The 143,368-nt window shown below is 44.9% G+C and overlaps 4 protein-coding genes across 6 annotated transcripts in view; all 4 read right to left on the reverse strand.

Annotated features, from left to right (window-relative positions):
• ATG16L2 (autophagy related 16 like 2) overlaps positions 1 to 11,551 on the reverse strand; it is a 28,393-nt gene extending 16,842 nt beyond the window's left edge. For both annotated transcript variants that reach the window (XM_088140409.1, XM_088140410.1), the window contains exons 1-4: positions 11,408 to 11,551; positions 4,661 to 4,754; positions 3,572 to 3,799; positions 2,781 to 2,879 (exon numbers count right to left, since the gene is read on the reverse strand). In XM_088140409.1, the coding sequence (XP_087996535.1) occupies positions 2,781 to 2,879; positions 3,572 to 3,799; positions 4,661 to 4,754; positions 11,408 to 11,519 (533 nt within the window). In that variant the 5' untranslated portion in view covers positions 11,520 to 11,551. The remainder of the gene's footprint in view (positions 1 to 2,780; positions 2,880 to 3,571; positions 3,800 to 4,660; positions 4,755 to 11,407) is intronic.
• A 2,989-nt stretch (positions 11,552 to 14,540) lies between these two features.
• On the reverse strand, positions 14,541 to 50,644 carry LOC103064722 (disintegrin and metalloproteinase domain-containing protein 26A-like). Of its 2 annotated transcripts, XM_088140412.1 has the most exons (23): positions 50,521 to 50,644; positions 49,427 to 49,509; positions 48,359 to 48,420; positions 47,305 to 47,383; positions 44,921 to 44,997; positions 44,012 to 44,207; positions 42,643 to 42,711; positions 41,543 to 41,614; positions 39,827 to 39,999; positions 39,195 to 39,273; positions 37,862 to 38,022; positions 36,181 to 36,343; positions 34,864 to 34,929; positions 32,893 to 32,955; positions 31,733 to 31,822; positions 29,832 to 30,024; positions 27,396 to 27,501; positions 26,391 to 26,574; positions 25,166 to 25,243; positions 22,962 to 23,073; positions 21,113 to 21,212; positions 18,426 to 18,471; positions 14,541 to 15,160 (listed from the first exon to the last, which is right to left on the reverse strand). In XM_088140412.1, exons 1-23 carry the CDS (start codon positions 50,621 to 50,623, stop codon positions 15,050 to 15,052), a joined length of 2,466 nt encoding a protein of 821 aa, XP_087996538.1. In that variant the 5' UTR covers positions 50,624 to 50,644; the 3' UTR covers positions 14,541 to 15,049. The 2 variants fall into 2 exon arrangements, with proteins under 2 accessions (XP_087996538.1, XP_087996539.1); XM_088140413.1 differs by lacking the exons at positions 44,012 to 44,207; positions 50,521 to 50,644 and having other exon boundaries at positions 49,427 to 49,990.
• A 1,490-nt stretch (positions 50,645 to 52,134) lies between these two features.
• On the reverse strand, positions 52,135 to 89,007 carry LOC112542000 (disintegrin and metalloproteinase domain-containing protein 21-like). The gene is made up of 15 exons (XM_088140883.1): positions 88,911 to 89,007; positions 88,603 to 88,688; positions 83,814 to 83,890; positions 80,214 to 80,409; positions 78,703 to 78,768; positions 74,973 to 75,145; positions 71,749 to 71,889; positions 70,248 to 70,416; positions 65,187 to 65,276; positions 59,234 to 59,426; positions 59,029 to 59,134; positions 57,138 to 57,321; positions 55,324 to 55,401; positions 54,497 to 54,608; positions 52,135 to 52,214 (listed from the first exon to the last, which is right to left on the reverse strand). The coding sequence occupies exons 1-15, from the start codon at positions 89,005 to 89,007 to the stop codon at positions 52,135 to 52,137; spliced, it is 1,848 nt and encodes a 615-aa protein (XP_087997009.1).
• A 10,888-nt stretch (positions 89,008 to 99,895) lies between these two features.
• On the reverse strand, positions 99,896 to 100,888 carry OR2AT4 (olfactory receptor family 2 subfamily AT member 4). Its single transcript, XM_007438976.2, has one exon. It carries the CDS (start codon positions 100,886 to 100,888, stop codon positions 99,896 to 99,898), a length of 993 nt encoding a protein of 330 aa, XP_007439038.2.
• Between the last annotated feature and the right edge of the window lie 42,480 nt (positions 100,889 to 143,368).

Raw genomic sequence — 143,368 nt, forward strand, 5'->3', positions numbered from 1 at the left:
GTAGGAACCAGTTCTCCTACACCCCCAAGCCAGCAATCCGAAACCAGGTTAAACGGCTGCCCGTTCAAAAGTCAAGTCAACACTGTTCCTCCTGCCCCAAAGAGCCTGGATGCTTCCCTGCTATATTGTGCTGGTAGGAGGAAAGATGTAAGAACTGGAACGCTCTTTTTGCTGTGTGTTTATTTATTTTTGAATATATCAGATTTGTCATCGCCCCTCTCGTTAAAAAGTGACTCTCGGTGGTTTACAGCAAAGATAAAATTCATTAAAGTACAGTATAAAACAATCCTAATAATAAATAAATAGCTTCCAAGAAAGATGGACGGTTGACGAATAACTCGGGGAGCGTCGTCAGGGCGCTAACCACCCCCAGGAACAATTAGAGCTCTTATCACCCCAGGCAAGCCGGCAGAGCCAGGTCTAATCCTTTCCGGAAAGCCGGGAGGGTAGGGGCCTGCCCCACCTCTGGGGGGAGAATATTCCAAAGGGCGGGGCAACGGCAGAGAAGGCCCTCCTCCGGGGCCCCGCCAGCCGACATTCCCTTGCTGACGGGGTCCGCAATGTGCCCCCTCTGCCTGACCGGGCAGGACGGGTTTATGTGACAGGGTGAGACGGTACAGGGCTTGCATTTAATACGTAGCGGTTGCTGAAATTCTTTCATAATGGTTTCATTATTTTCCTGCGATAAATCTACTTACCAGAGCTTCTGTCCTAGAAAGTCTATTTGTGTCCGTTTCTTGTCTAACTAGTCAAGAGAAGCTCAACAGGGTCCCTTCCTTCTGATGTTGTCTCAAGCAGGACTTTGGAAGTGCGCCTTCTTTGTGGCGGCCCGTGCCCTGTGAAGCACCCTCTGCCCAGAGATCTGGCAGGCCCGCACCCTCCTTGCCTTCCGGAAGGCCTCCAGGAGTGGCTGTTTCCACAAGCGTTGGAGAAGGTGAGGACACACTGAGGAGTGGGAGGGGGTTGCCCTGGGGCACCAGGAATTTTTATGCTGGTTTGGGTTTTTTACTGTTTTTATTGTTTTGTGAGCTGCCCAGGGTTGTGGTTCATAATATGGGTGCCTATATAAGTCTCTCAAATAAAGAAATAGAGAAGCAAAATGCAGAAGATGTCGACCTCTACTGCTGGAATACCTTCTGTCCACTTTCTAGGTATTCTGTTGGGAGATTAATCTGTTTTCTAATCCTTTTTCATCTAAGGCTCATGATTTTCCTTGCTGCTGTCCTTCTTTCACTCTAAGTTTCTGTCACTTATTTTCTTTTCTTCCATGTCCATTTCCCCCGTGATCCACTTCTGACATGACTAAAAAATTATCTGTTCACAAACAGAACTTCTCATCCCCCTCGGATCCTTCACCAACTCTCTCAATCTTTTACCATAAACAACCCAATCAATCAAGCTTTCAGATTTATATTAATTCCTTGGACATCTGAACATATGAGTAGGGATATGTTTACACCACGTACTCAAAACAAACAGCTCTTTATCTAAACACATCCCTGCCAAACGGCCCCCGTCCTCATTCATTCCAGGGTGTGATGGAATGGAATGATGAAGGCCAGGCTCAGGGAGATAAGCATTTTCTTAGCTCACTGCAGGAGCGTGGGAACTACAAGAGGATGGGGCTGGCACCTCCCTGAGGAATACACACTGTTGTGGCTGGAGGACTTTGGGACTTGGGGTTTCAGTCTGGGAAGATTCTTGCTAGAGGTTGTAGCTAATAAACATAGCTGAACTGATTTTGCATTGTCTCTTGGAGTTCCTTGGGCTAGGCCTGACACAGGGTCTGCAAATGGGCCAGTCGCTTTTCCTGGATTCTCTTGTCTTGTTTGCGCCCGTCCATCCACATCACCAAACAGAATCATCTCCTCTCCCTGGGTTGTATTCATGCAGAAGGGTGCACCATTTCCCCCCAAACTCATCTCTGGCTCTTCCACTATAACCATTCGATGGAGTGTAACATGCAACCACGTCACCAACCTATGGATTCCTCTTTCACACCTCCACACGACAACCTAGATAGCCCCAATTCATACTTTCTAACATACTTCTTAATCCTTTCATTCATCATTAAACTTGCTCCTGGACTTCCCTACGTGGATTCATCCGGTTCACTCTGCAAGATCAGACTGCTTCATTCACATCTATTACACCTCTTCCTCTTAGTTTCCCAGATTCACAACATCTATTTTCTTTCTTTCCTTTTTTAATTCATGCTCTTTATTGTTTACTCCTCTCATATCCCCAGATCAGGAAATCAGCCTTAATTATATCCACAGCATATGTAACATTCCCTGTAAGAACAGTGGCACATATGAGAGGGGTAAATGATAGAGCATAGCTAAATCATAGAATATGCTACCATGGGGAGTAATCATTCTTTAAAAATGAGATGGATTCATGTAGGAAAAGGCTATGATCAGCTACCAGTCATGGTGGTTTATATTACCTATACTAACAGGGGAACGTACCTCTTAGTAACTATTGCTGAGAAACCTGAGCATGATAAGTTATATAAGGTAGAAGAAAAGGAATTTTTACAAGCAATACAAAATACAATACAAATACAAATACAATCATAGCAAGCATGGGATTTTGAGCCCCTCTCATGATATAGTTTATTATAAAGTTAACTACCATATTTTTTTAAAGTTAAATTATTGAGGACAAGGAACTTGTTGGAACTCGAAGTCTACATGCTCAAAAAGCAGAAAATACAATAGGCAATGAAGGCTCCCATCTGGTTCAGGAGACTTCTCCTTCTGAAGGCAAGCTCTTACCTACAGGGCCTTTTAAACAGCTTTTCACCTCCTTCCTTCTCTTCCGGATCATTTCTGCTGGCAGATTTCTGCTCTCCTACTTCTACTTTTTCCAATTCTCTAACATAGGAAAACATCCAGAGGTCAGAAAGCAGCAACGCGGGACATTTTAAAAACCGTCCCACTCAAAATACTTCTACTTAAATCATTAACTGATAGCAGGATCCTAACAATGATGGAACCTGCAACGAATGGGGCTATACACGAGTAGGACATTTGGACATGCCAAAAAGGTAAAGATAAAACTGAGGGTGGACTCGGTTGCCTCCTGCAGATCCCTGCTCTGCTGGGTTTGCTTCGCCCCGCAAGGAGAGGAAGAGGTTCGCCCCTGCTCGACTTGCTTTGCTTCACTGACCCCTTTAGGGGCCAGCTGTGGGACAGCCCAGCCCCTCGGTCTGCGGATGGTCCCAGGTTCAGTCCTGAGCATCCCCAGGAAATGGTCCCACCAGAAGCCCAAAGCGAGACCGTCTCACGGTCTATGGGAAACCAGCGACCTTGCCAGGCTGCCAGGAAGGGGCACAAAGACTCTTTGCTCTGCCCAAAGGGTGGTGCCCATGGCGGATTCCCTGTGCCACTGAAGTGGGCACCAGGCACCAAAAGCCAGGGCTGCCAAGGAGGTCCCTTATTCCTCCATCCCAGAAGAAATACCTGTATTGAATTAAGTAAATGTCAGGCCCAGCCCAAGAACAGTCCAGTTGAGTTCAGCTCCTTTATTAGTCCAGCTCAGCACACACACCCCCAGGCGCTCCTACCTCTCAGTCCTGTCACTCTTGCACTGGGTGCAGACCCCTCTCCTCCGCAGGGCGCCCTGGGACTCCAGGGCCGGGCGAAATTCCCCATCTTGCTCCTGGACACACCTCTGCAGCAAGTCGTCCTTAGCCTTCCGGGCACTGTTCCTACAGCCCAGTTCCTCCGCCTGGCTCTGCAGCTGGCAGCGCTGACCCTCCTCGTCCAGCTGTTCTACAGCTAGGCTGGCCAGCCTGAAGCAGAGGAAGCTGGGAATTTTTGCCCGCTCCTATCCCCTTGGGCAGAGGGCTGGACTAGAAGACCTCCAAGGTCCCTTCCAACCCAAGGGGTCTGTGATTCTATCCCTGCTACCAACTCACCCCCATTCGGCCGTGAAACACCCACCCCAAACGACGCGCCTCTGGTTTCCCAATAAAGAAACAAGGACAATGGAAAGCAGGGTTAACTCGGTGAATAAAACTGAACCACAACCTGCAGGCTTAAAAACGGGGAGAGCTCAGGTTCCTCCAGTTGCTGGAGGGGCACTCAGCTCTTACTCTTCTGATACTGGGCGAGCCAGTAACCTTGCCAGGCTGCCAGGAAGGGGCACAAAGACTCTTTGCTCTGGCCAAAGGGCGGCGCCCATGGCGGATTCTCAGTGCCACTGAAATGGGCACCAGGCACCAAAAGCCGGGGCTGCCAAGGAGGGCCCTTATTCCTCCTTCCCAGCATACTGGCTGGGGAATTCTGGGGAGGTGAAGTCCGCCCATCTTAAAGTTGCTGAGGTTGAGAAGCACCGGGCTAAACTGATGTTGGATTTAAACTAGGATGATTACAATGGTTATTGCTAAGGTATTTGTAACCTGTCTCACATGGAACCTACATCCCAAATTTAAATCTGGCACCTGTCCAGCCCCTCCATCCATCTGATGAAGTGAACTGCTGCCGTTCCCAACGTTTCTACCCCTTATTAAGATGCGTGAGTCTGAAGTGGCAGCACCCACGTTGCCCTGATGTTTTGCCTCCATAGATTACGGCTCTTCTTCTATGAAGAGCGTGATCTGGGGCTCCCTTCCTAAGGGCAAAAGAAAGACACGACCTGAACTTTTGGTCACCTGCGAGCAGGACCCCCCGTCTGGGGCTCTTCGGAAGGGGCTTCGGACTGCACAGCGAGGTCACTTGAGCTGGATTTTTCCAGCAGCTTGTTATCTGCACGAAAGGAAAGAGGACAGCAGCCATGAAACAAAGAGGAAAATAACAGCGTCCCCTAGAAAATATTACTCCAGGGATGGGTGTATATGGATTTTGCACAATTACATGTTCCGTAGAAAATTATCCGTTTTAATCTATGTACTGTTCTGCAAGTTCACTCCAGAAGTGAACGGAATTCAAGTCAAACGGCACATCTGGAATCTGAAGTTGAGTTTGAGTGTCTCATGCTTTCCACTGTCTTCCTTCCCAGGTCGCCTCCATGGCCATTTTTCCACCATTCAGTGTCTGTATCAGAAGAAATCAATATTCCCACCAGGAGTTTGAGCCGCTCCACTGGCTTCTGAGAAATCAACAGGGAAGGGGCAAGTATTTTTCAAGTTTACTTGAACACATGTAAAAAAAGGGGGTGGGCCTTTCATCATGTAGTCATGGTCGTCATCTTGACTTTTTGGACCTCCCCTGTGGACTCCCTGACCCCATGACTGTGTGATGTGGCTGTCATCACACAACACATGATAAAGAAAACTTAGCAGATGCATCCATGCAGCACGACAAGCTTGGTTAGGCCCGTGAATTGTGCAAACCAGGCCTATGGCTTCATTTATGGGTCATTATAATGCGCAAACCTAGGACATCTTCAGTAACCAGGTTAATTGTGTTGTGTGACACTGCTGACATGTATCTACTTTCCAGCAGCTAACTGACCTTTGACCTATTCTGTAATCATTTCCATTAGGGCATCAGGCTAGAAACCAGGAGACGGTGAGTTCTAGTCCTGCTTGGGCACAAAGCCAGCTGGGTGACCTTGGGCCAGTCACTCTCTCTCAGCCCTGGGAAGGAGGCAATGGCAAACCACTCCCAAAAAATGTTGCCACAAAAACTGCAGGGTCTTGTCCAGGCGGTTGCCAGGAGTCAACAATGACTTGAAGGCACAAGACAGAAAAAAGGACTTTCGTTACTGTTGATGAATTTTAGAAAGCTCTCCAAGGCACATTTGACATATCCAGGAAGAAAATCAGCCCACACACATTGCTCAATTAACAAATCAGGGGCAAGTATAATTGAATTAACAACATTCATGAACGCTGTAAGATTTCAGCTGGCTAATGGACCGAGTATAATTACTACTAGAATACACCTATTAGAGTCATTACACTCAAGGAGAATCAGCCTATTATCTTCCACACCCCGGTGTTTTTCTAAGCACAGCAAGTCAAGTCATCTTTGAGTCAAGCTCAACTCCTGGTAGATACATCCATGTGGTTTTCTTGACATGATGTGAACTGGATTAACAATGCTTTTCTTCCCAATTTTTATTTTATTTTACTTTCTGACCCTGGGATTTCCGAGTTGTCTTACAACCGGGTATGAAGAACAGCCAACTCTGTATTAGCCACAGTGATGCCACTACAAGACCATAACCGCCCAGAGTCGCTGGGAGTCGGGTGGCATAAATCAATTTGATTTGCTTTGATTTGCTTTGATTCAATTCAATTCAATTCAATTCAATTGTTTAGCTCTTTCAAAACATCCCCAAACTTCAAAGGAAGTCCAAACGGTTATTATTAAACGCCACGACTGTGATCTCTAAAGTTTATCACTATTGTACATTTTAAATACGGAGCATGTAAGAGATTTGCACACACACGCTCCCAAGTCCTGTTGCATTGCCCGTTTGAGGCTGAGATTGTTCCTGGGAAGGGTGAGTAAAGAACACCGGAGTGTATACCAATAGTAAATATAATCCCAAATAGTAAATATAACCCCAGCATCACCCAAAGTGTGAAAGTCATCCCTTGAACTGACATGGAGCGAAATTTGTTGGCTTATGCTGGGCAAGAAGGGCGCAGACAAGATTTTTGCTCTGCCACAGCTCAGTGAGAAATGCGTGAATGTGAAAAAGAAAGTCCACCGTATATTTGCTTATTTTGAGAAAGTGAATAACAAAGTGAATACGTTTGGGACTTTTGTAAGAACACAGAGCTCCAGTTGGTTGTGGAAAGTGGTAAGAAGCAGTTATGATGGAGGTAAAGAAGGAAGGGGCATGTTGCAGACCCCAGCACTCAAGGACCTTCAGCTGGTGGGGTCTAGGAAGAGGGCCTTTTCTGCCTTTTTATATAGTTTGATTTTTTAAATAAATTAATGTGGATATTTATATGTTTAACCGTTTTTGAGGTTTGATTTTGATTGTGAGCCGCCCAGAGCCACCCTCTGGGGGAGATGGGTGGCATATAAATTTAATAAATAAACAAACAAACAAATAAATAAAGCACAGCTGAGAATAAATGCAATTTCTAGCAAATGGTTCCACAATACGCAGAGAATAAAGCAAGAATATGTAATGTCCCTCTGGTTGTTTTAGTGTGTTTAAGGATAAATGTATACAGAATGCTTGTGGTGATATTTGGGATGTGTGGTTGTGGTCATGGATGTGTGTGTACACTTCTGTAGGCAGATCAAGCGTTGGTGGTAGAGAACTTGAATAATTTTAGTGAATATTAGACAGATTATATGATGCAACCAGCAGCATGGATCTGAAAATTATATGCATCCAAGATCAGAGTGGTTTTGTTTGACAGGGAAAATGCAGTGAATGATTGCAAGTCATTCTTAAATGGGGAAAAATTAGAGCAAGAAAATGAATTTGTCTACCTTGCCAGAATCTTTACTGAAGACTGGGAAAATGACTGGATAAATTTTAAGATATGCAAATGCTGAAGGAAAAGTAGTGAGTAATATGCGGCCTGTTTGGAGGAATGAATATTTGTGGTCTAAGAGTGCACTGCTGCCCACGTTGTTTTATGGAAGCGAGCGCTGGGTTTTTCAGGAACAAAACTTAAGATAAATTGAATGTAGTGGGAATGGGGCATTTAAGAAAGAGGGCGGTGAAATAAGAAGAGATTCGGCTGAGAACTCACGGATGCTGAATGGAAGCGTATTGATGACCAAAGCGTGGGACCTGCTGGATAGAAGAACATACAGGTGGAGAATGAATGAGGGTCAAATAGCAGAACAAGCATTCGAAAGAAGAGTGATGGGTCCAGAGGCAGGGGAAGACGGGGAAAGTTGTGGTTGGATGACGTTGATGAGATCCTGAAGAGAGACAGAAGAAGTCTAATGGACAAAGAGCAAAGCATGAAGCAGTGCATGGAGACGTGGTGGAAGCAAGGAGGGTTTACAAAGGTGGAAAGGTATGAACAGCCACAGTGAACAGCTTTGGCTTAACTTTCCTTTCTTGCTTCTCAACCCTGCCCACTTGAAGATATGCAGACATTTCCTCTGCTGATATGGATATCCAGGGAGGGTAGCGTGTTGCTGTTTTCTTTGTCCCTTTCCCGAGCTGGGTAATGAAATGTCTGCAAGCAAACGACCAAGCTCCGAGAGCCCAAAGGACTCCACAAGACCATAAACTGCCCCTCTCCTGGGCAAGGGCTCTGCACGGCCCCCTCCCCTTCTCCCTTGCAATGGAGAATGGGCCTAATACGTTCTCGGTGCAAAGCAAGTGCTGTGGCACTAAAGCTACAGCCCTTCCCTGCAGGGAAAAACAAACGTTTTTCATTTTCCAGCTAACAGGAGGAACAGCTAGAGATATAGGTAAACATAACATTGTCTTCAAGTTGAGCTTAACGCGTGACTTCATGGCATTGCTTTCTCAGCAGTAAAACTGAAGTAGTTTGCCACTGTTTTCTTCCAGGGTATCCCCCCCCCTCCATTTCCTGGCCTACCCCACAGACCTAAGATTTCCTAGTGGTCTCCTGTCCTAGGACTAACCAGGCTCAACCCTCTTCAGCTTTTCAAGATCAGCCGGGATAAACTAGTTGAAACTCACAATTTCAGTAATGGTTTTCCGACATTCTCCATCAAATTATGGGGTAAAACATGGGGCAAACTGTTTCCCCAAACTTTGCTGGAGAAGGAGCCCATGAGAGCCGTCCCTCACAAAAACCATTCAGATTTAGGGGAAGTCTGGAAGGAAGGGCCAAAGAAGCTACAGACACCCCTTCTTTGGCACCTGGAACGGAGTCAGCGCCAGCACACCCCAACTTTCTCCAACTTTTCTCCAAAATTTCTTGGAAAGAATGCAAATTCTCTATCGGGGAAGGAAAACAGGCAGGAGATTTTGACATTGGTCCCTCGCAGAAGCCCCACTGAAAGACACAGGATTGGGGGCAACAGCCCGGCATCTTCTGCCCACTTCAGTGGGGGTGCAGAGGGCAAAGGGTCTCTGCCCCAGTTCAGGCCATGCCACTTGGAATATGCACATCTAGGACCCACTGCAGAGCCCCAAATGGTGGGGCCAAATTATGACCGTCTCGCCCCGGTTGTTTCAGCCCGCCCCACTCGGTCCAGCAGAAGGGGCAGGTTGCAGACCCCACCGGTCAAGGAGTTCTGATTGGTGGGGTCCAGGCAGAGGGCCTCTTCTGCTGTGGCTCCCGCCCTATGGAACATCCTGCCTCCCGAGGTCCGGGGTGCCTTCAGAAAAGGGGTTAAATCCTGGCTCTGCCAGAAGGCCTGGGGGCCGGATGGGGGCTCACATCTGTGGAGATGGCTGGTGGGGTGATGGGGTTGATTCCCCCCCAGCATCTTGAAGGTTTTAGTGCTAAAATATACGGGGGGGGGGGGGGTTAGGACATTTTTAATGTATGTTTGCATTTTAATTATTTATGGATTTTAGTCACTGTTGGAGGGATTGGTGTTTTTTCCTTTTTTGTTATTGTGAGCCGCCCAGAGTCACCCGTTGGGGGAGATGGCGCAGCGGCTTAATGACGCTGAAAGTTGCCGGCCAGAAATGGTCGATGCTTCAGCGGTTCCAGTCCAGCCTTCGCGTTAAACAGGGTGAGCTCCTGTTTCCTCCCCAGTTCCTGTCAACCCAACAGGTCGAAAACTTAACACGTGAGTAGATAAATGGGGACTCTCACTCCGGTGGGAAGAAAAATGCTGGCGGCGCCTTGCAAAAAAGGAGTCGGGAGCAGTTGCCAGTAAGTGCGAAAAACCGCACGTGCCCGAAAAGGGCACGAAGCAACAGAAACCCCACCTCCTGCGCTCGCCAGCTGGGCTCTGCTCTAGGAAGGAGGCTCTGGCAAACCACTTCCGAAACACTTGCCTTGAAAACTGCAAAAAGACTCGTCCAAGCAGTCACTGCAGAGTCGGTAACGACTGAGCACAGATTAAAAAAAAAAAAAAAGATTCTTGCCAGGCTAGTGCCTGAGCCTCTAGGGAAACACTGCTTTACCAGAGGGTGTGGTCAAAAAAGTCAAGATGGCACTCACAACAGACCCCGCCCCCTGCCACTGGGCATCATGAGGGCCGAGGCGGCCTCTGAATTATACTTTGATTGCTAAGGCATGTTCTCAGCCACGATTCTAAAAAGCTGTTGGTGAAAAAGAGGGAGTGGAGAATGTTGCTGGGTTGATCTTTTCAAGGTCCATTGCAGGCTCTTTAAAGGTGGAAGGTGGGCTTCACCTGGACATTCTGGATTGCTCCATTTGGACTTGTACCTGCAATGACGGACACGTGAGGGCGTAAAATGAGGGGACCCTCAGGTGTGTCAGCTTGGATTTCTGTGAATTTTGCAATTCAGCTCCCCAACTATTAGGAGATACTATACCCAATCAGGGAACAATCAGTGGAAGAAATGCATGTATGTTATGGAAAGAAGTTGAAAAAAACTTGAAGGCATAGACAATAAAAAGTCATGTAGAAATGTCTATTAGGCATAGAAGTAGATGTACTTCTATACATACATTAAAATGCATATTTGCTAAATTCTGCGTAAGAGGAACCAAATGAACTAAAGGTATGAGAAACTGAACTGAAAAGAAATTCTGGGAGTTGGAGTCCACCCATCTTCACTGGCCAAGGTTGAGAAACTCTGTAGGGCATGTAAATTACCAGACACCTGGGACACCCTGATGTACATTTCTGTGCAGAATTTGTGCCAGCATTTCTGATCACCTCTGTCCCCCTGGACACACAAGATCAAGCAACAGGGGATCCAAGCCTTTGGGCTGGCAGTGCCTGATGGGCAGACTGGGGTCCCGGCTCCTCTGGAGAGCCCGATGCCAGGGCAGGCCAGGGCTGCAAGGAGGGGGGCGCAGAGGAGGAAGTAGCCCGGGGGCTGTCAAAACAAGCCACCGCCCCCCCCCCCGAGAGATGCCCATGCTTGCCAGGGCAAGTCAGCTCCGATCCCGGTTACGGCCAGGGGGCAGCTGAGACCCACAGCAAAGTCTGCGGTGGAGGGTGGGGCAGGTTGCCCGCTGGGGCTGTGAAGGATGCCAGGCGGCACGGCTGGGGGGGGCTCGGGTGCCCAAAGGAGGCCCCCAGGATAAGGGAAGAGGAGAAGCGGAGCGAATAACGGTCGCGCCTGGGCAGCCTGGCACCGGGCACGTGTTGGGAAGAGCGCTGGCGGCGCTTGCCCGTGCCGCGCTGCGCTCCTTACACACCCGGAGGACGGGCGGGGTGGGGGGGCGCGGGGGACCAGCGGACCCTCGGTTCTGCCTGCGCTGCCCAAGCGGACAGGAAAGAACCTCCCCGGCCCCGCACCGGCTCTTTCCCGGACAGGGCGCGCCCCCCCCCCGCCCCCGCCTGGCGGCGCGAGCCTCTGGGCGCATGCAGAGAGCCGCGCACTCCCTCCCGCGCCCCGCACTCACAGGCCTCCACGAGGTCCGCGAAGAGCGCCTTCTGCGCCCGGTCCCGCTGCCGCAGCTGCCGCGCGATGTGGCGCTTCCAGCGGTGCCGGCCCGAGCCTCCGCTCTCGGCCATGGCGCGGGCGACGCTGCCCGGAGGTCCGGCAGGGCCCGCGGCGGGGAGGAGAGAAGCCCCCGTGGCGTCATCGGGCGGGGCGGGGCCAGCATGGGGAATCCCCGGCGCCTCCGCCTCTCCAACCCGGCGCCCGCCTGCCCGCCCGCCTGCCCGCCCTCCTCCTCGGCCGCCGCAGCCCACCACCCTTTCTGGCTGCAGCGACCATGGGAGTTGTAGTCCGCACGTTGCTCCGGGGGGCTGCGCTCAGCCCAGGCGCTCAACCGCGCGGCTGCATTTGCGCAACCCACGAAGGGGGGGCGGCTTTCGGGGAGGGGGCGTGTTGGGCGCCCCCTACCCCGGCCAGCCTCTTGCGCAAGCCACGCCACTTGGACCCCTTCGCCTCGGCGCCCGCCTTTTCTCCGGGCAGCGCGTTCCGCGGGGATGCCCGCTTCCCTCGGAAGACCTCCGGACACTGGTCCGGTTTTCCGCGCCAACAGTCCGGGGGCGGGGGGCAGTTGAGCCTAAGTCCCCCGAGTAGGGAGGCATCCTGCTGCTTTGGATACCTGGGGCTTGGGCGCGCATCGTCCCCGCAGCGGCGGTGCCAGCAGCAAGAGGGCGGTTTCGAGGCCGCTCAGGCGGGGGGCACCGCAGCGCCCGCCCCGCCCTCTTCAGAAGACCGCGCGGGACGCCGTGCAGAGCGATCCCCCTTCTCAGCCCGGTGAAACGCCCCCTCCACAATTGGGCAACCCTCCCCCCTGGAAAGCGGCTCATGCGGAGGCCAGGAGCGCACAGCCGGGGGCGGGGTTGAGGCCGGGGGTGCCGGGAGGGAGGGGTGTCCTCGAAGCCTTCCCCGCTGCTTTCGAGGGCTGTCTTCGCACAACGCACTTAACTCGGTTTTCGAAGTAGCCCAGGCGTTAGTTTCACACAATACACGGAGCAGCCGAGGAACCCAACGGCCCGCTCCAAGCAGCAAGCTGAGCCGCAGGAGGAAAGAAACGCGCCCTGAGCCGAGTCAGGCGCGGCCGGTGGTGCGAGCGCTGCTGCTGCTGCTGCTGCTGCGGCGGCGGCGGCGGCGGCGTGTTAACCGAACCGGCCGCGGATGCGCTGGGCACGCAGCCTGCCGATCCTCCGAAGGCCTCTGTCACACACCCAGGGCGGCTCCTTCTCCTCTCCCGGCTGCACCCACCCCGCACCCACCCGGGAAAGACCGACTGCCACGATCATTTGCCAGTTTCCCCGGCAGCTCCTGTAACTCCGATTTGCAGATTATCGGCAGGGCGGGCATCCTCCGCGCAGGAGAAACGGGCTGCGATTTACTGCCTCTGGGGCAAAAACGCCGGCAGGGGCAGCCTCTGCCTCTCGCCCTCGCCCGGCACCAGAGCCTGGGTTTGCTTTGCCCGAGTCGGGCTGGCGCAGAACCAGGGGTAAACCAGGCCGACCCACCTTGGGCTATAGAAGTGAGAAAAACAAACGAGAGCAATGTTTTCCCCCAGCCCTGCTCTGTGTGGCCAGAAAACGCGATGGCCATTTTCACTTGGGAAATAGCAAGAACAGGAAAAGAGGACCAGCCCAGCTGGGCTTGGAGGAAAGAGCTGAGCGCAAGCGGCGCAGATCAGTGGGGGGATCCCCGGGCAAGAGGTGCCTTTGGGAGTTTTTCCAGATACTTGTGGAATTTCCCCTCCCCTCCCAGTCAAAAGTCTCCATCTCCTGCCACGAAAACACAAAGCTTCCTGGCGCCCCTTCCCAGCACCTGACGAGATGTGGCCACGGTGTACCAAACAGGGCAAATTCACCACAAATTCATGACTTAGCGGCCCCCTTCCCTCCCCTCCCCTTTTTCACTGCCCTCTTTTCTTCTGACTGGTCCGATCATATCCGTCCAAAAATTCTGGTTAGTTTTTATCTTCTGTTTAAAATCCTGAATTAAAAAACAGGATTAAAAAAGGGTAATGGAATAAAGAGAGTTTGTTTTTGTATCCACTGAGTAAGAGGTCATTTTCTATTTTTACTTATAATTGCTGTAAAGAAAATCGGAAGCCGCTTCTATTTTTTCTTTCTGAACTTTGGGCATTTTCTTTGCTCCTTTGTCCTTTCACTTTCTATTCGTTCTTGTTAGTGTTTTATCTTCTGTTTAAAACCGTTAATTAAAAAAATTATTTTAAAAAATTGTACCAGTCCAAAAATGTCGCCTGGACTGACAGGAAGGCAGCCAAATCTCTTCTCCTCCAAGGACATTGCAAAGAGGAAGGCTGCACCTGCTGAATTTCTGTCTGTCACTGCCTGGGACACCTACTGGATCCAGGGGGAGACCAAGGGCAGCCTCCCCCCAGCCCTGTCTTGCACATCTTCCTCTGCTTCTGAGCCCAGGAGGGCAGTGTTTTGACGTTCTATACAGCACTAGCAGTGTTTCTCAACCTTGGCGGCTTGAAGATGGGTGGACTTCAAGCCCCAGAATTCCCCAGCCAGCTTTGCTGGCTGGGGAATTCTGGGACTTGAAGTCCACCCATCTTCAAGCCGCCAAGGTTGAGAAACACTGACCTAGCACAATCCTGCCAGCGGGGCCCATTTTTAAAAAGGTGAAAATGACAACCCTTTCACACACACTCAGTGAGCTCCCCCTCCAGAAGGAAACAGATTGGCTGGTCCTGCCTCCGGTGGCTACTTCCAGGGGTCTCCTACCCCCTCCCCATCCAAGAGCTGGGTGCTCCGAGCGTGAGGACAGCCTGGGTGGTGCCTGTGTCACCCATCCAAGCCTGCCCAGCTGGCCTCCCCCATTTGCAGCCCTCTCTTGGTGATCTGCCTGTTGGGTTTCCGGAGCTCAACCCTCTCTGCCGTTGCAGCTCGGAGAAAGCCGGCTGGCTGAGGGCAGAGGGGGCACCTTCCTTGGACCCTCCCTTCTCTGAACGGGCCCTGGTCAACTGGCCATGTCGGGGACGCACAACCGTGGTTTGTTAGTTCTCGGGTACAGCTCCCGAACCCCTGCAACACGATAAAAAGGCCGTTTTGAACATGATGAAAGGACAAGCCATTAAATGTGGGGAGAATATTTAATGAATTAGAATGTGTCATTTCCGTCTTTCCAGCTGCATCTTTAAATCTGCACGCTGCCTGCAAAGCGCGGAGAGTCGAGGCGAGAGGAGGCCGATCCATTTGCCCGTGCTGCAGATCCTCGCCAGTTCAAGACGGCGTGGGATCCTTTTTTTTTCCTGGAGCCACGGGGACAGTCCTGGGCCAACTTTCGGGACTATAGAACAGAGATGGCGCACGTCTGGCATGCTTCCCCAGGGAGGAACTGTGCTTCATTTGACGTCGGGAGAAACCAAGGCAAGAAATGGAAAAAATTCGGCAACAGGGAAGAAGACCCAAGGGGCGGGACACAGGCCTTTGTCCCGGAATCGCTTTGGGCGATGGTTCAGGTATCAAAATATCCTTCTGTGTCTCCAGGAGGACCGCCTGCTTTGGATGGTAGGCCTTTTGTGGTCCGGCTCTCCTTCCGTTGCCACCGCACTTGGGGGGCTCTTCTGGGGGGCCCTGCTTGGAGAGCGGCACCTTCATAGCCCTGGGCCGCTTAGGGACGGCTCCTTCTTCACCATGAGGTGGTCCTTCAAGGGTGCAGGCTGCCCAGCTGGGACCCTTTCCAAGGGCTCTTTCCGGACGGACCCCTGGGAGACAAGAAAGGCAGGTGGTCTTCTCCAGCACCCCAACAGGGCCTGTGACTATGCAAAGCCGTGCTCCTGAAACACTCTTCTCCAGCCCACACCACCAACCAAGGAGTCCAAGCGTTCCCGCCAGCTCTTTTCTCATGCATCTGTGATAGCACCAAAATGCTCAACTTTCCCGCTAAAAAAACAAGGTTTGTCTGGCTGAGAAGCACACGGCGATCCTGGAAACCAGGTGGGGAATTGTTGCCTTCTCTCCCCGCAAAGAGTGAACGAGATCATGCACAAGATTGCTGGGGGCGGGGTCGGTGAAGTTTAATCGTGCTCCCCTGCCTGCAAACCTGATTAAGATGGCTGTTTCGGCCCTGCTGGGTGCCTGATTGCTGGGACAAAGTGTGAGGTACGGACCTCAGCTGGGAAAAGCTGCGTGTGCCTGGGCGTGTGTGCGTGCGCGCGAGAGAACAGGGCACTGTGCCTGTGGCTGGCCCAATCACTGGTCACACCCACTCGGAGGTGCTCCCTCACCTTTCCTCCAAAAGAGCTGCACTCCCAAGTTCAGAGGCCCCTTGAGGGAGCTGATCGAGCACCCCCAAGAAGCCTAAGAGCCAACAACCCCCCCCCCCCCGGCTCTCGCTCAGCAGGAAATGCCCCATTGCCCTGGACATTCCTGGCAGGGGTCCTTATAAGGGATTTCGTTTGCTTTTCAACTGCCAGGCCCTTCTCCGAGGAAGGCAGGGGGAATGTCTCCGCTCAGCAGCCGCTTGTGAGGCTTCCTGAGTAGGCAATCCTTGTGTCTATCACACCTGGCGAGCTTCTCGTCAAGATCAGGCAGGACAGGTTAGTCCTGAAGTTAGTGAAGGCAAGAAACCCTAACAGTGAGCAGACCGAAAACCATTCATGGAGGGCTGAATGAAGGTCACCAGAAATTCTCCCTCGAGACCCAGTCCTCCGGGGGTTCACCTCGTGGGGTGCCCTGTTCTTTTCCCTCCACATGATTTACTGTTGTTGCCTCCTGCAGATCCATGCAAACCTGCAGCACCCTTTATCGGGTGCTCTTCGCTGTCCCTGACAGGGGGTCTCCCAGGTACCTGGCCCTGAGACATGAAGCACCCTGAGAAATGCCCATCCAGAACCTTGCCCAGTGGATCTGGATCTTTTGGAACAGGTTCCTCAACCTTGGTGACTTGAAGAGTCAGGGTAATGGGGATGGGCGCGGAGAGTCAGGGAGTGGAAAGGAGAGGCGACGCTGGTGAAGGAAGGCAAGAGCTGCTAGCAGATAAGAGAGACAGTAAACCACATCTCAGCCCTGGGAAAGGGGGGAGTGCAAGAAAGAGACCCAAAATAACCTCACTTGATTTTGCTTGGTCTAAGAGGGGGCACAGGGAAACTCTGGCAGGCTTTCAGACTTCTGGCATTACACCCTCCAACCATAAAGCAGAGTTCCAGGAGTGCTTGTAGCATCTACAGTATTTCTTCATTTGACCTACCTCAAAGGGCTGACCAGAAGTTTGGACTAGTCAAAACCTGGTCTGCTTTATTCTTCATATTAATTAAGACTGTTTTTGGAGCAAATTATATCTCTATGTGAATTTTTTTCAACTGTTTACCTTTGCAACTTCCCAATATTCAAAACCTTTGTTCATTATGTTCCTGTAATTTCCATAATGGTTAATGTAAATTTCCTTACAGTTTTTTTAATGTGCACATTTCTCTGATAGCATTCCTTGTTCCCTTTACTTCCCCATTTTAGGCTTTTTCAGATAAACTTCTCCAATTTTTAAACATAAGGATCACTATTTTTTTTCCCAAACTTTCAGAAGCTTACTATTTTTAGAGGCAACTGGTGTAGATTTTGCACTCAAGAGAGATAGTGGACTCTCTTTAAAACCTATGGTCCTGCTGCTGCAAAGTCCAGTAGGAAAAGGTTATGCAAATTCTGTGCAGATTTTTTTTTTTTAATTCCTCATTACAGCAAGGATAAAGACTGCTACCCTCTAGGTTAAAATGACCTCCCCATCTAGTTGCTCTGCCATTACAGAAACATTGTCTGGGCAGAAATGTGGAGGAAGCCTAGCAAAGCTATGCTGGGTCTGGACACCCTCAGATTCAGAGTTTCGAGTCTGGCAAGGCTGGGGGAAAATACTAATGTACAATATGTTGGGGAAAGCATTTGAAGTTTGGAAGGACCCTTGGCATCTATCTCACCATCTTCTATCCCTTCTCTGCCAGGCCTTACCCTCCTTAGTGAATTATATGGCTCATCCTCCCATCCTCTCTCCGTGGGGCGAACATGCCCGGCTAGCTGTTTTTATACGACATGTCGTGATGACCTCGCCTTCATCTCAACCGCAGCCCTCAGCAGGGCGAGTTTAAGATTAAAGTCACATTTAGCTGGTCTAGTTTTAAAGTACTGTTCTCCCTTTTTCTCTGAACCCAATTTTTGCCATGCTGGGTCAACGGGCGGCTGTTGATGTGGTCCGGGTTTGGAATTGGCCCAGCTGCTGCCTGCCATCGGAGGCCACTGCAGGCACCCCCTCCCCTCCCATCAGCGGGCAACCCCTTCTGTGGCTGCTTCGGCTCCGGCTGCAGGAGGGACCGGCTCCTGGCCCCACCGAAGAATCGGACTGGCTTCATTACAACGACAGAAGACAACAGGATCGTCAGGGCAGCGGCTTCCCTGCCAGCTCAGGGATCAATGTACACCGCTTCAACACAGCTGTCTGGTTGTGCCCCACGGGTCTCCTAGCATCTCCAAGCCGTGGATGGATTGACTGACTAAATGTATCAAGTGCCTCATTCCAAAGCCTGTGTGTACAAATTAAGTCAAAGCCTAAGACTAAATAGCTGTGCTGTAAAAACAATAAAACCATTAAGAATAACATGAACGAAGAATGGGTGCATTTTCCACTGGAAAATGGAAGGCCGTGAGGGTCCGGGTGGGCAAGGTGTTCCAAAGGAGGGAAGCGGTCACCCAAAACACCTCCCTCTGCGCCTCTCCTGTTGTGCCTCCTGAGAGGAGGGGACCTTTATCAGGTGCTCTTTGCTGTCCCCGACAGGGGGTCTCCCAGGTACCTGGCCCTGAGACATGAAGCACTCTGAGAAATGCCCATCGAGAACCTTGCCCAGTGGATCTGGATCTTTTGGAACAGAGTTCCTCAACCTTGGTGACTTGAAGATGTGTGGACTACAACTCCCAGAATTCCCCAGCCATCTTCAAGTCGCCATGGTTGAGGAACCCTGTTTTAGAAAACAGGCTTCAAACACTTACCGTATCTGCAGTTCCTCGTCGGATTTTGTTCTGGAACTTGGTGAACCTGGGAAGAAAGAAGTGATTTAGGGAAGCTTCAGGATGGATCAAGCCAGGGGTAACTGCAGGGTACAGTCAAAGAAGTCAAGATGATGCCTTGAATTATGCAATACACATAACAACTAGGCTGTCAGCCTTCTCAGACAAGAAACACAACCAGATGTTTAAATTTAAATTTTTAATTTAATTTAATTTATTTATTTATTTGTTTATTTATTTATCGTATTTATAAACCGCCCATCTCATACAAAGCGACTCTGGGCGGCATACAACAATTTAATTTAATTTTAAATTTAATTTTAAAGATGTTTAAAGATCCTACTTTATCGTAAGGCTACATTAACAGAATCTTGCAAGTCTGATAGTACAAATCTCCTGCCGTCTCTTTTATCACCTGAGAAGTTAGGGAGGTTCCCTTCTGAGTCTTTCTCTGCCTGTTATGTAGCTGTGGACTATGCCCCCTCTTATCTGAGCATTCCCTAGGCAGCATCTCTTCCCCCTCTCCCAAGGTCATTCCCGCCTACCATTACATAGGCAGAGCTTCGACTGCACTATTGCGGTTACTGTCTTGACTTTTTTGACCACGTCCTGCAGACACCCCTAGATCAAGCAGTCAGCCAAAAGGAAAATGGACTCTAAGACACATTCTCAGCCTGCTGCCTCCAGCTGTGTTTACCTACTTCCCAGAATACCCAGTTGTCTTATGCAGCTGCCTGAGAATTCTGGGAATTGTACAGCAGTAAGAGTTGGTTGATACCAGTTAGAAGAGAGCAGTGCCAGACAAATGTCTCCCTTTGCATTCCTGGAAGAAAAGTAAGCTGACATATATAAATTGTGCACCCTTCTGACCGATTGATTGACTGACTGATTGATACATTTTTTATCCCTCTGCAATCCAACAGACTCTCAGCAACCTACAGGTACAAGAAACAAAAATACAAAAATGCAAAAAGGACTAAAAATCACACAACATACCCTACCAAACAAAGAGGTGTCATGACCCCAATGCCCGCTGGAAGAACTCAGTCTTCGACATCTTCCAGAAAGTGACCAAGGTAGGAGCAGCTCTAGCCTCCAACAGGAGGGCTTTCCAAGGGCCAGTGATGCTTCCTGAGAAGCCCCACTTCAAGGCCAGCTCCCCTGACCTGCAGACATGAGAGGCAACCAGCTGTTCCTCCCAGGAGGATCATAACACTTGGACCAACTTTTGTAGGGAGTTGTGGTCCTGTTGGTAACTTGGTGCCAACCTATAAAGGGATCTGAAGGTTTTTAAATGGCATCTGGAACCTGAAAGGCAACCTATGTTTCTGGCTGATTGATCTGGGTGATTTACGTTCCTTGGGAATGAGGCCGGTGCTGCTGCTGCACAATTTAAGGTGGGGTGGGTTGAAGGCAGCAGTGGGTGGATTCCCTGGCATCTTTCTTTCCTCTCCCACCTGGTGTTTGCTACTAGCAGGGTGAGCAACTACCAATATCTCTCCCTCATGTGTGGTACGGGGCCGCTGGGGCATTCTGGGGCCTCCCTCCAGCTTCCTCCTGGAACCCAACAGCCAGCCCAACCAACAATTTTTTTTTTCTGCCCTAGGACTATAGGCAAAACTGAATGCAGAAAATCCAGACCTGTTGGTTGGGATGGAACTTGCATTAAGACTGACAGAACTCATTTCTGCTTCATCTCAGTCCTCTCATGTGCCCCACTGAGCCCTTCAGGGGTGGTCCAGACGGGAAGCACAACAGTGAATACCAGCTCTGCCATTATGGTAAGGTTACATTAACAGAATCTTGCAAGACTGAAAGTGTTCCTCCCCTCCTCTCCTTTTACTCTCCAGAAAACTAGGGAGGGTCCTTTCTGAAAAGCTTCCCACCCTTCTGTGGACTGAGATACCTTTTGCATGACGGTTGTCCAGTCTCCAGCTCTTCCCCTGCCTCCCAAAGTCATTCCCACAGACCATTACACCCACTGACCATCTGCCCCAATCTTTTTTGCCGTAGGACTTCAGGACTATCATGCCAAATGTATTTCCTTCCTCCCTTCTTTCCTTCCCAGCCTGTGGGTCTCAGGTGTCCAGTCTCAAGGAAATCAGAGAGCAATGCCCAACAATGGAGGGGAGAGGACCTGCTCACAGGAGACCTAAGAGGCCAGTAGGAGCCGAGCAGACTCCTGCCCCTGACTGTGGGGAAGGGATGAGAGAGCCATTAAGGAGGGACTTGAGAAGAGAACATGCACAGTCTTGAAACAGGAGGAAGTAGGAGAAAGACACTCAAAAGAACCCCACCTTAATTTTGCTTAGCCTAAGATTGGACAGAGAGTAACTTTCAAGATTCTGTTTTTCTACCTTACAACAACAGAGAGCATTTCTGGAATCTCTGCTGTGCTGGTTTCTAGACCTGGCCCATCTTGAAGGTCTGATAGTGACCTTCATCACCAAGAGCAAGACTTGTTGTGGGAGAAGAGGGAAAGCTGGGGATGAGAGAAAGGTGATGCCGTGAAATCATGGCCCTTAACAACAGTCAGCAAGGGGTCTTTGTACCATGATAAGTAGGATGTGAGGATGGCCTTTGGGGTAGAATCTGGGGTCTTTTCCAGCCTTGCTTCATGGACACCATCGTATCTCAGGGTGGCCTGCATGAAGACAACGTCAACTTACCAAACTGCCAGCTGTTTTCTCTTAGAGATGGCGAAAATGAACATTACAAGGAGGATCAGAATAAGCAGGAAGGATCTTGCAAGGAGGAGAACTAAAGCCCCTGGGGAATTAAAAAAGAAACTTCATCATATATGTGGCAATGAGCACTTAAAATCTTGCACATGCTCTCTACTAAGATGGGCAGCAGGCGGGCTGTTCCTGCCCGAGCTTTACATCAAAATATCTTCAGAACAATTTTCAAATGCCGGCAGGCACTGGCAAGCATCCGGTCAGGATGGGGAAAAGGTTTCAGGCAGTTCAGATGAGGATAGGATAAAAATAAACCCTGAGGACAATTGTCTGTTAACAAAGCGAAAAGGCCACAGGAGGAAAGCATCTGGACAGAGATGGAAGTTTTACTCAAACAAAGAAAAAGAAAATTAACGGATGCTTGCACAAAAGAACTGGAAGAAGATATTACGGATACAAAAATGGATTCTAGGCTCCCACTGCTAATCACGCTGAAGACAGGTCTTTAAATTACAGCAGGCATAGAAAAGTGGCTAGGAAAGCAGACAACAGGAAATGAAAAAAAAAAGGACAAAAGAAGCCCAAGGAGATTGCTGAGTTGCTGAATTAAATCTATAGCCTTTTCCTTGTCAGAAAAGGAGACTGACAAGCCGGGCAAGTATGGGCGAAATCTCTGTAATAAATAAAAATAAGTTAGTTACTGGAATCAGATGGAGCCTGTTCAAGAATTTTAAAATCTCAAATGTGAAATTGCTGATTTTAACATCAGACCTTCCACCAAAGGATTGGAAAATATCTAAAACACTGCCTCTTTGTAAAACGTGTAAATGTTTTAATTTCCTGTGTTTCTGAGCCTTCTTTGAATGGCAGATTTTCCGAGGGACAAATAAAGATTGTCAAGTTAGGGAGATAAAGGGAACAGCATAGAATATCACCACTGGCTGCGCTGGTCCCTGGGAGGCTTCTGGGCTCAACTCAAAGGCTAGTGATTACTGGTAGTCCTCATTTAGTGACTGCCTCATTTAGTGACCATTCACAGTTACAACGGTGATGAAAAAGGAACTTTGCAATCAGTCCTTTACAGTCCCCAGATCTGGAAAGGAAAGGAAAGCTTAAGATCATAAGCACAGTCACGGTTTCACTTAGTGGCCACTTTGATTAACGGCTGAGTTGCCAGTCCCAATTGTGGCCGTTAAACAAGGACTACCTGTATTTTTAAAGCCCTATATGACACAGCACCTGGATCTATCTGGCATATCTGCCCATCCTGTCTGGATATCTAGACAGGGTATGTTGAGGGCCCCCCCTCCTTATATGGTTCCTGGGGTAAGAGGCAGGCAATAGGTCTTCTCAGTGATGTCCCCAATTTTCCAGAGATATGGATGGCCTCACCTCTGCTTGCTTTTTGAAAATGAGTGAGAAACCTTCTGTTTGAATGACTTGGAGCCTTTAGCTGTTTTCAGGCCCCTTGTTTATGTGTTTCTTTTTTATTCATTTGGGTTGTGTTATGCATTTTACCCAATTACCACCCAGAGTCTGATAGGATTGAGGCAAAATATAAATACTGGAAAATAAGTAAATAAATGTAAGGAGACATAAAGATGGGTTCAGGAACCTGGTGAAAAGGTATTGTGTGAATGCACGCAAGGCAACTTCATTTTGATATGAGCCAAAGTGGGAAGATCAACAGGTGAAGCCAGCACAGCCAGCATCTCCTTGGGAAAAATGCTCTAAGATGCCATTTATACAAATTCCAGGGTGACTGGATGGGCAGGAAAGGGGTAGTGCCAAGAGTTGTTCAGCAGGATAATTCAAATATAATAAATAAATTAAGACCTACATCTAAAATGCGATGGGGGCCCACTATCAACGCTTCCTCCAGATCCAATGCTCCTACAGAAGGGAGGGGCCCATCCAGAGCTGCAGTGGCAGTTTCTGTTGCTGTTGCACACCTGAAAAGCATCAAGGACGGGGGGGGGAGTGGAATTAGAAAATTGCACCTGATCATTCAGCCCCTGCAAGTCCGATCTTCAATGGTGAAGAAAGGCAATAATGTATGGAAGGGGGGAACGTGGTCTTCCAAAACTTTAATTCCATTCATTCTGCTGGAGACTCCTCGTTTAGCCCTTTTCACCCAAAACTATTTTCAAAGTCACTCTGCAGTCTCCCTGCCTCTTTTAATCTTAACCATTCCTTGCTCTTTTTCACTACATAATGTGTTGTGTCTTTTTCTCTCTGTGCACTTTATATGTATATTTTTCTTTCATCCTCATTTCTGCAGCAATCTTTTTTTTTTTCCTCACCCACATCCTCTTTCCTTTCATCGTTCCACCAAGCATCCTTTTTCATACTTCCTATTAGATGGAGAAGGCAGAGGGAATGGCCTTGGAGGACAGGAGGAAAAGCCACTAAGAAGGCTACAATCAGCCAAATGGGGCTTGAGCCTGTTCCAAGAAATGAATTTGAAAAAAATCTCAGACAAGCCCCTCCTTAGTTCACCCGAAGATAAAGGGAGGGAGGGCTGAGCGCATTCAGACTTGCAAGATTCTGTTCCTACAGCTGTTGCAGTAAAAGTAGTCCTGACCCCTGCGGCCTTTGGTTTCTGAGCCTGGTCTACCTTATAGGGCTGACATCAGTGTATCTCCACGAGTGCATTTTATGGGAAGAAAAAAGCCCTGCCGTGAATTGCATTGTTTCAACAGGATCAGGACAAGCACAGGTCTTACTGAGCTCCCTGAACCAAAGATGACCTTTCTTGTGAGAACATACACACAGACACACCATCGGCTGGTTTGAGAATGGAGGGAGAAAACAGGTTTGCCGGATTTATGTTAATGAAAGCTGGCATGACCTTCTGGAAAACAGTGATTTAAATAGAAGACAGTTCAGGTGGTCATCTTCTGGAAACAATAAGTGACTATAGTTTTCTCTTGGGGTTTCATACTCTCTGGTGTCAACCACAGGCAAGGGAGGAAGAGGAGCAGTATTTTAAATGCATAATGCACCTCTGAAGGACAAGAAGGCACCCTGCACACCTCTATCGACATTTGTACCTGGGCCTTCTTAAAAAATCCAGAGGGTTCTGCTGTTGCTGCAAGCATTCAGATTTAATGCTGATGGAGTGACTCTACCCATGCTCAGTCCTGCCAGTCCTGCATTAGTTTCTCAAAGCAGATCAACTCTGATCTCCCATTACTGGTGAGTAGTTGTAGATGAGCCCTCTCTTGAGCAAAGTGGCTACTGGGGGTCTGTGTCATTAAGGCAACCTGAACGCTGACAGATTTCTGGGACCTTCTTGTCTTCTCTTAAAAAGGTTTATCAGCTTCTCAAGCCCAGCCATCCTCTGCTATCAATTTGTTGGGTAATGAGATTAAGAGAAGACAAGGTATATAAATTATCAACCTTTATATCTATTTAAAATATACAAAAGGTAAACTTAAGCAAAAATATATCTTCAACAATACAAAAGTGACAACAAAGAATATAAATAATATACTACAAATATACCAGACAGCAGGGAATAAGCAGTGAGCATAAAAAGGTAAAATCAGGAAAGCAGCAGAACGAGTAAGAGGAAGGATACTTCTCTTATACAGAGTTTGCAACCTGATTCTAATAGTTCACAGCCAAAAACAATCTCTATAGTTAATACTGTTAAAGGTGTGGATCTTGCAAATGTCCAACACTTCTAATGGGCGGGAGGGTTGGGACATCTGACTGACCAAGTGCAGAACTTTTGCCCCCCACCTCACCCACCCCTTCCACCTGCTCTTAGGTTTCCCACAACGAGGTATAGGGGACAAAAGAGTGAGTGTTAGTGTAAAAGATTTGTGAGTTTGGTTCTTCCAGGAGGAGTCTGAAGGTAGGGGACAGGAAGGCATGGAAAGGGCTAGAAAGCGAAATGTCAAGAACAAGGGTCAGGATCCAAAGAATCTGCTTATCATCGCACAGCAGGCACAGCTTCTCCAGAAGAATCGAAACCTTGAGTCTAACCTCAAAGACTATCATTAAGGTGACAATGTTGGTGATGAACTTGTTCCTTACCCCTCGGTTGTTACATCTGGCTAAATCACAATCAGAATTCAAAACCACTCGGTCAACACATGATCTGTTTAAGCAGACCTGGAAAAAGAGGTTCAAAATTTCATTTTGCTTTTTCTTTGCAACTGTAAAACTGTATTTGCAAATATTTCTAGGAGTACAGGTATCCTTCAAAGAGGGGCAGAGGGGAGTTTTTCTAGAGTAGGAAGAATTCTGCCTCCCCCGCCCCCTCAGCTGGTCTGGGGGTTTTGCCAAAAGAACTCATGGCTCCTCCCATGGTTCTTCCCTAGTAGCTGCTGGATCTGGACCCATCGTGCCTAGGAGTCACCGACAGATTTCTTTCCAAGAACCGATTTAATCTCTTTCCTATAAGACATGCCCATTCAGCACAGTGCAGATTGGTAAAACTGGCATGAATCATGTGGCCCTCGGCATCCAGTTCAAGTCACACTGGGATATACAGTGGTACCTCGGGATACAAACTTAATCCGTTCCGTGACTCTGGGCGTATCCCGAGTTGGTCGTAACCCGAAGGAAATTTCCCCACAGAATTCAATGTAAATCCAGTTAATCCGTTCCGCCCTCTGAATTTGGTTGCACCCCGAAGCAAATTTTCCCATAAGGTTCAATGTAATTACCGTTAATCCGTTCTGGCGTCCGCGGACCACGCATCAGGAGTGCGAAAATGGCCGGGCGCTGCACGGCACGGCGGAAAAATGGCCGCGGACCACACGTCAGGGGCGGAAAAATGGCCGTACCCTGAGGCGGAGTTCGCACATCGAGGTAAATTTTTGCAGCCGGAGCTGGTCGTAACCCGAAAAGTTCGTTAGTAGAGGCGTTCGTATCCCGAGGTACCACTGTATTGCCCTCGCCTGTGCTCCATCATCATGATGTTCAGTCTCAGTCAGGTGAGATAGGTTTACCCACAGTTTGGTCAAGCCAGAGTTGCTTGATTAGACTCTGGTTCCCAAATGACCTTATTTCCTAATTTCAACCGCTTCTGGTTTGCAGTTCTGCAGTCCCCTGCTTCAGGCATCTCACAAGGGAAGAGAAGGCAAGATCTATTTTTTGAAAAACAAATAAAATGATGTACCTCCCCCTGTCCAACATACGTTTCTGAACGATTCAGTTCTTATAACTGAGAAAAGCCCTGATCGTGGAAATAGGTCAGCTGCTTGATGCGGTCAAATTCCATCCTCTTTCCAAACCGGATTTTTGGAGACTGTACCTTGTCAGCCCCACAAGATGTTCCATCTCTCACTGCTCCAAGATCATAGGCGTCCTCTCCAAAGTGAAACTCTGTCCCCCAGCACGTGGTATCTTCTACTGGCGTCTGAATGATACCTTGTCCGGCTCCAGTTATGGGGATTTTCTTCACGTGCACGCACTGGAGCCTTCCACAAAGGATGTCTCTGGAAGAAAAGAGAAGGCGAACATTTACAGCTCTACAGGCCGTGGATGGAGAGTGCAGTTTGTTGCCTTCAAGCCTTCCCCCACAGCCAACTTCCCCATAGCTTGTTCTGGGGGTGATCTTCTGGCCCTACTAAAGTTTCTCTCTTGCACGGTCTACAGCAAAAGCTACAGTTCCTTAGCTGGGACCGCCACTTCCCATCAGTTGGCTATTCGAGGCCTGGGGAAAGGGCATCTTCTGGGAAAATATCCAAGAGGGGAAAAACAGCACACCCAGTATCAGGTGCAGAGATGGGCGTGGCTTTGGCAAGCAAAGGTTAAGGAGCAACACAGCCCCTGCCCCCCTCAATTCTGGAAGATAAAACTGTTACAGGGGCATCTCTAAGGGGGAGGTGGGGCAAAAAGTCAAGATGGCAGCCAAGGCACGTGTTTGAAGCTGACACACGTAAAAAAGGGATGGTTTTTTTGACAGTCCCCCAACCTCTCGCTGTCCCTTCTTCTGTGTTCTGCGTTATACTGGATAGGTGTTTACAGAGAACAAGTCAGACTGGTCACAAATATCCAGTAGAAGTAGAAGTGTGATCTCAGTGGTGCTCAAAAGCAGTGCAACCTGGGGCAGAAGGAAAAAGGACCACCTTTTATGGTTTATGAACAATTTCTTGCTTAGCTTAGGAACAAGTGGTACAAGCAAGAATGGATGTTCTAATGGTGGAGCCAGTAGGACAGCTTTCCAAGGCTTTCAGTATTTGGGAAGAACAGTAGAGCACAAAGTTCATCATATCAGTGCTGGAAAAATCAGGCAGCTGCCCAGAGGTACACCTACTTCTCCTGGCACTTCTTGAAGCGACGCCTGTCCATCCCACAGTTGCCAGACCGGTCACCCAGCATGTTCACTTCCCTGAAACATTTCAGTGGGGCAACTTCTGCACCTGGAGAAGGGAAAGGAACAAAAGGGGAAGTTGGGCTTCCTCTCTTCCCAGCCTGGGAGGAGACTGCTCCACCACTGGCTTCAGACGTGGGGCTAGGCAAATGATCTCCTTTCAGATCCCTCCCCCCCGCAGTTTCAGGACATAATGCAACTAGGTTAAAGACAGAACGTGGATCCATAAGACAATTACTGTCTGTCACAGAAAACAAGGGGGACTTTCAACAAGATGTTTCTGAGTAACATTGTCTTCTGCCATGAGATTTCCAACTAACCAGACAGCCATGCCTTCCACTAGGTTCTGCTCGATCCACTGGGATATTGTGCTTTCCTTTCCCAAATGATATTCCATGTTCTGTGCTACCCAAATGCTTCATTCCCACTGATCTGGATGGCTTTGCAAGTGTTTCTATTTGGGTAGCAGATGTTCTTCACCGAGGTCAAAGACCAAAGTTATACAAATCAAAGAACAACTGACACTGCCAATAAAACTAGATAGCCAACTCTGTACGAATTCTATGGAACTTAGAGACATTTAGAGCGGTTAAGTCATTCTGATCTGCACATACACAGATACTTCTGCAAACTTGGGGTTCACCTCCGAAGAGTGATAACCTCACCTTGCTGATTTAGCTGAGTTACTCACAAATAACAGGAAGAATGTGCAGATATAAATTCCAATAAATCTCAATAAATAAATAAAATAACAGCCATCAATAAAGAAAGTATCTTGAAAGTCTTCTTTAGGTATGGAGAAAAAGAGTGAACTCAGGGAACAGGTGACATTTCCCAATCTATCCAGGCCTACCCAAGAGTTTTGTTTCTGCTCATCCATGCACCAAATGGCGCAGGTGTTCTTGGAAAGTCCCAGGGGTTTCCATGGGGGAGGTGGGTCCAAAAAGATCAAGGTGGCAGCCACAACCATACAACTGAAGCCCCTCCTCCTTTTTGCACGTGTAGCAATGCATGAAAAAAGGCCGGAGTTGCGGCTGCCATCTTGACTGTTTTCACCATCCCTGTGGACACCCTTGGAAAGACCAATGTTCTTTGCTCTACCAAGTCCAACCATTTAACTACTTGTCAAAAGTTTTGCACTAATTTATTATTGTTTCTTGAATTCTGGGGGTTGAAGTCCACACATCTTAAAGTAGCTGAGGCTGGGAAACACTGGCCTATTATATTTTCACTCCCCGGTTTATAGTCTTAGTTTTCAAATATTATAGCATTATATTGGTAATGCTAGCTTTTAGGTATTTGAAAAAAAAACATGTCATAGCTTTCACTGTTACTGAAATTATTGTAATTCTTATTGATGTTATTTTATGCTGGTATTTGACTAAATTAAATATATTGGGGCATATAGAGCAGTGTTTCTCAACCTTGGCAGTTTGAAAATATATTCTCAACCTTCAACTCCCAGAATTCCCCACCAGACAGCCAGCTACTCTCTCCTTTGTTAATGATCAATGTAGATGCCATCCTGCTAGAAAAGGCTCTCTTTCCTCCTTCGATATCCGTAGTCAGACATATCTGCCTTTTTTTAAAAAAAATCATTTTTAAATTAATGAAATAAAACAAAGAAAAGGAAAAGCAAAGGAAAAAGGAAAAAAATACATATACATACATAAAATGAACTTTACACTACAGCAAAGGTTGAAATGAAAATATGATTATAATAATAATAATAATTTATTAAATGTATATGCCGCCCAACTCCCAGCAACTCTGGGTGGTTTATAAATTGTTTAAAACATTAAAAAGAAGGAAACAAGAAGAAACAAACAAAAGAGTAAGGGTAGAAAAAACAACAAAACCGGATGGAACAAAGGAGAATAACCCACACAATCTAAAGGGGGCTTCAATCCCCCTCGCCAAAGGCCTGGGCAAAGAGCCAAGTCTTCGGGGCCCTTTGAAACACCAGTAGGATGGGCGCTGTTCAAATCTCAGGGGAACCTCATTCCAGAAGACAGGTCCTGCTACAGGTGCACCCCGAAAGATGGGAGCCTTGATGGGAACGCTACCCAGGAGAGGAACGAGGGTGCCAGTCCATCAAAAGACCAACTTGTTATTACCGCCTGCAGGTCAATCATGCAAATGTGCCCAGCACAGCCCATGGCAGCCATGAAGAAACTCTGAGTTTGGTTGGAAGAAGATGGAAGGGGAACTCACTATCCCAGGGGGAAGGTGGCAGAAATCCACAGCCAATCCTGGCTGGGAGACAGAAACTCTAGAGAACACCTACTAAACGGGCATGGAGATTTGCAATTTCTGGCCAGTGCCTGTGAGTGGCAGAGAGTTGCAGACCCTCTTTGGCAAGCAGGAGATCAGTCTTGCCTTGGCCGAAGAGGTCTGTGCAGTGTTGCTGTAGATCGTGGCATTTCCCCCGATAACAAGAGCCAGAGGTGCCGCACAGCGTCCCGTCTTGCTTGTGCACATCGGCAGGACAGTCGGCAGAGCTCCCGTTGCAGAACTCGGGAAGGTCACACTCCGAAGCAGACCCTCGACACAGCGCTCCCCTTCCGGAAAACTGTTGGGAAGAATGGCTTAAATTTGGAGGGTTCTCAAAGGGGTCAACGGCTGAGAGAGAAGGCAAGGCATACATTCGAGCACGTGGGTGGGTGGGGACGTAAATATCCTTGAAGAGGGTGTGGGTGCACCACCTTCTTAAGAGGCCAGCTGTACTGGATAACTATTGTCTGGTCTTCAAGCTTTCCTTTTGGAGAAGTTTGCCGAGAAGATGCTAAAGTGGCAGGGACAGCTGGGAGAAGCTGATTCTCTAGGTCCTTTTTGGTCAGGGTTCAAGGCTGGGGATAAACAGGTGCCATGTTGGTCAGTTTGGTTGATGACCCATGGCAGGACTTAGATGGGGGAATGTAACCCCACCTGTCCTGCTAGAATTCTCAGCAGCCCATGACACAGCCAATCATGGGATTATTCTGGACCATCTGTGAATGGGGGCTCTTCTTCCTGAGTGGACAGTTCCAATTTGTGTTTATGAGGGAAGAGAGCACTCTAAGAAGGAATGCCCAGGTCTCAACCCCACCCCTCCATTTAATGGACTCATTTATTTCTAAAATTTGTATGCCAGCTGATTCACATGAAGCCACTGGGAGAAGTCCCTCAACAATTTGAGGCATGGTAACCGCAAGATGAGATGACACCCAGTTATGCATCTCTGCCCCAGACTGAAGAGACATATGGTAGAAGTCTTGACCAGAGCTGGAGGCTGCAAACTCTGGATGCAGAGAGACAGGTGGAGACTCCATCCAAGGAAGATGGAGCAGATGCTGTTTCAGACCCAGCTGAATGCAGGACAGTTCCAACATTAGCCCTGGGTGGAGGCATGCTCCCCTGAAGAGGTGGCCCACAGCTTGAGGGTTCTTCTAGACTCACAGCTCTTGCTGGAACTGCAGGTGGAAACTTTTGCCAAGAGAGCCCTTGCCCAGCTTAGGCTGCTACACCAGTTGTAGCCACTTCCTGGAACGGAACTCTTGCTGTTGTCACCTCTCCTTGGGACTCGTTACTAGCTTTACATGAGACTGCCCTTGAAGACCACCTGGTGACCCCAACTGGTACAAAATGCAGCTTCCATGAGCCAGCAGGAAAACTCAATATTCCTGTACAATATCTGAATTAGGAGAGCTGCATGAGTGCCCAGTTGCAACTTAAGGTGCTGTTTATTTATAAAGGCTGCCCCAATCTGTTGTGACTCAGAGTAGCTTACAAAGGCAATCAAAACACAGAATGTGTTATCAAAGAAGAGTCTGGAAAAAAATCAACAATAGGTTAAAAACCAATAAACCTATAAAGTCCTACATGGCTGGGGCCTGGTCATCTGCAAGACAGGTTGCTCCAAGTGAAATTTGTCGGCCAAAGGCACGTTGGCAGAAGGGGCATACTGAGAGCCCCTATTCCTTGTGAGGTCAGGGGCGAGAGACGTGGGGATGAGCATTCTCTCCCAGGGCTCCCTCCTGTGGAGCTACACTGAGCCAGGACTACAACTGTGCAACTCCAAAGAGCACACAATTGCAGGCATCCACAAGGGAGGGAGCCGTATCACAAGCATCATCTCGTGAGTTATGTGATTTGAGGGATGATGTCATGACCCATCATCCTGGCTTCAAATAGACCCCAACGACCACCAGGTTAAAAGGTTTGTATAACAAAATATGTTTTTAAGAACAATTATGTTTACATGAAGCCCAGAAGATTGGTGAAAGCTGTGTTCATCTTACCTTACATTTCTCACAGCAAAGGCCATAAACACAATTTGTGCCCATCTTCAATGTACAGTCCTTTTGGCAACAGCTATTTCTTCTGCATTCCTGCAAAGAAAGGGACTGTCATGGTTGCCTCTCTTCCCCAGGGCAGTTTCTAACATTAAAATAATACATTTGAAAGGGTTCTAAAAGGTCATTTAGACCATTTAATCACGGCTCAAACCGTGAATGAATAGCATCTTATGTTACTCAGCAGGCTATTGCATAGGGGTGCCTGCAGGGTGTGGTCAAAAAAGTCAAGATGGCCATGATCAAAGCTCTGCCTGTTTTTGTACGTGTATTGTGTGTGTATGTAATACACATAAAAAGTGGGGGGAATTTTGACTGCACCATTGCAGCTGCCATGTTGACCTTTGGACCATACCATGCAAATACCCCTCCCATTGACTTGGGCACAAAGGTCTTTGAAGGGCAGATGAATTTTGCACAGGGAACACACAAAAAAACCAGGCGGAGCTTCAACCGCACTGTTGTGGTTCCCATCTTGGCTTTTCTGACCACGCCCTGAGGACATCCCTAAAAAAGGACTAAAGACATTCATGGGCTACAAGATACGGCTGAATCCTGAACTGATGGCCCACTTTGCTATTGGCTCAACTCTGGATCTCTGTATGGGTTCACTGGAACTCTCTTGAAGGAATTAGACGGCATCTTTGGGACAGCAAAATATCCCTCACATTTTCAGAGATGGCTCCAGGAGCATCCACTGGTGTGCAAGAGTTTGTGTGTGCATGTCAAAAAAAGTTAAGATGGTATCTGTGGCTGTGCATTGGAGGTCCTGCCCCTTTTGGCACTTGGAAAATGGTTAAAGATCCACCCTTTTGCATGGTTTTTAATTATTAAATGATTCCAGGACCTCTGTTATTTTTCATTGCAGTCAATCTTTTTAAACTTGTTCTTTCTGCTTTCGTTTTTGTAATTTTGTTAGCCGCCCTACCCAGAGTGAAAATCAAATGAAAAAGGACATAAATCAAATAATAAAGGAACCAGGATTCAGTCATGCGTTTGTGCCTGCCATCTTGAGTTTTTTTCACTCTCACAGACACCCTGGTCTCTGTTAAATGAAACTGTTGAGCAAACAGCATGAAGACCCTCACCAGGGTCCACTGACCTACCGTCAAGTCTTTGGATTCCAGGTAGTCAGCAAAGGAGAAGTGGCTCCCTGACCATCGTATCCACTGTTTTAAAAAAAAAAAAAAGTATGAAATATTTACTTTGCCTTTTTCACTACTAATCGCTGGGAATGGGGTTCATCTTAGCTAATGAGCTGTTTGGCTTCTAAATGCTGAAATCAAATTAAATAAATCAACATATTGCAAAACCATAAAGACAGAACGTGAATCCAGTCTTAAGAGACGAAAAGGTTTTAACAAGATGTCTCACATTTAAAAAAAAAACCTTCTACAAGAGAAGGCATGTTCTGATTTTCACCAACTTCACGAAGCCCCTTGGGAGAAAGTGTTTTGGTTGAAGTCTCCTAGCCTCCTTGTGTCAGCCATGACTCTAAGCTCGGAACTAGACTGGGAGCTCTAAGTCTTCTCAAGGACGCGTGCAGTGGCTGAATTCGTGCACCATGCTAAGCCGTAACGTGGTTGGGTTGCTTACTCTTTTGAGATGCAGAGGGGCAGAAATAGGAAAGCTCTCCTATAACCCACGGTCAGATTTAGGGCTCAATCAGTTGCTTTTGAGCATGAAACTGAGCCAACTCAGGGAGGCAGTGAAGGACAGGAAGGCCTGGCGCAATATGGTTCATGGGGTCACGAAGAGTCGGACACGACTTAACGACTGAACAACAACAACAGTTGCTTTAACAACTGGAAGTTGGCCATGGAAGTAGCCCTGTCCTAACCTCCAACTGAGCTGGTGAGTAAAAAGGGATGAGTTCAAGGCAACGCTTGGTGGCCACACTCCCACTCCCAGTTTTCTGATTCCCACCTGCCAGGCAGGAAAAGAAGTCCCCAATCACTCCCCTTAATGTCGGGATGGGGGGAGAGGGTTGGGTGATGGAAACAGAGACCCAGCACTCTTCCTCCACCAGAAGCTATTAAAACTGTGCTGACAGTTTAACTAGCACACTGAAAACAAAATCAAGGCCCTGGGCCACCTTTCAAGTAGCCCATGGGACGGGCCACCCGTGCAGAGGGGCAGGGTGGCTGGGTACTGTTGCTGCTGGGCGAGTTTTGGATGTGGGTTTATGTTACTCTGAAAGAGCGGTAGACATGTGTTAAGAAAAGAGCCACTTAGGTTGATAGATCAGTGGAGCTTTGGAGGGAGGGGCACAGGACGACGCAGGAGGGAGCCCACAGAGAGTGCTCACTGCCCCCCTTCATCCTGTACTCAGGTATCCCGTTCTGATGGATCGCTATGATGGGGACCTAGCACGGGGTGGAGATCCACCTTTATAGAGATCTTGCCACTCCACCTCCTCCATTCCTGTTTCTTAAAAAGATCTTTTTTCTAAAGAGAGGGAATCGCAAGACCATTGAATACATTTTGAAAGAGGTCTAGTCACCACAGGAGTCATGCTTGTGTTGGGAGAAGAGGGAACACCTTAACCTCAGACCAGCTGAATCCAAAGCGAGACAGCCTCAGCTTGGGGCTGGGAATGGCAGGAAGGCAGTGCCAGAGGGATACGTCCTTAAAGACTGATAAACATTTAGAGATGCCCAGATTGACACAGCATAAAAGTCACAGGAACCATCAATCAATCTTTCAAGCGGATGAGCCTTTCATCAATGACGTGAGCTACGTAAAGGATGTGTCCACCTAAGTGGGGCCAATACTGGAAATCATGCTCAGTAGGAACTTTGAAGATCCGAAGGAATCCTTCTGTGGAGGGAACTGGTGACAAGGGAGAGCTCTCCAAGACTGGCCAAGTTCTTGTTTTCCCACTCGGAACGAAATATCTTTCCAAGCCAGGCCAGTTTCTCTCCGTGAGCATGAAGGATCCAAGGGAGCAGCATGAATCATGTGCTTTACCCTTTTTTCTCACATGGACCTGATTTGACTGTTGGGATGTCTTACAAGTAGAGCAACTGGAGATGGCAGAGGACGCCTTAGTGGAAGCAGCATTTTCCCTCTCTTACCTGCTGTGTTTTAGCTTTGGGTCTTTTAGGAAGGAAAAAGGTGAGGATTCTTTCACCTTTTATTTCCTGATAAAGGAAGAAAAAGACATTCACTGCAGTCTTTTTTCAGCTTTTTCTTAGTTTCATAACAAAGCGTTACCTTCAGGTGTTTCTAAAACAATATTCTGCAATCACAATCAACTTGTGGATTTCAAATAATTATTTACTTTCTGAAGTAAACTTTTTCTTTTCTTTTACTTTTCTCATCCTTTGTGAGAAATTATGTTCAACAGTACGTGTCATATGTGCATACATACACTCACACGCACACACATACTGTACATACACACATACACTGACTTAAATCTAAATAATTATAAATGAACGTGGAAATGGGATGGCCTGGATTTAGGAATAAACACCTTAAACTGGCATCCTTCCAACTGTAATGCCCATTTCAGGGGTATCTGCAGGGGAAGGGGGTACTGTCAAAGAAACTCAAGATGGCAGCCGCAGCATTGAAGGCCCTCTCTGTTTTTACATGCAGTGCATGCACCATGAACGTTAAAAATGGGCAGGGCTTTGTATGGTAGAAAATGCCATCCTGACTTTTGCCAATGATGCCCCTGGCCCCTTTTCAATATTCTTTGGGAGCAGGCCATGCCAATGAATCATGGTGACTGTTTAGAAAAGGGCTCCCGTGGAATAGGATGGGCTGTAACATGGGCCACAAATGAAAGGAGATGAAGTTTCTTTCTCAGGTTCCGCGTTGTCTAGTAGCAGTGAAATCTGGAAAGCTTGACCTTGGCAATAAGATTTGTAGAAGCTACTGTCATACATGGGTGGAAGAGAGGGAACGGGCTCTGTTTCCAAGTTTATGTTGACCGGGTCCAAGGAGGAATCTCCCATAGAAGAGAATCTCTGCAGCTCAGGGTTGAACTGTGGAGTTCTTGGTGCTCTCTGGGCTGGGTGGTTTTCCTGCAGACGCTTCAAGCTACTATATATAAACAGGCAGCAAGTCCCACACTCCCATGAGCTGATGGCGTTACCTAGTTGGGCCATGAAATGTCTGCAACCAAACAACCCAGCTCAGAGAGCAGCTAGGACTCCACAAGGAGTAATCTTTTAATTAACCCCCCCATACCTGTCTGCTCAAAAGTACTCTTATTTACTCCCAGGGAAATGTGCGCAGGATGTGCAGGATGCAACCCCTGTTTATTAACGGTGCTGGGTCCAGAACAGAAGCTTCCAAGACGAACGAGCTGCTGAGATCTCAGAGCCACTTGAACACAAAACCACACAACTGACTTCTCTTGACTGAAACCCTTCATGCCTGACCTCGTCAAAGCCACAGTCACATTCTTCGTTCTCATCGACAACACCGTTTCCGCACATCTTCGGCTTGGCTATTTTAGAGGGTACGTTCAGCAAACATTCTTTCCCTTGTCTTATTAAATTGTAATAGATCTCCCTGCTGCAATTGCTCAGCCGCAGACATTTTCTGTAAGAGAATAAATGATCCTCCAGCGCGGGGCGGCTATTTCCTTTTTATCCCACCTCCTATTTCTACAACATTAACCTTCTAACTGGCTCCTGTTCCCAGCTGGATTTCAGCTGAAATACCGAGTGGCCTTGGATTTCCTGTCTCTGCCTCCTTCATAGAGGCGCTGCCTGCAGCTGTTAGCAACTGGAGCAGCCTACAAACCCAGGAAGCAAAGGAGAAACAAGACAAAGTCCCTAGCATGCGTATGGATTGTGCGGCTCCCGTGTGTTCTCGGTTGGAGAGAAGGGGAAAGGGGAACCATTTCTGCCCATCCCACTACTCGTTGAAAGACATCGCCTGACTTCCCTGTTCTCAGCTCTTTGAGGCCTGGTCGCAGGGCCTTTTCTCCGAAACCCCCACTAAACATACATCTGGGAACTCAACATTTGGGAAGGAGTGGATGAGAGCCTCCTCTCCAGCCCTCAGGGCACTTGGCATAACTTTCCAGGTCAACCTATCAGTGCCAGAAGGCACCAGGTACTGCTGGAAGGCAAGGAAGGGGGTACTTGTTTCAAACCAGCCCTGAGGGCTTAACGTTGGTCTCATTTCACACAGGGCTTAAATGCTGACCCCGATCAGGGCCAGACCAATTCGGCAAGGCTGCTCTTCCAGCCTCTGTATGCTTTAAAAGTGCAACTGTTCCGAAAGCGGACGGGCAAAATTCACTGGGAATTTAGTATTTATTAAATGTGCATGACTCTGGGTGGCTAACAATGAAAAACAGAATAAGCACAATAAATACAAGTCCAGCCGGAATGGCCGGCTGCTAAACAGGACCAAACTGGGACCATCCACAGGGGGAGGTCAGATCCTGCAAGATGGCTGCTGTGGTGTGGTGATCAAAGCCCTGCTCTTTTTCTGCATGCCCCGCCCCCACCCATGCAAAAGTGGCAGGGCTCTGATCACAACGCTACGCCCGCTATCTTGCACATCCTGAGGGCCCCGTGGACCCCCCAGTACAAAACTGCTTTTTTGTAGCTCTGCTTATTTTAAAAGGGTTCTGGCAGATATGCTCAGAAGTAGTTGAATTTCCATCAGCGCATACGAAGGAACTAAAATTAGGCAAAATTGGTCTAGTGGTTGAGGCTCCAGGCTAGAATGCAGGAGACGGCGAGTTCCAGTCCCACCTGAGGTGCAAAAGCCGGCTGGGCGACTTTGGGCCACTCCCTCTCTCTCAGCCCAGCTCAGCAAACAGGGTGGTTGTTGTGGGGAAAAGAGGAGGAGGAAGGAGTATTAGGTATGTCTGCCCCCTTGAGCTATTTGTAAAAATAATAAAGTCGGGATAAAACAATCTAAAAAAAACAAACCGTGAAAGCAATTAAAAAAAAAAAAACTGTACTGTAAAAGCAAAACCTGAATCCAGTTCCTTCTCCAGGGCAAGGAGGAAAAGCTTCAAGCTGGGCTTGAAAACAAGCTTGTGATCATTTTTATACTTCTGCAAGTTCACTAGCATCACTGAAATGAAGTAATACTCACACTGTGTTTAGCTGTGTTACCATGACACATTTGCCCATCTCGGCACAACCGCAGTCGCAGTGCTGGGTTCTGCTGTCCGGCGCGTCATCATGCCTGAAGCCGAAGGTGTGGCCCAACTGATGAGCTATGTTTAAGGCATCCTTCACGACATCGTCCTCCGACTGTACACAAGTGGCAACAGAGGAGTTGGGCAAGTTATTAAAGCTTTAGAAAACGTTTTGCAATTCCATTTGATGCTTTGTGATTCTCGGAAAAGGGCCAGCGATAAAACAACCCGATGCAAAAATACTCTGACTTGAATGAACACCTTATTTTTCAAAAGTTCACTTTTGGGACTGGGCGTGGATGGCAATGTTGGGATCGGAGCTGCTGATGTTCGACCCAAGAACTGCCAGTGGATGCAAGGCGGGTGCAGGTCCTTCCCAAGGATTTACGAGAAAAGCAGAAAGAGGGGGACTGGCGGAGCTCACCAGCTGTTATAGTGCCAACAGCTGCCCCCTTCATCCAAGAGAGGGAGAAAAGCTGGATTGAGCAGAGGAAGAAAAGCTGGGCAACCCATAACTGGGGCTGGAGGTGTCCCCTGGGGTAGGCCCCAGAACCTGTTCTGGTCAACTCAGTTTTCTGTGAAATAGGCCTAATGCAGCTTAACAATAAAAGCCCCACAACCTCTCCACACCTAAGCAAACACCAGCCCCACTTGGCATCGTCCCATCCTCTCATCTCCGTTTGGAGTGAAGCTCTGGGCCTCTCTGTGGTTGCTCAGCATCCTGTTCCTGAGGATGCTGCTGAAGTGAAACACAGCCCAAGTTCCTTCAGTCGAGCAGTGCCGTCTATCAGGACCCCAGAAACATGACTTCTCTATCGCAGCACCTGCCCTCTGGGATGAGGTTCCCCCCGAGATCCAGGGACACCCACCCTGACGGCATTCTGGAAAGCTCTGAAGGCCTGGCTGTTTTCCCAGGGCTTGGGCTAGGGGCGTTGGAGCCCTTTGTGGGTAGTGTGGGCATGATTTCATTGTTGCCCAGTTTTGCCATCTTTTTGCTCCTCTGTCTTTATTGTTACATTGTTTTATTGTTATTTTTTCTGTGTTTTCATTTTGTGAATTGCCCAGAGTCTCTGGGACTTGGGTGGGGTACAAATGTAATAATAAATCAATAAATCAAATCATCTAAATCAGGCAGAGTAGGGCAGCCAGGAAAAGTCAAAATCTTGGAATCTATTTTGCACAACCATCTTTTCACAAACATGTCACCAACACCCCTGTCCCCCCAAAGCCAGCCAGAGAATTTAAGGGATGTATTAACAGCCCAAGCGGAAAGGGATAATCACCTACACGCATAGCAGACACCGACGCATGATTGTGATCACAAATGTGTTCTCCCCACGCAAGTCCATCAGGAGATCCTTGATTCCTAAGATGCAACGGATGGTAATAGACATTATAAATCAATGGCTTCAGGCCAAACAGAACAAGGGAAGGGAGGGACTATATCTGGAGACAGACATTCATCATGGTTTATGGGACAAGGGCGGGTTGCAGACTTTCTCACTCCTCGGACAACTTCTGCAGGGTTCCCTGGTCTCACGAGCTGCAGGACTAACCTTGCTCTTCTGTCCCAAACCCTTTTTGCCCCGTGATTGGATTTCAGATACAATAAATCCTTTTGATACCAATGATATGAACACACATGAAGGTGATGGAGGGAGCCAGGTGATTCGAGACATTGGTAAAACGCAAGTCCTGATCTTAATAATGTGAAAATAAGGAAGTCGGGCACATTTTTAGACCGTGGGTATGTGCTGTATTTTTAGACCACGGGTGTGGCTGTTTATTTTAACTAACTATGCTGGGCTGTCTTTTGATTTTAATTCTCTGCTTGCCCCCTAAAGTCACTGTTGTGAGATGGGCGGCCAAGTAAATGGTTTAAATAAATAAATGCATAAGGAAAAAGGATGGGGTCTTACGTAATCAGGCCAGCGTGGTCAAAATACACACGATGCTGAAGCTCATAGGTGGCGTAATAGTAAAATTCAGTCAGCGTCTTGTACAGATTCTTAGCATGAATTTGTATATAGTCTCTCTCTGTCCAGAGCTCCAGGCCTACCAAATAAACATGAAGTCCTATTTCGAAGTACATCTGAAAGCAGAAAAAGCAAGCTGATGCGCTTTTATTTACATTCACCTTTTTTTCAAATGTCTTCTTTTGATAACAAAATGATCTCTTCATTTTTTTTGAAAGAGCTAGCAAGAGGTAAGGAGCCTCAGAGAACACAGCAGTGCTTCAAATATTTCTGTCTCACATCCAGGAGTCCCTTTGGAGCTACCGTGGATCTGAGGGATGAACCGTCCCATATTGGATGAGGCTCCCGAGAAGGCAATTTGCAGTTTCCATTGCTCAGACCTTGTGGCAGGACAGGTTGGCTCATCCCACAGGTGGGTGGACAGTGAGGTGTGTCCAGTGTTATCCTGAATAATTATGGAATTCACGTCAATGACCTGTTCTTCCCATGTTAGGGTTCACTCAGTCTCAGAGCTTGCTTTGAGGGTAAATACCACAAGTGGGGAGAGGGGAACAGTCTGGAAAGGAAGAGGCCAGAGGTAAAGGCCAGAGCAAATGATGTTGCTACCTCAAATCTTGTTCCTCTGCACTTCAGTGTCACAAGAGGTGTTCTTGCCTGGGGTCAAGCTCACAGCCATGTCGGCTGATTCTCATTGTGCCAGAGTTTTGAAAAGGAAAAGTGTTAGGTTATGGAAAACCAGCTGTTATCTGAACTTTAGCACTCCATGTTTTAAAAGTGGGGGCCTCTTGATCCTTCTGATCCTCTTTCTGACTGTCTCCGGATATGGGGAGATGTGGCTCCCTGTTTGCCAGATGATAAGGAAGAAATGTTCAGACCTGCCGATACCTTACAAATTGCCATTCTTGTTCCCCGACTCAGAATTCCTGCTGCCTTTGGGGCTGGGGTTGCTGCCCCTCCCACCTCACCATTAGAGCATTACCTGCCACATTCGCAGACAGACCAAGACTGACCTGGCCCTTCAGAGGAATGGAGAGGGCTGTGTCGTGATACAGGCAGAATGGATTTTGGGCACAGAGGACTGGTCATGGGACTCAAGGGCCCCGCGGTGAGACTGCCTGTCTGTATAGCTCAGCCCAGGGCTCTTTGGTTGTGTTGGTCTGCAACTGCATGTTTTCATGGGCAAAGCAGCCCCCGGACTGGCATAAGCCTCAAGGGGGTGAGTCAAACGGTTTAGGTAAGTCAGTGCCCAAGGCTAGAAAGGTGGTGAGCACGAAGCTGCAGAGCTACAGAAGCAAAGCAGAGACCTCGCAGCTTCAGGACGGAAAGTCAAGGGAGGAACTCCGTGGGGTGGGCAGAAGCCCATTCTGGACTCCCTTTTCACTCTAGAGCAGTGTTTTTCAAACTTGGCCACTTTAAGGTGGGTAGACTTCAACTCCCAGAATTCCCCAGCCAGTCATCTTAAAGTGGCCACGTTTGAAAAACACCGCCTGAGGTCTTTAGGGAAAAAGTGTGGAAAGTGCTCTTCGATAGAACGAAGGAGCCATTTAAAATGCATTTGCATGGCTTTGAGACCGAACGATCGAATGCATTCCCAGCGCCGTTTGGGATCGTTCCTTTTAAATAAATGTCTCAAAATAAGATGCGTAAAAACATACTCACAGCATGAACATTGGCCATCAACTGAGTGACCAGTATTACTGATGCGGTTTCATTGCGCTTCAGGGCAACACACTGAAAGAAGGAAAAGTGACAGTGGAGCATTCAGTACAAAGTTTATAAACCATGTTTGTTTCGGGGGTTTTTTTAAACAAGGCATTGATATGACCACTTCTGGTAGCAAATCTTTTCACGACCAACACGTTCCTGGCAGAGGTGGGAATGACGTTAAGATTGTCCATCCTGAAGATCCATGGAGTCCTAGGGATTCTTGAATATTCTGGTGGCAGAGTCCAAGGGAAAGGGGTCAAAAAAGTCAAGAGGGCTGCCATGACCATGCAGTCAAAGCCCTGCCCCTCTCTTGGTGTTTAGAAAATGGATGAAGATGCCTCTCTTCTGCAAGGTTTTTAGTTATTAAATGATTTTAGAGCCTATTGGATGGTTCATTTTAATAAGGGTTTCAAACTTTTAATGCTTTTTAAAAATTTTGTTAGCCCCACCCCCACCCAAAGTAGAAAGGCGGGGACGTAAATCAAATAAGCCACAAATCAGTTGGAACCTCTGCGCTTCCACTCCTGCCTGCGTGGAGATACTCAGAAAGAAATATTGGGCGGTGGCATCTCTGCCACTGGCGACCCTGCTGTGAGACACACCAAGATTGTGTGTCCACAATACACGATGGAAGGCTTCTTTGTGGTGGGGTGGCAAGGTCATCAAGAGACCGATGACCCTCCATGCTCTTTCTTTACAACATCTGAACCAGAAGGGGTTGTGCATGTCCTAAACCAGTGTTGTCCAAACTTGGCCACTTTAAGATGAGTGGACTTCAACTCCCAGAATTCCCCAGCCAGCCATGCTGGCTGGGGAATTCTGGGAATTGAAGTCCACGCATCTTCAAGCTGCCAAGGTTGAGAAACACTGTTCTAGCAAGATGCCAGCTGCACTGGTACTGAGGGCTCAAGAGGCGAAGGGGGCTTTGCTCCATAGAAACCACTGTCTGGGGTGCCAAGCCCCTCCAGCTACCATCAGAAAGACGCAGCACCATTCAGATTACAGCAACGATTAGCTCCCGATTCACGCCTGCACTTGTTCATAAAATTTACCTTGCTTTGGTCAACCACTGCATAGTATTCTAGGTACCTGACAGGGGCATGAGAGCCAAAGGTGGACTCCTGGAACAGAAAATAAGATTATAATAAAAGGTTCATAGAATAAATTAGACCTGATCTTGATCTCTGGGACAAATTTCCAATAGTCAGATAATTAAACAGTACTGTACAGATAGTCCTGGCTTAATGACCCCAATAGGGACTGGAAAATTTGTTGTTAAGTGGGGCGGTTGTTAAGCGAGTCGTGCCTGATTTTACAACTTTTGCAGCAGTCATTAAGTGAATCACTGTGACTGTTAAGCAAATCACGCATTCATTCAGCGAATCATGCGGTTCCCCGCTGATTTTGCTTGCTGGAAGCCAGCTGGGAAGGTCGCAAATGCCAATCATGTGACCCTGGGACGTTGCAACTTACGTGCGAGCCGGTTGCCAAGCACCTGGATCACCATCACGTGACTGCAGGGGTGCTGCGACAGTCACAAGGGTGAGGACCGGTTGTAAGTCCCTTTGTTCAGCACCATTGTAACTTTGAATGGTCTCTAAATGAATGGTTGTTAAGTGAGGACTACCTGTATTGGTATTGCTATTTTTTTGTGGTTTTCTTTTGCCCATTATTGCAATATTATTTGTATCCTTTTAACAATCTTATTTGCCTAGAGCCTTCAATATGAGGCAGTTGATAAATCTCATAAACAGACAAATAAATGGGTTTCTAGGCTTGCAGAATCTACAATTTAATCACGCAATGGGTTATTGTTCTTGGCTGCCAGTGCCTTGACATTATTTGACCCCAACAAGCTCCCTGCCTAGAACAAAATCCAGCAGTGAGATTTGGTTGGCGCTGCGCTGGGGCTCCCTGAAGGGGGCCGCAAAGGCCATGGGGGTCAAAGCTACATTGACTGTCAAAATTTACATTGGATAGTTCACAGTGGAAGCTTTGATACAGAACATGATCACATACCGTGTCATTTATGGGCTGGACAAGCTCTTCTTTTAAAACCCCAGAGACACCAGCCACAATCCTTCTCTGCTATTTCCTCTCTCAAAAAAGAGACCTTCTCATCTAGATTCTTCCAGATGTTCAACATATACTGTTCCTCTCTCTCACTTAAAACCACCGATCCCCCTTTTCTGCCCCTGCAGGTGTCCCCTCCCTCTCTAATAGCAAGACGCTCCACAGAGAAGATGACCTCTCCATGGACTTCAGCTTAAGCAGCCCTGGGGCAGCCCTCCTCTCCTCTCGCAGCAGAAGCAGACCTTTCCACCTCCCCAACCCCTGTAGACTTAGGAAGCGGAGTTGCCCTCAGCCCATATCGACTGAAGGTGTGGATTCAGCAAAGGCAACCACGCCAAACCCACTCACCTCCCTGGCAGAAGGACTCAAGCTCTCATTAGCCACCATTCTCACTTTTCCGCTTGCAAAATCAGCATCACCCTCAACGACTCCTCTGCAAGGTTCCTTCTGCTCTGCCACTTTTCTATAAATAAGGTGTTGAAAGGTGCGAGAGCTCTCAATTGGCTCAATTTCATACCTTAAAGTCTCCATTTGCAGGTGTCCCCTGGGGGAAAAACCCAAAATGCAGACTTAGGGCCAGCCACAGGGAGAATTAATAAAAGGTGGTCAACAGATGGCCCAGTCTGACCCACTGGAAGGAAGAGAAGCAAGCGGGTGCAGCATTCATTTCATCTAAAACTAACTGGATTGCTATTCATGCTGTGACTTTTTTTGCTTGGGATTTACAACATCCTGCCTTTTGATGGACTCAGCCCCCACAGGTGATCACCAGAGGGACCTGTGGAGGGGAGGGTTCAAAAAAGGCAAGATGGCAGCCGTGACCACATGCCCGAAGCCCTGCCCCTATTTTTCATGTGCTGCACACACAATGAACGCAAAAGAGTGATGGGGGTTCAATCACGTGGTTGTGGCTGCCACCTTGACCTTTTTGACTGCCCCCCTGCAGACCCTCCTGATTATCAGCCATAGCTTCAGAGCCTTTCTAAGATCATTGAAACGCATGTTTCACTGTAAGCTCCCGTATATCAAAGGAATAAGCAAGGAAATGCTCAGGGATCATTAAAAGCTGCCCATTTCCCCTAGGCCGTGATGATTCTGATTTTCAGATTGTAGGATTCAAAACTAATTTAAGATTCAAATGCAGCTGCACAGAAGGGAAACTTTGACATAAGATGTGGCCTGAGTGTAGCTGAAGCCCCAAAACTCGTGAAACTCAGATTCTATCTAGATCATTTTGTAACACCAAGGCTTTATTACCAAAGCCCACTGCAGGTGGAGAGGATGACCTGGGAGTCTGCCACGCCGTCCACGTAGCCTCTGTAATAGCAATTGTCCTACAAAGGCCGAAAAAGACATCTTGAGAACAAATTCAGAGGAAGCATATTGGAGGGGTTTGCTTAAACAAAAAGCATTGCACACGCCTAACATTCACTATCTTTACCCTTCTGCACAAACACGATTCATATTTAGAAGAGGGTTCCGTGGGAAACTTAACGCTTCCCCTTATATTCCATTTGCCCACTGCTGAACGTTTTTAGTTAATGCATTCATCATCGCCTTTCGGTAACCATAGTGTAACCGCACCACGTAGGCATTATTTCCTATATACCACGCTGGGTGCTCTATTTCCTGCCGCATGGCTGTCTCTCCCACTGGGTCTGCAGAGATGGCCCTGTGGGACACATTTGGAGGCCCTTGCAGAAGCGGAAAGGGCAGAGGCACCCGTTCTTTGAGCCCTGGGAAAGGAGATGGCGTAAGGAAGAGACAAGGCAGGCTCCCTCCAACTCCCTGCGGTGTAAGAGGGAGGGGAGGAAAAGTGCAAGCGGAATTGCAGGGTGCCCTTATTCTTGGCAATTTTAGGATGGGTGGACTTCAGCCCCCAGAATTCCCCAGCCAGCAACAAAGCTTAGTTCTAGCCTTCCCTGATCTAGACAGCCGTGAGGTGCTGGCACTGCCCTGTCCCCAACCAGGCCCGCAGCAGCTGCCTCAGCTGGCAGCTGCTGGCACCCTGTTCTTTTTCTCCCCTCAGCCAGGGTCCTGGGCACAAGAGCAAGAGAAGGAAAGTGCCGTCCCTTTTCTGCTGACTGAGGAACACAAGGCCTCCTTAAGGCCAGCATCTGGTAGTCAGGCTGAAAGGGCCAGGCTTTCAAGAGCGTGCTAGCAGTTACAGCCCTCCAGTGCACCAAACTGGCACCAAAACTATTTGTTTGAAACAGTCTTTAGAGTTTATTAAGATGCGCAGCAGCAGCAGCAGCAGCTATGGGGCGGGTGGGGGTCACAAAAGCCCAGATGGCAGTCACAGCAGTGCGCTTGAAGTCCCGCTCCTTGGGACATGCATGCAATGTCAGTGCACATGCAGAAGGATCGGGGCTCTGATCACACTGCTGTGACTGCCATCTTGACGTTTTTGACCCCCTCTGCAGATGCAGATGCATCACAGGAAAGAAAATGTGGAGGCTTGCTAGGCATAGAGAAAAAAGTTAGGCTTCTACAGAGGCAGGATGGACAAAGCGACAATGGGTTGGTCCACCCAGAATGGCGATTAGGCCTCATAGGCAGTGGCGGGGGGGTGGGGGCGTGGAATAGCTTTGAGGGAAACCAGTCCTTTGCCCTCAGCGCATGCAAAATAAAATCAAACCCTCATGCCACCTCATTCCCTCATATTTTCATTTGCCATAATTATTTTGACTACTTCAATGCTGTGGATTGTTTCCATAATATTGTATGAAATTCTGCTTTAGCTGTAGTTCTGGATCAACAGGTGCCCTTCCAATGTGTGTTGGGCCACTTAAGATAGAGGGACTGGAGAGCCAATTCTTCAAAAACTAACGAAGGGAAGGACACAGACCAGCCAGCTTGCCCACCCCCGTGGCCCCCCACGTCCAGTCACAAGTGCAGTTATGCCCCACTTAATCGGGAATTGCTTTCATCTCCCCTGCATATTTTCAGATGGGAGCAAACTTGGAGAAGCATCTCTTTGATGTACCTCCTCTTCCCAGCACGGAAGGGGCTGGGGTTCGGGGAGAGCGGGAGGGATCTCCCTTGAGTGTCCACAGGTACACTCATGATACAGGGGCACATGTAACCTGGCCAGAGGTTCCTTATCTTTGTGTCTGCTTAAATAGAAACACTTGCAACACCACGTACGTTTTAAGCTCCAAGCCCAGGGTTCTATTCTGGCCATCTGCTGCTAAAATACCGCGTACCCCGATAGAATCAGAAGTGAGCACCCGCGAGGCTCAATCTTCCAGCAACTTTGAGGAATGATAAAATCTATTCGTTCCTGCTATTCCAGGAGAACAATAGCTGGATAAATCTGTGCAAACTTACATGTGGGGATGCTGCCTAAGTTTTGATGGAGTTTCCTCCTGGGTCAGAACGACAGAAAATGGCTTATGTGTCCATACGCTTACCTAGCATTTCTATTGTGAATGACTCCCTTTTATGCTACAATTTTTAATGAGACTGTGAGCCCTTTTAGGTATCAACAATAAAAATAAAGGGAAAACAGGAGTAGATTTAGATATATAAATATCCCGCGGATATCAGTATGGGTTGTTTTTGGAGCCCTCTGAACTTCAAACTTTACAGATACCCTTTCACTTTGGGATCTTAGAAAATAATACATGTGCAACATTTACCTGAATGTATGGATAATCTGCAATCAGGTCTCCCTTTCCATTGTAAGAATATACAGGCAACGCTGAAGTCATAAAAGTCCTGAAAGTTTTTTTTTTAAAAAAATACAGTAAATATCATTGTGATTTGCAGCCTCTGATGCACTGCAATTATTAACTGTTAAAATAGCTGTGCTAGTTAGAGCTGAACCAAAGTTTTTTTATTAGCTATTGTTCTCTAAATAATAGGGTAGAGGTGAAAGGAAAAATAATTCTGAAGAAATTCTCCTTCTTTTATTTAAATGAGAACTTTCTCAGACAAACTGTGCCAACCATCAGCACTGCTTTATTTGATGCCCGCGGACACCATTTTTCCCCAATGGCATCTACGAGGGGGTCAAAAATGTCAAGATGGTGGCTGCAGTCACATGACCAAAGCCCCTCCATGTATCATGTGACCCATAAAAAGGGACTGGGCTTAAATTACACGGTCACAGCCACCATCTTGCCTTTTCTGACCCCTCCTCTGCCCCTTCTGTTGTGCACCAGCACACACTGACAGTATCACATTCATGGCAGCCAAAGGATCCCTTTAAACCCTGTTTCTCACCCTCTGGAACTTTCAGACTTCAACTCCCAGAATTCCCCCAGCCCGCTTTAGGTCTGGCATACTGATCAGTTACAGAATAAATGCTGGTTGATTTTAATGGAACGTGCAAGTAAATGTGAATAGAGTTACTGCCTTGCTGAAGCTCAGTGGCATAGAACAAGCTGTATCAGAGCTGCTGCCTGCTGTCCCAAAGGCTCCATCTTTCTATAGCAATATTCCAGCCTCCACTTCCCTAACCAACAACCACAGTTCCTTGTTACTGGGATCAATAATTCATCAATGCTTTGAGGCCTGTTGGTTTCCCTTTCCTGTTCCAGAGTATGTAGATACACAACATTTTTCTTTTGCCACGCTTGCTGGAGAAAACGCAGCTCCGAAGCCGTGCAGAGCGGCCAGAGAGGAGGCCTCTTGAAATCTATTTAGCTAGTTGAGAAAACAAAACCAACTCAGAGGAAAGCGACCGCTTACATCTGTTTCAGGTGAACCACTCTGTGTCTTCCTTCCACTGCCAGTGCGTAGGACACGTCTACCTAAAGAGGGGAAAAAAGAGGGGAGAGGTCTTTAAAACATGGGCTCCTCCTTCCCAGCACGGGGGAGCGATCTTGACAAACACCTCTGGCATGAATTGTCCTGCAGAGGGCACGCGGGGACAGCAAGAAGCTTCTTTATTGACTGGATGCTCCCTGATTCTCCTTCTCTGAGCTCTCCGGCTGGAGCAAAAGTGGAGCGATCGCAGCCACGTTAAAGGGCATAAGGGGTTCCATTTTTGCCTCTCTCTTGCTGTCTTCTGGCCTCTCCTCCCTGTCCTTTGCAAGGGGACCTGCCCAACTGTGTCTCCGGGCCAGCGTCCGCCTCTCCCACAATATGCCAGGGAGCAGACAGCCCGTCTGTCTGGAAAGGTCAGGGTCCCTCTCTGGGGAAAGAGGGCGAGACTAAGTGAAGTCAGGTTCTTTGGCTTCAGAGAAAGAATAATCCCTGCTCTCTTTTGATCCAGTTAAAGAAGCTGTGCTTTGCTTTCTCTGGCCCTGGCCTGCCCTTCCGTGGCTCCTGATGGAAAGCAGCCGCTCTACGGTGCCTTAAGTCACTTTCCAGCTGGACTACTGCAATGCACACAATGGTGCTCCTCCAGCCAGAAGCCAGGCAGGTGGAGAGTAGGAAAGTGGCCTTCTCTGTAGGCAGGGACAATCCAGGAGGGGTCAAAAAAGTCAAGATGGCAGAGCACTGCTCCTTTTTTACATACAGCTCAGGGGAGAAATCTAAAAAAGGGCAGTGCTTCAATCATGCATTCAATCAAAAAGCCATCTTGACTTTTTGGACCCCTGCTGCAGCTGCCCCTGTTTGCAAGCCACGAGTTTTTACCTTTCTAAATTTCTAACTGGTACGCCAGCATGTTTTCATGGCTGCCCGTTTCTATGCATTCTGTTAATATTCCTATCTTACTTCAATACCCGTTTTCTTTCTCATGATAAACCACTCCTGAAAGAAAGGAGTGTTGAAAAGCGTCATCAACCTCTTGGGGCGGGGAGGAAGGTTTACCTCGTTGTCCGAAACGTCGCTCAAGTCCACCTCCTTGGGCACAATGATCTCCGAGTAGGGGTACCTGGAAGATTCTAGGAAGCCTGCAAAGGAACACAGTGGGAAGAGGCGCCAGGTGAGACATCTTGACGCCGCCCTGAATCTTCCACAGGTGTATTCACAGGTGCTTTAACTGGGTTTGTACAATGCTTTAATTGCTGTTTTACTGTACGCTGCCCAGAGTCACGTCATGCGAGGTAGGCGGCCATCTAAATTTGAGGAATAAATTCATCAAATTAATTCAGCCACTTCTGCAGGCAGAAGCTGCAATGCTCTGTTTCCTCACGGCTTATGAGCCAAAAGAACGCGGCCCCGCTCTCCCCTTCCGGGCGGCTTTCAGCACACGAGAGAAAACAGCCCTAATTCCAAAATCCGTCCATAAAACAATACGGAACGAGGAAAACGAAGGAAAAAAGTGAAGAAAAAGAAGCCGGGAGTTGCCGTCAGAAGCGTCCAGCCGCTCCCAGAAAAAGGACCGTTCTCATCCTCCCACAGAACGCCATCGGGGCATGGCCGTGCCCAACCTGGGGGGCAAACTGCTCTGAGGAGAAAGTGGGTCACGTAGGTGGGGCAGGTTCTACACAGAGAGGGTGGCCTCGAACAAGGGGGTCCGCAAGGGAGTCAAAAAAGTCAAGGGGCCCACATGACCATGCAACCAAAGCCCCCCCTGGTTTTACACCCGTTGCACACGTGACCCAAGTCAAAATGGGCTGGGCTTTGACCCCGCGATCACGGCGAGCGATGGGTTGGCGCCACTTTCTTTATCCTCCGGGCTGGAAGGCTGCAGGCCGGCTGGCTTCTCTGGCAGGGCTGGATTTGGCCCGGGGCGTTCCAGTTGCTGACCTCTCCCCAGCCTGGCCCTAGGAGCACCCGCAACGGCCACAGGGCTGCCCAGGTCAGGGCTGCTAACCTGGGCCAAGGAGCCGGGGGGAGAAACGCTTTTTGGAGGGGGCCTTCTGCAGCAGTCGAGACCCCTGGAAGCCCCCCAGCCTTTGCGTATGGGCATGGGCCCCCCGGGGGGGTCTGCCTCCATCTCTCCCGCTCTCTGTACCCACCAGGGCTGAGGAAGAGGAGCAGCAGCAGCAGCGGCCCTGGCAAGGCCCCCGGGTTTGGCGCCCCCAGCCTCCACGAGGAAGAGGGGGGCTCCCCCTCCTCCATTTTGCCCGGGCCCCAACTGCCACCTGCCCCGAAGCCCCACCCAGGTACCAAGCCCCACCCCCTCGGCTTCCAAGTTCCAATGGCCACCCAGGACCAAGCCCCACCCCCTCAGGGCCCACCCCGCAGCTCTCCTATTGGGTCCTTAACCCGGCTGCCCTCGACGGAGGCCCCGCCTCCTTCATGCTTTTGAGAAGCGGCCTCTGCCTTCAGAGGTCCACCCAGCTGGATCCCTTCAGCTGCCATTCAAATCCAAGCCCCACCCCTTCCCAGGTCTCCATTGAGAGCTTAATGCAGGGGCCTCTGTTTGGCAGGATGGGAGCAGAGTGCTTCACTGCGTCGCCTGCAAAATTAAAGCTGTTCCTTGAAGTTAACTCAGTGTTTCTCAGCCTCAGCAACTTGAAGATGTGTGGACTTCAACTCCCAGGATTCCCCAGCCAGCCAATTCTGGGAGTTGAAGTCCACACATCTTCAAGTTGCTGAGGCTGAGAAACACTGAGCTAAATGCTGGTTTCCCCACCTGGCGGAGGCTAGGATCATCTGCAACTCCAGGCTTATCGTCTAGCACGGAACGAAGCCCCTGCTTGCCTGAAAGCCCGCTGCCCCCCGGATTGAACTGGAACCCGCAAGCTGAGCCGTGCTCCTCCGCTGGCTCCCTCCCTGGAGCGCTGGGTCGCCTGCCGGAAGGATTGGCAACCCACAGAGCAAACATGGCAGGGCACCCCCACCCCTCCCCAGTTTCTTTGGACTACACTTCCAGAACTCCCTCCTTCGGTCCGTGTTAGCTGAGGCTGCTGGGAGCTGAGGTCCGAAACATCCCGAGCACACACACCTGCCTGTGTTTGGACCACCCCAGGTGCCGGGGGGAGCCTCAGCTCCCCATTATACTGATAAAAGAAGCCCCCCACCCCGCCGCAGTGTGCATGGGATAGAGGGAGTCTTCTCGTCTCGCTGCCAGTCCTGATTCTCTTCTTAATGTCCGCTGATTGGTAATTCATTTGTAACCTTGGTGCATCTATTGCTTCTGAGATGGCAGCAGAGGCTTCACTCCACTTCCTCAAGACCGGAGATGCCAGGCTGGGAGGAGATGTAATTTCCCCCCAGAAGGAAGAATAATTTTACAACAAGGCAGTGCGGTGTGGGAATGACTGAAGGAGATCACATTTTCCTCAAGAGGCCCGAGAAGCAATTTCTGCTGGGTGTGTATGAATAACAGGCAGAAACCCATTAATGGGAAATGCAGCCAGCTGACAAAAAAGGAAAAAAGAAACGCTTTATTTGAAGACTGGAGAGTCGGAGCGGAGAAGCAGGACGATTTGCCCAACGGCAGGAAATTACACTGAAAAACATGGGGGCCCACCTATGCCTATGTGGCAAAAGTGACGTCTAATTTTGACTTCCCCATCCTGGTGGACATGGCACTTCTTAATTCTTGGCCTTTCACTGACTGGAGACTTCTGGACTTTTGACTTCTCACTGAATGGGAGCTTTTGGACCGTTTGAGCCTCACAGAACTACTGCTCCTCAAACCACTTCTCGACCTGTGGGCCTTCCTTGACATACCACTTTTCGAGGATTTGCCTTTCAGTGCTCTCTGGAAGAGACAGAGAAAGAAGGAAAAAAAGGATGACTATGACCTGCTTTTGCTACAGGTCGTGGGAGGCGATGGGAAACCTCTGAAAGAGAAGGGGACACAAAGCAGAAAGGGAAAAGGAAACAGCAAAGTGGGGGTGGGATGTGGGGGTGCACCCTAAAGCCAGAGTCTGCTCTCATCCCATCACTTACTTTACTGTCTGTCTTTCTGGGTCTTCTTTTGGGAATAGCCGCAGCCAATCTGTAGCTGGAAAGCAGAAGAAGCGTGTGAACCGTCCGCTTGTTCCAGGGACCCAAGACGTGAATGGAACTGCTGCCTTCTCTTATCTTTTCGTCCCGCTGGGCCCATCCCACCTGGCACCCAGATGGGCCATCCGGCCCCATCCTCGTCATGAAATACTGCATCAGGAGGGCAACTGACTTACAAGAATTCCAGGTGACGGGAGATAAAGACACCCAGCAGGAGGAGGAACAGCCCAGCCAGGGTGACCAGTCCGACTATGACGACTGTAGGGACTGGGGAGAAAAGAAAGAAGGACCAGGACGTTGAGCGGGTGTCCGAAAGGACGGTGCCCCAGGCGTGTTTTTTCAAAACCATGTTTTGGGGCACATGTCAGGGATGTCTGCAGGATATGGTAAAACCAGTCAAGGTGGCCCCGCTGCAGACACTCTGCCCATTTTGTATTACAATGCATGTAAACAAGGGGCAGGGCTTTGACTGCATGGTTCAGGCCTTCATCTTGACTTTTTTGACCCCCATCCCCCCACAGACACCTCAGTGCTAAAACAAAGAGTAATGAGTTTAGACAGGAGGAATTTGACCCCCCCACACACACACACTATTACCTAAGTTTTTCAATGTTGGCAACTTGAAAATATACGGACTTCAACTCCCAGAAACCCCTAGCCAATATGGGTGGACTTCAGTTCATGCTGGCTGGGGAATTCTGGGGGTTGAAGTCCATACATCTTCAAATTGCCAAGGTTAAGAAACATCTTTGGTTCCTTTGACTGGATTGGAAGCTGATGAAAAATTAATGAAAGCTTCAAAGAGATGACTGTATTTTAGGAGTCTTGAAATATTCAGAAAAGTAATAAGTAGAAAGTGATCTCTCATACCCCAAACTTGCTCTTCCTTTAATGATACAATTTCCAGTGTCCCAAAATTGCAACTTTTGAAGGGAAAATATATCACTTGGAAAAAAAATTAATTCAAAGCAAGATATACTTGTAGCAAATAGTTTTATAATTTTTTTTCAATGGCCACCTACAGGAAATGACCACCTGAATGTATTTAGCTATTACGCAGGTTTGTGAGGATTGGACTTGCTATTGACCAAAAGCAAGATGTCCCCGCTTGGAGATGGCCCTTGCACACCATCCATTTTTGCAGCCAGTTCTGACTTTTCACCAGGAGATCCATGCCTTTCTGCAGCCAGACCAAATTGTTTTCCTTGGCCAGGAAAGGGACCTTCTGGCAACTGAAAAGAAGGATGCCTCCCAGATGCAAGGTCTGTGTCTCCTTGCTGGAAACCAGGCTGGGACGTTCCTGAAGATGGCACCTGGAAACACCTTCATAACGCTACCAAGAAAACTGCAAGGGTGCAGTCATTTTAAGGGTCAAGCTTAACTGAAGGGCGTCTTCCTTTTTTTTAGCCTGGGAACTTGTCATGATCCTCTCCTTCCTCTTTATCCACATCCCTCCTACCCACTCCAGGTAGTCAGAAAGACAGCCTGGGGGCAGAAGGAAAATGGGCCCACCTGCCTGAGATGATTCCAGTCTCTGGAGCCCTTTTTGAAGTCAGCTCCATTTGACTCGTTGGGAAAGCGCTGGAATGCAGTTGATTTGTGGGAATAACATTCTTCCCAGGACTTGCTAGGATAGCGTGGCGGTGAACCAAAGGCTCCTTTGCTTCCCTTTTTTGGTTCAAAGAGGACTGGAAGCTCAGGGGAGGGTGGGAGGGTATCAACTGGCAGATTTGAAGCCAAGAGAAGGAGCAAGCTGTTGGGCTGGTCTTCTCAGAGCTCAGCTCTGGAACCAAGCTAAACCAGCTGGGGATCCCTAGATGGTGAAGATGTTTTTGAAGACTCTTGGGGACAATGTGCCCACAGAGCAGATGGCGGTGTGGCAAAGCTCAGGCTGTCACACCCTGAAATGAACTCATGGGGGAGCAAGGACCCACCGTGAAGCACAGCCCGGCAGTTCCAAGCACCACCCGCCAAGAGCTGAGCGGGATGGGAAACAGCAAAGCAGGAACAGAACAGCAAGAGGAGGGTGCTTACGCTGGTAGGCAGGAGGGGGGCCGCTGTCGATGCTCCCCCCAAACCCTGGGCGGGTGCAGAAGGGAGGTGCCCATCCGTAAGAGCAGTGGCAGTTCCGGTTGCTGTTGCAGATCTGAAAAACACCAGGAGGCGTCAAGGATGGTCAAGGCTCACCTGCTGCCTGGACCAATCCAGAGGCAAGAACTCCGTGATCGTGTTCGCGTCCCAGCCAGAGATCACTCCCAGTCCAGGGTTAGGGGAGATGCACTGCTGCTTAAATGAGAAGGGAAGACATTCTTAGCCTTTGCTTGGGATCAGGGCACCTAGCCTCAAAAGCTGAGCAGAGTCCCACCAGGTGGGTCCCAAGATGTCCCACGGGTACGCTAAACCAGAGGAGCCTCTGGGGGAGGGTGGAGAAGACCCCCAAAGTTAAGACGGCAGCCACAATCGCACGATCAAAGCTCTGCCCTTTGCATCGTAAAAGGAGAAGGGAGAGCGGAATTTTATTCACACATTTCTAGGGAGATGGGCGGCATATAAATTTAATAATAAATACATTTGACATTCTGAAATGAATTATGTCTGCACTAGAAAGCAAACGGGAAGGAGGGCCCAGGCAGCATTGGTGGCCACCTAGACCCCTTGGGGTGGGCAAGGAAGGACCTTCGAAGCCACGATCCAATCGTCTCCTCAGTTACCACCAACCCAGAGCCAAGGAGCCGTGAATTCTCCCGTGTCGGGCAACGGGACTTGCTTTGATCGCTTCGTTGGAGCTGCCACCTTCACATTTTTGACCGTGTCCTGTGGACACCCCGGCCATGGATACTGCCCCCCGGTTTGCTACTTACTCCTCGTCTGCTACATACTGAGAGGTCACAGTCATAATTCAGCACATCCACGTCCACGCATGATCTATTTATGCATATCTAGAAAAGGAGAGACATGCCTTCAGGAGAGCCTGAATTCTAACAACTTAGAAACCCTTTCTAGCAAGGACGTCTAGAGTACTTTCAAAGACAAAACGGGCATAGAAAGTTCTGTTTTCCCCAGCCTCAGCAAAATAGCCCCCATGCCCAAATATGGCCAAAACCGCCACACTTGGGGTTGGTTTTTGGATTGGCGCTGCCCAGGCCGGCCTTATCTGCTGGGACGCTTATTCATCCTGCTCTCCATGAACATTTTGGTAACTGGTCTGAGAAGTACAGAAAGGGACTGGCATAAGCAAGAGCCACCCCAAGTGTGTGTTGCCCTGTTCCCAAAATAACGAAAATGCATTATTCAAATGCAGCTTGTAATCTAGCTTTTTTTCTCTGATCTCAGGATGGGAAAGCAGCAGCTCTGGGTGCCCCACGGGAAAACTAGATTTTCTTCCTTCTTCCCCTTTCCCCCGAGCACGAGGAAGAAGAGAAGAGCTCAGAGATGAAGGCTATCTGTCCCAGCGTGGGGTTTCTTTACTTGCCCTTTGGGACTTGAATCATCTTAATGACCCTGACGTCCTCGTGAGCTTGCATTCATCAAACTCCAGCCGCTTCCTGAGGCAACTGAATACCACCCGGAGATGCTACAGAGTGAAAGTGGGGTTTCCCACCTTAACCAGGCGAGAGGCCAGAGCCGTCGGACGTGTTTCGGTGAGCTTTCAGAGGAGGATGCATCCAGGGGACCTCTGGAGGAAAGATCCACCTGGCACCTATCAGCTTTCCTAGGCTCACGTGGGCATGCCACCTCTCCTCTGGCCTCTGCCTCTGGCTGCTGTTCTCCAGGGCCCTTCTGCTTTGGGCGATGGGGCGGGGGGGGGGGGGGCGGTGGTTCTTTCCAACCAACCTTTCCCCTTTGGGCCGATCCCCAGCTTGTAGAACTGGCTTGGTGAGACTGGTCTCTTTCTGCTGCTTCGCAGCACAGCTCTCCCCACGTCTGTTACCCGCTAGTTGGGCTGCTTCTGACTACGGGTTTAGTCTGCTTCTGGAATAGCACTAAAAGGGTGCGTGCAAAAAGAGACCAACCGTCAGCTCTGATTTGGCGCAAGTCCTTTGCATTGGGTGCATTTCAAATGGAGCCGGACTATCATCTGATATATTCGCCGATGGGCTTCTTTTAAACAGGGGTTTAAAAGGAGTTTAATGATTCTGATATAGTGCTATTCCAGAAGAGCATTACTCCAGAAGAGCAGTAAACCCACATCTAAACCCACACAAGTTTAGCTTGTGCCAAAGCAGAGCAAATTTTGACCCCTGCCAAAACTTGCCTCCTCCCTGGCCCACATTAAGGAGAGTGAATGGCGGGTGCTTTCTCTAGTGGGAGAGGATGGGCAGAAAGCTACTGGGATCTACCAGTTCCTGCCTATCCATTCTAAATTTGCTGGTATGATGCTTATAGCCCCATAGGGATTGTCTGTGGAGCAGCACATTTTATACATTTTATACTACGGGTGCAGAGCATTTTAACTCGGAATGTTTTTTGTTTTGTTTTTTTAACCACTGCATTATCTACGTTTTAATGAAGCCTAGAGCTACTGCTACATCCAGTTATCCACCCCCCTCAGCCAGAAAATCGCAAAGACTCAGTATTCGGAGTGAGCGTCTCTATGTCTGGCAGAGTCGAGTCCCCTCCTTTTCAGACCAGGACTCTACAACTCAGAGCGCGCAAGGAGGGGGGTTGGCGCTACCTTGCCGGGGCCACAGGTGGTCCCATCTCGCACTGCTCCAAGGTCATAGACGTCCTCCCCAAGATCAAATTCTGTCCCCCAGCACACTGTACCCGCCACTGGGGTCTGAAGCACGCCTTGTCCAGTTGCAATACTTGGAATTCGTCCCACATTAACACACTGCACTCTTCCACAAAGAACATCCCTAGACGCAGAGCAAGACAGGAGGAACTTACTGCTTTTTTACTCTCCTGGAGGTCATCAATCAGTGAGGAAAAAGATGGCCCTGGCAGCCGCATGACATTAAATTATTGTTTCTCCACCTCGGCAGTTTGAAGCTGTGTGGACTTCAGCTGGCTGGGGAATTCTGGGAGTTGAAGTCCACACTGCTTCAAGCTGCTGAGGTGGAGAAGCACTGCACTGCGTACATGATGGAAGGAAGTATCTGAACACGTGCTGTTGAGTTTGTAGGAAGAGCAGCCGTTTGGGTGAGGAGAGGCCAATAATGCAGCAATCATTTGTCCCTTAACCCTCTTCACCAGGAGCTGGAAAAGGACCAGGCCAAGGGACTCCGAACCCAGAATCCTTTCCTCTGCCCCCAGGCATCCATAGGGCAGAACCATCTCTGTACTTTTTCACTTGAGTGAATGGGCAAGGAAGGGCAGGGGTGGATTTAATTAATTCATTTCCAGGCTGCCCAACTCCAGAACAACTTATTTATTTGATTTAAATAGCTGCCCATCTCACACCTGTGAGTCTAGGCAGCTTACAATAAAATAGATAAAATATGTAGCATTAAAAAAAAAAACATGGCAGCTGAGCATCGTAAAACAAACATTAATGTAGCCAGGAGATGGGCTCTGTCACGTACCTGGAACCCCAGGCTCAGGCACAAAACCAAGATATATATATTTATATGAGGGTCAGACATGACCCTCTTCCTGGATCTTACATGGCCCGATGCCATGTAGGGTTTATGGGGGATAACCAGCACTTTTCCGGATGAAGGTCTCGTGCAAATCCAGCCTGTTTACTGTGTCATTCAATATACAGGGAGTCCCTGGGTTAAGAGCGCCCAGATTATAGACAACCCATACTTTAGAATGGAGCCTATTGTAGCAAAATTCGAGTTAAATACCAATGGTTCAAGTTAATGACACAAACCTACTTATGCAGTATTATACAGTAACACTGTTCTGGCTTACATATAAATTCAACTTAAGGACAGACCTTGGGGACAGAATGCGTTCTTAAACTGGCAACTACCTGTATTGTGTAAACCAAAAGATGCCTTATTTCAGCCCCACATTATGCCTGGTGGTTTACAATCTATACAATATACGATAGTAGTGGTGAAGGCGCTGGCCTAGCAACCTGGAGACTGTGAGTTCGAGGCCTCCCTTACGCATGAGAATAGGCTAGGTGACTTTGAGCCAGTCTCTCTCTCTCAGCCCAACCCACCTCACAGAGTTGTTGTTGTTGTGGGGAAAGTAGGAGGCATGAGTATTAGGCATGTTTGCCACCTTGAGTTGGCCAAATTATACATTTCAAAGGGGGGGATAAAAATTTAATTAATAATAATAATAATAATAATAATAATAATAATGTCCTGTATCAAACCAATAAAAAGGAATACACGGAACCAATAAAATACATCATGTGGACAGAGGAGATGCTGAGGATGTGTGAGCAAAACAGACCTTCCCAGTCCTGCGATGGGCTGGACTCTGTTTCTGACTTAGGCTTCATTCGTTCCTTTGATGGCTGAAATAAACAGTTCTGCTCCCTGCCCTGTTTTAGACCACAGCTTGATACTGGCAGCACATCTCAGCACTGCTGTTCCCCATGTGCTCGGCCAGTGTGGGCCACCCCTTACTGGCAAGAAAGCCCACCGCCCTGGGAGCCCACCTACTTCTCAAGACACTTCCGAAAAGCCGAGCCATCTCTGCCACAGTTGCCAAAGCGGTCTCCTCGTGTGTTCATTTCCTTGAAGCAGCTCAGCGGGGCTTCCCTCGCGTCTGGAAGGAGAAGCAGACACCTGTTGGCCAATGACCGCCCCCCGGCCCAGAGCCCAAGGGCAGCAGAAGGGGCATTGGGGGAGGCGAGGTGGGCCTTACCCTGGCCAAAGAGGGCCCTGCAGTGTGTGTGGAGATCCAGGCAAAGTCCCAGGAAACAGTGATTGTGGTTGCCACACAGGGTCCCGTCTTGCTTGTAGACATCCATCGGACAGTCATAGGAGGTCCCATTGCAGAACTCCGGGAGGTCGCACTCCGTCGTGGCTTCTCTGCACAGGACTCCCTCTTCTGAGAACTAGCAGAGCCAATACTGTAAGTCAAGCTTCTGATTCAGACCATCCTCAAAAGTCTGTAGTTCCACCAGAAAGGACCACTCTACTGGAAATAGCCTGTTCTTTCTTTCTTCGACATATTTCTATCCCGCCACAATCCCAAATGCTTTTGGCGGTTTACGGAGAATAAATAACGCAGTGGAAACATCCACCCTCTAATCTCAAATCCCGACGTGATAATGAAAAATAATCGACGTGAAACAAAAATACGACAATACCACAAAGAGAGAACATAACATTTTTAAAAAAGATGGCAACAACACCAAATCAGGGGAAGGCTCTCTGAAAGAGCTCCATTTCCAGATGTTTTTGAAACATCTGCAAAGGGGAGTCCACTTGATCTCCAGAGGGAGGATATTCTGCAATGTCATTGTTGGCACTGCATGGAGGAGCGATGCCTTCTCACTTCAGCCCCCTGAATTTCCCGAAAGTGCCGGATTTCTCCCTAGATCTCACCGGAGGGTTTATGGGTTATTTCTACCCATAGTAGGAAGTAAACTTTTTAAAAAAACAAACAAACAAACAAACAAACAAACAAACATAAAACATCGGCTCTTGAAGGGGGACCAGACACAGGAAAAGCAAGAGAAAGTGGAGGCGCGATGCTGTTCCTTGGCTACAAAATGGGCCTCCTGGGGCATCTGCAGGGGGAAGTTAAAAAAGTCAAGTTGGTGGTCACACCTGGGCAATCAAAGCCTGCCCCTTTTTAAGGGTGCCACATAGGCCATGTGTGTAAAAAAGGGGGCAGATAATCCACTGGATAACCATGGTCACCCTCTTGACTTTAACCCCCTCCCAAGGTGCCCCTACTAACCTCCTTGAGTAGCTACACCCTACAGCATCCTTAGGGGACAAAGACTTTATGGGTATAGTAACCTTCACTAATATCCATCTAAGTCAGTGTTTCTCAACCTTGTCAACTTTAAGATGTGTGGACTTCAGCTCCCTTGCTGGCTGGGGAATTCTGGGAGCTGAAGTCCACACATCTTAAAGTTGACAAGGTTGAGAAACACTGATGTATGTCATCCACCTGCCCTGCAAACTTTTACACAAAGATTAAGCTGGGCTGGCTCAAGAGGCTGTTAACAGAGCCAACAAATGACCCTCCAATTTAGGATAATGTATTTTTTTTATCAAAGGGGCTCCCGGATCTCTTTACTGTTAATTTTTCAGCCGGAACAATTTCCCACACTTTGAAATATCTCTGATGCAAAGAAAAATGTATCTTAGTTTGCCTGTGCTTTGCGGTAACAAACGTGACAGCTAACAATAAGAACTGAATCTACGTCTTTTGTTGCGTCTGTTTATAATCGTTAGGAAAACTGGACAATTAACCAAAGCAGAATTAATTAAGACAGAGAAAGTACCATTTACGCTGCTTACAGTAATTAGGATGAGGAGATGACTGAGTCAGATACAGAAAGTCACTCCAAAAAAGCATGATGGGTCAAATAACAAAAAGGATTCTGGGAAGATTGTGGGGTTTTATTTCTCTCTCTGTACCTATATTCTTTGAATAATAAGCCACCCAGAGTCGTTAAGGAGTTGGGCGGCCTCGAAATCAAATTAAATAAATAAATAAGAAACTGACAGCTAATTTTGATTGAAAGCAGCCTACATTTTTATCCAATCTAACATTGACCTGGTATCTGGACCACCGTATCACTGGAACTCAAGCCAAGAAGGATGATAACAGGAAAGGTCTTAGTCTCCTGGTCCCTGGCTGAACTCTTAGTGACAAAAGCGGAAAGTGACAAAACGTGATTAAAGAAGACATTGCTCAGCTATTCCTGAGGCTGCAAGTAAGACTTTCCCTACTTTAAGTCTGCTTCAGAAAAATGTACGTTTGTAAACATATTTGAGACAAGGATTTTTCACAGTGTGAAGAAAACATGGCATTATCTCAGGTTGTTTGTTAGGTACAATCTGGTCAGCTCTGACCCTTTGTGACGGTATGGACAAATGCCCTCATGACCTGACCCTGGGGATGATCCACAGCTTTTCCAAGCACGTTCCAGTTCTCTCTGATCAACCTTCTCCATTTCCCCCATTCTTCTACTTCCCTCAGTCACGACAAGTCTACTTGTATTCTTCTAGTGGTTCATCAACTATTTGTATCACAGGCTCAAAATATTTCTTGCAGCCCAGCATTATTCCTACAGTAACTGTCTCCAGATCCATAATTCAAAGGTATTTATCGTTCTCTCATCCTTTCTTTAATGTCCAACTTTTATACTGATACACTACCTCTGGAAAAACTATTGCTTTAATTATTCTGTTCTTTGTTATATATTGTTATCCTTCACATTCTTGCCTAAATTTGTCTTTGCCTCCCTAGGATTAATCCCCTTCAGCACTATCGCTTCTTGGGGCCGAGAAAACAAAGTTATCTACCACTTTCATTTCACCATCAATTCCTCAGCATGCTAGCTGACAATGTTTTCTTAATAACTAATATCAATTCAGATTTTCCACTTACCATGATTATTCTTTCCAACCCAACAGAATATTGGAAATAAATTATGTAAATGGGCATAGAACTGTCTATCTGTCTGCTTTCTGCCTAACTGTCCATCAGGAGGCTTGACTGGTTGATTATATGCCATCAAGCTGGTGTTGACTCTTAGCAACCACACAGATAGATTTTATGTCTCCATCCTGGTTCTTCAGATCTTCCAATCTTACTGACGGATCCTCTTTTCCTTCCTTCCACCTTCTTGAGAGAGAACAAGGTTCTCGCATAATACAGATAGTCCTTCGTTAACTGGGAACTCCGTTGCTAAGCAATGCGGTCATAAAGCGGCTGTGCCAACTTACGATGGCAGTTCTGGTTGTGGTCGTTAAGCAAATGGCACACGGTCATTAAGCACAACATTACATGACTGCAATTTGTAACTCCAGCTGGCTTCCCCATCGACTTTCCTCGTTGGAAGCCGGCAGTGAAGGTTGCAAATGGCGATCACATGACCATGGGATGCTGCAACCATTGCAATTGCCTGCTGGTTGCCAAGTGCCCAGTCACAATCATATGACTGTAGGGGTGCTGGGACAGCCACAACTTCAAGGGCCAGCTGTAAGTCTCCTCGTTCAGCACCATCGTAACTTTGAATGGTCGCTGAACAAGTGGTTGCTAACCAAGGACTACCTGTAGGTCCAAAATATGATCATTTGTGCCTCAAGTGAGAACTTGAGTGAGTTTATTTGTTCTATGATACCTTTGTTTTCTTAGCTATCCATGGTATTCTCAGGAGACTTCTCCAACACCAAAGTTAAAAATATCAAGTCTTTTTATCTTGCTTCTTCAAAGTCCTTCTTTCCATTTCCATCCTTCTCTATGGAACTTTCATTTCCATAGAATGCCCAAGGGAAAACATGGCTTGCACAATTCTGATCTTTGTAGGTATAAACTCATCATGGTATCTGAATATCTTTTCCAATACTTCCATTGCTACCCTAGTCTATAGTGTATTTCTTGACTGCTGGTCCTTTGCTGTTGATAGTCAATCCCAAAAGGAAGAAACTGTCAGTCATTTCAATATCTTCATTATCAGTTCTAAGGCTGGTTACTGTACCTGTTGTCATTAGTTTAGTCTTCTTTATAATGAATCTTAGTCTAATTTTTTCACTGTGCTCCTCAATTTTTAATGGTAGAGCTTCCAGATCCTTTGCATTTTCACCTATCAGGCTAGCGTCATCAGCATAGCGCAGGTTAATAATATTTATTCTTCCAGTTTTAAATCCATGGTCATCTTCTTCCAATCTAGCCTCTCTTGATTTACAGAATATTGAGCATATAGGATGAGAAATAAGGAGAGAGCATACGGCCTTGTCTCACTCTTTTATTGATCTAGAGCCAGTCAGTTTCACCATGTTCTATCTGAATTGTGGCTTCTGGGACTGTGTATAAGTTTCACTCACTCACTCACACACACACAGTTTTCATTATGCAGAAGAAAATGCCACTGTCTCTTATAGTCGCTGCTGCTAACGGGGTGGAAACAATTCTAGCTGAGCAGGCTTCTCTATTAACTACTTTGATAATGAGATCTTCTAAGTCCTCCTTGCTTTTACTGTAGCTTACAAAGTGGTTTTCTCTGTGTATTTGCAATTGTTAAGGTTTCAGCCTCCAGCATTGATTCTAGCTGTCCTATGTATTGACCCAAAGCTGCAGCTTTAAAAAGTTCAGTGGGTATCTGCTCCTGGTACTTCTTTATCTGACTCTGGCTTTACTTGTCCTTCTCTGTTAACAGTGACATTCATCGTATTCCCTGTGCATGCATCCACCAATTGTGATAGATACAACCCTGTCTCTTGTGGGATTATAAGTGAACATAAAGCCAAGTCATTTGTCCGTTTTTTGAATCATTGCCATTCATTTCCTTTGTATGGCCATATGCTCTGCACAATATTATCATTGATCATCTGATTTGATGGGCAGCTACATAAGTATGATAAATAGGTAAATAAGTAAATAAATAAATAAATTTAAGGTGGCCCATTCTAATCTCACTTATTTCTAAAACATACAGCTTAGTATGCTTCGTTTCTGCTTTTACAATTCTAGTTTTCCTTGGCTCGTGCTTCCCATCATCCATATTCTGATTGTGTCTTCTTGTGAAACAGAAAACTGTTCTTTCAACGCTGACACAACCAGGGACCGGATTTCCCAGCAGCTTCGCCACTGCCTTCTTATGGGTCTGATTCTAGGGTCCTAGATGGGTGGGTTCCCTCAACCTGGCCCAGCCCTACCTATCCTCGTCCAAGTGGTAAATGAGCCTCAGTTTCCTCCCCTTCCTTTGACTTTACCAGCAAATGTCAGGAGCTCCTTCTCTTGTTGAGAGCACTCTCAGTCATTAAAGCTCCTGGATTCTCCCCCCACATTAAAGTGGGACCCCCCTGGAGGGTATCTGTTTGTAACTACCTCTCAAACATGAGAAATCAATGATTAAATAAACATAGAATAGATTAAGCCATTCCAGTTCAGGTCTTTCTTGCATATGGCCTGTTAAGCAATTACTTTACAAGTGTTGATATGGAAACATGATTTATTTAAATATGTGAATGTTGTGATGTTAAAAATTGTAATTTTCCAATGTCATTTTTGCCCATTTTAAAGTGTCACAGGACAGCGTTTTGGTCAAAAGAAGAGAAAGACATTTTTTTACCTCTGAGAAGGATTCAGAGATGGCTGTTGTGCCATAAGTCCTCAAGAAAGTTGGATGGTATATTTCAGATGTACAAGAAGATTTCTGAACATACAGAAATCATTCCTATTGTTATTAACAATTACTGGCATTTTTTTGCTTCTCAAAACCATTCAACCAGAACCAAAAGCTAGTGGGGCATTTATTCATTTACAGTTCTTGTAGCCCACCCCAGTCTGTATATTCTGGGTGGCATGCAATGGAGAAAATATAATAATAATAATTTAAAAAGGAAGGAAGGAAGGAAGGAAGCAAGAGAGGCCATAACAGAAGGCCACTAACAATGGTAATCAGTTCTACTTTGGTAATAACCCCGCCAACATTTATGTTAGGGAAGTTATGAATGCAAAGCAGGAGGTGCTGAGAGAAGAGTTGGATACATTTTGCCTCTCCTTCTGAAGACCCTTTCTCCAGCCTGCTGTATCTGCACCCCCTGAAAGTGGGACGATGCAGTGGGAGAAGGGCTTAGCTGAGTCCCACTTACTGTATTTGCTTAATAGCGGGTTGCCTTTGTCTTACCTTACAGTTCTCACAGCAGAGCCCATACAGGCAGTCAATGCCTTCTTTGAAAGTACAGTCCTTTTGGCAACACCCGTTCTTCCTGCATTCCTGCAAAGAGAGAGATGGCCATCTCATTCACACCTATCCCGCCCAACGCTGTCCTCCAAAATCCCATCTAGTCCAGCCCTCCACCAGGACAGAAAATCCATTGCGCGGAATCATCAGTGGCGGCGACCTCAAGGTGACATTCGCTACACCGGGCAGGACAGAAACTTGTTCAATGAGCCACAGTGTTTGGCTAACATTCATTACATTTGCAGAGTTGCTTGGCATGTAAGATAATAATTTTGAGCTCAGGATTCAGCTGGGCAGTAAATCAGTCAAAGCTAGATTGTTAAGTTGATGGATTGGAACTGGCGACTCTGGCTTTTTTTTTTTTAAAAAAGGAAGTTAACAACAACATGCTAAGACCCTGAATGGGTGCATTTTGAAAAAGAGGCTGGACAGTTTAAATGGTTTTTCTGCAGACTGCAGGGGCTGGGCGAGATCATCCATGCAGTCCCTTCCAACTCCACAATTCCATGACCGGTAACTGGAAACAGCAAGCTGAAAATAGCCAGACATAATGTGAGCATTGCTATCTGAGAGCCCCGTGTTTCTTGGGTGCTATCAGCATAAGAAATGGGGGCTTGTGGTCTCAATCCGCTCAGCGCGTTTTATGCAAGACCTGAGAAAAGTTGGCCGGTACTCTTAAGTTCAGCAAAAGGGGAAAGTTCCATCTCAGCAGAGCATCTGACAGAGGCATTAAAGGAATTCAAAACTTACACTGGGCCCTTTGAGTTTCGGATATTTTTCATTCATGAATATAATTTTGATTGCTGATGTACCCTCTTCCTGTTTAAAACAAAAAGGACCTATGACAAGCTTATATCATCAGCTTTTTAAATATCCCTGCGACAGAGATTGTAATTATGTATTTTGTAATATAAAAATATAGAAATAAACTCTGCACGAACTTTCCATGAAAACTTTTTCTGAAATATATGTTGGAGGAAGACAAAAAGTGTACAAATTTAGGAAGAATGCAAAATCAGGAGGACCAAGGGAACGCCAGAAGCAGCGTATGGGCCCAACAGCCCTTTCCCACTCAAGGTCCCCAGAAACTAGGGAACCCCTGACATCCTTCTTCTCCTCCATGATATTATCTAACTGCCTTTTAAAACTGTCCAACATCAGTAGGCTTAAAACAATCCACAGCTGCGAAGTACTGTTTCAGTTTCCCCGTACAGACTCTTCCAACATTAATTCAAATTGTCTATTCATGGCTCCTGCTTGAGATCACACCTGGCTCTGCACAGGAGGACAGTGCTCTGGGTGGAAGAGTTGACGTCTCATGAGATCCAAGGGCCAACCCTGCCGGGCCTCTCTCCCTTCACCTGGGCGTCCAAATTAATCTGTCTTTCCTGATAGTAACAAGAGCCGTGACATCTTATTAAGGCCTTGTAAATGTTTACAAACCATGTAAGGGCAGCCCTTTAAGTAGCAAAAAACATCCTTTGCAGCAAGAAACAGTCTCATTTTCACTATATTTATTTGACCAATAACTTACAGTCATGGTTTTAGGCTGCAGGTGGTCAGGAAATAAAAATTGTTTGTGAAATCTTTGCTTCCACTGTTTAGAAGAAAAAGAGAATTACAAAGGCTTTGATGAATAGTTTATTATTATTATTAACATCATCATCAACACCCCCCAGCCCCACAACTATATATTATCTGGCTATTTAACCCTGAATGGATACAAAGCAGTTTGGCCCTGATGGCTTCATTTGTAACTATACAGTATTTGTTACACATTTTATAAATGAGTATTAGCATTTTGTACAATTGTACATTGAACATTATTTTCAAGTTAATTTTCCCCCTTGCAAGGAGTTAACTGGTCGAGGACAATAGATATTGTTTTGTGCATCCCACCCCTCTCTAAAACGTCTTCCTCGTCCGAGTGACTATCGGTTGTGGGTGCCCTTGTGTTCATTTACACACATCTGAATGTGGCCATGCCAGATACTTTTTCGCTCAGACAATTCACGCTGTTCTTAGCCTGGTGCGTGAAATATCCATAGAGTTGATGATGGTAGAGGCATTTCTCGGATGCTTCCTGGGAGCCTCTGAGTTATCTGGATCAGTTCTGCAGTGGCAGCACAAACCGGCTACTGACGCTGCCAAACGTTTGGCCTGTTTCCAAATGCTAGAGGTTGACCAAGGATTCAACAGACCAGGCCAAACACACCCTTTACCGGGCTATCATAAGAAGTTTCCTGCAGGGTGTTTCCCACTAGTACCAGACCATCCCATCCATATAAAGGCCCAAAGTGAAAAAGTAGACTAGAATTTCCTTGGACCACGAGCGGTTGAGCGGCTCCTGAGCAGAAGTACCAGCAAGGGAGTTGCCCTCAGCCTACTAAGCTCACTGGGAGCCCCTCCTTGGGCATCTCAAGCAAGGAGAATGTTAGGCAGGAAAGGACGTTAACTGACACTCAGCCCCTGATGCTATTTCAGTGCCAACGCCATTGCCCACATTGAGTTTGCTTCTGGCATGGCAGATGTGGTGGACATATATGGGATAAATTGATTCCTCCTTCCTCACCCAGTTTATTTGATTCACTTACATGAAGTTGTCGCTCTTTTCCTCCTTGTTTCAGAAAGATGCTTTGGATCCACGTTCCTTCTATTTCCTAATAAAGGAAGAAAAAGAACCTGACTGCCAGTTTACCAGTCCTCTTTTGGACTTGTAAGAGGTGGCTGACTTGAAGAATTTACAAAACAGAATTCTATAGTGGTGGTGGTGATTATGATGGCCAAATGTTAACTCCTGTGGTTTTCAACCACTCTGCCTTGGGGGGCCTTGGGGGGCAGTAACATCATCAGGATGAAACAGGAGGCCTCTCAGAATACAGGTAGTCCTCACTTAATGACTGTTTGTTTAATGACATTTCAAAGTTACGATGGCCTCAGAAAACCTGTACTCACACTTATGACTGTTGCAAACCCCTGCAGTCATGTGATTGTGATTTTCAACCTTTTTTATGATGATCACTAAGTGAATAATGTGTTGTTAAGCAAATTGCGGCAAAAAACATCTGTTGTGAAAGTTGGATTTGTTTAACAACCATATGATTCACTTAACCACCACATACTTCACTTAACGACCATCGTAAAAATGGGTGTAAAATTGGGTCTGGTCATGTGGTGACTCGCTTAATGACCACCCCACTTAATGACCAATTTTCCAGTCCCTATTGCGGTCGTTAAGTGAGGACCACCTGTAAGCAGGAAAACGGTTGGTAAGGCAGACCTGCCTGTGAGCTTGGCAACAGCAGAGAAGACTGGTTTGAGCTTCCAAGAATGCTGGTCTAGGTACGGAAACTCCTTTCTGAAATAGCACATTAGGAGTTTCTTTTTCAGAGGCTTGACTGCTTCCCTCTCTCTTAAAAGATGATAGCAACTCTCTGCAGAATAAAAATTTCATTTTCTTATTGGTAGCAGCAGAGTTAGAAGTGGGAAGAGACTAGAAATTGCCCAACCCACAAAATGACCTATAGCTGGCTAAACAGAATCCATGTGGGACATCAGAGCAGCATCAGAGGACTCACATACAGTTACAAATGGCCACAGGACAAATCAAGGATCACGTTTTGTGGATACACAGTTCACTTCCATGATTTGTGCATATAAAGCAACTTCTTCAGGCCAACCTCCTTCTCCTCACCTTCTAACGTGGAAAGATAGTCTGAAGCCTGAGGTTCTTACAGATGGGCGAGCACTTGGAGACTCATGGCCCCTTTTAAAATCTTTTTTCTTTTCTATCCCATGGTCATTCTAATACATTTGCTTTAAAAAAACTATTTTTTTTTTAAATTAAAAAAAAAACAGCCACCAGCTAGCCTTTCTATTGGAGGAATGGAAAGCCACCCCAACAGCAAATCAGCTGGGGAGGATGGGCAAGGGAGTTTCCACGAACCGCTGGCTGCAGGAAGGCAGGGGAAAATCTCAGGTCCAGGGTGAGTGGAGAACCCTCATTGATGGAAAATGTCCCACCGCATGGCTTGAGAAGACACACTGCCAGACAGATCCCCCCGTATTTGCTCTAGAGCTGGAGTTAAGCTGTTCACAAATCTTTGTGCCCCAGAGCAGGAGTGTCCACAGGGTGTGGTCAAGAAAGTCAAGATGCCAGCTACGATGGTGTGACAGAAGTTCCACCAGGCAGAACGTCAATCACACAATTGTGGCTGCCATCTTGATTTTCTTGTCCACAACCTGCGGACACTCCTGCCTCAGAAAAGCCCAATTCCTGTGTTTGAAAACAATTTTCATCTCCATTTAAATGCATTCAGGAAACGGGTCTTTGCTTCCATTATTTTTTAATAATGGAAACAGGCAAAACTGTGCTTCCATAAATACTTATGAAGTGGGGAAGTTGCCCACCAGCTGTTCTCCTTTTTGCTTTTATTAGGCAGATTTCTCCCGTAGGACCTGAGCATCATAAAGGAAGTGAGTTATACAGGGCAAAAGCAAATGGATCCCCATTTCTCCCCCCCCCCCCCAGACTGTCCCTCTGAGCAATGCTGTGTTGCTGGGAAGAGAGTGGCCCTCATTCCCCAGAATGGCCCCCCCAGGATGCGACTGTGGTACAGAGGGTACCACAGAACAAAAATGGCTGATGGAAATTACTGCCAACATCCAAGCTAGAGAAAAATTAAGAAGATCCTTAGAATTAACCTAAAGATCTACATAAAATTTATCATATTAACCTAAAATGAATCTATTTAAGCATACCTTTATATCTATCTATCTATCTATCTATCTATCTATCTATCTATCTATCTATCTATTGTATATCTATCTCTATGTAAATTTAGCATAGTATAATTTGGACTGGTGCAAGTAGAAAATGTCCAGTTCAAAACAGGTTATGCAAATTTAGCCTAATTTATATAAATAAAATTGTCTGGATAATCTTCCAATTGATTTTGGGGGGGTGGGGGGATCATACCCTTGCCGCACGTCTTAATGTCTAACCTCTTCGTTTCCACAGTCACATTCTTCATTGTCACCATCAATGACACCATTTCCACACTCCTTCATGTTAAATATCTGGGCAGGTTTGTTAAGCAAACATGTTTTTTCAGGTTTTTTGATCATATTAAAATATTCCAGCGTGCTGCAATTACTCAGTCTTGAACAGTTCCTGTAACACAATAAATGATTATTGTGATAATATAGTGAGCTCTCATTCTTTATAACTTATTTGTTGTAGTCATTTGTACCTTGCCTTCTAGGTTACAAATTCTTTTTTGGATTGTGTGTAAGAAATATGATGAGGCATGAAATGATTTCTTGATGTTTATATCCTTATTACTGACCAGATGAGACTTAAACTAAGATTTGGGTCTAGGTCCGTGCTCATGGGCGTGTTTAAAAGAGAGATAATCTCCCATAACTGCTGCTCTACAACAGCCTGCAGGTTTAAGAAGAGCACAGCATAACGTCTGAACCGCAGAATGCCTGCAGTCTAAGCACAGAACAAGAGCTTTGCTTGCAGAAGGCCATGGTTTTAATTTTAGCATCTCCAACCAGAGCTGGAAAGGCTGCCCTCTGAAACCCTGAAAGTTGGCCACCAGTTGTGTAGGCAAGCCTTCTCCGTCTTGAAACCTTCTCTCTGACTCTCGTAGGATGCAGTTATCTGGGTGCTGGCCTTTGCCAATCCTTATACTGTGTTTCCTGTAAAGTCATCTCCCTTCCGTTACAGTCATCAGATCTGCTTTAATCGTCATTGCTCAGGCCAGACGCCCACACAGGATGCTTCTCCCTCCAATACAGGCTCCCCATGGAAGCACACAGGCGAACCCTGAGGCCAGCTTATCTCAGGCAGCAGCACCCCGCGAGCCAAGCTCATCCTGGCCCCTTGGGAGGAAGAGCCCAGGCTGGCTGCTCAGCTGGAGATGTGCCTTCCCCAGCTGCGGGGGAGAGCAGGAGTGGCTCTGTAGTTCAGGCGATAAAGCTGGGTAAGGTTCCTGCCTGCCAGGCCAGCTCTGAGAATGGCAAATGATCGTCTGAGCCACACTGTCTAATGTAGATATCCCCCCTGGCTGGTACCCAGGCCTGGCAGTTGAGGGTCACTGTTATCTGAAGGAGCAGGGATCTTCAGCACCGGCCAGCGAATGCGGTGGCTTCTGGCATGCCAAGGCTGGAGGGGGCTGAAGAAGGGACAGTGCCTGTGTGTTAGCAACCCTTTGCCCCAGAAGAGGGGTCCTTTCTTTTAATTAACAATCAACACCCCCCCCCCCGAATTCCTGTGACTCCCACTCATGAAATCAAGACAGGAGGAAATATTCCAAGCCTGTGGAGAAGAATAAGCTCAGCTTCTAGAAGCACCAGCTGGGGTTACTAGATCCTGGCTGATTCTTCTTTTAGGAGAAACGTGAACTGATTCCTTTGACTGGTTCTAGGGGAATCTCTAGAGGAGAGGCCCAAGAGAGAAAAGTTAAAAACTAAGAAGAAGCTGCCGAGCAGAACGTACGCTTCGCCGGAAGTCAGCATCAGACAGCTGCCAAACACAGTGCAATTGCAGTCGCATTTTCTGGCTGAATTCATGGGGGCATCGTCGTGTGTAAAGCCGAGAGAATGACCCAGCTCGTGGGCAATGGTTTCAGCATCAAATCTAAGTTTTTTATATATCTGCACACAATGAGACAGTTGAAAGGGAGACTGTGGTGAACAAAATATTGAATATAGGGAACATGTCAACAGAGACATACTTGGATCTTGATTTGTGGCTCTACGGCAGGTGGGGGAGGCAGGAAACTGACATCAACCCAATTTCAGAACACTTCAAAGATTTAGAAAAGATTTCCCTGTGGTCATAAAACCTGCAAAGTGTGCTTCCGGGCCTTTGTTCCTGTGTAGAGGCTCACTGCCCGATCTCTATTTCTAATAAGATCATTACTAAACCTCAGAAGAAAACCTGTGAAAATACAAATTGCAATCCATACAGCAGGAGCGATACAGTGAATATGGTGCTGGACCCCAAGGGTAGAAGTCTGGCCAAAATCGCATTAGCTTCGGGTCTCAATCTCTTATTATTTTATATGTTGGGGGCATTTTTGCTATTAAATGGTTCAATAGGTGAACCAACCAACCTCATCAGATTTTTGTGGGCTGGACAGGTAAACCCTTTAAATTTTGTTTCCCAGTTTGACCAAACTGCTGGAAGTTTTCTGATCAGAACCAGAGGATGAGATTCCCCAAGACTTGTTTTGTTTTTAAGTGAAATGATATCACAGGAAATTGCTCCCTCCCCCCCAAATTGCACATCATTTCTTCCTGGTCTGTCAGGGGAAGGGACCTAATGTTAACCTGGGTGCTAATAAAAGCAGGTGGGAGGATCCAAATTAGATTCAGAAAACAGCGAAACACCTAGAAGCTCCTGTGTCGGTGCATTTCAGCTGAGCTGTTTTGCTGGATCTTCTTCCCTCATATTTAATCTTTGCAGGCTGCCTTGGAGCATGGGGTTCAAAGTGCTCCTTTTATTCTCTGATTTATAGCTGGCTGCATTTATAGAGCGTGCATTCAGGAAGCCCACACACCTAAGTGCATTCAAGAAGCCCACATGCTTAACTTCTGATGCACGTTCTGGAAGGCAAAGGCTCCTGGTGGGTTCAAGGGCCTCTGGCATACTGAAGAACCTCTGGGGCATTCAGCATGATGCCCTGCAATCTCATTTCAAGTCCCACCACGCACACACATCTGTCTTTGGACCGCATCTAGCTGCTCTAGAGGTGCTTAAATAAATCAGCACTCTAAAAATGGATTCTGGAGGACACAGCAGATTTATGAGATAGCCTAGATGCATGCAAAAACAGCTCCGGCTTATTATATTATAAAAGGTCCCGGAGGGCAGTGCTGCAGGCTTTCCCAGGGCTTCCACAACCCTTTAAGTTGCGGATAATAGGAGTGACCAGTTAAAAAGGCTTGAGCCTTTTGTGATTCTTACGGCAACCTTTTACGGGTCGCGTGCAGGACTTTTTCCAGTGACGCAGCTTGTGACGTGTTCCAAACGATGCAGTTTATCTGTGCGCTTCTCTTTCAGCAGTGGCCAAAGACAGAGTGGGGGCTTTTCCCACTGGACTGGCAGGAGCTCAGAAGGGCTTGCGAGGCATGCTCTTGGCTTCCCCTTGGGCCACTGCATCTGCTCAAAGCGCAGGCCCTCGGTTTGCATTCTGCATTCAGGTGGGCACCTAAGAGCTCTCAGGGGAACACCTACAAGGGTAACGTGGCTCGAAAAAGCATGCCTTTTGAACCTGGTCTGGGTGACCGTAAATGACTTTACAATTCCTTGTTAATCTCTTGCTTGTCTGGAAACGTCTTCCCGGCCAGGTAAGTGGATGTCGCCTTTAGTTTAACTTAGATTTAGCGTCTTCTCTTCTGGCGGGTTGGGCGGCAAACTCAGACGCAGCCTGGCGAGCATCCCACGGAGATCCCCCTCCAAGGCAGCCATGACCCCGAGGGGGAAAAGGGATCAGGGGCAGAGAACCACCTACGTGGATGACAGTCACGGACACATGTGAGGGATGGCAAAGCCGTTCTCCCCATGAAAGTCCAGGAAGGGTCCCTGTTGCCCTGCAACACCATAGAAAATAGGATCCGGGTTATATTTCACGAGGAAAACACCAGCAAGAAAGCAATCTCTAGTGCTACCATCCCATGGACGATCTTTTTTGTTTTCACTCTTAATCTCCTCATACCGATTTGATGGATATTGGCCTATTTCTGTAACAAATGAGGAGTGGGACTCAGAGCACAGGATGAGATTTTTTAAGCCAGGAATCGGCTGAACGTGGGTAGCGACAGATTCGGGAGTGTTAGTTAGAGGTGCTGATCCAGGGTTTCCCGAAATGGGAGGGGCACCTCCCCTGGGGAGGGGCAGAAAGAGTCCAGGGGAGGTGGGGAGAACCTTTCAGTTACATTGTTACAATAAATCCAACTCCCCCAAAGTTGCATTGTACTGTTTTCATTATTCGTTTGTGTTCATTTGGGTGTTTGGAGTTTTAGGACAGGTGCGTATATGAAGATTACACTAAAACGGTGTTTCTCAACCTCAGCAACTTCAAGATGAGTGGACTTCCACTCCCAGAATTCCCCAGCCAGCCATGAAGTCCACTCATCTTCAACTCAACTTCAAGATGAGTGGACTTCCACTCCCAGAATTGCCCAGCCAGCATGGCTGGCTGGGGAATTCTGAGAGTGGAAGTCCACTCATCTTAAAGTTGCTGAGGTTCAGAAACACTGCACCAAAGGGAGGTATGATGGCCAAAAGTTTAGGAACCCCTGTGCTAATTGATCCTCCATTTTCAGGGGTGGTGTGTCCATCAGGAGGAGGCCTTTACACGTTGGCTTTGCGAGTGAGCGGTCAGAGGGGGATGCCTGCAGGGAGGGGTCAGAAAAGTCAAGATGGCAGGCACGACCTTGCCATTGAGGTTCCATGTGTAAAAAAGGAGCAGGGCCTTGACTGCGTGATCAGTGCTGCCATCTTGACTTTTCCGACACCCCCGTGGATGTCCTTACAGCTAGCCATTGCTGGAAGCAAAAAGCCCGTCCTCTCACTAACCAGGATGCGAGCTTCTGTCAGACCTTTCTAAATGTCCGATCCCCCTCGCCCGACATGTTGTCACTGCTAACCCAAAAGGCTCCCCCGCGTGATGCTAACTCAAGGCCAGCTGGCATTTTCACAAAAGGGAATCTTACGTCATTAAGCCAGAGTGGTCAAAATGCACGTGGTGCCGAAGTTGGTACCGGACATACTTATAAAATGCATTCAAGGTCATAGAAAGGTCGTGGGAATCAATGGTCACATAGTTTTTGTCCGTCCAGAGCTCCATGCCGACCAGATAAACGTGAAGGCCCAGCGGCAGGAATATCTGAGGACGGAAAAGAAAAAATGATCAAGGGGTGGTAGAACTTCTTTCGGAGCAGTAAGACATTGCCAACCATGGGTTCTGCTGCCTTTGAAGGTGGCCCTTGGAGTTTCCTGTAACAAGAGCTGCCTCTGTTCCCCATCAGACTGAAGAGAGACTACTTTACCGTCAGGAGCTTCATCCTCTGTAATCTGGTTTTACAGAACAGTGTCAAGCCTCAGATAATATTAGATTACTTGGGGATATAACTGATACACAATCAGGTCAACTGGACCTGGCTGTGGCTGATTTTTTGGATGTGGAAAAAGCCTTCTGTATGTTACAGTTTAAATCTATTTGGGGCTTCCTTAGATATGGCTTTCCTTTCTATTTTGTTGATTGGATTAAACTGTGGTACTTAATTCATTAGTTGGAGTTGTAACGAGTGCAATTATTCTTCACCCATCAGGATTTGAAAATGGCCAAGGATGGCCCCTTTTGCTCCTGACTTTTAATTTGACTTTGGAACCATTCAACGATCTAAGGATATTTTAGGTAGCGCTAAGGTGGCTAGAGTAGAACATAGTTTTATGTCTTGTGGATAATTATCCATGTTCCTTATTCAGAATGTATGACTTCAATGCTTTGGCCAATTACCTGTTATTCCCTAAGTGGAAGGTCTAGTATACTTTCTGTTGGATTTAAGCCAGACTCTCCCAGGGGTTTCTGCAGGGAGGCGGTCAAAAAAGATGGTAGCCGCAGCCATGTGATTGAAGCCCCACGGCGACATAAAGAAGGAGGGTCCTGCTGACCCCCCTGCTCTCTCCACTCTTTTGCAAGTGCAGCCGTCCTCCCATCCTGCCAAGCTACTACCACGCCACAGAGGAATACTGACTCAGCAGTTTTTTCTTCCACTCCTTCTTGGAGACTGGAGATGCACACAACGTTAACCAAAACCCAGATGGGGAGCATCGACTGAAGGGCATTCTTTACATTCTTCTACTGCACAGCTGGAAGGAAGCTGTAGGCATCTGCAGCATTTCAAGGTAGGAAGCAAGAAAGGGGCTCTCAGGCCAGCTTTTTCCAGTGCCTTTTGAGGGGCCAGGATGGAAACGGGAGTGGTTGCTGAACCCTTGGCCACCATCCTTTATAGCAGCTTGTGCTGGGGTGTTAAGGCAACCAGATAAAACTAGCAGCTCGGAAAGACTGACGCCAATGGCTCAAGAAGCAGTACTGCTCAGGCCACATCAAAGCACGGATGCAGATATATCTCAGAGGTTTGGGGTTTGGCAGTGGGCAGATCTTTGGCACAGGTCAGCCTTCTTTCTTGCCTGCAATACAACAACTTGCCTAGCAGGATTGGGTCCTTGAAGTTTTTGCAGTAATCTAGTTCCTGAACGCAGGAATGAGTTCCTGGAAGACTAGAGATTTATAGCTATGCCTGGCCGGTATCCTCACTGCCTCTCAGTGTTCTTACCTCTTCCTTGACGTTGGGCAAAATACATCTGCCCATCAGAAGCTGCAGAATGGCCTAGAATTCACTTCTAGAAATAAGAGCTGGTCAGGTTGAGGAGAGAGTTTTTAGAGAATGAAATAAGGGCTCCGTCTGTGACTTGGGATGGCCACGATGGTTCTAGCCAGTCCTATTACAAAAGCCTGTTATAAAATTCATGGACTTGTGATAAAATCAATGTTGGAATTTAGTAGCCTGACCGTCTGAGGAGAAACTAAACAAGGCAAGCAGTGAAATCAAGTTAATCTAAGGAACATGCGATGGGCAAAGGCTGACGAGTGACTGAGTCTGACCCAGCTGAACCTGGGCCGGGAGCCTGAGGCTGCCCACAAAGGGAAAACCACACTGCAAGCAGTGAAACCTCGCTAGGTCAACAGCACCAGCACCTAGCAAGTGTGAAGCTGAAGCCGAGGATAAAAGAACTGGGGCTGCTCATTATAAAAAGAGGGGGCCGGACAGGAACCTGGCTGGAGGACCCCATGTGTCCATGCTACTATCTGGACTGCGATCCATCTTCACCACCCCCCTCTGGTGGGAGAGGATGAGCGTGTGAGAATGAACAGTTTGTACATGTGTGTGCTTAAGCAAATCCTTGTTATACTGGGATCAGTACAGCTAGGAGGGGAACGAAGAATTATTTTGTGCTGTGTGTCCCTTAGTGAGAGTCACTCACCCATCCAAGGTCAGAAAGATGTGTAAGGGTGTTCCCTGCCTAAACCCCCAGCCGTGGACCGTGGCTGCATCTACAGCCATCTCAAGATGCCATTTCCAAGCCGCTGAGCACCACAAGTAGGCTACGTGTGCCTCAACCGGGGGCAAAAGGAAGACTTAGCAGGATGTAAGAAGCCAAGAGGAATGAAGAGAGAGAGAGGGAGAGAGACTTCTTCTGGAGCAAAAGTGTGGAGAAGGGATCCAGGAAGTTTCACACACGCACACGGCTTCCACCAGGGAAACACGGCCATTCAGTGATTGTTCTTAAAGCTACTCACTGTGTGGACATGGAGCATCATATGAAACAGTGCGGACACCAAAGCGGTTTCATTGCTACCGTGGAGGAGAAACTAAGAGAAGGAGAAGAAAAAGGCAGCCAGCTTAATATGTAATGTTTACATAGCACTGCTGATTCATGCTGTTCCCCGCAGGCATTTGGGTCAGACAGTTAGGTGAGCTCTGTGGGTTAAAGTTGCTTTTTATAAAATGGGGTTATTGCTTTCACCTCGGATGTTGTGGGCTGTATTGTGATATTGTTGCTGTTTTAATCTTGCGCGCTGCCCAGAGTCACTTCTGTGAGATGGGCGGCTGTCTAAATCATATAAATAAATAAATAAATAAATAAATAAATAAAGTTCCCTGCACATCTAAGCCCTTGCATTTAGACATACTGTTCATAATTTAATATACAGCAACTTTAGACTGGAAATACATTTTTAAAAGAAGAAATGGGAAAGTGTTCTTTAATTCCCAGTAACAGCTACTGAGATTAGCTACACCGTTTCCTCTTTTAGCTGTTCCGACTAATAATTAAGATTAATTATTTGGGCCCAACATGGGGCAGCCATGGGGGGGGAGGTATCCAAAGTGAAAGATGTCTGCCGTGACCATGCAATCAATGACCCACCCCTTGTGTTGGGTGTGCAGCGCACAGAAAAGGGGTGGGGCTGTGATCACATGGTTGCAGCTGCCGTCTTAACCTTTTTGACCCACCCTGAAGACCAGACCAAGAATCAACTCCACAGGAAGGCTAAGACACTTTGACTGAGAGTGGCTATAATAACAGAATCTTGCAAGGCTGGATGTGCTGGACCTCCTCCCCTTCTTATACTGCTGTGAATTAGGGAGGTGTCTATCTGAGCCACTTCCAAGTGTTATCTGGACGTTCTGGACTTAAGATGAGGCTTTTCTCCTCGTCCCTTTGGTGATGGACATCACTGATCTCCATCAAGGTTCTCTTCCTTACTCTGCAACTGGGCTGCAATCTAAAAACAAGAGATCTCTGATTGTCCACATCTTGTCATACTGAAAGCACTTTCTGGGTGTTCTGAGCTGCCATGATCAATGACAAACTTACCACACTTTTGTCGGCAACAGCGTAATATTCTAGATATCGGATGCCTGCACGGTTGAGGTCCCCTTGCTGGAATGAAATCAACACGAAGCAGTTATGTAGGGCTAATGATTGTACTGGTGACCATCAGGGCTGTCCATAGGGTAGAGTCAAAAAAGTCAGGATGGCAGACACAACGGTGCAATTGAAGCATCACCCATTTTTTACAGGCAATGCATCATTGTGGCCGCCATCTTGACTTTTTTGACCATGGCCTGCAGAGTGCCCTGGGCACCATGGAAATCACACTCTTTCACAAGAGACCTAAAATGTTTCAGGTACTAAAAACAAAGCAATAATAACATCCAGCTCAGATGCATCTGTCCAATGATTTCAATTCACTAGTCTCCTTTCTTTAGGAAGTATTTCTGTATTATTATTAAGGTGTCCAGAGAGATAGCCTACAACAGGGTCCTTCAAACAGTGTTCTGGGTTCCCTGTTATTAAATACCTATTATTTGTTTTATCTCTGGAATTCCAGATGACAGCTAAACTCACAAAAGCATGAATCAATCCTCTGATAAACGGATCAGGATGAGAACATGAGTTGAACGACTTTTAGACGGAAGGAAATTTCAGTCCTTAACAGGTTGCTCAGTTTGACCTATTATTTGTTTTGGAACTCTGGAATTTTCCAACCCTGGAGAACTTCCAATTTCTACCCTTGGAAAAAGTTCATTTTTTTCCTTCCCCATCAGAAGTACATTCCTGTGATGGAGTGGAGATCTGACCTGGGGAGGGGGGCAGGAATGAGCGAGCTGTTAAGAGGGAATTTTGATAAAAGATGACTCAGTCCTGAGAAGGAGGAAAGGAAGAAACTCCAATAAGCCCACTTTGATTTTATTTAGCATAAGATGAGACAGAGAGAAAGAGCTTTCAAGACTCTTTTATGCTCTTTTATTATTTTTATGATCTGGTGCTGTGCTAGATGTGTCTTACAGAGTGTGATGGAAGGGCAACCTGGTTCTGGGAATGGGGAAGGGATGAGTGAACTGTGAATGGAGGAGGAGGTCCCCAAAAGATTACTCAGTCCTGGGAAAGAAGAAAGCGTGAGAAAGACATTCATAATAACCCAGCCTGGATTTTGTTGGGAATAAGATGGAGTAGAAAGAAACTCTCACAGGCTTTTAAGATTTGTTATTATGCCCTACAACACTCTAGAGCAGTATTTCTCAACCTTGGCAAGTTTAAGATGGGTGACTTCAACTCCCAGAATTCCCCAGCCAGCCTTGTGGGCTGGGGAATTCTGGGAGTTGCAGTCCATCCATCTTAAACTTGCCAAGGTTGAGAAACATTGCTCTTGAGCATTCCTTGAATCCCTGCCATGACCGTTTCTTGTTCTGGCCTACCTCAAAGGGCTGCCAGTCCCTCCATATGTCTAATAGGAGTGACATTCTTAGCCTTAGAAACTGGTGTCACCCCCAACATATATCAATTTTCCAGTTGGATTCAGTCAAAGTATCGAGCCAACTTACATGCCTGGTAGAAAGAACTGGACCATCAGTATCTACCATTCTCACATCTCTATTTGCCAAATCTGCACCATCTTCAACAATGCCTCTGCAGGGTTCTCGTGGCTCTGGAGCCTTTCGATAAATAAAGTGTTGAAATGTGGGAGAATTTTCAACAGGCTGAATTTCATATCTTAAGTTCCCAATTTGTATATGTCCCCTGGAGGGAAAAAAAAGCCGGACTTGGGGACAACATCTGCCACTGGCCTGGATCTGGCCCTTGCGGGACTGTTATCTGGCCAATCCAACGACAAAGTAACTAAGATGTGAAAAAAAGAGTTTGTTCCCTCCTTCATCTGTTAAAGAAAAGAAGTAGCATTGCATGACATTTCCTTCAAATACTGCTCTGTTGCTCCCACTCTGAATGACCCCTGGCATATTTATTCTTCGGCTTTCACCGATAACATTCAGGAAAGAACAGAACAGCCAAGCAGTTTCTCCAACTACGATGGCCTGCCAATACCCTTGGGGGAAGCCAGATTTGGCTGGCAGAACTTAGTGCTGGCAGAAGCTGAGATGGCACAGGGACCATCTATGCTCCAATGGAGGGTGGAACCTTAGATGGAGAGCGAAGGGTTGGGGAATGGATCATTCTCTCCAAAGAACTCTAACTTCATCTGGCCTATGAGGAGCATCTGTGTGAGCAATGAGCACTTGGAGATCTGGCCTGCAGCAAGTTTGGGAGGCATTAAATCAAACCTATGACCTGAATCAGTTTTCTACCCTGTTCTGCTTCAGAAGCATTTACGCTGTGGACTAAGCATTAGAAAAGAACTGTTTCTTAGAATAGCCCTCATTCCTCCGTAGATACCTGGCATGGCATACAGTGCTTGAACTCAGTCCATCCTTTCTTCCTCTTCCTCATTCAAGAATCTTACGACAATGGTGTTGGTCATTTTCCATAAAATCACTGTACCATTCTACTGTGCTCTGGTCAGACTCTATTTGAAGTCCTGTGTCCAGTTCTGGGCATCTCAGCTCAAAAAGGACAGTGACAGATTGGAGCAAGTTCAGAGAAGGGCTATCAAGATGGTGAAGGGTCTGGAAACCAAGCCCTGTGAGGAACAACTCATGGATCTGGGTGTGCTTGGCCCATAGAAAAGACAATTGAGTCTTTTCTATGGCAGGCTTCAAATATCTGAAGTGTTATCACATAGAAGAGGGAGTAGTGTTGTTCTGTATTGTCCCAGAAGGCAGGATCAAAACCAGTGCATGAAAACTCCAAGGAAGGTGGTTCAGGAACTTTCTGATTGTATGAACTGTCAGCAGTGGAATAGGTTGGAGATGCTCTAGTGCAGCGTTTCTCAACCTTGGCAACTTTAAGATGAGTGGATTTCAACTCCTTTCAATTCTGGGAGTTGAAGTCCACTCATCTTAAAGTTGCTAAGGTTGAGAAACGCGGCTCTAGTGAATCCTGCACCATGCCCTAGTCACCTCATGGCTCGATTACTGCAATGGGCTGTACATGGGTCTGCCCTAGAAGACCACCCAGAAGCTTCAGCCAGTCCAGAATGCAGTGATCTGGGCAGCCTTGGCATGTCCACGTAACACCCGTTTCACGAGTTGCCAGTTTGCTTTCAGATGTGATTCAGGGTGCTGGTTATGACTTATAGTGGATTTGGTTACTTAAGGGACCACCTGTCTCCCATGATATTAGCCTGGCCAGTTTGATCTGACAGAACTGGAATGCCCCAGGTACCTTTGATCAAGCATGCCTCCTCAGCTATGGCACTGTCCTCTGGAATGAGATCCCCCCGAGATCCCAGTCAGCTCCCACCCTGATGGCATTCTGGAAAGCTCGGAAGACCTGGCTGTTTTCCCAGGCCTTAGGCTAGTGGGGTTGGGGCCCTCTGTGGGTGTATGACAAGTTTGCCTTGTTGACCGGTTCTGCCATCCTGTTATTGCCATTGCCATATGCTTTTTGCTTGTTTGTTTGTTTTCATGTTGTCAACCACCCAGTTGGGGTTGCGCGGGGTCCAGGCTGACTGAAATAAACAAACAAACAAAATAACTGTACGTTCTCTTGTAACTGTATTATTCTATGTTCTGAGAGTTAAAATTATTGTCCCAGGGCACCCTGCGCAGGCCTTTTAAGACTAATACCAGCACCTTCACTTGGGCCCATAAACTAATGAGGGGGCAGCATGATGGGCACCCAAGAGTTGTAGCATGACCCCAGCCCTCCTTGCTGCCCCATTCTGAAATTTACAAGAGTAATAAACTGAGAGTGATATCAAGTAAAGGGACTGGAATGAGATATGTGCTTGTTATGGAAAAGAAGATTGTGGACATGCTGGCTCTTGGTTCATACTTATTTTGTGTCTTGTTATCCTAGAACCTTACCTCAGCTGAGGGCTTCCTACTTCTTTTAGAGAAAGCAGTCAAGCCAAGAAGCTTGTAGAGCTGCTAGGAACAAGCAGAGCTATGACTGATTAAGGCAGGTGTTCCTCCATGAATTAAACTAGAGCCAGCTTCCCAGAGAGGTGCCAACAACTGAAAGACATCTATGCAGATGCAGACCTCTGTCCGCTCCATACATTCAGAAGAAGCCTTCATAAACCACCCAACCTGGAATCTTGATGGGAAGGCTAATCCAGTTAGGAAGGGTCGCCACCCCCTCAGCAGCATCCGCCGAGGATTCAGAAAAGGCAAGTTGCCATCCATGACATCTACCGTCTTGCCTTTTTGACTGCCCCACCGTGGACACCGCTGCATCTTGTGTAGCAGGTCAAGAAGGCCTGTAGGTCAAGAGTAAGAACTGTCTGCTCTCCTGGAACTGTTGCTTTGTGCAGGGTCACCTGTGCATTCAAATACGTATGCGTTCTCCCCCTATGCAAAGGATCCTTTGGAATATTTTAAAGCTCTTGGTGAGAAGGACTCACTTGTACTTCACTGCAGAGGCCTACAGGAGAAGCTCCCTGTTTACCAAAGCTGTCTTTTTCTGCAGAAGGAAAGATGTGGCAGGTGGGTTCTGTGAATGCATAGCTGATCTTTAAAAAAACCCACAGAGAAGCCACCTGTTCCTGCTGTTCATAGACCCTGGACATCATATGCATGGGTGATTCCCAAGCTACCATCTCAGGTAGTAGGGGAAGAATATCACTCAAGGAGATACAGTAGCCCTTGGTCATAACCCTGCAATCACCCATGTAATAGATGCCACTGACCATGTTGCTGCTCAGCAGGGATCTGGACTATGCATTTCTTTGAAAAAAAGCCAAACCATGTGCAAAATTGAGCAAACAAATGAGCAAAGGATACCCAACGAGGTCAGATGAGAAGCAGAAGCCTATGGCAAAACCCAGCTGGAACACTTGCATAAAATACGATGCCGTAACAGACATCTGGATAGTGCAGAAGATTTCAAAGCCAAGGAGAGTGAGAGCAGAAAGGGTGTGCGAAGCATTGTCGCAATGAATGTGGGATACAGGCTTCTTGACCAAAAATGAATCTAACCTTCGCAGCTACAAAGAGGCTTTAAGAGGAAATAAAAATAAGCCTGAAATTTGAACTGCCCTCAGGAGAAATGTGTTTACATAAAAGATTATTAGTTCTAATTATTACCAAAGTCCACTGCATGTAGAGAGGATGGCCTGAGAGTTTGGGGCACCGTCCACATGGCCACTGTAATAGCAATTGTCCTGTAAAGCAGAAAAAAACACATTTTCAGAATAAATTCAAATGAAATCAAATAGAAGAATTGGCTCAGCAGATATATTTCCAACACAAGAATCTTTCCCATCTTGCATAATTCCATCTGAAACAATAAAACTTATATATGCAGTGGAGCGGAAAAGCACCTTATGACTTTTGTGATGGGGTTTGCGCTCTGCATCCTAGCACTGAAGATGTTACCTAATGAAACGTTTGCAAGAACGTTTGCAAGCTCAGAGAACCCCCAGGGCTCCACAGTTCAACCATGAGCTACACATATTTGCTTCTATTGGTACCTTATGACTTTTGTCATATCTGACTTGGATTTCGTATGCTAGTGAGGGCATCCTGGAAGGGAAAAGAGAGAATAAACCCTCAATCACAACAGTCTGGATCAAGCTCAGGTGAGACTTGGAAAGCTTGGGAGACAGAAACATAGACATTCTAGAAGTGCCAAAAAAAAAAAAAAAAGATTGCTTGCCTCTAAATCTTGCATGCCGGGACCTCCTTAGGAAGAAGTCACAAAGTCTTCCAAATCAGACCTTGCATTACATCCAGATGTAAATGCAACCACTGAATCTAATACTAAACTTATGGGCCATAAAATACACTAACAAACTTATCTACAACAAACTCACCTACTGCATCTACTTATCTACAACAAACTTAGTCACACATGCTTAAAATTTACCTGCATATATGGATATTCTGCAACCAGCTCTCCCTTCATATTGTAAGTATAAATAGGCATATTTTCTGTTACAAAGAATCTGAAAATGTAAAAAAAGAATTAAGCAGGAATGGGTCCCTTCGACAGCAGTGTTTCTCAACCTTGGGAACTTTACAATGTGTGGACTTCAACTCCCAGAATTCCCCCAGCCAGCCATTCCCCGTTGCAGGGGAGGTGAAATGGACACCCTTCTATTGTTTTTCTAATTTCTCCCTCTTTCTTCTTGCAATGCAGGCTACTGCTCACTGAGCAAGATGGCCTCTGGGGCACACAACCAGACCAAGCAGACCGGGACTGCCCACAGATGTTCCTCACAGGAGAGGAGCCGATAAGAGAGGCTCCCAAGCACATGGTCAGTGAGGGAAGGGAACTGTTGCTCTCTGCAAGGTTGGTGTGATGCTGTGTTCTTGCCTGAACAGGTCCTCCTACAGCCAGTGGAAGCTTGTCTCCTGATTGGGGGAAAAAGCGAAGAGACTTCAGGAGTGAGTTCTCCATTGAAATCCATCAGGGAAGATGAGGAGATCCTGAACAGGACAGCTGAAGCTCTCCAGGAGAGGCAGAGAAGTGACAAGAACAGGAAAATTTCCTTTTGGCCAACACAGACACAGGGAGGCATGTGACCCAAAGAAGCCAGAAGATCAGGAGGAGCTCTCAGCAAGAAATAGATTCCGTAGTCTGTTCCATTTCGACGTTGTTCATCCCATGATGTCCAGGTGCAGAGATCTGGATGGCCCCAGTCCTCTTAGCTTTTCACAAGGGAATGAAGACCCTCAGGTATTTGGGCCAGGAAGTTGGGCAGACTCTGCTGGTTGATTGGTGGTATCGCTCATTTTCATCGCTGTAAATTGGGGGTGATTCTTTTTGACCTTGGATATTTGTTATCTGGATTGTTTTGTTTAATTTTATTATTTTTCTGTTAATTCTTTGTATGCCGCCTGGAGTCAGTGAATGAGATGGGCAGCCATATACATCTTTGAATAAATAAAAATAAATAACAAAATACAAATGTGATTGAAGCAGATGCTGGCAGTGAAGATTTCCCTTGTAAAGGCTTGTTGCTCTTCCCCTACAACTAGAGGAGTGCCTCAACCTTTGGGTCTCCTGCTAGGAGGATCTAGTAACAAAAGTCATATTTATGCTTTCTTCTTTCCTCCACAGTATACCTTACACACAATACTGTATTCAAGGTTCCACAATGCAAAACTCTGAATTTTGTAGTGTGCAATTTCAGGTAGTAAATATTCAGCAATGAACATTTTCTGCATTTAAAGATGTTTAAAGTATAGTTAAATGTGCTTTTTACTAGAGGTTTTTTTTAAAGTCCACATATTGTAGAATGCCTTCCCGTTAGAATTAAGACTTACTCCACCCTTTGTAATGTTTTGGAAGACAGAAGTTTTCCAAAGAGCATTTGGTTGAATAGTTTGTTATCACCATTTCTGGTTTACTTTGAATGATGTAAATTGATTTGATTGTGGATATTACTGTATTTCGTTTTGTTGTGATTTGTTTTAATTATTTTTCATTATACGTGTCATTATATTTTATCCTGGTTTTGCTGTACCTTTGATAAATTATTTGTTGTTTTCAATTACTTTATATTTACCATGGACGTTTTAACTGTTACAGATGTTTTGTTGATTGTTTTGCAAACCACCAGGAATCTGCTCTGATTTGGTAGAATGAATAACGTAAAGTATAATTTAATTAAATTAAATTTAGGATTGAAATAGGACAGAATGGAGACAGGTAAATCAGCACAGACTGGATCAATCTCTCCATTAATATCCAGCATAATGTCCCAAAACCTAGGGAGACACGTGGGAGATATGGATTGAATGGGGAAGGGTAGATTTATGCCAGATTCTCAATCAATACTCTCAGCATGGTGCTGTCCTGATGCCCAGAATTCCCAGCCTGGGATTTCTGTCCATTGTTACCTTAACAAATCTGGCAAGGCAGCAAGTCGAGAATGGCTGTCTTATCTCTCCTACAGACTCCATCTATGCCCTGATGATGCCACAGCTTTGCAGCAGCTCTAAAGAGCAGGCTGAAATTGAAACCAAGGAAGACGGCGTTGCTGTTTGTGCAGATGGGACTGCCAGCATCTTGGGGGGAAACTCTTGAAGGTGGGGGCACTACTGCAAAAGGGCCAGGGCCATGACTCACAGTTACTCCTTGATTGGCAGGTGGAAGTCACGGCTGGCAGGCTTTCACCCAGCTTAGAGGGGGTCCACCTCACTTGTCCAGTGTAGACCTCCTGCCAACGTCTTCCCAACTCATGCAGGTGAAGGGGAGGCAGAGCTTTCAAGCCACGTTTCTCTGTATCAGCCCCCACGTTACACAACAGTCCACCCTTCAGTACTGGTCTTCTGGAAGCTGTTTACGACAGAATTGTTCTGGAGGGCCTTTCGGGAATGAAGGGTCATCATTACATTTACCACTTATTTATGGGCTTCTTAAATGTTTTTACTTTGTTTTTATGTTTTATGTTGTAAACCACTGGGAGTCACTTTTGTTAAATCCGGAAGGATATAAATACAATCAATCAATCAGTCAGTCAATCCACATGATCCATTATAAGAAAGCAGCCACTTACTGTTGTTTCAGATGAACAATTCTGTATTGTCCTTCCACTTTAATCATGTAAGCCAAATTTTCCTAAAGTTAGATGGGAAAATGCAGAACAGCTAATCAGTACTTTGATCCTTCAAATCTTATTTCCTTTGCCACTGCAAACAATGATTCATGTTAATTCACAAGGTGTTTATCTAATGGAAGTTCTGGAGAATTGGCCTGTGGAATTCGAGACTAAAGTAATTTCCACACTTTGTAGTGTCTTCATAGCATCAGCCAGGCGTTGTTGAAGCGATACAATGCCTGTTCCCACTGCTGATATCTTAGCACAATAATGGTTGGATGACTAGTGAAGATACTCTAAATCAGGGTTCCTCAACCTTGGCAACTTTAAGATGGACGGACTTCAACTCCCAGAATTTTGGTGTTGAAGTCCACCCATCTTAAAGTTGCCAAGGTTGAGGAACCCTGCCCTAAATCACTATCTAAATCACTATATGACCTTAATCCAGGGTTATCAGCCCCATCTTTTTTTTATTTTTTTATCCCGCCTTTATTATTTTTATAAATAACTCAAGGTGGCAAACATACCTAATACTCCTTCCTCCTCTTCTTTTCCCCACAACAACCCTGTAAGGTAAGTTGGGCTGAGAGAGAGGGAGTGGCCCAAGGTCACCCAGCCAGCTTTCATGCCTAAGGCGAGATGAGAACTCGCCATCTCCTGGTTTCTAACTTGGGGCCTTCACCACTAGACCAACTGGGTCTATTATGGGGTTAATTCCACTGGGGTTTAAAGCAACAGCAGTTTGTGCTGGTGTGCCTGTGAAGAACATCCAAGTTAGCTTTTAAGTTTTAATTTTGATTTATCTTTTACGTAGGGGGCATAAAAGGGGGCTCTCGTGAATGTTCTTATCTTATGGATTATGAGTTGCCTAAAGCCTTTTGGATTGTGTGGTGCGTCAATGAAGTAAATTAAAAAAAAAAATGAACAGATAAACAGGAATTTTGGCTTGGGTGTGCTCCAAAGGCAGTGCGTCTCAATCACCTCCTTCACCCCGCTTTGGACTTTTAGAATTGGGAGCGTGTTCTCAAGAAACCAAATACTGTATTTTCGTCTTTTGTCAGTACAGAAAGAGGCTCTGTTTGCATATTATACCATGGTTTATAAAGCACAATAGATGAGATATTCCAAGAGCCATTAGGGCAAAGCACAGTTCATAAAACCGGCTGTCTTTGAAAATCTCAGGGCGGTTAATTCCTTGTTTTGGCTTAGCACCCTACATGCACACAACTATTGTAGCTTGACAACCAGGGGTGATGGTTGATGTGCAAAGCAGGCTGAGAGGGGCATGATTCCGTGCAGTGACAGTGGCAAGTCGAAAGGAAAATTACTTTGCTGTCGTAAAGCGATCTCGTTTCCAGCTGCGTTGGCTCTACTACTTCTGAGTAAAGGTATGTTGAAGACATTTCAATCGAACCTATAAAGAAATACAGAGAAAAGTGAGTTAATATTTGCGTTATGCAAAGCATCGGCTTTCTCGTTCTTATCCCTCAGGGCTGATAATGGTTCCTATGCTGAGATACGAGAGAGTCTGAATTTGAGCCTTTACACATATGTAACTGGCATGCATGAGATTTACACATACATGTGCAGCCCCCCGGGGGGGTCTGCCTCCATCTCTCCCGCTCTCTGTACCCACCAGGGCTGAGGAAGAGGAGCAGCAGCGGCCCCCACAAGGCCCCTGAGTGTGGCACCCACAGCCTCCACGAGGAAAAGGGGGGCTCCCCCTCCGCCATTTTGCTCAGGCCCTCCCTCCTCAGGGCCCCAACTGCCACCTGCCCCAAAGCCCCGCCCCTCAACAGCCCAGGCACCAAGCCCCGCCTCCTCAGCTTCCAAGTTCCAATGGCCACCCAGGACCAAGCCCAGCCCCCTCAGGGCCCACCCCGCAGCTCTCCCATTGGCTCCTTAACCCGGCTGCCCCTCGACAGAGGCCCCGCCTCCTTCATGCTTCATGCCTCTGCCCCACGTCCCGCCCCTCACGTCCCGCCCCTTCAGCTGCCATTCAAATCCAAGCCCCACCCCTTCCCAGGCCTCCATTGGGAGTTTAATGCCTCTCCCAGCAGGCAGGAAACCAGGCAGAGCTGCAGGGCCTCCTGGGTAATTTTAGTTCAGTGGTTCAGCCTGTCCTGCCTCACAGGGTTGTTGTGTGGACAGAATTAGAGGAAACAGCCAGTCAGCTGCCTCGAGCTCTCAGGCAGAAGTTCAGATGCTAATATTCAAGTGCTAATAAAACAATAGCATAATCAGGATGGTGGACATTTTCCTTTGGGAAATCCTGGCCGCTGAAATGAGGACCACGTCTTTTCCTGGTGCAATTTGAAATGCGTGCTAAGGAACATTGCATTTTTCAGAGGAACCGGCCAAGGCTTTGACTCTCTGCGCCAGCGACCCAAGAGGCAGCCCTGGCGCTGCCCTCGCTCATGAAAGACGACCCTGGCCAAGCTCGCATTGCTCCACGGCTCTCCGACTTGGAGCCTGAAGCGAATCCTACAGGGCAGACTTTCAGCCAGCCAGGGCCCCTTCTCCTTTTACTTCTTTTTTACAATTCTTGTATCGTATTTTCTATTCAGTCTGGGCTCATCGTACACCGCCCAGAATCAGTTCGGAGTCGGGCAGTGCCTAAACTGAATACATTACATTAATGACAATTTAGCCCTAATTCACAGGGTTCGTCTGTGGATAAAACTGGAGGAGAGTTTTATTTACTCATTTGCTTATTGTCTTTGCATATTGCCAAATTTATTTACTGACTTATTCTATTTGCATGTTGCCAAATCAATAGATTCATGGGGGAAGCATTAAGCTCTTGGAGAAAGGTGGGACATAAATTTCACGAACATTAAATAAACTCAGGGAGCCACTCACTAGAGTGGCATAGAAATACTAGTAATAAATAAAAATTAAACAAAAAAACGCCCAGGACCAGGAGAATAATTTACAATATTTGGGGAAAGGTCAAAGGGCATGCTGAGCCTTTATTGATTTGGCAGGAAGCACACAGAATAAGTCAGTAAATCAATAGATAAGCAATCCAGTAAAATTAATTAAAATCTCCACAACAAGGATCATTAAAATCAAAATTGTAAACAGAATAATAATAATAATAATAATAATAATGTAAAATAGATAACACAATCAAATAGTAGTACTATAGTACTAGTAGGATTGATAATAACAAGGAAAAATAGATAACAACCAAAGTGTAGTAGTAACAATAATAATATGGAAAAAATAGATAACGTACCCAAATTATAAGGTGGCAATGGAACCCAGTAACTAAACTGAAAAATTTTAAAAAGCAACAATTCACTATAGTAGCCACCCCCATTCCATTCCAGGTAACATCTAGGGCAGTGTGTCTCAACCTCCGCAACTTTAAGATGTGTGGACTTCAACTCCCAGAATTCCCCAGCCAGCATGGCTGGCTGGGGAATTCTGGGAGTTGAAGTCCACAAGTGCATGCTGGCTGGGGAATTCTGAGAATTGAAGTCCACACATCTTAAAGTGGCCGAGGTTGAGAAACACGGCTCTAGGGAAAGGTGAGTCACAAACCTCACCAACAGCAAATAAACAAAGGGAGCCACCGGCCAGAGTGGCATAAAGATACCATTGATAAATAAAAATAAGTGACCCTGTTTGCCCGTGGAGCTTGCAGGAGCAGAGGGGCTGATCTGCTGGGAAAAGGACTTAGGGGATCCCATTCCTGGCTGGAATAAGGGGCTGGGGTCTCCCACGCCCACGGTGGTTGTGCCAGGAGGTGCCAGGGGGTGAGGCCAGCCGGTGGTTCCTCTCGGGCACTGAGAAAGACGCCTCACAAGCTCCAGCTTCCCCCAGGGAAGCCGGGAGGCGAGGGGCTGCGCTGCAGGGGCCAGGAGTGCCTCCCCTGCCCCAGCAGGAGGCCCCACCCCCTCCACTCTAGCCCCACCCACAGTGGTCCTGCGCCTGGCCTTCCCCTCTCACCTGACTGTTGCCCGGGGCAACCAAGCCGCAGCCAGAGTGATGAGGGCGAGTGCCGGGCCGCCGGCAGGAGCAGGAGGGCTACTGTGACCCCTCAACGAAGCGGGCTCAGAGTCCTCTGGGACACTAGCCCCCCCCGGGGTGGGGTCTCTGGGGCAGACCCCCCACGGCAGCCGGTTCCTCCTTGGCCAGGTGACCCTCCAGAAGGGGCCTGGCGAGCCGTTCCCTCAGAGGGAAGCCCTCAGAGCACGTGCAGAGTTCTAGCCCTTCTGAAGAGAAAGGAGGGGGCTGGGCTGTCAAAAGAAAGAGAGCAAACCAGGGCCATGTGGGGGGGCAAAAAAGTCAAGATGGCAGCTGGGACCATACCACCAAAGCCCCGCCCCAGCAAGCGTGAGATGGGCAGCTATGTAAATTTAATAAATAAATAAATATTTAGAACATGAACAGTACAATGACCATACACTTTTTATTATAAAGCACAGTCCTTTACCTCAGAAAGCTGCCCTCTAAATTTATTTAATTTAATAACTTTTTTTCTTGGTTTTGCTCGTGAACTTTCCTTTGTAAAGCAGAGGTATAAACATAAACAATTGCTTTTTTTTATCCTTATGAACCTCTTTCAGATTTGCCCCTTTTTCAGGTTTGTTCTTTATTTTTTCCAAGGAAATATGGTCACTGTCATGTACAGGGCCGCCTATCTAACCTACAAACTCTGGCTGTGCTTTGACTTTTTTTGACACTCCCTGAAGATGCCTTGTCCAAAGGCGGGCTGCACGAGGGCGTCCTCGGGGGATGAGGTGCCCGCCTGGCATTCCTGCCTTCATGGGGTCCTGGGAAGGTAGCCTCCAGGGTGCCCTTTGGCCTTGCCCATAGCAGGAGACGGGATGGCTGCCTCATCCCATTCCTCCCAGGGTCCTGGGGCTTATTTTATGAAAAAAGGGCTCCTAGGGGCATGCTGTCTTTGGTGCCAACTACCAAATGGCTATCGCATGAGGGCACCAAGTGGGAATGACAGAATTGCTCATCCACCAAGCAAAAGATTGGTCCGCCTCTATTCTCCTGAGTCTGGGGCTCTATTGGGGGTCTTTGTCCCCAAGGGCATCCGCAGGGGGTGCAAAAAAAGTCAAGATAGCAGCCACAAGGGTTCAGTCAACCCCCATCCCTTTTTTACAAGTCACACACGTGTGGTGCATATTGAAAAGACTTGGAGTTTCAATCGTACAGTCACAGACACCATCTTGACAAGCATGCGCACCCCAGCAGACACCACTGTTTGCCCCTCTTTCTGTCTTTTCAGTAAAGAGTGAACCTGTGCAGCATTGAAATGTTAGCATTTGAATGGGAATTTCCCTCTCCAGTTTGGCTTCCTCAAAATAAAAGGGCATTTGTTGATTAGCTGTCAATGCTTTTTTAAGTCTACAAAGACATTATCTTTCGTATACAACTTATTCATTCATAGAGAAGTTTTAAAAATTTTGAGGAAAAGTGTTGATCATAATTGTGTTTTTTCCTTACATTTTCTTTTTCAGGGCCAGTCTTGGTCCCTCTCAGCTTAGGGAAGCGAATACACTGAATGGGAACATTCAAACTCTTCCTGAGGTTCGTGGTTAGTAGGACTTGTTCTGCCCTACAACAAAAGAATTAATTCCCTCAAGTCTCCTGAGTTGGACTGTTCCATTCATCAGTGGTCTGGAGAAGCTGAAAATACTGAGAAAGAACTGAGATGACAACAATGCTTGGAGTCCAAAAAAGCATATGCACACTTGTCAGTTGGAAGTGCTTCACTACCTAAACTCTAGATGTAAGTAGTGACAATTAAAAGCAACACAGAGCTACTGATAGGTGAGTAGTCTTCATTTATTCAGTCATTGCAAGCGGTGAATGACCTTTCTGATGTATTGAAAGTACCTTATCGGCTTTCCGCCTAAGGTAAATAAAGAAGTCCAACATTGGGAGATTTTGGAATCCAGAGCTCTGAGAGTGATGCAAAGGAGAGGACTATTTCAGACTGGTGTGAACTTGATGCAGTAGGTGTAGACATCTTTAGGCCCTCTCTTTTAAACTTTGGATACCAATACTGACATTTAATTGAGATAGCAATATAGGTAGTCCTCGTTTAGCGACCACAATTGGGACCAGCAGCTCAGTCATTAAGCAAAGCGGTCACTAAGTGAAACTATAACTGTGTTTATGATCTTACTTCAACTTTCCTTTGTTTTACAGACCTGCAAAGGTCGTAAATGCGAGGATTGGTTGCAAAGTTACTTTTTTATCACTGTCATAACTGTGAAAGGTCGCTGTATGAGGCAGTCACTAAACAAGGGCTACCTGTATTGTAATGGAGGAAAATTGATGTCCTTTCTGTGCTTGACTCTCTTAGAAACTTCTGTGAGGAACACTATTGGATGTATAATTGTTCAAAATTGCGGGAAGGTCATCAAAATCTTCACTGTTTCCTTTTTTTGCTGAATGATTAGGCATATGTGCAATTATGCTGTAATCCTAAATGGAGAATACTAGTAATATGTGATTAGACTACAGAATGTTTTTATTGCTTTAATACAACTACAAAAAGAAAAATGTGTGATTGCAAATTAAAAAAAAGATGAACAAAGAAAAATGCTAAATTGGAAACAATACATATACAGCAATAATTACATCTACATAAGACCTGCTACAACTCAGTTTTTAAGCATTGAATTTATATTTGATTACATGATATTGTCCAACCTGTCCTTTATGCCAATAAAGAGCCAATTTAAAGGCTGATATATTTAATCAAGACAACTTTTGGTATTTGGTACACAAGTATCTTTCTAGGAACACAGGATAACCTTTGGCAACAATCAAAGAATAATACATCCAAAGTTCTTTATAAATAGGCAAATTCAACTTCCAGTTTGGGATAGCACTGTCAGTGCCTGTCTCTCGCCTCTCTCCTGATTAGAGTGTTTTCATGCTTCTGAATTATTGAACCATGTGGATAAAGACTTTGATTGTCAGGTAAATAAAAGTTTTCATTACATATTATTTTGTTTTTAATGAGCTACTGAGATGGCAGCTAGACCCAAACGATCATCAGCCAGCTTAATTCCAGCTGTGCCACTATCTGCCGAGCCAGGGAAAATGGCGCAGGAGGATTCTTCCACCAAGTTGTTCAAAAAGATCCTGGCTCAAGTACAAGTCTTGAAGCCAATGCAACAAGATTTGGCAGAGCTTAAAAATGATTTAAAGATGCAAGAGAAATTGGCTTGTTATGAAGATGGACTAGCTGCTCACAATACTATTACTCAAGCTAGTCATAATATTTTGGATAAATGAATTACTTACTTAGAGTCACAATTGCGCAGGAAAATTTATATGTGATTGAGAACCCTCCAAGTCAATCAAACCTGGCTGAATTTATGGAGGATTTTTTTCACAAAGCTCCTGTCTTTGAGAACGGACCTTCCAGTTGAGATTGAACATGCCATTAAAATTCCTTTAACAAGACAGAAGACTGGACCTAGCTCCAATATCATTATTGTGCAATTCTTTCATGTTACTACAAAAGATGAGATTTTACATATATTTTACCAGAAATCAGTAAAGTCTCCATTGAATGAAGTTCCAGCCAAAATAAGATATCAATCTATCCTGATTTTACTAAGGAAGTCTCTGAAAAGAGAAGGGTTTTCACAAAAGCACGAAATCTTGCAAGGTCAGCACAACTTCAATATTTAACGCGGTTTCCAGCTACATTCTGCATTAATCAGCAAGATCAGATTCACAAATTTGATAATCCTTTGAATGCAGAGGCCTTTATCTTATCTTTGAAATCTGCTGATGGTTAACCCTGGTTAAGCCTCTATGGAATCTGCTGAGGGAGAGGTTTGAATTTGCCTAAAGACATGCTGCAAAAGCCTCATTTTAAAAGGCTCCACTTTTTTTTTCTGTACTCCTTTTTTTGTTTAACTTCATGATAAAAAGTCTGGTCATATTGCCAACTTTAGCATCTATCTTTAGACACAATACATTTACCTGAAGTAGTAAGTCTGAAACTGCTCAGAATATAAGAAGGGAGACGAAACCACAGTGCTGTCTCCTATGGGAAGTTGTGCATTTATTTATTTATTTTAGGGTTCTTTTTAGTCTTTTTAATAATGCTACTTGCTTGTTTTTTTTATTTTCTTGCACATAATCAAGTTTTTCTTTTCCTTTTTCTTAAGTATATTTACTGTATGGGAAATATATTCAATATATATGTAACAGAACGGTATTCAAATGCTAATATGAGTTTTTATGGAGGTTCTACATCTGTGAGCAATACTAGAAAACATGATAAATATTCAAACATGGAAAAGTTCATTATTAGATATTTGTTCAATGACATGTATAAAATGAATTGGTATTGGGAGAACATTATAAGTGGGCTAAATAAAATTAATGGATGAAGTTAGTTAGTCTTAATGTAAAAGGGTTGTGAGAATCTAAGAAAATAGAATTTTAGCATATTTAAAATCATTAAGGACAGACATTGCTTATTTACAGAAGACTCATTTGATGAAACAAGATAAATCTTTATTGATGAAGGATTGGGTGGGACAGGTTTATCTTACAGATACTTCGACAAAAGCTAAAGGTGTGGTCATTTTGATTTAAAAAGGATTTTCAGTTAATGTACAACAGGTTATTGTTGATGTCAATGGGCATTATTTAATTTTATATGCTAAAATTGCAGAGACTGCAATAGCTATGGCTAATGTTTATGGACCTAACTTAGATTCTCCTATTATGTTTTATGAATGTTTTTGACATTTGAATGAGTGTATTTATGATAAAGTGGTAACAGGCAGATATTTTAATGAAATATTGGATCCTGAACTTAATAAAAATACACCAGTATGAAAAAAAATGATTAGTGAGGGAAAAAATTAAGACTTATATGGGAGAATTGAATTTAATAGACCCCTGGTGCTTGATGTAACCAACTGAAAGAGAATATATATTTTATTCAAATGTGCATCAGAATTTTTTTAGGCTTGATTATTTTTTAATATCGACTTTATATCACCAAATTCAAGAATGTAATATTGATGTTTGTAATGTATCAGACTTTAGTGCAATTACTTTGAAATGCGCATTTCAGAAACCAGTCAAGGTATCAAGAAATTGGTATTTCAATGTCTTTTTATTAAATGATAAAGAATTTGTACAACAAATGTGGGTAGAGAATTTACAATACTTTGATGTGAACACAAAAATTGCCCAAGTGCCCAAATTTTTGAATAGGAAGCATATAAAACATATATCTGAGGTCAAATTATTGCTTATGCATCATACAAAAATAAAAATAAAAGGGAAAATAATTTGGAAGATGAATTGAAACATTTATGGGCACAGATGGTAAGATAGCCATCTACAGTTTTGTACAGAGAAATACAGAAAAAGAAATATGAATTAACTACTATAATCTCAAGCAGACAGAATTTATGCTAACATGTTCACAACAGAAATACTGGAAGAACAGTGAAAGACCTGGTAAGATCTTGGCAATCGTTTAAAGCAATATCTATCTATCTATCTATCTATCTATCTATCTATCTATCTATCTATCTATCTATCTATTATTCCAATCATTAGAGGTATAACATTTCAATGAATATAAATTAGCAGTTTTAAAAATTCTATTCAGACTATATAGCAAACCAGAGACTCTATTGAATGAAGATATAGAGGCCTTTCTAAATAAAATTAGATGATACCCCAAAACAACTTTTATTTGCTCCACTATTTGAAGTAGAAATTAAACATATAATTTTAAAAATGGCAAGTGGTAAAACTCCAGGATTGGATGGATTCCCTATAGAGTGATATAAAACATTTATAGGTCTTTAGGTGCCAAAACTTTGCCAGTTGTATGATGAAATATTTTATCAGCAGCATTTAAGCTGTCCAAGTAACACTGCCTTTTGCAATGGACTGATGGTGATTTTGTCAATGCCAAGGGTCTTCAAGTAGTGCTCCAGATGTTTTGGGATGGCAACCAAGGCACCTATTACTATTGGTACTATCTATGCCTTCTTTTGCCACAGTCATTCTACTTCTATTTGCAGGTCTTTATATTTTGTGATTTTCTCCAGTTCCTTCTGTTCTCTTCTGCTGTCTCCAGGTACTGCAATGTCCACTATTCAAACTTTTTTGTCTTTCTCATCCACAATTGTTAAGTCTGGGGTGTTGTGTGGCAGGTGCTTGTCTGTTTGAATTCTAAAGTCCCAGAGCACTTGAGCTTCTTCCTTTTCTATGACTTTATCTGTTTTGTGGTCCCACCAGTTCTTGCTTGCAGGCAAATGGTATTTCTTGCAGATATTCCAATGCACCATTGTTGCTACTTTGTCATGGTGTTGCTTGCAGTCAGTCTGCGCGATCTTCTTGCAGCAGCTGACTAGGTGGTCCACTGTTTCTTCAGCTTCTTTTCAGAGACTGTCTATTGCTGTCTTCTCAATTCTGGCTTTATATGCATTTGTTCTTAAGGCTTGGTCTTGTGCAGCCAGAATTAGCCTGTCTGTCTCTTTCTTCAACTTTCCTGCTCTTACCATTGCCAGGTCTTCTTGTTATATGATGATGATGATGATGATGATGATGATGATGATGATGATGATGATGATTCAGCATCCAAAAATTTTCTATGATCCAGTTAGAACAATTCTTATAAATTTTTCTCCATGATGGCCAGTAAAGATTTCTCATCAGCTTCTGATGATTTTTCAGCAGATGACAAAACCTGTGGGAATTGTGAGCCAATGTCTGGAAGTAGCAATGGGTTGATAGTGGAAGTATAAATTGCTGTACTGGCATGTACTTTATATTTTACAATGATTTACATTTACAATTTATAGTGACTTTATATTAATATATATTAATTGCCCTGGCTTCCTGTTTGTTGCCAGGCCCAATTTAAGATGCTGGTTCTTAACTGAATGGCTCATTCTGTATGCCATCCCCTCACATTTTGTGGCTCTATAAGGTTTGCACATCTCTATGTACAAAAAAAATGCAATCTGACAAACCATTTTGACATATATAAAAATTAAAATCTAATAATAGTAATAATAATAATAATTTTTTAAAAAAACTGCAGCATAAACAACTATAGGGGGAAAAAATCTGAAAAGCCTAGGTAAAACAAATGATTTTAAGCCACTCCTAACTTGTGAAACTATGAGCCTATGAATTTAAACAATAAAAATGTAAGAACTGAGCAATGACAATCTCCAAAAGAATGAAGCCAGATATTAAGCATGAAAACCACCAGACAACAGCAGATCAGAAATGTCTTAGCTGTGTGATGGAAGCAAACAATGAGGGGACCCATATATAATTTTTATATATGTCAAAATGGTTTGTCAGATTGCATTTTTTTGTACATAGAGATTTGCAAACCTTATAGAGCCTCCTCCATTTGCTAGTTGTACAGTCTTTCTTAGAAAAGCACTTCCACAAATCAATACCAACAGAGGTTAGGTTGGTGAGGGCACAGAAAAAGGCTTGATTCTGGAACGCTGTGACTTGCAAGGTCTGATGGGTCCCCTCATTGTTTGCTTCCATCACACAGCTAAGACATTTCTGATCTGCTGTTGTCCGGTGGTTTTCATGCTTAATATCTGGCTTCATTCTTTTGGAGATTGCCATTGCTCAGTTCTTACATTTTTATTGTTTAAATTTTATTCATATATATATTGCACACTGATCTGAGGTTCTTCTTACCAGTCTATTGGTATTTAATACATAAATTAAATAAAAATAGAATAAAAAGGGTTGTCAACACATAAAGTGTTGCAAAACCATGTTTTGGAACTCTAAAAAAAAGAGCAGGGACAGGACAAAAACTATAGTTTTAACCGAATTAGTGATTAAAATAAGTTGTCTGTACCATAAGGGAACTAACTCATTTATAAAATTAATTGATCCCTCATTAGGATATGCCAGTCATTTTCTCTCTCATACACCACCACCCACTGTCACACAGAAGCACAAAGTATGTGTACACACATATACCTGACACCTCCCTTTTATCAGCAGAAACAGCAGAAAAACAAAATGGAAAGCAAATAGGATGGGACACGGTGAGGGGAAGGGATAGTTGAACTAGGAATAAAAGGAAAGAGAAGGTAGCAGGACAAAATTAGGTGCAAATAAGGCAGGAGGAAAGGTAACTGGACAAGAAAAGATGCCTTGGACAGTGTTACAGAAAGGGCTAAAATTCACCAAGCAAGCAGTCCTTCCAAAAGCAGAGCTCTTCTTCAGGCCGATCTTCAGAGGCATTAGCACATTGCATCAGTGATCCCTGCAATCATTATGCTTCCTACGGTTTCTTTTGTCTTCAGCTCTTTCTATTCTTATCAGAAAATATAGGACAACTCTCCTCAATTCACAGATAATATCTGGGGAAATTGTGACTTCCTATCAGGCAAATACAGCATATTAGGCATAAAAATAAAATGTCAAATGTTTTAATGCTGTTTTCAACAAACCACATCTCAGAAATATACAACAGATTACTGACTCTTTCAGAGAAGACTAATAAGCCGTGGAGCCAATCTAATTAGCTACACAGAAATCTAATTTAAATTAAAGGGCTCCACTAATGGAAAATCAAAATTAATTAAAAGACAATTTTTAAGCCTCCTAAGTTACTGACTCTACTTTGTCTAAACAGGTTCTCCCTTTTTGTATTGAGAAGACTTTTGAGAATGCAAGCTGTTTCACAGCCCTCTTGATGTCCCTGTTTCTTAGAGTATAAATGAGAGGATTCACCAAAGGGGTTAAAATAGCAAAAGTCACATTGCTCAACACATGGATGTCCCTGGGCATATTGGCTCGGTAGGAGAGATATGCCAGAGCAATGGAACCGTAGTAGGTGCTGACCACAATCAGGTGGGAGGAGCAAATTGAAAAGGTCTTCCTGCGCCCTTCTTTGGAGCTGATCTGCAAGACAGAGATGATGATGCAGATGTAGGAGATGAAGACAAGCAAGAGTGGGATAATGGAGACAATCATGGCAATTGTAAAGCCCAGAAAACTCTGGAAGCTGGCGGAGGAATTTTGACAAGCTGCCTGAACCACAGCCAAGTGGTCACAAAAGCAGTGGTGAACCCTGGGCGTTTTGAGAAATGCCAGCTGGGACGATTGGACAACAGCTGGGATTGGGATCAGCAGTGCCAAGAACCAAGCGCTTGCAGCCAGTTGTATGTTCTTCTGCTTTGTCATTCGGACTGCATAATGCAAAGGATTGCAGATGGCCTCGTAGCGGTCGTAAGACATAACAAGCAAGAGGAAGGTTTCGGTCACTACTAGTCCATGGAAGAAGTACATCTGCAAGAAACTTCCCTGGGAGGAGACAAACTTAGAATTGACTAAGAACAAGGCCAGCATTTTGGGAATGGTTATGGTGGTGAGCAGAATATCTAAAATAGAAAGATTGGTCAGAAAAAAGTACATGGGCTTGTGGAGTCTGGGATCTGTAACAACAGCTATGATGACGGTAAAATTAGTAGAAAGGATTAGCAGGTAGAATATGAAGAAGACGAAAAAGAAGGGGAACTGGTGATCCTGAAGACTGGGAAAGCCAACAACCCAGAAGTATTGAACAGAACTACCCGTGAAGTTGCAAGCTTCCATTTTGTGAAATGTGAAAAGTGTCTAGAAAGCAAAAAGAAAAAAAAAGTGAGAGAGAGAGAAAGAGACCACAGGAGAAGAGTGTCAGCTGCGCTGCTAAAATCTGACCAAAATCTCTGCACAGTCCTCCTAAATTTGGAGCTCCTTGGGTTTATTCTAATATATCATATCCCACTTTCTTCCTCAGAATCCTGAGGCAGATTACAACAGCTGTAGGATACACTTTGCACCTCTAAAACCACCTGGCTACAATGGACGTTCAGGACGCACATGTGTTCTTGCATGTTAGTAAAACACAGAGATTATTGGTGCAGCTGCATAGAGAAGCATATCAAGGCTGTGCTTTGTTTTTTTTTAATCAATGTACACGCATCAGTAAAACATAACAGTAAAACTCAGTTCAAGCATTTTTCACGTTCAATAATGTACATTTATATTATATGTGGGGGAGAGAGGAATGAACTGAAGAGAGTTTGGGCAGAAAGTCTGATCTGGGGAAATAAGGTAATTTTTTCTTGCTGGTTTATTTATGTCCTAATACCTGTTGAAATAATGTTTAGACTGCCCTTCATTCTTATTGATATGAGAATTAAATGGGGAAAGTATGGCAAATAAAGCATAAACAAAGAAATACAATAAAATATTACAATAAATCAGTTGAAAGCAGGAAATGAACTAACAAATCAACCAAATGAAATGAAATGAAAATGCTCTAAACTGATACTGAAAGGCTTGTGTGTTTTCTTCTTTATCATGAAGTAACATTATGTGGAGAAAACACTTGCTTGATGATTTAAGATAGTCACAGATTGGTTTAGGAGAGGCACTTCTTCAGATGTTTACTTCCCACACCATGTAGAGCTTTGGAAATAAAACCAACATCTCAAATTACAATCAGAAGGGAATCAACAACCAGTGCAGTTTCTTCAGAGCTGGGAGTATTTTGATTCTACTGGCCTATTCTTGCTTACGTTCTAGCTACTGTACTTCCTGAAACATTTGATATAACTGAAATATTACAATAACCTCACTGGGAGGTTATTAGTGCATGAATTATCTTGGCCAAGCTGTCCAGGAAAAAGCACGGAGAAATTTAGATTCACCGAGGAGGCTTCGAATCTAGGCCTTCACATTTAGCCTGCTATTTTCTCTGTCCTATTGGATCTCATAGCCTTATAACTGAGGGATGTGCAAACATCCTCATTTCTGGGCACACATAAACATTAAAAAAAACAAAAAACCCTCAACTGAAAAATCCTCTGGTTTTGAATCTGATGGCTTTCTTTTCTGTGTACCTTAAAAAGATGCCGTGTACTCATCTGTATTTTAGCTTTAGTGTTTCATGGCAAGATATTCCAGGGATTATGGTCACGGCAGCACTGATTTTTTTGTTCATTTTAAATTAGTCTTTTATGCATTTATTTAGTCTTTTCTCTAGTTGTAGAAAAATAGTTACAAGCATGCAAATAAAGCATTTATTTATAGCTTTGTAGCTGAGAGACCCTAATATGAAAGCAGTAACAATTCCTTATCTCAACCATCTCCCCAAAACTTCTTCCTACAAGTTATTTTGTTCCAGCTTGCACATGAAAAGAGTGATATAGATAGGATGTAAATTGTTATGCATGTGACATAAGCTGAAATAGGGTAAAATACTATTTGTGCAGTTAGCCTGCAACTGAGTAAGCCCTGTGAGACTGCGCCTACATGCAGGGATATATTTCAAGATACAGATTGATTTTATTTTAACAAGGTTTTTGAGCAAGGAAAAACCAAAACCAAAAATCTGCTCCATCTCATCTAGAGAACTGAGAAAAAATAATTTGCCAGGAGCCATGGGCACGGCATAACCTGAATGTAGTATTTCTATAGAATGACATCACTGAGAGAACTTCAACTCCCTTCCAACTCTTTATTCAGTTGAAAGAACATTTTATACCCTGCCTTGTTTATCCTGTGACAGTTTAGATCAGGGTAAGACTGAGAAATGAAGAAGGTGAAAAGTAAATGGATGGGCTCAGGGGGTCACTGGAAAATCCTTCTAAGAGCAGCAAAGCATCAGCAAGATCAGATTGAGATGGTGGCAATTCCTTCATACAATCACTGGAGGTCAGGTATGATTTGATGATACCTAACTGATGGACTATGATTGGGAGAGCATGGACATGTAAAAATTGTTTGAGTTTCTAAACTTTTAAAAAACTATCCTGCCAGTCCATGCACAAAAGTCCATCATTATTACTGACTATTATTCAAAGGTTTATGAAAGGGGTAAGAATTCTCTGTATTAATCTTTCCTCAATTAACCTCTGAGTAGCTTCCAAGGAACCTCCAGATCCCAATAATACATTCTGGAAACTACATCATTGCTTAGTTTAGATTATCCCTTTCCTTAAATAGGAAGGAAGGAAGGAAGGAAGGAAGGAAGGAAGGAAGGAAGGAAGGAAGGAAGGAAGGAAGGAAGGAAGGAAGGAAGGAAGGAAGGAAGACGTTAAGCTAATGTGCTTGTTCCACCAATGAAGCTTTAATGTATTTGCTAGGCTTTAATTCAAATTTACTTTATTGTATTCAAAAGACCAAGTGGTGTTTTTCAACTACTTGAAGAGGTATCACACAGAAGAAGGTCAAGACCTGCTCTTTCTCAGTCCAGAAATGGAGATAAATTATAGAAGGGCAGTTTCTAGTTTAATATTAGAGGGGGAAAACCTTTCCAGATATTAAGAGCAGTTCGATAATGAAGACAATTAACTTGGAGAAGGAGAAGCAGTGAGCAACCCTTTGGTGGATGTTTGGTGGATGTTTTCCTGTGAAAGTTATATGCAGGTTTCCTTTACTGTAATTTGGATTCCTGCATGAAGCAGAGGGTTGGCCTCGAACCCCAAAATGACCCCTTCCAACTCCAGGTTCCTAACTTTTCTTTTTCATCTTCTTTTTCTTTAAAAAAAAAAAGCCCTAGAAGTAGTTAGATCAAATAAAAGATATAAATTAGAGATTTGACCTGTGGGGAGAGTTATTGAATTGATTCTTTTTGGCAGGTTTTGTATATCAAATTGTCATATTCTGTAAGAATATGTACCTTTCATATATGGCATGCTTTCCAACATCAGTCTAGCTGTAGCTGGATGATGGGAGCTATAGTTAAACACATCTATATTGGGCCAGATTAGAGAAACGTTTTGAGCTCCGTTCATCTTAAATCTGTCAAATACCCTCTTAAAAGGCCAGTAATCATAGATCAATCATGCTTCAACAAATTCTGTCACTTAATAGCACATGGCAATTATCTCTTAGAATTTGGGTTGGATGTATTCTGTTGATTTTTACTGTTCCCTTGTTTGCAATTGCTTTTAATTTACCATTATACAGTTAATTGGAAGATATACTACTGAAAGACACATTGTGAGTAACGTATAACATAAAACAAAGGATGATGACTAATTAAGTTAGTCTCTAATTAGTTTTCTTTTGGATATTTGGATTCCTGTTAAAACATGGACGATAAAAAAAAAACTATATGATTTGATGTAGTCTTTCTGTCCTGTGTTATGGGGGAGAAATAGAATCTCCATTGCATATTTGGCATATTTGCCACAACTGAGGTGTTTCTTCCTGTCTCTCTCTGCTAACAAAAATCAGACTTTCTTATTGTATGAAGATATACTTACTTGCAGATTGAAGTGGCAATAATTCTTTCTTTCTTATCAATATCAATTTCAGCAATGCATCCACTAAATATATTGCAACCTTTTATAAGAAAAATAGTCTCTCATAACCTCCCTTCACAAATTCCCAGTTGACAAGGTCCTATTTCCTCATCTCTTTTAACATCTTAACATCCCCTCATTTCCCTGATTAACATACTTGATTCCCTGCTATTTGTCATCATGGGCCCCACTGAGGAATATAAGTAGTAGTAAATTATATTGCTACTTTTCCTAATTTAAAAACACAATGCCAAACACATTTTAAGATTTTATATCTTAGGGTCAGGATTATTTTAGCACCACGATTTAATAATATGTGTAGCTATCATACTTCCCTTCCAAAAATGTGAATGGTAGGTAAGTGTACACTTAGAGGAACCTCCCTCCCATACACACAACTGTGTTTTTGTTTCCATCATACTGTTCAGATACAGTTGCTGCATTCCAGCTATGCCAGCCGCTGCAGGGTTTGACAATGCCAGTGTCCTCTAATTCCCTATAGCCCAATTTCAGGCTAGTCATAGACTGAAATATTCAGGAATAGTAGCAGGAACAGATACCAGGAATCAGTGAGCAGACCCAGAGGTTATGCAGAACTACTGCAGGAATGTTGCACAGCTCATCATAAAGCTGCAGGCATTTAATCCAAGCTAGAAGGTGGGAAAAAGAGAGGAAGGAGCCAAGAAGGAAAAAAGAAAGAAGAAAGAAAGGGAACAAGGGAAGTTGGTTAGCTAGGAGGAACACCCCTGCTCCTATCGGTTAGTTGGGATGAATCCTGGCTTATGGTGATCTCTGCATGCTCTGATGGTATGGTGGTAATGGCCTAAGGAAGAAGAGTGAAGGAACTTAGGCAATCTAGACAGAGAGGTAAGGAAAAATAAGGTATAAAATAGATTAGAGGTCCAGGGGCCAGGAAGACACACAGATAACAGCCCCTATTTCAAATTCCTGAAAAATTTGAAGTGGAAAAATCTTAGTGCACCTACTGAGCTGAGGCAGTAGCAACAGATGGAGATCCATGTCCAGCCCCTCTAGATGAATAAAGCATAACTATGAAGCCCCAGAAAAAGTACTTACCCATCAGACAAATGCAAAAATCTTCTATATTTAATCTGGGATACTGGAGGAGGAAGTCTGTTCTTTAGGAGACTGAAACCATCATATTAAGCTATAATAGGATTTATTGGCTCAGGCACAGCATATTATGTGAACCCAGCATCTGTGTTTTATTCACCCAGATATATGCTTTAACGTATTGTGCAAACCCAGCCAAAAGGTTGATGGCTGCAGGTTGTCCATCCCTGGTTTCTGGCCTTAGCACTCCACCTGATTTCTGTACCGTGTCTGATTCCAAGTCTGATATCATAGACTGCTTGGAAAGTGAAATCGGGTTCATTCCTCTTGCCTTTTATTTTCAGAATTAATGGAATGAAATAACCAGGGGTAGGTCAGGATCAGTAAAACTATACTTACACCCAATGCATAGTTATACTCTGGATTTCACTGTTACCTCAAGGCGATCAATTTACGTGACTTTAAAGCATTTGGAGAAGTTTATGAAGATTAGAGCTAGTAACAACTACTAGTCCTAATAGCTGTATGCTACTCACAGAATCCAAGGCAATATAAAACAGCATTATTTTAAAATGAAATCTACTGTCTAGATTCACATATCATAAGTTATAATACGGTTTGGTTGATTCTGGCTTAACAAATTTTATAAACCCAGCCAATTGTGCTTAATTAAGCAAGTTTCATGCAATCATCTCTTTTATCAATTTTCCTTCAAAGCCATTAAAGCAGAAAATAGCTTTACAATAAGATTTGTTAGTTGGAAAAGATGCTACCAGACTCCTTATGACTTTTTAATTCCAGAAGCAAGGTCTGGTTTCCCTAACTGTGTCTCAAAATTGCCTAATGCGCTTTGCATTAGGGATTAATGAACAGCTATTTGTTTGTCCCCAAAATGCCTTGCTCTGTTTAACCAGTAAAGGCAGATGCTCAGACTCCTCTGAAAGTGTTTTCCAGTCCTCCAGATTAAAGCTCAAAGGGTGTGGTGTGCTAAGACCTCTTCCACCTGACCAGAAGGCCTGGTTATTTGAGGGACCGCCTGTCTCCCATAACATCTGCCTGGCCGATTTGATCGTGCAGGGTTGGCGTGCTCCAATTAAACAATGCCATCTCTCAGGCCCCTGGAATTGTGCCTTCTCGGGAGCAGCGCCTGTTCCCTGGAACCAGGTTCCCCCAGAGATCTGAATGGCCCCCACTCTGCTGTTGTTTAGAAGAGCCATGAAGATCTGGCTCTTCACCCAGGCCTTAGGCCAGGGGGAGAGAGACCTCTCGTTTTATCTTTACCTTTTCTGTTTTATTGTATTTTCTTTCTTTGATTGTTGTGAGCTGCCCAGAGTTGTTGAGAATTAGGTGGCATGCAAGTTTAATAAATCATCATCACCATCCTCCTCCTCCTCCTCCTCTCCTCACCTGCCCTATTCCTATAATACGCTTAATCCAGACAGCCACCAACCCAGTCAAAACTGCTTACCATTGGCACCCAGTCACACTAAATGAATTAAAAATAATTTTCCTGTACATTTTCTCCATATCACATTTACCTTGCACCAGGAGGAACATACTGTCAAGGCTTTATTATATCCCCTTTCCCTATTGGCCAGTTAGGCAGCAGTAGGCACAGCTTGGCTGCCATCAATCAATATTAAGGAAGCATATTCAGTATTACCAGGTCTTGGCAGTGACTTTTCCAGCCAGTTTTTCTCTCCACTTTTTTTTTCTTGGCGATCTAGGTACGTAAGGTACTTTCAGTGACATGAGTAACTGAGTGGAGTTAAATTCTATACCTGGTAGGGTCTGCTTGGAATTAAATATTCCTGGGGAAACCCCCCTTTTTGGTGGTTTTACAGTACACTAATCTCTTCCCATTAACGCAGTTAAGCGTTTTGTGCAAACAGGGCCATTGGTTATCAATGCCATTCTCTGTGTACTTTGTAATTTAGTTCATCATCCCTCGCAGGAAAAGGTACATCATCAATACTGCATGAGCAACAAAGAGAAGGCACGCTTCCAGGGGCCTGAGAGATTCCTTTGTATTACTTGAAAGCTGTGTTTCAGCATCATAATACTGATGGCATAATCTATGCCTGGTCCTTATACGACACATATACTATATGCAGATTAGCTGATGAATGTTTCAGAACCACGTAGTGTTCGTTGTTCGTTGTTCATATGGGATTCCTAGAAGAACAAGTGTTTTCTAAACTCCCCACATAACAAAAGTTAGGGTTAATCTGCTCTACTTCCAAATAGTGCACTTTTTCAAGCAGACCATCACTATAATAATCAATAATATGTTGTTATAAGTTATGATCACTGTCCCTGGATATTAATTAGGGCTGCAACATTGTTGGGCAAATCCCAAGAGCCCCATGTAATTTGCACAGTTTGTCTCCCAAAGTGGCCAACAGAAGTCACTGAAGCAAAGATGCTTTAGAAATAAACCAATTACTGTACAAAATGTTTACAACAATGATTGTTTTCCTAATACAGAGGAAGATAGTGGTCTCTCTCTGGGGTCAAATTTGCCCTGTGTAATTAAGTATTGTTCTGAACTGTAGAGAGAGTGCTTAATGTTTTTTCTCAGATTTCTGTTTGCACGACAAAATTTTCCCTTCTCCTGTTCTTACCTGAAGTCCCAAAAATCTACTCTGAAAGCTCTCCCAAACCTTTGAAAAATATTTAGGGGGATGTTGAATTGGAGGGGAAAAACCATTCCACTAACAGATGCTATTCTGTTGATGGATAGTCACTACTGGATCCTACTTACAGATCTAGTGCTACAGAAAGCCCTACATGGCATAGGGCCTGGCTACTCGAGGGACTGCCTGTCTCCCATAGTATCTGCCCAGCCGATCTGATTTGGCACGGTTGGCACACTCCAGGTTCTTTCAGTTAAACAATGCCATGTATTGGGATCCTGAAAGGGTGCCTTCTCTGTAACAGTGCCTAATCTTTGGGATGAGGTTCCCCCAAAGATTTGAACAGCCCCTACCCTACTGGTGTTTCAAAGGGTCCTGAAGACCTGGCTCTTTGCCCAGGCCTTTGGCGAGGGGGATTGAAGCTCCCCTTTCTTCTTTTTCTTTGTTCCCATCTGGGTTTGTTATCTCTCCCATCTTTGTTCCTTTTTATGTTGTGTTGTTTTCTTGTTTTTAAAATGTTTTTAACCATTTGTAAATCACCCAGAGCCACCGGGAGCCGAGCAGCATATAAAGTTAATAAATTAATTAAATTAATAAAGATGAGGCACTCAGTAATTCAGAGTACACCCAGGTACTCCTATTCCAAAAACCTAACTTTGGGAAACTTCTAAGAAATTAATGAACCACAGCAGAAGACATCTATTGTTTTCAATCTAGTAGTAGAAGCAATAGAAGAAGAGGTCTGCATTCTGGTCAGTCATTACAGGAAATAAAAATTTAGATTCAGTAAAAGCGAGCCTTTGGTGTGATCCAACAGGGCTACTTTTATGCTCTTATGATACAGGCAGTTCTGAAAAACACATTTCTTATTTCAAGGCTTACACATTAGGAAAGAGGGCAAACATTATTTTACAATCCACCAAAATCTAGAGAACTGTTGAATGATAGAGGGAACATTACACCAACAAATATCCTCCTAGTAGCATAACAACACTATTCAGCCTATATTAGGGGGTGCTCAGAACACTGAAAGCCAAGGACAAGTAAGCAGTGTCTTGCAAAAGGGGGACGTGTGGGTTGAAATAACCAAACTAACTTGGTAGACTTTCTCAAACTTTCTTGTTCTCATTGAGCTATTTCTCATAATGCAAAGTATTTTTTTTAAATGAACTTCTTGTTAGCTGTAAGTAATGATCTTTATGATTTCATATAGACTTTAAAACAATAGTCCCCATTCTGCTGCCCAATCAAGTATCATAACCCTACTTTGAATCTGGAAGTCTTTCTTTGGTTTCCAGGCTTTCACAGTTTTATGTCCTATTGTCCTCTAAAACATTTTGATTGATTGATTCATTGATTCATTGATTGATTGATTATGTGCCATCAAGTTAGTGTCAACTCCAAGTGACCACCAGATAGATTTTCCCCAGATAATCTGTCCTCAACCTGGCCCTTCAGATTTTTCAACGGTGCACCCATTGACACTGTAATTGTGTCCATCCACCTTGCTGCTGGTCATCTTCTCCTACAAAATATTCTACAAAATAATCTTTGTAGATATAGACACATCATGATGTCTGAATATCTTCATGGCTACTCTATCAAGTGCTAGTCTATTTCTTGATGGCTAGTTCCTTTACTACTGATGGTTGAACCTAAAAGGCAGAAGCTCTCCACCATTTCAACATCTTCATGTCAGCTCTAAGACTAGTTGCTGTACCTGTTGACATTTTTTGTATTTAATTGTAGGCCCATTTTTTCACGGTCCTCCTTGACTTTCATTAGTAAAGCTTCCAGATCTTTTGTATTTTCAGCTGTCAGAGTTGTGTCATCAGCATAGTGCAGGCTATTGATGTTTCTTCCTCCAATTTTATAGCTCATCTTCTTCCAATCCAGCTTTCTTCAAAATATATTCATCATATATAAAATATTTTAGGAACTAATTTTATGACCAGGTTCACCCATTAAGTTGTTATCACACAAGTGTGTGAACCCAGACTATAACTTTATTGGTTTGTTTATTTATTTTAACATATTTTATAGTGCCTTCTATGCAGATGGCTTTCAAAATGATTTATTAAATTACAAGTGCAGTATAAATCCATATTAATTAAAATGGTGAATCACCCTTTTGATGAGCCATGTGTCCAATCTTCACAGGAAAGACTTGGGTGAAAATATACTGTACATCTTCAACAAGTACCTAAAAGAGGTAATAACAGGCTAATCACAAATTGCAGGAAGAAAGCATTTCACAGCATAGGCACCACCACAGAGAGGACTGCCCACAAGGAATCACAGTTGGCACTCTGTAGCATTTGGCACATGAAACAAGATTACTGTAGTAATTAAATAAATCCTCCAAAGCCCTCTGGAGAAGCTCTGTTTTAACTGTCTTCTGGAAGGCTACTGTAGATGGGGCCAGTCTCTCCTCCAGAAGGAGCCTGTATCCAAGCCCTGGACTACTCCCTTAAAAGCAGGACTTCCTGGCCTCTTGAAAATGGGAAACCACAAGTAGTTTCTCCCAGGTAGAATGTCTCAGGTGGGTCCACTCCAGCTGGAAAAAGCAACTTGGAGGTATCTGGACGCCAAGCCTTTACCCACCCTCCATTGCTTGCTCAGTGTCACAGGGAATACTGCTGTCCACATTGCTCTGCTCTACAGGCAGCTCCAAGATAGACTGAAGAAAGTCCCTGGGCACAGCCTCCAGGTATTTTTAGAGAGACTTGTCTTCTTTCCTTCAAAGCTAGCTTGCAACTCTGGAAGCAATGAATTTGCCTCCCCTTTCCTTAGGTGTCAGATAGATCTGTCAATTTATCAGTCAAATTGGACTTTGCATTTCAAGGCCACACATCTCTCAATACATACTTCATGAATCACATTTCCTGCCTATCAGCTTTTAGTTAAGGATGTAGGACCCGATGGGCACTGATGATCTGATCTAGCTAGCCTCTTCTTATGTTTCCAGATGTCTTGTTCAAACATCACGGAAGGCCACACATATTCACTGTGTAGCAGGACAGTTTTAAAACACTACAAAGGATTCTAAAGGATATTTTGTTGTAGTAACTATACAAGTATTTGTTTTAGGTGGAAGACTAGAACTAAGATAAAATGCATTTATACTGGAAAAATAAAATCATTTCCCCAAAATGTTGAGAATGCATAGTATTATCTTCCAATTTCCACTGAGCATTTTTCATTACTTCACAAAAACTTTTCAACTGGTAACATAAATTAGAGAAGAGATGAATGAAGAGAAGTGTAATATAGGAGCAATCTAATATGTTGCATGAATTATACATGTATAACTTTAAACCTGGAGTTCATAAAAATTACATCGGGCATCTTAATGGTTGAAATACATCTCTATTCTCAGCATGTAATAAAAATTAATTCTGAGAGATGCAGGTGGAAGCTCACCGTAAGAGATTTAAGACTTGAAAGTAGAGAACAGGCAGAACTAACAAATTATCTAAAGAGGAATTGTGGCTTCATCTCCAGGGCACAGCTGAAACCAGTTCTCTCATGAACATGGCCTGGGAGATGATTTTCCGTGCTAGGTTCGGTCTGAAACATGCAGGGATTTGTTTTGCATTAGTCTCCAGACAGGTCTCCACATCTTGACTTTTGCTTTGGGTCTGAGAGAAATGGCTCCACAGGGTATTTAATCAGAAGAGGAGGTCACTGTGGGACAATAACAAGCAGTTTGTAACTAAGGGACAATAACAAATTCTATTAGTAATCATACTAATAATTCTTACATTGTCAAGATATATTTTCTGAAAAATCAATAACTGAGGACTCTCGCTTTAAACTTCATATGCAAGAGCATAAATGCATCAGTGATACATATATTTGTTCCGTCCCTTTTTTCCATTGGGAAGCTCTTGAAAATGAAAAAAAACAAGAGGGAAAATAGAAGGCCAGAAAGGACTAGTTTCATTTCCAGAAATGATTTGTTCTATCTAATGCTTTCCCAGTTTCTTTTCCCCAGTTTCTCCTTGCAGTTCCCATCATGAATAGGATATTTCTAGGAATTCTAGTTCTTCACTGATTTATCATGTTTTTTCCTCTTTTTTTGAATTTAGGAATTATTGGTTGATGACATTTGGAAAGAAAGCAAAAACGCACTCGGTAACTTAACACACACGCTTGCTTACTTCAGTCACATCTGTGTGGCTGCGTACTCACAGGCATGTTGCAAACTGCAGCCATGTTGGGGCTAGACAGCATCACAAAAGCAGCTCCCGTGAACTTGTTTTGATGTAGTTCTTAAGACAATCTGGTTTCAGAAGACAGTCTGGTTTCAGTCATGTACTTTTTGTTGTTGTTCAATCGTTAAGTCGTGTCCGACTCTTCGTGACCCCATGAACCATATTGCGCCAGGCCTTCCTGTCCTTCACTGCCTCCCTGAGTTTGCTCAGTTTCATGGTCATTGCTTCAGTGATGCTATCTAACCATCTCATCCTCTGCCGTCCTCTTCTCCTTTTGCCTTCAATCTTTCCCAGCATCAGGGTCTTTTCCAAAGACTCCTCTCTTCGCATTAGGTGACCAAAGTATCTGAGCTTGAGCTTCATTATCAGTCCTTCCAATGAGCAATCAGGGTTGATTTCCTTTAAGATTGACTGGTTTGACCTCCTAGCAGTCCAGGGGACTCTCAAGAGTCTTCTCCAGCACCACAGTTCAAAGGCATCAATTCTTCAGCGCTCAGCCTTCTTTATGGTCCAGCTCTCACAGCCATACATTACTACTGGAAAAACCATAGCTTTGACTATGCGGATCTTTGTCAGCAAGGTGACGTCTCTGCTTTTTAATATGCTATCTAGGTTTGCCATAGCTTTCCTCCCAAGGAGCAAGCGTCTTTTAATTTCATGGCTGCAGTCTCCGTCTGCGGTGATCTTGGAGCCCAAATAAATGAAGTCTGTTACTGCTTCCATTTCTACCCCTTCTATTTGCCAGGAATTGATGGGTCCAGATGCCATGATCTTAGTTTTTTTAATGTTGAGTTTCAAGCCAGCTTTTGCACTCTCCTCTTTCACCCTCATCAAGAGGCTCTTTAGTTCTTCTTCATTTTCTGCCATGAGGGTGGTATCGTCTGCATATCTGAGGTTGTTGATGATTCTCCCTGCAATCTTAATTCCGGCTTGTGATTCTTCCAGCCTGGCATTTCTCATGATGTACTCTGCATATAGGTTAAATAAGCAGGGTGACAGTATACAGCCTTGTCGTACACCTTTCCCTATTTTGAACCAATCGGTTGTTCCATGACCGGTTCTAACTGTTGCTTCTTGGCCCGCATACAGATTTCTCAGGAGACAGGTAAGGTGGTCTGGTACTCCCATCTCTTTAAGAACTTGCCACAGTTTGTTGTGATCCACACAATCAAAGGCTTTTGCATAGTCAATGAAGCAGAAGTAGATATTTTTCTGGAACTCTCGTGCTTTCTCCATGATCCAGCGAATGTTGGCGATTTGATCTCTAGTTCCTCTGCCTCTTCGAAACCCAGCTTGTACATCCGGTAGCTCTCGGTTCATGTATTGCTGAAGCCTAGCTTGTAGGATTTTGAGCATAACCTTGCTAGCATGTGAAATGAGTGCAATTGTGCGATAGTTTGAGCATTCTTTGGCATTGCCCTTCTTTGGAATTGGAACGTAAACTGACCTTTTCCAATCCCGTGGCCACTGTTGCGTTTTCCAAACTTGCTGGCATATTGAGTGCAGCACTTTAACACCATCATCTTTTAGTATTTTAAATAACTCAGCTGGAATACTGTCATCTCCACTAGCTTTGTTGTTAGCAATGCTTCCTAAGGCCCACTTGACTTCACTCTCTAGGATGTCTGGCTCAAGGTCAGTGACCACACCAGCATGGACATCAGGGACATTAAGATCTTTCTTGTATAGTTCTTCTGTGTATTCTTGCCACCTCTTCTTAATCTCTTCTGCTTCTGTTAGGTCCCTGCCTTTTTTGTCCTTTATCATGCCCATCTTTGCACTAAACGTTCCTTTGATATCTCCAATTTTCTTGAAGAGATCTCTAGTCTTCCCCATTCTATTGTTTTCCTCAATTTCTTTGCATTGTTCATTTAAGAAGGCCTTCTTATCTCTCCTTGCTATTCTCTGGAAATCTGCATTCAGTTGCTTATATCTTTCCCTTTCACCCTTGCTTTTCACATTCCTTCTTTCCACAGCTATTTGTAAAGCCTCATCAGACAGCCATTTTGCTTTCTTGCATTTCTTTTTCTTTGGGATGGTTTTAGTTGCTGCCTCCTGTACAATATTACGGACCTCCGTCCATAGTTCTTCAGGCACTCTGTCTACCAAATCTAATCCTCTAAATCTATTCATCACCTTCACTGTGTACTCACAAGGAATATGATCTAAGTCATACCTGAGTGGTCTAGTGGTTTTCCCTACATTCTTCAATTTAAGCCTAAATTTTGCAGTAAGAAGCTCATGATCTGAGCCACAGTCAGCTCCTGGTCTTGTTTTTGCTGTCTGTATAGAGCTTCTCCATCTTTGACTGCAAAGTATGTAATCAATCTGGTTTCGGTATCGACCATCTGGTGATGTCCATGTGTAGAGTCGTCTCTTGTGTTGTTGGAAAAGAGTGTTTGCTATGACTAGCTTGTTCTCTTGACAGAACTCTATTAGCCTTTGCCCTGCTTCATTTTGTGCTCCAAGGCCAAACTTGCCTGTTATTCCGATTACTCCTTGACTTCCTACTTTAGCATTCCAATCCCCTATGATGAAAAGGACATCTTTTTGGTGCTAGTTCTAGAAGGTGTTGTAGGTCTTCATAGAACCGGTCAACTTCAGCTTCTTCGGCATCAGTGGTTGGGGCATAGACTTGGATGACTGTGATGTTGAATGGTTTGCCTTGGATACGCACTGAGATCATTCTGTCGTTTTTGAGGTTGTACCCCATTACTGCCTTTCCCACTCTATTACTGACTATGAGTGCAACTCCATTTCTTCTAAGGGTTTCTTGCCCACAGTAGTAGATATAATGGTCACCCGAATTAAATTCACCCATTCCCGTCCATTTCAGTTCGCTGATTCCCAAGATGTCGACGTTCAGTCTTGTCATCTCATGTTTGACCACATCCAGCTTGCCTTGGTTCATAGATCTTACATTCCAGGTACCTATACAATATTGTTCTTTACAGCATCGGACCTTCTTTTCGCTTCCAGATACATCCACAGCTGAACGTCCTTTCGGCTTTGGCCCAGCCGCTTCACTCTTTCTGGAGCTACTTGGAAATGCCCTCCGCTCTTCCCCAGTAGCATATTGGACACCTTCCGACCTGAGGGGCTCATCTTCCGGCGTCATATCTTTTAGCCTTTTGACATTGTCCATGGGGTTTTCTTGGCAAGGATCCTGGAGTGGGTTGCCATTTCCTTCTCCAGTGGACCACATTTTGTCAGAACTCTCTGTCATGACCTGTCTGTCTTGGGTGGCCCTGCACGGCATAGCTCATGGCTTCACTGAGTTACGCAAGCCCCTTCGCCACGACAAGGCAGTGATCCATGAAGGGGGTCATGTACTTTGGTCCTGATTAAATTTAGCTTGATTTTAACCTGGAATGAGAAAGAAAGAGCTTCTGTATATAGTGGATTACTTCTGCTAATGTTACTTATATAGAAAGTGAAAAACTAAGTAGGGTGTCTTGAAGCAACTTGTCAGGCCTCAGGAAAGGACAGGCTCCACGCATAAGATTCTGTAACAGTAAGTGGGAATGACGTTGGGAGGCAGGAAGAAGAGCCACAGTAAACAATGGTCAGACAAGCGGCCGCTGAGTCTGCAGAAGCAAAGGGGATGAGACGAACGTTTCAGAAGAGACCCTCCCCAGTTTCTTGGCCCATAAAGGGGGGGAAAGATGTACTTTCAGACTTGCAAGATTGATGTCAGCCTTGCAAGCAGTCCAGACAAGAAGCACACCAGAAGTCCTAGCTCTAACTTCATGGTAAGGTTACATTAACAGAATCGTCATTCTCACATCCCATTACAGATGCTTTCCCCTCCTGAACTTACCTCTGGTTCCAACATTATAAGCACAGACAGAGTAAGGATAAAAATGTGCTATCCAAGAAGATGAAACTTTAGGGGTTTCATGGGCACTTTAAATTCATTTATATTTTCAGGGAGTATGTGTTGATTAAAATATGTTTGAGGCTGGGTGCAGTTCAAAACAAAATAGTGCTCCAGATTTCAAGAAGGAACTCTAACCCCTAATCAGGAGTGTCTACAGGGTATGCCAAGAAAGTTAGGTTGGCAGCCATCACAGTGGAATTGAAGCTCCACCTGTTTTTTATGTGTGTCACACATAATGTTTACATGCTCTCCCCACCAATTGTTCTGCTTAGGAAAAACCTGTATGTTATTGTTCTCCTACAGAGGGGAGGGAGTGGGCTATACAGGCATACATTTTCTCTTTGCTAGTGCCCCAAGCCTTTTCTGGAAAGTTCTTCTTTGCTAATGGGAACCTGGAGAGAGATTCCTTTCTCTAAGTTTGGTTTCACTTTTGACTCTTCCTGGAATAAAATGATATTGAAACTTTGAGCCCAAACTTGACAATGTTAACTTTAGAGAAAAACTTAGTGATTTCAATGTGGCTTAGGTAAGAGCGTGCAAAATGTTTCTGGGCAGAGGTGAAAACATTTTAATATAGGATAAAAACAGAGATAAGTACTGGGCTTGTTGTTCTGAGGAAAGAATCAAGCACATATAACAAGTAGTGATAAAAAAGTATGGAAAGTAAGAAAAAAGTATTCCAGATTGCCAGCTTAATTGGACAAGTGAAACCAAGTATTAGCAGAAAATTCATGAATTCATGGTTAAAATTGTATAGAGTAGTGTCATACTTCCATATTGCAATTAGAAGAACCATATTGGATTTAGAACCATGCTGGATTTAGAAGTAGAATCCATGAAAATATGCCACAGTGCATCTGTTGGCCTTTAAGTTGAGACAATAATTTAGTCATTTTTACCCATAGGTCATCATGGTACTGAAGATGGCAAATATCTGTTATTCCCTCCACCAACACCTCCTGACCAAACAGCTGTAGATAAAACTCTCAGTCTTTAGATGGCAGCATTAGTGAAAAATAAAGGTATATTGGGAGCATTCTGAGCCTGCCATCCTCTGCAAGGTTTTTCTTTATAACTGTGTTAGAAACATTTTTATTTCAACACTTGGCTCCTTCCTTCCTTCCTTCCTTCCTCCCTCCCTCCCTCCCTCCCTTCCCAAAGCTTCCCTTTTCTCTTCTGTGGTCTTGTTAAAATCACCCTCTTATAAATTAATAAGTACTTCTATGACCTTACATGAAAAACTTTCTGTATTTTCTTCCTGACCCTTTGGTGAAGGGCTTCAGCTTGATTACAGAGCACCTGTTTTGCAAGCAAGAGTTCTGAGTTCAGTTCCTAACATTTCTAAATAGGGCTTAGGAAGATACCTGTCTAAAACCTAGAGAATGATCACCAGGCTCAGTACACCAATAGTGAGCAACTTTCTCAACACCAAATGCCACACAGTTGTGTGGTTGTCTTTGAGCTCCAGCCCCAGCAAATTCAAAGGTTTGCAAGCACCTCGACCATAACAGGCTCAAATTGTTTCAAATCTGCATATCGTGTAGACAATGTGGAGAAATCGCAGGTTGATTTTAAAGTACATTGGAACTGATTAGCAAATGGAAAGTTGGTGGCATGGTGAGCCTCATTATATGTAATAAGCAGGTCAAGGAGAGATAGGGTAAGTACGTTTTCTCATACAATTAGAGATTGGTGAATGTTAAGAAGACTCCTTCCATCAAAATTTATTTATTTATTTAATAGACTTGTCCCCACCCATCTCCCCACAATGGGGGACTCTGGGCAGCTTACATCAAATTAACATCATAAATACATGATTAAAAGTTATAAAAGAACCACACTTACAGAGATAAAAAGGCTAAAAAGTCCAAGAGGCCGATAGAGGCCACACCAGGCCACTAAGGGGCTAGCCAACCCCATTTCTGACATCTTCCCTCCCCGCCCCAGGCCAGATGGCAGAGCCAAGTCTTCAAATCCCTCCGAAAGGCCTGGAGTGAGGAGGCCTGTCTCACCTCCGGGGGCAAGATGTTCCAAAGGGCAGGGGCTACAGCAGAGAAGGCCTGCCTTCTGGACCCCGCTAATCAGAATTCTTTTACCGCGGGGATCCGAAGCATGCCCTCTCTGCGAGATCAGGTGGGATGGGTTGAAATCGTGGGGGCAAGGCAGTCCTTCAGGTAACCTGGCCCCATGCCATGTAGGGCTTTCAAGGTGATAACCAACACCTTGAATTGGACCCGGAAGCAAATTGGAACCCAATGCAGCTCACGGAGCAGAGGTGTTATATGGGTCCTTCTTCGGGCCCCAAAAATTGCTCGCACGGCTGCACTCTGGACCAGCTGAAGCTTCCGGATACTCTTCAAGGGTAGCCCCATGTAGACCGCATTGCAGTAGTCTATCTGGGAGATAACAAGGGCATGAGTGACTGTTCGCAGGGCATCCCGATCCAGGAAAGGGCGTAACTGGTGCACAACCCGAAGCTGTGCAAAAGCCCTCCCAGCCACGGCTGCCACCTGCTCTTTGAGCAGGAGCCGTGAGCCCAGGAGGACCCCCAAATTACGCACTGGGTCTGTCTGGGGCAGTGCTACCCCATCCAACGATGACAACGTCCCGGATACAGAGGAGCCATTAACTCACAGCCACTCCGTCTTGCCAGGGTTCAGCTGGAGCCTGTTGTTCCCCATCCAGACCCTCACAGCCTCCAGGCACCGCGAGAGGGCGGTCACGGCATCACTTACCTCATCAGGGATGGAGATTATAATTGTGTATCATCATCATACTGATGATACCTCATCCCATGATGACGGATGATCTCACCCAGCGGCTTCATATAGATGTTGAAAAGGAGCGGAGAGAGAACTGAACCCTCCGGCACCCCACAAAGGAGGGGCCGAGGATGGGACCTCTTGCTCCCTATCACCACTGATTGGGACCGGCCCCGGAGAAAGGAGGAGAACCAGCACAAAACTGTGCCCCCCACCCCCAAGTCCCTGAGCCATCCCAGTAGGATACCGTGGTCGACGGTATCGAACGCCACTGAGAGATCAAGGAGAGCAAGGATGGTCGCACTTCCACCATCCCGCTCCCACCAGAGATCATCCATAAGTGCGACCAGTGCCATTTCCGTTCCATAGCCGGGCCTGAAACCTGACTGGAAAGGGTCCAGATAAATGCTAAAAGAATAAGTGGAAGCAAGAATTATTCCGTCACTAGAACTCCCACGAGTAGAAGACGGACGGTCAGAATGGTCTGGGGGAGCGGCGACTTGCAAGGTTTGGGTTAGGTTTGTTTTCTTGCCTAAACTTGTATTTAGCCAATGTCTGTAGTACGTGCAACCTGGTTGCATTTTTAGTAGAAAAGGTAAGAGGTGAACAGTGGAACAGTGAGGGACCATGCTCTGATGCAGAAGAGATGAAACACGATACACAGTAGGAAGTGCTGAAATAAGAACAACTGCAGGAAATAATGTTGACGGGGGCAAAAAATTCGGAAGGCATTTTGTTCCACTGGATCTAAGAAATCACTTTCAGGTTTTGGCAAGAAATGTTGCATTTGAGCCTCTAGCTGAATCCATCAGACAGTAAACAGTAAGCAAGTGCCATTAAGAAGTGGGAAGAAGCCGCTCCCTGTCCAAAGATGAAGAAATAATGGTAGCAGTTGGTGATTCTTTATAGTAAAGAGTGGAAGTCAGCATAAGTCATCCATACAGTGATTATGTGCAAGAAAGTTCCCATGATACCAATTGTCCTGGTTTATTTGTTAAACTGAAAAGAGGATAAAAATTTAGCTTCAACTTTAAAATTTGATAGGACAAAACCTGCCACTGCAGGTTTACCCTATTATAAGAAGTCAAAAGAAAATTGGTTTTCTGTGTATCAAATGAGTTTTCCCAGCAAGAGATATGTTTAAAAAACCGAATCAAATGTCAGAAAAATAGGACTTTATTGTTATGTAATATTATTATGTAATATATCCTGGCAGAAGGGCCTTCTGTGTCTGAGTATTACTGCTTATAAATCCTTGGGAGGACCACCAAGCAGGTCTGCCAAACCTTCACCCGCTGCAGTTCCACCTTCAAGGAGCAGATCCATTATGGGTGCTGCCAATTGATTTCATTCGCCTTACAAGATATGTGACTTTTGAGATCGATCTGATGGTGTTGCTTGCAAAATTACTGCAAGATTATGATCTGTGCTTGAAAGAAACGCTTTGCACTAAAAAGCAAAAATCATTCTTTCTATTGAGAGCTATTTGTCATTTCTGAAGCATGAGATCCACAGGCTTTTTTTGGTGTGCCTTCGAGTCAGTTTCTGATTCCTGGCAACTGCCTGGACAAGTCCCTGCAGTTTTCTTGGCAAGTTTTTTTGAAAGTGGTTTGCCATTGCTTCCCTCTTAGGGCTGAGAGAGCAGGACTGGCCCACAGTCACCCAGCTGGCTTTGTGCTTAAGGCAGGACTGATCTCCTGGTTTCTGGCCTGGTGCCTTAACCACTACACCAGACTGGCTCTTACTGTAGTTTATAGGTACTGTCATATAAACTAGTTTATACTAATTTCAGTTAACAATATTTTATGTTTGTTTATTTGTACCATATAAAGGTTTTGGTCTTTGACAGTAAATAAATGAATTAAGCTAAACCTTTATAGAAAATAAAGAATGCATGGAGTGAAAGATACAAAGGTTAGGGGCACTGTTTGCTTGCTTGCTTTACAGTTTTTATAGCCACCCAACTGAAAAGATTATGGATGGGTTGACTATGTGCTTTCAAGTCAGCATTTGTTTGTCTACCAAGTGCTATTCTGTGGTGTATTTCTTGACTGTTAATTTCTTTACTGTTGATCCTGAAAGGCAGAAACTGTCTACCATTTCAGTATCTTCATTGTCAGTTTTAAGGCTGGGCTATATATTTTGTCATTAGTTTGTTTTTCTTTAATCATAATCCCATTTTTTTCACTGTGCTCCTTGATTCTTTTTTATTCATTTATTTTATTTTTATTTTATTATTAAATTTGTATACCGCCCATCTCCCCCCCAGTGGGTGACTCTGGGCGGCTACAGTTAAGATCAAAAACCCCATCAAAAATTAAAAATACCCCATAAATAATTAAAATAAATTAATCCATGAAAAATCAAGTAGAAAAAACTTGTTACTAGAGCTTCCAGATCATTTACACTTTCAGCTATCAGAGTAGTGTTCAGCATATTGCAGGTTAATAGTATTTTTCCTCCACTTTTAAATCCATGCTCATCTTCTTCCAATCCTACCTCTCTCTACTGAGCATATATAGGTAGTCCTTGTTTAGCAACTGCCTTGTTTAGCAACCATTTGCAGTTACGATGGTGATAAAAAAATAAGTTTACAACCAATCCTCACATTTCTGTAAAGTAAAGGAAAACTGAAAGTAAGATCATAAGCACAGTCGTGGTTTCACTTAGCAACTGCTTCACTTAACAACCAAGTTGCTGTTCCCAATTAAAGTCACTAAACGAGAACTACCTGTAGGTTGAAAAAATAAGAAGAGGGCACACAGGATTGTCTCACTCCTTTGCTAGCCTGGAGTCACCGTGTTTCACCATGTTCTATCTGGACTGTGGCTTTCTGTCCTTATATTGGTTTTGCATGAGGACAATGAGATATTCTGGAATTCCCATTTTCCTAAAAACAATCCATAGCTTGATATGGTTGACACAACCAAAGTGGTTTCTATAGTTAATATAAGACATATTGACTTCTTTTTGGTATTGGTGGTTTTTCTCAATTATCCAAAGTGCATGTCTCTTCTTCCTCATCCTTCTCTAAACCCAGCTGGAACATTAGCAGAGTGCTGTTCTAATTTCATTTTCTAGTTCCAGGGGTTCTTTTAAAAAGGGAATATCTTCTAAGGTATCTTGGATGTTGACATTCCTATTGAACAGAATTCAGTATACTTATTCCATCTTCTCTGAATCAGTTACAATCTGTCCACTGATGTCCTTTAGCATACCAATTTGAGGTTGGAACCTCCTTGTGAGTCCAGAGATCTTTTGGAAAATAATCCTTGTTTTTCCATCTCTGTTTCCACTTTCAGTGTCTTTATAAATGTCATTGTAATGCTTCTGGTCTCTTCTAGCAACTCTGTGAAATTCTGTAAGTTCCTTCCTGAGCTCTTTGTCTTTCCTGGTTTTGGTCTTTTTCTCTTCTTGGTAGTTTCCATTTGTTGTGACATCCGGTTTTATTTTCTTGTTTCTTGATCTTCGGCAGTCTCTTTTCACATTCATTCTTAGCAATTGTTTTCATTTCATTCCATAGTTCCTCTGGTTCCCTATCCCTACTATTTCCAATGTTGGCATTCCAGTCTCCAACCACAAGCAACACATCTTGTGTGCATATTCTGTCAAATTCAGATTGAACTTGAGCATAAAACTCATCAGCCTCCTCTTCTCCTACATCAGTTTTTTTTTTTTTTTTTAATCTGTGCTCAGTCGTTACCGACTCTGCAGTGACTGCTTGGACGAGTCCTTGCAGTTTTCAAGGCAAGTGTTTCGGAAGTGGTTTGCCAGAGCCTCCTTCCTAGAGCAGAGCCCAGCTGGCGAGCGCAGGAGGTGGGGTTTCTGTTGCTTCGCGCCCTTTTCGGGCACGTGCGGTTTTTCGCGCTTACTGGCAACTGCTCCCGACTCCTTTTTGCAAGGCGCCGCCAGCATTTTTCCTCCCACCGGAGTGAGAGTACCCATTTATCTACTCACGTGAGTTTTCGAACTGTTGGGTTTACAGGAACTGGGGAGGAAACAGGAGCTCACCCTGCTAACGCGAAGGCTGGACTCGAACCGCTGAAGCATCGACCATTTCTGGCCGGCAACTTTCAGCATCATTAAGCCTCTGCGCCACCGCGTCCCCCTCCTACATCAGTAGCTGGAGCATAAACTTGGATAACCATAATATTAAAGGGTTGTTCACAAAGTGAACAACTGATATTACTTGGCCATTTACTATATTATAGCCAAGTACTGTCTTTGCTATATCCTTCCTGATTATGACAGCAGCACTATCCTTCTCTGTTTTTCACATCCTAAGTAGTAAATAGTATTATCTTCTTACTGAAAGTGTCCAGTTCCAGTCCAGTGCCTAAGTTGTCAATGTGTAGTTAATTTATTTCCCATCTTCATGCTTCTTGTGTTCCAGGTTCCCACTGTAATTCTGTCTTTGCAGCTTCAGATTTCCTTTTCCAGCATGGCAACGTCAGCAACTAAACATCCCAAGGGCTTTAATCCAGTCACATCATAAATGCCATGACACTCTTCCTCAGTAGCATGTTGAGTGCCATCTGATCTGAGGGGCTATCATCTGGCATTATATTATTTATTTATTCAATTTGTATAGCCAGCCATCTCACAGGTATGGCGGGTGGCTCACAACAATTAAAACTACAAAAGAAATAGTAAAAAGTAAACACAACAGTATACAACTATCCTAAAACCACAATTGAAAATTCAATAAAACATAATCACAGTCAGCCAGTGAATATAAATCACACATCCATTTAATATAGCCATTGCCAAAGCTCACCACTACTGCCAGACCCCCAGGCACGATGGCACAGCCAAATCTTCAGGTCCTTCCTAAAGGCCAGAGGAGTAGGTGCCCATCTAAGTTCCAGGAGAATTATGTCCCAAAGGACAGGCACCATGGCAGAAAAGGCTCTCTTATTGGGTCCCGTCAGATGACATTCCTTAATAGACAGGACCTGTAATGTGCCTTTCCTGCCAGATCTGTAAGATGGGTAAGTATAACCAGGGAGAGGCAGCCCCTCAAATATCCCAGTCCCATGCCATGTAGGGCTTTATAGGTCATTACCAGCACCTTGAATTGCACTCAGAAGCACACTGGTAGCCAATGCAGTTTGCGGAACAGAGGTGTAACATGCACTGCCCCAGGAACACACATAATTGCCCACCAGCTGCAGCTTCCAAATGTTCTTCAAGGGCAGCCCCATATGGAGTGCATTAAAGTAATCCATTTGGGAGGTAACCAAGGCATAAATGACAGCAGAGCCTCCCATTCCAGGAAAGGGTGCAGCTGGCACACAGCATGCAGCTGTGCAAAGTTATTTAGATTATTAATCATTGTACCTTGTTTATCCATGTGGTTATCTTGGAAAATATAGGAATGGTTTACCGTTGCCGCCTTCTGTGCAGTGTGAATTGATGCCTTTGCCCTTATCACTCAAGTGATCATCCACCTCCAGCATCCAGACCTTTTATGTGATTCTGTTGGGAGTATGGCATATAAGTACTCCCTGTGATCCTTGCCCATCCCTCCCAGGAACACCCTCCCCCAGTGATGAGGCAGCATAGCATGATTTGCACGGGGAAGGCTGAGGCTGGGGGGGTTGCAACAGGTTTAAATTATAAATTCAACAGTAAATATAATCAACTGTCCCCAGGAAAGACAGCAAAAATTAGCCAGGATTGAAGGCCCGGTGAAATAAAACTTTCTTTAAAGATCTTCTAAAACTAGGATAGAGGGAACTTTAGAGATCTTTGGGGATCAAGTATTCTCTTTCTTTTGTTGTTGTTGTTTAGTCGTTAAGTCGTGTCCGACTCTTCGTGACCCCATGAACCATATTGCGCCAGGCCTTCCTGTCCTTCACTGCCTCCCTGAGTTTGCTCAGTTTCATGGTCATTGCTTCAGTGATGCTATCTAACCATCTCATCCTCTGCCGTCCTCTTCTCCTTTGCCTTCAATCTTTCCCAGCATCAGGGTCTTTTCCAAAGACTCCTCTCTTCGCATTAGGTGACCAAAGTATCTGAGCTTGAGCTTCATTATCAGTCCTTCCAATGAGCAATCAGGGTTGATTTCCTTTAAGATTGACTGGTTTGACCTCCTAGCAGTCCAGGGGACTCTCAAGAGTCTTCTCCAGCACCACAGTTCAAAGGCATCAATTCTTCAGCGCTCAGCCTTCTTTATGGTCCAGCTCTCACAGCCATACATTACTACTGGAAAAACCATAGCTTTGACTATGCGGATCTTTGTCGGCAAGGTGACGTCTCTGCTTTTTAATATGCTATCTAGGTTTGCCATAGCTTTCCTCCCAAGGAGCAAGCGTCTTTTAATTTCATGGCTGCAGTCTCCGTCTGCGGTGATCTTGGAGCCCAAATAAATGAAGTCTGTTACTGCTTCCATTTCTACCCCTTCTATTTGCCAGGAATTGATGGGTCCAGATGCCATGATCTTAGTTTTTTTAATGTTGAGTTTCAAGCCAGCTTTTGCACTCTCCTCTTTCACCCTCATCAAGAGGCTCTTTAGTTCTTCTTCATTTTCTGCCATGAGGGTGGTATCGTCTGCATATCTGAGGTTGTTGATGATTCTCCCTGCAATCTTAATTCCGGCTTGTGATTCTTCCAGCCTGGCATTTCTCATGATGTACTCTGCATATAGGTTAAATAAGCAGGGTGACAGTATACAGCCTTGTCGTACACCTTTCCCTATTTTGAACCAATCGGTTGTTCCATGACCGGTTCTAACTGTTGCTTCTTGGCCCGCATACAGATTTCTCAGGAGACAGGTAAGGTGGTCTGGTACTCCCATCTCTTTAAGAACTTGCCACAGTTTGTTGTGATCCACACAATCAAAGGCTTTTGCATAGTCAATGAAGCAGAAGTAGATATTTTTCTGGAACTCTCGTGCTTTCTCCATGATCCAGCGAATGTTGGCGATTTGATCTCTAGTTCCTCTGCCTCTTCGAAACCCAGCTTGTACATCCGGTAGCTCTCGGTTCATGTATTGCTGAAGCCTAGCTTGTAGGATTTTGAGCATAACCTTGCTAGCATGTGAAATGAGTGCAATTGTGCGATAGTTTGAGCATTCTTTGGCATTGCCCTTCTTTGGAATTGGAACGTAAACTGACCTTTTCCAATCCCGTGGCCACTGTTGCGTTTTCCAAACTTGCTGGCATATTGAGTGCAGCACTTTAACACCATCATCTTTTAGTATTTTAAATAACTCAGCTGGAATACTGTCATCTCCACTAGCTTTGTTGTTAGCAATGCTTCCTAAGGCCCACTTGACTTCACTCTCTAGGATGTCTGGCTCAAGGTCAGTGACCACACCAGCATGGACATCAGGGACATTAAGATCTTTCTTGTATAGTTCTTCTGTGTATTCTTGCCACCTCTTCTTAATCTCTTCTGCTTCTGTTAGGTCCCTGCCTTTTTGTCCTTTATCATGCCCATCTTTGCACTAAACGTTCCTTTGATATCTCCAATTTTCTTGAAGAGATCTCTAGTCTTCCCCATTCTATTGTTTTCCTCAATTTCTTTGCATTGTTCATTTAAGAAGGCCTTCTTATCTCTCCTTGCTATTCTCTGGAAATCTGCATTCAGTTGCTTATATCTTTCCCTTTCACCCTTGCTTTTCACATTCCTTCTTTCCACAGCTATTTGTAAAGCCTCATCAGACAGCCATTTTGCTTTCTTGCATTTCTTTTTCTTTGGGATGGTTTTAGTTGCTGCCTCCTGTACAATATTACGGACCTCCGTCCATAGTTCTTCAGGCACTCTGTCTACCAAATCTAATCCTCTAAATCTATTCATCACCTTCACTGTGTACTCACAAGGAATATGATCTAAGTCATACCTGAGTGGTCTAGTGGTTTTCCCTACATTCTTCAATTTAAGCCTAAATTTTGCAGTAAGAAGCTCATGATCTGAGCCACAGTCAGCTCCTGGTCTTGTTTTTGCTGTCTGTATAGAGCTTCTCCATCTTTGACTGCAAAGTATGTAATCAATCTGGTTTCGGTATCGACCATCTGGTGATGTCCATGTGTAGAGTCGTCTCTTGTGTTGTTGGAAAAGAGTGTTTGCTATGACTAGCTTGTTCTCTTGACAGAACTCTATTAGCCTTTGCCCTGCTTCATTTTGTGCTCCAAGGCCAAACTTGCCTGTTATTCCGATTACTCCTTGACTTCCTACTTTAGCATTCCAATCCCCTATGATGAAAAGGACATCTTTTTTTGGTGCTAGTTCTAGAAGGTGTTGTAGGTCTTCATAGAACCGGTCAACTTCAGCTTCTTCGGCATCAGTGGTTGGGGCATAGACTTGGATGACTGTGATGTTGAATGGTTTGCCTTGGATACGCACTGAGATCATTCTGTCGTTTTTGAGGTTGTACCCCATTACTGCCTTTCCCACTCTCTTACTGACTATGAGTGCAACTCCATTTCTTCTAAGGGTTTCTTGCCCACAGTAGTAGATATAATGGTCACCCGAATTAAATTCACCCATTCCCGTCCATTTCAGTTCGCTGATTCCCAAGATGTCGACGTTCAGTCTTGTCATCTCATGTTTGACCACATCCAGCTTGCCTTGGTTCATAGATCTTACATTCCAGGTACCTATACAATATTGTTCTTTACAGCATCGGACCTTCTTTTCGCTTCCAGATACATCCACAGCTGAACGTCCTTTCGGCTTTGGCCCAGCCGCTTCACTCTTTCTGGAGCTACTTGGAAATGCCCTCCGCTCTTCCCCAGTAGCATATTGGACACCTTCCGACCTGAGGGCTCATCTTCCGGCGTCATATCTTTTAGCCTTTTGACATTGTCCATGGGGTTTTCTTGGCAAGGATCCTGGAGTGGGTTGCCATTTCCTTCTCCAGTGGACCACATTTTGTCAGAACTCTCTGTCATGACCTGTCTGTCTTGGGTGGCCCTGCACGGCATAGCTCATGGCTTCACTGAGTTACGCAAGCCCCTTCGCCACGACAAGGCAGTGATCCATGAAGGGGGTCATGTACTTTGGTCCTGATTAAATTTAGCTTGATTTTAACCTGGAATGAGAAAGAAAGAGCTTCTGTATATAGTGGATTACTTCTGCTAATGTTACTTATATAGAAAGTGAAAAACTAAGTAGGGTGTCTTGAAGCAACTTGTCAGGCCTCAGGAAAGGACAGGCTCCACGCATAAGATTCTGTAACAGTAAGTGGGAATGACGTTGGGAGGCAGGAAGAAGAGCCACAGTAAACAATGGTCAGACAAGCGGCCGCTGAGTCTGCAGAAGCAAAGGGGATGAGACGAACGTTTCAGAAGAGACCCTCCCCAGTTTCTTGGCCCATAAAGGGGGGGAAAGATGTACTTTCAGACTTGCAAGATTGATGTCAGCCTTGCAAGCAGTCCAGACAAGAAGCACACCAGAAGTCCTAGCTCTAACTTCATGGTAAGGTTACATTAACAGAATCGTCATTCTCACATCCCATTACAGATGCTTTCCCCTCCTGAACTTACCTCTGGTTCCAACATTATAAGCACAGACAGAGTAAGGATAAAAATGTGCTATCCAAGAAGATGAAACTTTAGGGGTTTCATGGGCACTTTAAATTCATTTATATTTTCAGGGAGTATGTGTTGATTAAAATATGTTTGAGGCTGGGTGCAGTTCAAAACAAAATAGTGCTCCAGATTTCAAGAAGGAACTCTAACCCCTAATCAGGAGTGTCTACAGGGTATGCCAAGAAAGTTAGGTTGGCAGCCATCACAGTGGAATTGAAGCTCCACCTGTTTTTTATGTGTGTCACACATAATGTTTACATGCTCTCCCCACCAATTGTTCTGCTTAGGAAAAACCTGTATGTTATTGTTCTCCTACAGAGGGGAGGGAGTGGGCTATACAGGCATACATTTTCTCTTTGCTAGTGCCCCAAGCCTTTTCTGGAAAGTTCTTCTTTGCTAATGGGAACCTGGAGAGAGATTCCTTTCTCTAAGTTTGGTTTCACTTTTGACTCTTCCTGGAATAAAATGATATTGAAACTTTGAGCCCAAACTTGACAATGTTAACTTTAGAGAAAAACTTAGTGATTTCAATGTGGCTTAGGTAAGAGCGTGCAAAATGTTTCTGGGCAGAGGTGAAAACATTTTAATATAGGATAAAAACAGAGATAAGTACTGGGCTTGTTGTTCTGAGGAAAGAATCAAGCACATATAACAAGTAGTGATAAAAAAGTATGGAAAGTAAGAAAAAAAAGTATTCCAGATTGCCAGCTTAATTGGACAAGTGAAACCAAGTATTAGCAGAAAATTCATGAATTCATGGTTAAAATTGTATAGAGTAGTGTCATACTTCCATATTGCAATTAGAAGAACCATATTGGATTTAGAACCATGCTGGATTTAGAAGTAGAATCCATGAAAATATGCCACAGTGCATCTGTTGGCCTTTAAGTTGAGACAATAATTTAGTCATTTTTACCCATAGGTCATCATGGTACTGAAGATGGCAAATATCTGTTATTCCCTCCACCAACACCTCCTGACCAAACAGCTGTAGATAAAACTCTCAGTCTTTAGATGGCAGCATTAGTGAAAAATAAAGGTATATTGGGAGCATTCTGAGCCTGCCATCCTCTGCAAGGTTTTTCTTTATAACTGTGTTAGAAACATTTTTATTTCAACACTTGGCTCCTTCCTTCCTTCCTTCCTTCCTCCCTCCCTCCCTCCCTCCCTTCCCAAAGCTTCCCTTTTCTCTTCTGTGGTCTTGTTAAAATCACCCTCTTATAAATTAATAAGTACTTCTATGACCTTACATGAAAAACTTTCTGTATTTTCTTCCTGACCCTTTGGTGAAGGGCTTCAGCTTGATTACAGAGCACCTGTTTTGCAAGCAAGAGTTCTGAGTTCAGTTCCTAACATTTCTAAATAGGGCTTAGGAAGATACCTGTCTAAAACCTAGAGAATGATCACCAGGCTCAGTACACCAATAGTGAGCAACTTTCTCAACACCAAATGCCACACAGTTGTGTGGTTGTCTTTGAGCTCCAGCCCCAGCAAATTCAAAGGTTTGCAAGCACCTCGACCATAACAGGCTCAAATTGTTTCAAATCTGCATATCGTGTAGACAATGTGGAGAAATCGCAGGTTGATTTTAAAGTACATTGGAACTGATTAGCAAATGGAAAGTTGGTGGCATGGTGAGCCTCATTATATGTAATAAGCAGGTCAAGGAGAGATAGGGTAAGTACGTTTTCTCATACAATTAGAGATTGGTGAATGTTAAGAAGACTCCTTCCATCAAAATTTATTTATTTATTTAATAGACTTGTCCCCACCCATCTCCCCACAATGGGGGACTCTGGGCAGCTTACATCAAATTAACATCATAAATACATGATTAAAAGTTATAAAAGAACCACACTTACAGAGATAAAAAGGCTAAAAAGTCCAAGAGGCCGATAGAGGCCACACCAGGCCACTAAGGGGCTAGCCAACCCCATTTCTGACATCTTCCCTCCCCGCCCCAGGCCAGATGGCAGAGCCAAGTCTTCAAATCCCTCCGAAAGGCCTGGAGTGAGGAGGCCTGTCTCACCTCCGGGGGCAAGATGTTCCAAAGGGCAGGGGCTACAGCAGAGAAGGCCTGCCTTCTGGACCCCGCTAATCAGAATTCTTTTACCGCGGGGATCCGAAGCATGCCCTCTCTGCGAGATCAGGTGGGATGGGTTGAAATCGTGGGGGCAAGGCAGTCCTTCAGGTAACCTGGCCCCATGCCATGTAGGGCTTTCAAGGTGATAACCAACACCTTGAATTGGACCCGGAAGCAAATTGGAACCCAATGCAGCTCACGGAGCAGAGGTGTTATATGGGTCCTTCTTCGGGCCCCAAAATTGCTCGCACGGCTGCACTCTGGACCAGCTGAAGCTTCCGGATACTCTTCAAGGGTAGCCCCATGTAGACCGCATTGCAGTAGTCTATCTGGGAGATAACAAGGGCATGAGTGACTGTTCGCAGGGCATCCCGATCCAGGAAAGGGCGTAACTGGTGCACAACCCGAAGCTGTGCAAAGCCCTCCCAGCCACGGCTGCCACCTGCTCTTTGAGCAGGAGCCGTGAGCCCAGGAGGACCCCCAAATTACGCACTGGGTCTGTCTGGGGCAGTGCTACCCCATCCAACGATGACAACGTCCCGGATACAGAGGAGCCATTAACTCACAGCCACTCCGTCTTGCCAGGGTTCAGCTGGAGCCTGTTGTTCCCCATCCAGACCCTCACAGCCTCCAGGCACCGCGAGAGGGCGGTCACGGCATCACTTACCTCATCAGGGATGGAGATTATAATTGTGTATCATCATCATACTGATGATACCTCATCCCATGATGACGGATGATCTCACCCAGCGGCTTCATATAGATGTTGAAAAGGAGCGGAGAGAGAACTGAACCCTCCGGCACCCCACAAAGGAGGGGCCGAGGATGGGACCTCTTGCTCCCTATCACCACTGATTGGGACCGGCCCCGGAGAAAGGAGGAGAACCAGCACAAAACTGTGCCCCCCACCCCCAAGTCCCTGAGCCATCCCAGTAGGATACCGTGGTCGACGGTATCGAACGCCACTGAGAGATCAAGGAGAGCAAGGATGGTCGCACTTCCACCATCCCGCTCCCACCAGAGATCATCCATAAGTGCGACCAGTGCCATTTCCGTTCCATAGCCGGGCCTGAAACCTGACTGGAAAGGGTCCAGATAAATGCTAAAAGAATAAGTGGAAGCAAGAATTATTCCGTCACTAGAACTCCCACGAGTAGAAGACGGACGGTCAGAATGGTCTGGGGGAGCGGCGACTTGCAAGGTTTGGGTTAGGTTTGTTTTCTTGCCTAAACTTGTATTTAGCCAATGTCTGTAGTACGTGCAACCTGGTTGCATTTTTAGTAGAAAAGGTAAGAGGTGAACAGTGGAACAGTGAGGGACCATGCTCTGATGCAGAAGAGATGAAACACGATACACAGTAGGAAGTGCTGAAATAAGAACAACTGCAGGAAATAATGTTGACGGGGGCAAAAATTCGGAAGGCATTTTGTTCCACTGGATCTAAGAAATCACTTTCAGGTTTTGGCAAGAAATGTTGCATTTGAGCCTCTAGCTGAATCCATCAGACAGTAAACAGTAAGCAAGTGCCATTAAGAAGTGGGAAGAAGCCGCTCCCTGTCCAAAGATGAAGAAATAATGGTAGCAGTTGGTGATTCTTTATAGTAAAGAGTGGAAGTCAGCATAAGTCATCCATACAGTGATTATGTGCAAGAAAGTTCCCATGATACCAATTGTCCTGGTTTATTTGTTAAACTGAAAAGAGGATAAAAATTTAGCTTCAACTTTAAAATTTGATAGGACAAAACCTGCCACTGCAGGTTTACCCTATTATAAGAAGTCAAAAGAAAATTGGTTTTCTGTGTATCAAATGAGTTTTCCCAGCAAGAGATATGTTTAAAAACCGAATCAAATGTCAGAAAAATAGGACTTTATTGTTATGTAATATTATTATGTAATATATCCTGGCAGAAGGGCCTTCTGTGTCTGAGTATTACTGCTTATAAATCCTTGGGAGGACCACCAAGCAGGTCTGCCAAACCTTCACCCGCTGCAGTTCCACCTTCAAGGAGCAGATCCATTATGGGTGCTGCCAATTGATTTCATTCGCCTTACAAGATATGTGACTTTTGAGATCGATCTGATGGTGTTGCTTGCAAAATTACTGCAAGATTATGATCTGTGCTTGAAAGAAACGCTTTGCACTAAAAAGCAAAAATCATTCTTTCTATTGAGAGCTATTTGTCATTTCTGAAGCATGAGATCCACAGGCTTTTTTGGTGTGCCTTCGAGTCAGTTTCTGATTCCTGGCAACTGCCTGGACAAGTCCCTGCAGTTTTCTTGGCAAGTTTTTTTGAAAGTGGTTTGCCATTGCTTCCCTCTTAGGGCTGAGAGAGCAGGACTGGCCCACAGTCACCCAGCTGGCTTTGTGCTTAAGGCAGGACTGATCTCCTGGTTTCTGGCCTGGTGCCTTAACCACTACACCAGACTGGCTCTTACTGTAGTTTATAGGTACTGTCATATAAACTAGTTTATACTAATTTCAGTTAACAATATTTTATGTTTGTTTATTTGTACCATATAAAGGTTTTGGTCTTTGACAGTAAATAAATGAATTAAGCTAAACCTTTATAGAAAATAAAGAATGCATGGAGTGAAAGATACAAAGGTTAGGGGCACTGTTTGCTTGCTTGCTTTACAGTTTTTATAGCCACCCAACTGAAAAGATTATGGATGGGTTGACTATGTGCTTTCAAGTCAGCATTTGTTTGTCTACCAAGTGCTATTCTGTGGTGTATTTCTTGACTGTTAATTTCTTTACTGTTGATCCTGAAAGGCAGAAACTGTCTACCATTTCAGTATCTTCATTGTCAGTTTTAAGGCTGGGCTATATATTTTGTCATTAGTTTGTTTTTCTTTAATCATAATCCCATTTTTTTCACTGTGCTCCTTGATTCTTTTTTATTCATTTATTTTATTTTTATTTTATTATTAAATTTGTATACCGCCCATCTCCCCCCCAGTGGGTGACTCTGGGCGGCTACAGTTAAGATCAAAAACCCCATCAAAAATTAAAAATACCCCATAAATAATTAAAATAAATTAATCCATGAAAAATCAAGTAGAAAAAACTTGTTACTAGAGCTTCCAGATCATTTACACTTTCAGCTATCAGAGTAGTGTTCAGCATATTGCAGGTTAATAGTATTTTTCCTCCACTTTTAAATCCATGCTCATCTTCTTCCAATCCTACCTCTCTCTACTGAGCATATATAGGTAGTCCTTGTTTAGCAACTGCCTTGTTTAGCAACCATTTGCAGTTACGATGGTGATAAAAATAAGTTTACAACCAATCCTCACATTTCTGTAAAGTAAAGGAAAACTGAAAGTAAGATCATAAGCACAGTCGTGGTTTCACTTAGCAACTGCTTCACTTAACAACCAAGTTGCTGTTCCCAATTAAAGTCACTAAACGAGAACTACCTGTAGGTTGAAAAAATAAGAAGAGGGCACACAGGATTGTCTCACTCCTTTGCTAGCCTGGAGTCACCGTGTTTCACCATGTTCTATCTGGACTGTGGCTTTCTGTCCTTATATTGGTTTTGCATGAGGACAATGAGATATTCTGGAATTCCCATTTTCCTAAAAACAATCCATAGCTTGATATGGTTGACACAACCAAAGTGGTTTCTATAGTTAATATAAGACATATTGACTTCTTTTTGGTATTGGTGGTTTTTCTCAATTATCCAAAGTGCATGTCTCTTCTTCCTCATCCTTCTCTAAACCCAGCTGGAACATTAGCAGAGTGCTGTTCTAATTTCATTTTCTAGTTCCAGGGGTTCTTTTAAAAAGGGAATATCTTCTAAGGTATCTTGGATGTTGACATTCCTATTGAACAGAATTCAGTATACTTATTCCATCTTCTCTGAATCAGTTACAATCTGTCCACTGATGTCCTTTAGCATACCAATTTGAGGTTGGAACCTCCTTGTGAGTCCAGAGATCTTTTGGAAAATAATCCTTGTTTTTCCATCTCTGTTTCCACTTTCAGTGTCTTTATAAATGTCATTGTAATGCTTCTGGTCTCTTCTAGCAACTCTGTGAAATTCTGTAAGTTCCTTCCTGAGCTCTTTGTCTTTCCTGGTTTTGGTCTTTTCTCTTCTTGGTAGTTTCCATTTGTTGTGACATCCGGTTTTATTTTCTTGTTTCTTGATCTTCGGCAGTCTCTTTTCACATTCATTCTTAGCAATTGTTTTCATTTCATTCCATAGTTCCTCTGGTTCCCTATCCCTACTATTTCCAATGTTGGCATTCCAGTCTCCAACCACAAGCAACACATCTTGTGTGCATATTCTGTCAAATTCAGATTGAACTTGAGCATAAAACTCATCAGCCTCCTCTTCTCCTACATCAGTTTTTTTTTTTTTTTTTAATCTGTGCTCAGTCGTTACCGACTCTGCAGTGACTGCTTGGACGAGTCCTTGCAGTTTTCAAGGCAAGTGTTTCGGAAGTGGTTTGCCAGAGCCTCCTTCCTAGAGCAGAGCCCAGCTGGCGAGCGCAGGAGGTGGGGTTTCTGTTGCTTCGCGCCCTTTTCGGGCACGTGCGGTTTTTCGCGCTTACTGGCAACTGCTCCCGACTCCTTTTTTGCAAGGCGCCGCCAGCATTTTTCCTCCCACCGGAGTGAGAGTACCCATTTATCTACTCACGTGAGTTTTCGAACTGTTGGGTTTACAGGAACTGGGGAGGAAACAGGAGCTCACCCTGCTAACGCGAAGGCTGGACTCGAACCGCTGAAGCATCGACCATTTCTGGCCGGCAACTTTCAGCATCATTAAGCCTCTGCGCCACCGCGTCCCCCTCCTACATCAGTAGCTGGAGCATAAACTTGGATAACCATAATATTAAAGGGTTGTTCACAAAGTGAACAACTGATATTACTTGGCCATTTACTATATTATAGCCAAGTACTGTCTTTGCTATATCCTTCCTGATTATGACAGCAGCACTATCCTTCTCTGTTTTTCACATCCTAAGTAGTAAATAGTATTATCTTCTTACTGAAAGTGTCCAGTTCCAGTCCAGTGCCTAAGTTGTCAATGTGTAGTTAATTTATTTCCCATCTTCATGCTTCTTGTGTTCCAGGTTCCCACTGTAATTCTGTCTTTGCAGCTTCAGATTTCCTTTTCCAGCATGGCAACGTCAGCAACTAAACATCCCAAGGGCTTTAATCCAGTCACATCATAAATGCCATGACACTCTTCCTCAGTAGCATGTTGAGTGCCATCTGATCTGAGGGGCTATCATCTGGCATTATATTATTTATTTATTCAATTTGTATAGCCAGCCATCTCACAGGTATGGCGGGTGGCTCACAACAATTAAAACTACAAAAGAAATAGTAAAAAGTAAACACAACAGTATACAACTATCCTAAAACCACAATTGAAAATTCAATAAAACATAATCACAGTCAGCCAGTGAATATAAATCACACATCCATTTAATATAGCCATTGCCAAAGCTCACCACTACTGCCAGACCCCCAGGCACGATGGCACAGCCAAATCTTCAGGTCCTTCCTAAAGGCCAGAGGAGTAGGTGCCCATCTAAGTTCCAGGAGAATTATGTCCCAAAGGACAGGCACCATGGCAGAAAAGGCTCTCTTATTGGGTCCCGTCAGATGACATTCCTTAATAGACAGGACCTGTAATGTGCCTTTCCTGCCAGATCTGTAAGATGGGTAAGTATAACCAGGGAGAGGCAGCCCCTCAAATATCCCAGTCCCATGCCATGTAGGGCTTTATAGGTCATTACCAGCACCTTGAATTGCACTCAGAAGCACACTGGTAGCCAATGCAGTTTGCGGAACAGAGGTGTAACATGCACTGCCCCAGGAACACACATAATTGCCCACCAGCTGCAGCTTCCAAATGTTCTTCAAGGGCAGCCCCATATGGAGTGCATTAAAGTAATCCATTTGGGAGGTAACCAAGGCATAAATGACAGCAGAGCCTCCCATTCCAGGAAAGGGTGCAGCTGGCACACAGCATGCAGCTGTGCAAAGTTATTTAGATTATTAATCATTGTACCTTGTTTATCCATGTGGTTATCTTGGAAAATATAGGAATGGTTTACCGTTGCCGCCTTCTGTGCAGTGTGAATTGATGCCTTTGCCCTTATCACTCAAGTGATCATCCACCTCCAGCATCCAGACCTTTTATGTGATTCTGTTGGGAGTATGGCATATAAGTACTCCCTGTGATCCTTGCCCATCCCTCCCAGGAACACCCTCCCCCAGTGATGAGGCAGCATAGCATGATTTGCACGGGGAAGGCTGAGGCTGGGGGGGTTGCAACAGGTTTAAATTATAAATTCAACAATAAATATAATCAACTGTCCCCAGGAAAGACAGCAAAAATTAGCCAGGATTGAAGGCCCGGTGAAATAAAACTTTCTTTAAAGATCTTCTAAAACTAGGATAGAGGGAACTTTAGAGATCTTTGGGGATCAAGTATTCTCTTTCTTTTGTTGTTGTTGTTTAGTCGTTAAGTCGTGTCCGACTCTTCGTGACCCCATGAACCATATTGCGCCAGGCCTTCCTGTCCTTCACTGCCTCCCTGAGTTTGCTCAGTTTCATGGTCATTGCTTCAGTGATGCTATCTAACCATCTCATCCTCTGCCGTCCTCTTCTCCTTTTGCCTTCAATCTTTCCCAGCATCAGGGTCTTTTCCAAAGACTCCTCTCTTCGCATTAGGTGACCAAAGTATCTGAGCTTGAGCTTCATTATCAGTCCTTCCAATGAGCAATCAGGGTTGATTTCCTTTAAGATTGACTGGTTTGACCTCCTAGCAGTCCAGGGGACTCTCAAGAGTCTTCTCCAGCACCACAGTTCAAAGGCATCAATTCTTCAGCGCTCAGCCTTCTTTATGGTCCAGCTCTCACAGCCATACATTACTACTGGAAAAACCATAGCTTTGACTATGCGGATCTTTGTCGGCAAGGTGACGTCTCTGCTTTTTAATATGCTATCTAGGTTTGCCATAGCTTTCCTCCCAAGGAGCAAGCGTCTTTTAATTTCATGGCTGCAGTCTCCGTCTGCGGTGATCTTGGAGCCCAAATAAATGAAGTCTGTTACTGCTTCCATTTCTACCCCTTCTATTTGCCAGGAATTGATGGGTCCAGATGCCATGATCTTAGTTTTTTTAATGTTGAGTTTCAAGCCAGCTTTTGCACTCTCCTCTTTCACCCTCATCAAGAGGCTCTTTAGTTCTTCTTCATTTTCTGCCATGAGGGTGGTATCGTCTGCATATCTGAGGTTGTTGATGATTCTCCCTGCAATCTTAATTCCGGCTTGTGATTCTTCCAGCCTGGCATTTCTCATGATGTACTCTGCATATAGGTTAAATAAGCAGGGTGACAGTATACAGCCTTGTCGTACACCTTTCCCTATTTTGAACCAATCGGTTGTTCCATGACCGGTTCTAACTGTTGCTTCTTGGCCCGCATACAGATTTCTCAGGAGACAGGTAAGGTGGTCTGGTACTCCCATCTCTTTAAGAACTTGCCACAGTTTGTTGTGATCCACACAATCAAAGGCTTTTGCATAGTCAATGAAGCAGAAGTAGATATTTTTCTGGAACTCTCGTGCTTTCTCCATGATCCAGCGAATGTTGGCGATTTGATCTCTAGTTCCTCTGCCTCTTCGAAACCCAGCTTGTACATCCGGTAGCTCTCGGTTCATGTATTGCTGAAGCCTAGCTTGTAGGATTTTGAGCATAACCTTGCTAGCATGTGAAATGAGTGCAATTGTGCGATAGTTTGAGCATTCTTTGGCATTGCCCTTCTTTGGAATTGGAACGTAAACTGACCTTTTCCAATCCCGTGGCCACTGTTGCGTTTTCCAAACTTGCTGGCATATTGAGTGCAGCACTTTAACACCATCATCTTTTAGTATTTTAAATAACTCAGCTGGAATACTGTCATCTCCACTAGCTTTGTTGTTAGCAATGCTTCCTAAGGCCCACTTGACTTCACTCTCTAGGATGTCTGGCTCAAGGTCAGTGACCACACCAGCATGGACATCAGGGACATTAAGATCTTTCTTGTATAGTTCTTCTGTGTATTCTTGCCACCTCTTCTTAATCTCTTCTGCTTCTGTTAGGTCCCTGCCTTTTTTGTCCTTTATCATGCCCATCTTTGCACTAAACGTTCCTTTGATATCTCCAATTTTCTTGAAGAGATCTCTAGTCTTCCCCATTCTATTGTTTTCCTCAATTTCTTTGCATTGTTCATTTAAGAAGGCCTTCTTATCTCTCCTTGCTATTCTCTGGAAATCTGCATTCAGTTGCTTATATCTTTCCCTTTCACCCTTGCTTTTCACATTCCTTCTTTCCACAGCTATTTGTAAAGCCTCATCAGACAGCCATTTTGCTTTCTTGCATTTCTTTTTCTTTGGGATGGTTTTAGTTGCTGCCTCCTGTACAATATTACGGACCTCCGTCCATAGTTCTTCAGGCACTCTGTCTACCAAATCTAATCCTCTAAATCTATTCATCACCTTCACTGTGTACTCACAAGGAATATGATCTAAGTCATACCTGAGTGGTCTAGTGGTTTTCCCTACATTCTTCAATTTAAGCCTAAATTTTGCAGTAAGAAGCTCATGATCTGAGCCACAGTCAGCTCCTGGTCTTGTTTTTGCTGTCTGTATAGAGCTTCTCCATCTTTGGCTGCAAAGTATATAATCAATCTGGTTTCGGTATCGACCATCTGGTGATGTCCATGTGTAGAGTCGTCTCTTGTGTTGTTGGAAAAGAGTGTTTGCTATGACTAGCTTGTTCTCTTGACAGAACTCTATTAGCCTTTGCCCTGCTTCATTTTGTGCTCCAAGGCCAAACTTGCCTGTTATTCCGATTACTCCTTGACTTCCTACTTTAGCATTCCAATCCCCTATGATGAAAAGGACATCTTTTTTTGGTGCTAGTTCTAGAAGGTGTTGTAGGTCTTCATAGAAGCGGTCAACTTCAGCTTCTTCGGCATCAGTGGTTGGGGCATAGACTTGGATGACTGTGATGTTGAATGGTTTGCCTTGGATACGCACTGAGATCATTCTGTCGTTTTTGAGGTTGTACCCCATTACTGCCTTTCCCACTCTCTTATTGACTATGAGTGCAACTCCATTTCTTCTAAGGGTTTCTTGCCCACAGTAGTAGATATAATGGTCACCCGAATTAAATTCACCCATTCCCGTCCATTTCAGTTCGCTGATTCCCAAGATGTCAATGTTCAGTCTTGTCATCTCATGTTTGACCACATCCAGCTTGCCTTGGTTCATAGATCTTACATTCCAGGTACCTATACAATATTGTTCTTTACAGCATCGGACCTTCTTTTCGCTTCCAGATACATCCACAGCTGAACGTCCTTTCGGCTTTGGCCCAGCCGCTTCACTCTTTCTGGAGCTACTTGGAAATGCCCTCCGCTCTTCCCCAGTAGCATATTGGACACCTTCCGACCTGAGGGGCTCATCTTCCGGCGTCATATCTTTTAGCCTTTTGACATTGTCCATGGGGTTTTCTTGGCAAGGATCCTGGAGTGGGTTGCCATTTCCTTCTCCAGTGGACCACATTTTGTCAGAACTCTCTGTCATGACCTGTCCGTCTTGGGTGGCCCTGCACGGTATAGCTCATGGCTTCACTGAGTTACGCAAGCCCCTTCGCCACGACAAGGCAGTGATCCATGAAGGGGTCTCTTTCTTTTACAAAAAAGTATTCTTGAGTTTGGTGCTTGCAAAAAAGAAAATAAAGATAAGCCTTATTTAGGAATTAACAGCCTTTAGACAGCTAGTAGGTGGCTCTAATCCCATTTGTTTTAATACAATCAGAGCATTTTTCTTTGAATTTGCACACTCTTTTTCAGTTCCTTAGATAAATTGCCTTTTTTAAATTTTGAAATACATTCTATATTTCTGTGCCCAAATTTCCTGTGCCAAATTTTTATACAGTCTTTATGCAAGCCCTTTTACAATGTTTAATATCTCAGTTATATGTTGCACTTGATAAAATTCCTTTCATGATTTTCTTGGTAATCCAGGCAGTAGCTTTCTTTGAAAATCATTTTACACTCACAGCTTGACTATTCTTACACTCAAATACTGGTTTCCCAATTTGGCATATCATAGGCTTCATGAAGTGCTCTTTTTTGGATTTGTTTCTAATTCTAGAAATCAAATGCAATGCTACTTTTTCCTGCTTCTACAGATTGTCCATTTGCAAATCATGCAAACACTTTCTGACTTCTATGTTTGGATTGAGTATGTGCCATCAAGTCATTGTTGACTCTTAGTGACCACATAGATAGATTTTCTCCATGAATAACTTGCATATAATTCAGTGAAATAGTTTGAGCTATTGAAATAGAAGAAAATTGCACTGTTGTCTAGATTAATTGTGTTAAGATTTACTCTACAGTTTGTCTGTCTGGCAATGCACAGTTTGGGCCCTGTTCTTACTGCTTTCTTTGCTTCTTTTTCTTCCACTCACTTACCTTACCAATGATCCATCCAACCCTTTTGTTGCACCCATGGCTGGCTGGGGAATTCTAGGTTCAAGTCCATACATCTTCAAGCTGCCAAGGTGGAGAAACGCTGGTTGTACCCCTGCCTTTGGCTTCCTCTAGGCAATTTTCTTTCCATTGCAAATTGCATCTAGGAGAGCACCATTTCCCACCTACAACTCCTTTTAATTCTATTTCTTTTCCTGATTAATTTATGAGATTATATTCTTGTAGACATGCTTGAACGAAATTTAAAGTTATGCTTAATTTCATTGGAGAATATTTAATAAACCCTTCATATTCAGGAGGCAGCCTGCCACCTCTAAAAGCATGAATTTCCTTACAAAAATAAAAAATAATTAGAAAACCAAAATTATCCAGTTTTCTTTACATGGTCTCAAGATTCTGACAGCAAATCAGAACCCTAGAATTTCTAGCTCTACAACTCAAAATTCTTATAAAAGGTCTTATCTTTGTATTGTTCTCTGTTCCTCTTCTTTGTAAGCTAGAACTCAACAATCATTGCTTCAATAAAGTGTGATCTTCCTCCTCAGAGCTGTGCTCCATTTTTCACCTTCCACAATAATAGTGATAGGAACCCCTAACTGATTTAAGTCTACCTGCAGCTAAGACTCCATAACGTTCCATTAGCAGAGAATACATGTAGCTCGGGTTGAACTGTTGGGTTCTTGATGCTGCCAGTCTTGGTGGGGATATGGCTTCCTCCTTGATGGTTTCTTGATTAGGATATTGTTTCCTCTCTGACCATTTATCCTGTGCTGTTTCCTGCAGGAGGAAGTGATGCCCCCACCAAGATTGGCAGGGCAATCTACTATATATAAACAGCCAGCATACCCCACTCTCCCTTGCATTGATGATGTTACTTAGCTGGGTAATGAAACAGCTGCAAGAAAACAACCAAGCTCAGGCAGCACCAAGAACCTGACTTTGTATTCTGTTCTCCTCCACTATGGAGAGAGTGCGATCAGGTAAGAATCTGAATTGCACAGGTGAGTCGAAAGAGAAGGAGAATTGAACTGAGAGAGGAAAGAGTGATAAAAGCCTTGAGCATATCATATCCAATAGGAGCCATGTTACATAGAGATATGCAAAATAAGTCCTTAGACAAGGAAAAGAAATGAACATGCAGAATTCCACTGCTAACTATCTCTGCATCTATTGCCCCTAAGTAAGCACATGAAGCTGGTACATGCAAAGTTGAATTTCTAACAATCAGACCATCAGAACAAAAGCAGTCTAGATGCTCTACCTGTCTCTGTTTGGGTAACTGAATTATTCACATTTGAATTCACCCTCAACATATGATGCAAAGATTACAATTGCCTGAGTTTATCATAGCTATGGAATAGATACTCTACCTTTGAGTTATCTTTTGGTGCTAAAGTAGTGAATGTTAAAATTTTATAAAATGCAGATTACAGGGGGAAGTTTCCTTGCTGTATGTGAGGTACAAGGATTATCCATATACAGCATCTAAATCATAGATGAATTATGAGTCAATCACTGCAAGGATTGAAGCTGGCAGATGAGAACCAATGACCTTCAGATCAAAAAGAATTGTTATGTAAACATGGAATAGGTGTCTCTAACTCTCAAGGCTGGAAAAAGAATGGCCAAAAGTCTGTTAACTCAACAAGGTGAAGATGTAAGCCCTAGGATGACATATATGAATGATTCTGTATTCTTTAGTGGGCAGACTTTCTGCATTTATATGACTTCTTTCTTGTTTTCAATACAACTTACCTATTGTGTTAAATCTCTAAAGTTTCTATTGTTAGCTAGTTACTGAATGTGTGGTTAAGTTTCTGGAAAGTGTCGATGTATTACCATGCCTGGTGTAGTCTGACAATAACAAATAAACGACAGATTTCATAAAGAATGTGATGGAATGTATCTACAAAGAGGAAGGTGATGTGGTGGATAGAGAGCACAGCTATCAAGAAGGAGGGGGTGCATTCCAGGAAGGGAAAGGAGAGAAAAGACAACACAGTCCGCAAGGGGAGCGTGGGAAGCATAAGAAGTTCAGGATAGCCACTCCCTAGAATTTCCTAGGGTATATCCACTAGGTTAGAGTAG

This window comes from Python bivittatus, unplaced genomic scaffold, assembly GCF_059951505.1.
Source record: "Python bivittatus isolate LINGU-HERP-01145 unplaced genomic scaffold, Pbiv_v1 ctg000340_np1212, whole genome shotgun sequence".
Classification (NCBI taxonomy): Eukaryota; Metazoa; Chordata; class Lepidosauria; order Squamata; family Pythonidae; genus Python; species Python bivittatus.

Excerpts from the sequence above, each read along its gene's own strand:
- LOC103064722 (XM_088140412.1), bottom strand. The coding sequence starts at position 50,623 with ATGGAGGAGGGGGAGCCCCCCTCTTCCTCGTGGAGGCTGGGGGCGCCA. Across the intron at positions 23,074-25,165 it reads CCAGATGTAACAACCGAGGG|GTGTGCAACAGCAACAGAAA; the intron begins GTAAGGAACAAG and ends GATGCTTTTCAG. Across the intron at positions 18,472-21,112 it reads AGAAAACAGCTGGCAGTTTG|GTTCACCAAGTTCCAGAACA; the intron begins GTAAGTTGACGT and ends CTTTCTTCCCAG.
- LOC112542000 (XM_088140883.1), bottom strand. The coding sequence starts at position 89,007 with ATGGCGGAGGGGGAGCCCCCCTTTTCCTCGTGGAGGCTGTGGGTGCCA. Across the intron at positions 65,277-70,247 it reads GTGACTGTGGAAACGAAGAG|GAATGCAGGAAGAACGGGTG; the intron begins GTTAGACATTAA and ends CTCTCTTTGCAG. Across the intron at positions 57,322-59,028 it reads TTTCGGAAGTGTCTTGAGAA|GGATGTTCTTTGTGGAAGAG; the intron begins GTAGGTGGGCTC and ends CTCTGCGTCTAG.
- OR2AT4 (XM_007438976.2), bottom strand. The coding sequence starts at position 100,888 with ATGGAAGCTTGCAACTTCACGGGTAGTTCTGTTCAATACTTCTGGGTT.